This window comes from Prionailurus bengalensis, chromosome B1 (genome assembly GCF_016509475.1).
Source record: "Prionailurus bengalensis isolate Pbe53 chromosome B1, Fcat_Pben_1.1_paternal_pri, whole genome shotgun sequence".
NCBI lineage: Eukaryota > Metazoa > Chordata > Mammalia > Carnivora > Felidae > Prionailurus > Prionailurus bengalensis.
Window position 1 is genome coordinate 81,778,438 of NC_057344.1, and position 144,179 is coordinate 81,922,616.

At 39.3% G+C, this 144,179-nt stretch overlaps 1 protein-coding gene across 1 annotated transcript; it reads right to left on the reverse strand.

Moving 5' to 3' along the window:
* Window positions 1-21,057: 21,057 nt before the first annotated feature.
* On the reverse strand, window positions 21,058-99,428 carry SMAD1 (SMAD family member 1). The gene is made up of 7 exons (XM_043568052.1): window positions 99,192-99,428; window positions 67,296-67,878; window positions 37,988-38,245; window positions 35,346-35,462; window positions 31,967-32,188; window positions 26,261-26,517; window positions 21,058-22,448 (listed from the first exon to the last, which is right to left on the reverse strand). The coding sequence occupies exons 2-7, from the start codon at window positions 67,693-67,695 to the stop codon at window positions 22,305-22,307; spliced, it is 1,398 nt and encodes a 465-aa protein (XP_043423987.1). The 5' UTR covers window positions 67,696-67,878; window positions 99,192-99,428; the 3' UTR covers window positions 21,058-22,304.
* Window positions 99,429-144,179: the final 44,751 nt, after the last annotated feature.

Consider the following 144,179-nt stretch of genomic DNA (forward strand, 5'->3'; position numbering starts at 1 on the left):
AAGTACCTAAGGCTGGGTGCTGGTTGCCAAGGGGATCAACCAGTTGATTAGAGTGTTGAAACTTTCTGTTCCATCACACTGACCTCCGGAGATGGGAGAGGAGCTGGAGATTGAATTCATCACCAATGGCCCAAGATTTAAATCACTCATGTCTGTATAATGAAACCCCCATAAAACCCCCAAAAAGATGGGGTTTGGAGTTTCTGGGTTGCTGAACACGTGCAGGTGGTAAGAGAGAGGTGTGTTCACAGAGCATGGAATTTCCACCCTTTCCCCCACACCTTCCCCTATGCATCTTTCCATCTGGCTGTTCCTGAGTTATATCCTTTTATAATAAACCAGTGATAGAGTAAGTAAAGTGTTTCTCTGAGTGCTGTGAGCTGCTCTAACAAATTAACTGAACCCAAGGAGGGGATCGTGGGAAGCTTTGATCTATAACTGGTAGATGGGAAGGAAGCACAGGTGGCAACCTGGAACTGTATTTGGCATCTGAGGTGTATGGGTGGGGGAGGGAGGAAGGAACTTTATAGGACTGAACCCTGAGCGGGTGGGATCTGATGTGACCTCCACACAGATAGTGTCAGAATGGAATGGAATGGAATGGAATGGAATGGAATTGTAGAACCCAACTGGTGTTGGAGAATTGCTTGGTGCTAGGGAGAAAACCCATACATTGGAATTGTTGTCAGAATTAAAGGAATCATTCTTACTGCCATTTCTTTGCTTCTTGCCCATGTTTTACATGATCGCTACAGGTTATCAGCGGCTCAGTTGCTGTCAAATGCCCTTAACACTTTTTGTAATACAGTAGGTTTAAATAACATTTATTGTTTATTTTTCTTATTAGGAAAGCAATATGATCTTGTTGAAGAAAAATTGGAAAACACAGACCAGCAAAAAGAGTAAAATAAAACACCCATGATCCCACCATTATCTGGGAGTAATCGCTGTTGACAATTTCTAGGTATCAATTCAGCCCTCTTATTATAAATATACACATTTATTTACTACAAGAAGACTATTCAGTATACGCTTTTTAAAACCTGATTTATAAATTTAACAGTCTACCACAAACTTCTTCCCATGCCAATAAGTATTTGTCCACAGTATAATTTTTAAAGGCTAAACAAATTCCATCTTTGTAATTGCATAAATGTAATATTAAAATGCAGATCTGAACTATTGGCACAGACTTTGTAAGTTCAGGGAATACATAAACGCCTTCATTTTATCTCTCCTGTTTTGCATTTTAGTGCAATTTTTAAGGAAGGATTTGGTCAGCTTTTCCTAATCCCTTCACAGCTGCATTTTGACTATTTAGATATAGTCACAGCTGATCAAGGTTATGTGTGTCACTAACATATTTGCCTATAATGTAGTTCTTAGATGAATCCTGAAAAATGACTATAATTTCTAGAGACACCTGTTAGCAATTTACGGATATTTATTTATGCATTGACTGTCATCTCATTGCATACTCTGGACTACCAATGGTAGTTAGCAACAGAAAAGCAAAGTTTAAGTTAGGGAATGGGAAAAATGCAAACTTTCTTCTAGGAAAGGAATTTGTCTTTTGAATTGAAATCTATAGAGAAATCACCATCTTTTCCAAAGATGATGCTACCTAAGTATTTCCATGTGCCACCCAAAACCTTACGTGTAATTATGTTCATATTTCAAAGGCCCTCGGAGATCAAAAGGGATTGAGGACTGCATTCTGCTGGCGGAGCCACTGTTTTCAGGAAGGAAAGGATATGTCGGTGAAAGGGATAGCCAACAACTCCAGTAAGGCCCCTCCCTACCATGTCCTCACGTCTCCCTTCTGACTGCCTCAACACCACCCAAAGAAGTCATAGTACAGCAAAGTTTTCTGTGAGCTTAACTATCCCACACCTGAGTTCCCCGTCTATGATGAGAAGGACTGCTTCTCTGGTGAAATAAGAAACTCTCTTAAATCTGAGGACCAAGTGGGTCACTGACTTGAAGATCCTGAATGCTAGAGGTTCACTCCAAAGTAAGAATCAAAATTATGAACACAATCAGGGACACTTTGAAATTAAATTCAAAGATGGAAGTGTAGATCTTTATTTTAAAAATACATGGCAATAGGGAAATTATTGTTTCTAAACCATAAGAAATTTTTTTAATGTTCATTTTTCATTTTTGAGAAAAAGAGAGAGAGAGAGACAGCACGAGTAGGGGAGGGGAAGAGAGAAGGGGGACAGAGGGTCCAAAGTGGGTTCTGTGCTGACAGCAGAGTGTGGAACGTAGGGCTCCAACTCACGTATTGTGAGATCATGACCTGAGCCTTAGTGGGACACTCAACCGACTGAGCCACCCAAGCGCCCCTGAACCATAAACATTTCTAATCAAGTATAAGAATAAGCACAAACTAATAAGAGAATTAAAGATCACACCCTTGGTTTATTGATCACATACAAGTATTCCCTTTCCATTTGCCAAATCACTCAGACCATTTCTAAGGATATTTCTATGGACCTAGAAAAAAGATCTTGTGTTTCTGCCAAGGAGGGCTTTTATTACCAATAAATAAACTACATACACATGCACACATGCACATGGACACAAGCTTCCATCTAGTTTCATAAATAATATTTCAAGAGCAGTAAACACTATTGTATATTAGTGTTTATATATTATATAACATATACAAGATACTATTGTATATTAGTTCTAGAAACTTTTTCAATTTAAAATGAAGCCAGGAGCAAAGTCCCAAAGAATCCTTAATTAATGCTCAAAACATAATTGTTGATTGAAACTCTGTTCAGTCAACATGCCTCTAAGAAATAAAATATATACTTGCTGACATAGAAATATATTTCTATTTTCACTTAAAATGACTCATCTTACTTGCCTGTGCTTAGTTTTTCTCTTGTCTTTTCTCTACACACACGCACACACACACACACACACACACACACACACAATTAGATAATAAGTACTCAAAAGATATTTCTTGAACCAATGATCCTTAGAATTGGAAAGTATATGTAGATGACCTGAGCAGAATTATTTGTTAAGTCAAGACACTCAGGGGAGACAAAACTCTTAATCTTAATGAAATGTATATATTTTGAGAGACTTTTAGATCTGAAAATGACCTAACAGATCTTTCCATCCAACCCCTTTATTTTACTGATAAAGGGACTCCCACCCTGGGAAGTGAGGTCCAGCCATCCAAGGCCAGAGAGCCATCTGTTGGCAAAGCTGATCGTCAAAGACTCCAGGACTCCCAGGTCTCCCGATACTTAGGCCAAATACTTTTCACTCCTACTGTATCATTTCTCACCTGGTGTGTACTTGATGAAATCTACACATGTAATAATATACATACATGTTTATAAACTATACACTGGCATTTATTGAAAGTTATGCTACTCATAAATCAATTCCTCACAGAAACCTTCACCTATCCCTCAGACTTGTCAAAGCCCCCATTCACTCTCATAGACTAATGTCCCGCTCATTCAAAGCACTAACTCCAGGCATAATCTTACGTTTACTTGTGTGATCACAAGACTGTTAACTCTGTGAGGGTAGGAAATACATCTATTTTTGCTCACTGTCATATCCCAAGCATCTAGCACAGCGTCTGGCACTAAACAGATGCTTAGTTAAGGGGCACCTGGATGGCTCAGTCGGTTAAGTGTCCGACTTTGGCTCAGGCCATGATCTCACCCTTTGTGGGCTTGAGCCCTGCGTCGGGCTCTGTGCTGACAGCTCAGAGCCTGGAGTCTGCTTCAGATTCTGTGTCTCCGTCTCTCCCTGCCCCTCCCCTGCTTGCACTCTGTCTCTCAAAAATAAATAAATAAATGTTAAAAAAAAAAAAAACCAGATGTTTAATTAACTATTTATTGAGTGAATGGTGATCATTGGTGCTAATGACTGAAAAAAATGGGGAGTTAGTGTACATATGCATGTGTGTGTGTGTGTGTGTGTGTGTATACACACACACACACACAATTATATATCTACCTATATGTATATAATTTATTATAGGAATTGGGTGACATTGTGGAGGTCGAGAAGAGAGATGTGAGATGGAGAACCAGGAAAGCCAGGGATATGATTGGGTCCAAATCCAAAGGTCTGAGAACCAGGAGCACCAGTGGCAGGCAGGAGAAAATGGAGGTCCTACCTCAGGCAAAACAAACAAATTCATCCTTTTGTTGTTGTTGTTGTTGTTGTTGTTGTTGTTGTATTTAGGTCCTCAACACATTGGATGGTGCCCACCCACATTGGTGAGGATGATCTTCTTTACTTAGTCTATGGATTCAAACGATAACCTCTTCTGGAAACATCCTCACAGACACACCCTGAAATAATGTTTTACCAGCTCTCTGGGCATCCTTTAGTCCAGTCAAGATAACACAAAACAAACCATGATCATGATGCATGTCAACACTGGGGGCGCTTCTAACTCCCTTGTCATTCATGGGCCACTTAAAACTGTTCTTTTATTTTAAGTTAATTCATTTATTTTGAGAGAGAGGCAGAGAAAAAGGGAGAGAGAATTCCAAGCAGGCTCTATGCTGTCAGCGCAGAGCCCAGTGCAGGGCTCAGTCTCATGAACCGTGAGATCATGACCTGAAGTAAAATCAAGACCCAGACGCTCAACTGACTGAGCCACCCAGGTGCCCTAAAACTGTTCTTAATATTTCATATGTATAGGAACCTCATGTTATTTTGTCTGTGGTTATATTTCCTGTCCTTCAAGGCACAATCAAGCCCATTTGCCTCAAGTTATGCTTTTGTGGATTTTTCTTTGACCACATTCTGGCCCACTTTTTGATGTGTGAGAATTCTACAGGAGACCTTATTCAATATGGCAGACCAAAGCACACACAAGGAGCTCCACTCTCCCTTCAGATACCATTAATATTGTCATAAAGTAACCTAGAATTAAAAATAAAATCTCAGCAATAAAAAAACAAATGCAAGGGATCCATCAGCAGATAAGAGAGCTCAACCCATTTCTGGAATTTGTGGGAGAGGATGAAGACTGTGACCATGAGGCTGAGAGGAAGCAGCAGCTGCCTAGAACATAAAAGGTGAGAGAGCTGTAGCTATGGGAAGGGACTGGCAATGACAGGCATCACAGCACAAGGAAGAGAAGTGAGGTAGAGAACAGAAGGACTAAAATTTAGAAGAGTTCTGTCATCTCCCTCTCCAACTTTTGCCTGCAGAACTGCTTCAGCCTGGCCATTACTCTAAGACAAAGAAATTGGAAGATTGTTCCCCCAGCAAACTCTCTGGGAAGAACTGGGGTAGCCACTATGGTCTTGGACTCCAGAATAAAATCCTGCTAATTTTGGCATTTAGGATGCTGCTAACATACAGCTATGAAGGATACCTGCTGAGCAACAAGCCCATTGCTAACACTCAGAGGGTGTTAGGCTTCTAATTGGCCTTTTTATTGCCTCTTTCGTCAGGATGAATGGAGAATAAGAAGTCAACATTCATTGGAGAAAAGCAAGCACCATGATGTAGAGAGTCCAAGATTAAAAATCCACAGCAACAACAATGAAAACCCAGAAAAATCTATAGCAGGAAAACATTAAACAAGATATTTAAAATTTTTTCAGAAAAAAAAAGATATTTTGGAAAATAAAAGGTATTTCAGATTCACTTTGAGATAGTCTACATGAAAAAAGATACATGTTCTTAAAATAAAAGTATATCCATAAAATAAGAATAGGATCCTAGTGAAGAGAAACAATCAAGAAACAATAGGTCTTGAGGGGCGCCTGGGTGGCTCAGTCTGTTAAGCGTCCGACTTCAGCTCAGGTCATGATCTCACGGTCTGTGAGTTCGAGCCCCGCGCGTCGGGCTCTGTGCTGACATCTCAGAGCCTGGAGCCTGCTTCCGATTGTGTGCCTCTATCTCTCTCTCCCTTCCCCACTCATGTTCTGTCTCTTTCTCTCTCTCAAAAATAAATAAACATTAAAAAAAAAAAGAAATTTATGGTCCAAATAAAAAGTACGCTAAAATCAAATGTTATTTTGATTACACAAAAGGAGAATCCATTTGAAGTTGACTCTAGAAACATTTCCCTCCAAGGGATGAGGTTGTTGTGATGTTAGAACCACAGAGTCACTTGGCTCTGGATGGATACTTTCTATGCAGTTATGATAACGTTAATGCTGTTTATTGGTTTGGACCATTTAGAATCAACCTGTGTGCAAATCACAGCAGACTTGACTCTGTTTAAGGAACACAGTGTAAACGCCATCAACCTTGACATTGTACAAATAGAGGTTCTGGTTACAAGGCCAGGAGGAGAAGCTGAGGGCAAAATGAAGGAAACAAGAATCATGAAATTGCTACCCTGGGCGGAGGCAGGAAGGGGATGTGGGAGCCGTAGAAGTTAGCTACGTCATCTATCACAGGGCGGAATCAATAAAAGAGGTCTAGAATCGATAAATCAAGAAATAGAAGTAGAAGCTTATTATTTAGAGCTGCAGAGATGGCAACCAAAAGAAAAACAATAGCAGATGACAATGGGTGCCTCAGGGCAGCCCAACCGAGAAAGGGGAGAGCAGAGGGGATTGTTGTTTTGCAAGAAGTCTTCTGTACTATTTGTTAATTAATCACAGGAACGTCACCTTTATGAAAAATTTAAACAATCATATTTGTAAACAAAATCTCAAACAAAAACGAAAGGCTGCATGAGCTACGTAAAAGATGCAAGTTGGACAGAGGGCACTGTAGTAATCGTATTTACAACAGAAATTCAAGATTACTATCCAGCCTCCTTCTCCTGCCTACGGGCTCAGTAAGGCCTCCCGAGATTTGTGTTTGGGGGTCAACATTCAGCACCGCGCACACAGCTGGCCTGGCGACTGGGGAAGAATGCTGGAGGACAAGTCAAGTATCATGTGGTAATAACATCTGACCCCTAATCAATAGCACAGGGCATTTCTCCAACTTGCCTGGCTTCTCAGGCCATCTGCCTTTTGGCCACTCACATGTAGTCAGCTCCCATCAAACAGCGGCTTGGCCACTATGTGAAGGAACCCGGAGGGAGGAGACTGTTCTGCCAGTGACCCCAATTCTATTAGAGTGTCACCACACACTGCAGGTGATTAAAGCTTGTGTTGGAACTGTCCCAGGTTTTTTTACTTCCTCGTCGCAACTTCCTGGCAGCTGTGCTCCAAGGCTAGATGAAATCTTGACTCTTACCAGAAGCCACTCTCAATAAACATTTGCTGAATAAATGCTTGCATACATGAATGAATGATTAGAAGCCAGAGAAAAAAGCCTCCAAGAGAGGCTTGAGGCGAGCAGGACAGCAAGCGGGTACTCGGGATCTTTGCAGGTGGGGGAGAGGGGTGGGCATGCCAGGTGGCATGTGGGGGATTGTGGGGGTGAGAGCAGACCACGGACAGCTGGCTTTTCCTATTAGCTTTCTCTCTGTGCCGTTTGCTCTGAACTCTTCTTTCTCTCCTGCCTTGTGCCACTTGGCCCCGGGACCTGGGCTTTCATGTGTCCTCCTGGCCACCCTTCGGTTCTGTTCAGCATCTGCAATGCACATCCTATGTACATAATTCTAATACTTGGCTTCTCCACATTCACAGAATGTTCCTATCATTTCCCTTCTTGCGTTTCTTCCTGCATAGTGTCTAGCCTTTTTTAGGAACTACAACAGAGGGAGGACAGGTTACCCCCTACACATCACTCGCCCCCCAGCTGACTCTTTCATGCTAGATGCACCTCATTGAGCTGTTCTGCATTTGGGAGCCTTCTCTCCCTCCCTCCCCCGGTAAGCAACTCTGAATGAGACTTTTTCAGCAGTAGTTCCAAGCCTCAAGGATAATCACCACAGGCAGTCGTGCAACCTGGGAAGAACCTCCTGTTCTTCAGTATTTAAAAGCCGGGAAAATGGATACACCATAATAGACTGTTCTTGTCACTCTCCACAGCCATTGCACCAAGGCAATAATACTTTTTTTTTTTTAATTTTAATGCTTATTTATTTATTTATTTAAAAAAATTTTTTTTAACGTTTATTTATTTTTGAGACAGAGAGAGACAGAGCATGAACGGGGGAGGGTCAGAGAGAGAGGGAGACACAGAGTCTGAAACAGGCTCCAGGTTCTGAGCTGTCAGCACAGAGCCCGACGCAGGGCTCGAACTCACAGACCACGAGATCATGACCTGAGCCGAAGTCGGCCGCTTAACCGACTGAGCCACCCAGGCGCCCCAATGCTTATTTATTTTTTAGAGAGAGAAGGAGAGAGACAGAGTGCAAGCAAGGTTAAGGACAGGGAGACACAGAATCCAAAGCAGTTTCCAGGCTTCGAGCTATCAGCGTAGAGCCCGACACGGGGCTCGAGCCCACGAACCGTGAGGACTCTTAACTGAGCCACAGGCGTCCCAAGGCAGTAATTCTAAAGAATTTTCCATGAGAAAAAAATAAATAACCTTTTTAAAATTTTTTTTTACCATTCCAAACCAAAGTCCTGTAATGCTTCTCTTCTAAAAGCACAAAAATGGAGTTGAAACCATAATTTTCAAGGGAACTTCTAGTTGTAATTCCCTATAGGGAACGCGAAGTAACAAAACATTGTCCCTGTAAAAAATTTAAATAACTTGGCCCACATATAAATAAAGCAAGGCATCACAATTTTAGAAACTAAGAGCCTATGAAACTGCAATTTCAGGAGCTCCAACACAGTTCAGTAATTTTATTATAGAATTTGCATTCTGACCTGCAGTACCAATTTGAACAAAATTTAAAAGTATCTCCAAAGGGTGTGTGTTGCGGGGGACAAATGAAAGTATCAAATAGCGCTCAGTCGTAGTAGTTACACAATCTGGTGTAAAACAGAGATCAAGTGCAGTAAGTATATGCCTTAGCCCTAGTTTTAAAGTGGTACCCACTAATATTGCATTCAATTTAGGACAACTGGGATACTGCCATCAGTTTAAGAAGCCTTTCTAAGAAAACTGCCGGAAGCATCAGCCCTCTCTGATGGGAAGGCAACATGGGCAAGCAATGGAAACTTGCATGGGCAAGCAGTGGAAACAAGCAGTGGAGACTGGGTTCCAGGCACAGCTAGGACACTAAGGTGCCACGCAGCCTTGGACAACTCATCCAACCTCCCAGGCCAGAGTTTTCTTTATTGAGGGAGGAAAGTTCATATTGGGCTACATTTATTTTATTTTATTTTATTTTATTTTATTTTATTTTATTTTATTTTATATTTTACTGTAGTAAAACATATTTATTATATTTTATATTTTACTGTAGTTTTGTTTTTAAGTGAGCTCTCTATGCCCCCCCCATGACCCCAAGATCAAGAGTCATATGCTCTACCGACTGAGCCAGCCAGACACCCCAATATCGGGCTAGATCTTAACCTTTCATTGGTCACAGATGGTTTTGAGAATGGGGTGGGCCCATCCACCCACAGGGAAAATATACCTCGCTACATACACAAAACATTTTACATGCAGTTTTAGGGGCTCATCGCACCCCCAACCTCTCCATCCCCCCGCCCCATGCACATGGATGTATGAGGGCATGTGGCCTATATGTTCTCCCTGGTTCTTCAAGCTCTCTACTTCTTTTTTTCCCAACGTTTATTTATTTTTGGGACAGAGAGAGACAGAGCATGAACGGGGGAGGGGCAGAGAGAGAGGGAGACACAGAATCGGAAACAGGCTCCAGGCTCTGAGCCATCAGCCCAGAGCCCGAGACGGGGCTCGAACTCACGGACCGCGAGATCGTGACCTGGCTGAAGCCGGACGCCCAGCCGACTGCGCCACCCAGGCGCCCCCAAGCTCTCTCCTTCTTGAGGCTGCTGGGCTGCCTCCCCTTAGTTATTCACCAAGCTGGGCCACATCTTCCACTCTTAGAACCCCCTATTGTAATCTTACAGTCAACAAATGCCCTTGATGAAAGATTATTGAATTTCACATCTGTAAATATTCACCTGCCTTCCTGAATCCCCTGTGTTGCTACTGAATGCTATTCTGAAGAGGTAGAATATAAGAATCCCAGGGAAAGGAAGCTCAGATCTCACATTCAGACTCAGGGTGAGCCTTCCCTATGGAAAGAGCAAATCACGTTCAACTGTGAAAAGATAAAAATCATATTTAGAATAGCAGTCTCTGAAATATCAGATCATTATCAGCTTATTCCACCAAAAGATCATTAAATCTTTAGGTAAATTCATTGTTTTTTTTTTTTTCAGACCAACATACACTGAGTGTCTATCGTGCTCCGAGCCTCGGGTAGTGCGGGAGAGACTAAGATAAGTGAGATACAGTCCTGCATTCAAACAGCAGCTAGTCCAGTGGAAGAATAGGAAGAGAAAATTGCACTAGGAACATGCATCACTTTAAATGGAATAAGCTGAGGGTGCTATGGTAGCATAATGGCGGAGGGGGGTTGGGGTTCCACCACTGCCCAGGACAGTGGTTGTCATGGGTGAGGACAACAAATTTTCCAGAGTGACTAGAGCTTAGGGCCTGCGAGGGGACAGGCTAGCAGGTGGGAGCAGTCAGACTATGCTCTGCAAGTAGGTGGCACTTCTCTGATCTCATTATTATACATGCCATATATGGTGATAAAACTTACCAGAGGATTTTCATCAGAGTACAGTGATAACCCTGGAATTTTAGCAAGCGCATATAGTGGATGGGTTAATGATGGGAGAACCTGAGGCAGGTTAGTTAACGCTCTTTACACACATCTCTCTTTGGATGCTCTCCTGATGAAAGTTTTATTTGCCTAAGCCCCATGCTTATATGCCAGTTTTTGGTAAACATTTCTCCTTGCTCAATTGGTCATCAAGGTTTGCTGGGAGATGTTTGACCCCATGTTCCTCCATCATGATTTTGTTTTTAACCTCAGTTTGAATAAGAAATCACTTGTATGGGCTCTTATACCCTGCATATGTGACCACAGATATATTTTAACTGAGAAATACCACACCTAACTAGAAAGAGCTCACAAATCTATTGTGAATGTACTTGCACTTGGTACTAATTTGCAGTCTTTGAAACTGTGAGCATGGGTGCTGGCAATGCCACCATATTGGTTCAGATGTCTTAACATTTTCTTTTAGAATGCAAGCATTTACAGTTTTATATGTTCAGAATTATGAATGCTATTCATATGTTACCACCAAGATGCTTTACCTTGCCTCCCTCTACTCATGCTTTAATTCAACAAACATGTTCTAGGCCCCTACCATATTCTCAGGTAATGTTCAATGTTCTGTTGTGTAATACAGAGAAGGTCCCCGATCAGGTGGTGATCTCTGGTGATGTGATGGAGAGTGCCTCGGGCCAGCAAGGATCCAAGGAGGTAGTACCCAAGCAGGAGCCATTGTGCAAACAGCAGGGAGAGGAGCACTGGAGGGAGGGAGAATTAGTGGCTGGTGCAGAGGTGCTCAGACGGGTAAGAACTTGGTGTGTCTGAGAATTTGGATTGGGGTGGGAGGAGGTCAGACAGGAGAGGTAAGCCAGAACCAGAGAGCATGGGACACCGACCGAATCTCAAACCTAAGACCCAATGCCTCTTTAAAAAAGAATTGTAGTGCCCCTCCTGCGGCTCAAAAAGGAAATTCCTTTCTATGTTAATTTCACCTTCACTGTTTTAAAATTTAAAAACATATTAAGACTACAAAAGTTATCAAATTTCCCTAGGAACAATAAGAATGGTATTAAACCATGAATTCCTGCCCTAGTTTGTAGGTGGCCAATGAATTGATGGACCTCATCTGCGATTTTTCCCGTGAGAAGAGTGAGACCTCTCCTCCATGGCCCATGTTGATTATTATTTTGTTGTAAGATTGTCATGGTAACCATAGCCTATCATTGGGAAATAATTTTTGCTTTGTATATAAGTTCCCTCATCTCATCTCTCAACAGATGAGTATCATTAGTTCAAAATTTTTGCTCGTAAGTCCAAACTGGTATCATCAATCAACCATTAATTCCTGTTAAAGGAGTAATTTTAAAAAACAATGTATAATAAAGTGCTTTGTATTTCAACACGTAAATGTTTAGGCACAACTCCGCTGGAAGATAGAAGTAAGCAGATAACGGCCCACTTAGGCAGAATCAACATGCATGTGAAGGGATGTTGCAGTAATGATTCAAACATGGTCAGTGGCTCCTTCAGCGGTGAGGGGATTTTCCGAAATGGTGAACATTTCTAGATAAAATTTGGAACAAAACACAGCTCATCCTTTTCTATTTTGTACTTAATATGTAATATCAAGTCTGGATCCAGGCTCAGGTAATGATCAACAGGCAGAATGAAGGCTCATCCTGGGGCGCCTGGGGGGCTGAATCAGTTAAGGGTGGGACTCTTGGTTTCAGTTCAGGTCATTGATCTCCTGGTTCCTGAGTTTAAGCCTTGTGTCGGGCTCCATACTGGCAGTGCAGAGCCTGCTTGGGATTCTCTCTCCCTCCCCTGCTCATTTTCTCTCTCTTAAAATACATAAATAAGTTAAAAAAGAAAGAAAGAAGAAAGAAAGAAAGAAAGAAAGAAAGAAAGAAAGCTCATCCTGTAGCTGCAGGACATCTAGCATTCCTCACCCCGCCCACTAAATGCCAGTCGCAGCACCCCCTCCCAATCACTATGATAATCATAATCCCATAAAACTCTAATCACCCCCTAGGAATAAGAACCACTGAGGCAGTGCCTCGTGAGCCACAGGAGGGTTTGGAATTGATGCTAAGCACCTGTGGGAACTCAGTGAAAGCTTTTGTGCTAGGAAGTGACATAAACTGATTTGCATTTTATTTTATTTTTTTAATTTTTTTTTAACGTTTATTTATCTTTGTGACAGAGAGAGACAGAGCATGAACAGGGGAGGGGCAGAGAGAGAGGGAGACACAGAATCTGAAACGGGCTCCAGGCTCTGAGCTGTCAGCACAGAGCCCGACACGGGGCTCGGGCTCGAGATCATGACCGTGAGATCATGACCTGAGCCGAAGTCTGACGCTTAAGCGACTGAGCCACCCAGGCGCCCCCGATTTGCATTTTTAAAGGTTTTCCCTGGTGCCATGTGGAGAGTCAATTGTAGCAAGAGCAAGGTTAGTGACCCGGAAGACCAATCAGAAAGTGATGGTTGTGGTCCAGGCAAGAGATGATGGTGCCTTAGGCTAGGAAAGAAGGAGCAGAGATGGAAAGAAGTGGAGACAGATGTGTTTTGAGGGTAGAGGCAATGGGATCTATGGATGGGATGGATGTGGATGAGAAAAGACTTGTGGCTTTAGCAACTGCGTGAATGATGCTGGTCTTTACCAAGAAGGGGACGAGCATGTGGGGGTGTGGCATGGGATCAAGCTCAGTTTTGGCCATGTTAAGTTTGAGATGACACCCATGTGGAGATGTCAAGCAGGCACTTGGATGTCTGAGTTCCCGAGGGATGCCCCGGCTGGAGACACATCTGTGAGTCAATGGTATATAGAAGGTAATCAAAGCCATGGGATTGGAGAGTGGAAGAAGTCACCTTGGGAGCGAGGTGTAGAAAGAGGAGAAGGACAGCTAGGACAGAGCCTTGGGGCCCTCCAACACCATTAAATGAGGCCTCTACTCTATTAATTATTCCATTAAGAGCAACACTGAAGTTTTTACATTAATTTTAATGGGAATATTTAATGATTAATGACACCGGTTTTGGCTTATGAACAAAAATTTTGGAACTAATTATACTCATTTATCAAAGCATGGAGATGTACTTCTTCATGAATTTCAAATTATTTCCCAATGCATAGAGTATGATTATCATAACAGTCTTGTGATACAAAAGTAGTAATTAATGTTTGGATTAAGGGCAGTCTACATAAGGGAGAACTTGGGCTTGCCTTCTCATGAAAAACTACAGATGAAGTCTATTAATCAATATTTATTGGCCCCCTACAGAATAGGCACTGAGGTTTTTCAGCTTAAAAATCACTTATATATTCTCTAAGGGAATTTGATGGATTCCTTTTTTTTTTAATTTTAAAAATCTTCCTTTTTTATAGCTTTATTAGGATATAACTTTCACATCATGCAACTTTATCGTTTTTTAATTTGAAGGCAGTGAAGGTGAACTTTCAAATAGACACATATAGATTAAAAAATAAATCAGCCTGGCAGCCTAACCAAACGTAAGTATGGCAACTCCTATTTATTGGGCACCAACTCAGATACCGATATGACAAGCAGACTTGTCCCTCTTCTTCACACATTCACTGAAGGGTGTGACTCCCATTTTACAGAGAGAAACCCAGGGTCAAAGGACTGGAGAACTTCACAAGGATCACCAGAGATCACCAAGGGCCAGAGTCTGGATATAGGTCTCTGACTTGGACCCTTTCTCTCTCCCTTACTTCCTCTTGCTCCAGTCTCCCGAAAGACAGAAGCTCCAGTCTGGAATATATATAGGAACCCTCCATCCATTTTAAAGATAGATCAGGACGCCTGGGTGGCTCAGTCAGTTAAGCATCTGACTCTTGACTTCTGCTCGGGGCATGATCTCAAAGTTCATGAGTTCAAGCCCCATTTGGGCTCTGTGCTTGAGATTCTCTCTCTTCCTGGCCCCCCTCCCACTCCGCTGCTGCACCCCTGCTTGAACTTTCTCTCTCAAAATAAATAAATGAACTTAAAAAAAAAATAAAGGTTGATCAGTGTCACAACCCATTTGGATTGGTGTCTCAATCATTGGAATTTTAAAGCGTTTTACTGTCACATAGGGGCACCTGGGTGTTTCAGTTGGTTAAGCGTCTGACTTTGGCTCAGGTCATGATCTCATGGCTCATGAGTTTGAGCCCCGTGTCAGGCTCTGTGCTGACAGCTCAGAGCCTGAAACCTGCTTTGGATTCTGTCTCCCTCTCTCCCTGCTCCTCTCCCATTCATTCTCTCTCTCTCTCTCTCTCTCTCTCAAAAATAAACATAAAAAAAAATAAAGGCTCTTTACTGTCACATGAGGATTAGCTTTGGAGACATTTCTTAGTGGTGTTACAGTTAACGCCTTATGCTTAAGTAGAATTACATATCCTATAAAGGTTAAATGGGTTTATCTTGTCTCCTTCCTCTCAAAAGGACCTATGCAAATTTAAATTTCTAAATATACTTAGTCAAGTGAGGGGATGGAGCTGGAAAATTGGTAGGAACATGAGTTAATGGATTTTACTAGATACGAGTGGGTTATTAATATACGATGACTGGTAACTGGTAGAATCTGCTGTGTATTTAGGCAGACACCCAGGGCACAGTGACTGCCAGTTCACCCAGTTAGGAATCATACGCTTCCAGAAGTAGAATAAGAGGCTTCCATGTCCTGACCAGAGGAGACAGAATTACACTACCAAAATAAATCCTTGCCTACACAGGGATAAACAAGAATTTGGAATGTTGGAACGACACAGAAAAAGAATGGCTAAGGTTGTGGGGAAGGCATACGCTGCATGTAAATTTCCAGTGGGGTGGCCTCTCAGCAGATGGAGGAGACTCTGGGTCAGAACTCTAGAGAAGCCCAAATCCTTTGGGATTAGTGACACGCTAAGGCGGGTGGCGGGAGTTACGATTCTGAGACCGGGTTTGGCAAATATTCAAGGTAGAATAACCTAGGATGGAACCAGGAATAAAGACATTATTTTAATATTGGAAAACACAAGGGTAAGAGGTATCCTAATAAGTGGCTAGTCTATAAATTAAGGGTGGATTAAGGAGTAATGTAAATCAATATTTGTAAGTACTCTGAAAGCAGTTATTTAGTAAATAGAATAAAACTGGCAATAGTGTTACATCAAGAATCTTCTGTCAAGAATCTATAGGTGGGATTCTTGTTGGAAGCAGCAGGAGAAAATGGACAAGATTTATGTTTTATTAACATTAGCTGTGCTATACACACTGGCCACTGCTTTTTTTTTCTTTAATGTTTATTATTGTTGTGGGGATTTAAAAAAATCTTACTGGGTTTCAAATCATCTACGATATCCCAGAGATAAGAGTTCATTCATTAGGCCTGGGGCACATGGGTGGCTCAGTTGGTTAAGCATCTGACTTTGGCTCAGGTCATGATCTCACGGTTTGTGAGTTTGAGCCCTGTGTCGGGCTCTGTGCTGACAGCTCGGAGCCTGGAGCCTGCTTCGGATTCTGTGTCTCCCTCTCTCTCTGACCCTCCCCACTCATGCTATGTCTCTCTATATTTATTTTTAATTTTTTTTAACATTTATTTTTGAGAGAGAGAGAGAGAGAGAGAGACAGAGTATGAGCAAGGGAGGGGCAGAAAGAGAGGGAGAATCAGAATTTGAAGCAGGCTCCAGGCTCCAAGCTGTCAGCACAGAGCCCAATGCTGGGCTCGAACCCACTAACTGCGAGATCATGACCTGAGCCGAAGTCAGACCCTCAACTGACTGAGCTACCCAGGTGCCCCAAACATTAAAAATTAAAAAAAAAAAAAAAAAAAAAGAGTTTATTAGGCCTGTATTGATGAAGCCCTCTAGGTCATCGTCACCATTGTACCCAAGCCACTATTAAGCACTTACTGTGTGCCTGCTTCTGTGACAAGTATTTAGTGCACATCACAGCATCACACAACCTGTGAGAGTATGACTATTATTCTTCCATTTACAGATGATGAGACTGAAGCTCATACATTAATTCGCTTGCCTGAGATGACACAGCTGGAAGGTGACAGAGTCAGCATTAAAAAAAATGTCTATATATAATTCATGTGCCCAGACTCTTTATCACATCTGCAACATAACTATACATCCATGCAATGGAAATCCATGCAATGGAAATATGGTGGAGGTGAATTTATTCTTTTGTCTCCATCTGACCCAAGACTAGAGGAAAAAACAAAATTTTCTCTCATGTTCTCACAAAATATCTAGTCTTAAGGAATAACGGCAGCTTGATTTCAATTTATTTTTTTTTAACCTTTTAAAAACTTACTCCAAGGCTATCTTACTTTGATTTACTTGTCTTTGAGATCAAGGCAGGGGAGGGGGTAATTTACACATTGTCAGCTTTTCACAAAGTCTTCCTTAAAGCCATTCCTGAGCTTTTAAATATAACAGGACCCTGCCTTTTAAACTGCGAATTGCATCTCGGTGAGAATGTATTATGGCTTTTCAGTTGCTAGCATTGAGCTTCCAGATCTTCCGTGAAGAGATTTTCAGTTCCAGTGCCTAGAAACTGTAGGCCTGAGAATTCCCTCCAGCACCATCCTTGGGGACCACTGCCTTAAAAACCACTTAAGAATTGTGCAGATTTTAAAATTACAGTCAACAGACTCAATTAAAAAAAAGAGTTTCCAGTAAACTGCCTACAATCCCAATTCTCCCAGAAAAATAAGAAATGTGTATGTAACAAAGAAATCAATGCACATTGAGACCAAACAGCTCGTCTTCTGCATTGGGTGAAGCCTGAGTTATGAGATCTAAATCTGGTACGGTAATGTGCCGGGCATTTAGCACCGTCCCCTCTGAGAAGTCTTCCCTGAGTCTTCTGGTCCAGTTTATATTCCCTTCTGTGCCCTCTGCTGTCACAGCACAATGTTATTGTGTCACTTATCTTCCTTTCTCATTAGAGTGCAAGCTGCACAGGTAGGGCGGGGGATTTATTTGCTTTTATCACTCAGCACAATGGTTGGCACAGGGTTGGTGCCGATAACTGCTTAGCAAATGGAGCCAATCACCTTGATGCTAGTGACTAACCTTTAGACCTGAATTTCCTATAGCATGCGGAATATCTCTATGCCAGGTTGTCATAACCACCTGGTTCAAGGATAAAGTAATTTAATCACCAACGGTTAGTACAGGTGATTTTCAGTTTCTTCCTTTTGTTTTCCTTAGACTTTAAAAATCTTTAGCGAACCAGTATTGTTTGGTTAAAAGAAAATTACCTATACAAATGGTGTATCTTTAAAAAAGTCAGGTATGGGGCTCCTGGGTAGCTCAGTTGTTTAAGTGTCTGACTCTTGATTTCAGCTCAGATCATGATCTCATGGTCCTGCAGAGCCTGCTTGGGATTCTCTCTCTCTCTCTCTCTCTCTCTCTGCTCCTCCCCCACTCCTGCTTACTTGCACTCTCTTTCTCAAAATAAATAAGCAAGCATTTTTTAAAAAGTCAAGTATGTTCAGGGTGCCTGGGTGGCCCAGTCGGTTGAGCGTCCGACTTCAGCCCAGGTCATGATCTCGTGGTCTGTGGGCTCGAGCCCCGCATCCGGCTCTGTGCTGAGAGCTCAGAGCCTGGAGCCTGCTTTGGATTCTGTGTCTCCCTCCCTCTGTCCCTCCCCCGCTCACGCTTGGTCTCTCTCTCTCTCTCTCTGTCAAAAATAAACATTAAAAAATATAAAAATAAAATTTTAAAAATAAAAAAAATAAAAATTCAAGTATGTTCATACCATATTGCTTAAACCACGTATTCTTGCAGGCTGACAAAAACTCAAATCAAACTACATGAAGCACAAGAGCGGATTAGCCATAAAGATTCTGGTGTCGCAGGATAACCATTAACAGGAATGTGGCAGCGCTTGGTAAGTCCTACACCCTACAGTCTGGATGCCCTTAAAATTCTCTCTTATGTTCTCATCCCCAGCCCATAGAGCCAAAGAGATGGCAGGGACAATCCCAAGGTTTACCTTAGCTTCAGCCAGACACAGAAAAACTCTTCTAGTCTCAGCATTCCTACAGAACAGGTCCCTACGGAGACCACCTAATAGTGGCCAGAGGGACTGTTTGATAAATCCCACGGTAATCCTGTAGGTTGGAGGAATGTCTTCAGAAACTGGTGGGCAGATGCCGGAGTGGACCAAGCAACAGGTTATCTGTCACGTATACTTCTACTCAGACTGTTCTCTTGCCCAGAAGTTTCTCCAATTATGAAAATGCTTCCAACCTTCAAAGCTCAACCTTAAATACCACTTCCTCTGTAAAACCTTTATGGATCTCTTTACTCACTGAAGTCTGAACTGTATCTTCTTTCCTTTGTGCTTTTCCTTCTGCCTTATTTTATACTGTTTATGTCTGCAAACTAACAACAGAAACATATATAATGGAATTAACTCTAAATTTTTAAGTCCTACCCGAATTGAAATTCTGATTCCCAAACTAGCTACGTGACTTTGGGCAAGTTATTTAGCTTCTGGGCTAGTTTCCTCATTTATAAGAAAAATGACAGGAGTTGAGGATAGAGTATTCTCTCTTATGTTCTTGTGTGGAAACTGCTTCACAGTGCTTGGCGTGGGAAGCCTTCACAAACTGCTAGCTTTCCTCCGTTGGGTTTCTCTTATCACTAGACTACATACTCCCTGAGGTCAGCCAGGATTCCCCACCGTGCTTCTTACATATTTTAAAGGTAAGTAGTCTTCATCAAATGTTTGTTGATTTGAACTATTTTCTGATTGCTTTCCCAGACAGTGTGAATTGGTTGTATTAATATCTATTGAGAAGTTCTAAGTGCTTCGCGTGTATTGACTTAATTTCCATGGTAACTCCATGAGATAGGCTTTGTTGCTTCTATTTTATGGGTGATTAAACAGGTGCAGGAAACTTAAGGAACTCACTGGATGTCGGAAACGAGGGAGTGAGGAGCTCTAGGCCCTCCACTTCTAATCATCCCCGTTCGTGGTTTCTTGGTGGCAGGAAATAGGTCTACTATGAAACAGCTCGCATTGCTTTTTGTTTGAATTTGTTGAATTTAAAGTAATCCTAACAGTTGCTCTTTTTCCCCTTAATCCGAAACTTCCAGGAGACTCAATAGTCTCCTATGATGACAATGACCTCTATCAAGATTTTACCAAAAACACAAATAATTGCACTTGAGCAGGAAGGACTCATTTACCATGCTGCAAATTCCTAGGGTCCCCCCTTCCAGTAGGTTTCAATCTTCCGGATTATTTTGGAGTTTGACCCAGTCTATCTCCAAGCTGCCTACTAGAGTGCTACACCCAGTTAACAATTTGCATAACTGTACCAGCAAGCAGCCATGGGAACTGGGGGAAAGCAAAAAAATAGCTAACTGCTAGGAAGAGGGTGAGAAATCCTGACCCTGGCTCTTTATTGTTGGACAATTTTCAGCAACACTTCGTTGTTGAAGCTCAATAGTTTTAATTTATTCATCTTCTCTAACTTTATTGTATCACACTAATCCCCATCATCACTCCTGATCACCCGTGAGAGGAATGACTTAGGGAAATGGGAAAATAGCACACAGGGGAGGGTTTAACAGTGACTCCCGTACTCACATGCAGTAATGTTTCCAGGGCATTTTCACACCTTTTTCTTCCAAAAGAGCTTCACCTCAACTTTGTGACAAGGAAACAGTGTCTCCTTTTTACAAGTGAGGGACCAGAGGTTCACTGAAGTTAAGTGACCCAGCAGATGCCCATAAACGTGTGCACTAATATAGGTATTCTATCCAGGGCTTTCTCCACTGGCACAATGTTTTTGGAGACAGCAAGATGCAGCAGAAGTTTCTATTTGGTTACAGTTCGGGGCAGAAACAGAGCTATGGTAAACAACTGTGGGAAGGACATATCAAAAGAAGAAGGGGTGGCATCGATGTGGCCAAGGGAAGAATCTAAGTCTTCTCAAGTCTGTGTCCTTCATGGGCAAACTGTCTGGGGTTGGGGTGGGGGATGGGAGAGAGGACAGAGGATTCCCATAGGAGGTGGATGGGCAAGCGAACACCGTCTGGCTGCAGTTTTGAGCTCTCCTTCCGGGCCAACGTTACACTTGCTTTTTTGTGTGAAGCTGAGATGCTGTAGAGTGTTGTCCATCTAGAACTGTTGGTGCTGCAATTCCTCACATAAACAAGTTTATACGGTTAGGTCTAAAATTCCAAATTTTGCTCCTTTTTTCTTAATTTCCGAAGTTCCACACGTCCTTTTCTGATTTATAGGGATGCTGCCCTCTTCATGATTCAGTTTCCCTGTCTCTGTATTAGTAACTTAGTTTGTTATGTTTGGCAAAGAATTATTTGAGAGAAATCGCTCTGAAGATTCAGAAGCAAATCTGATTGATCCTAAAATCTAGCAAGTGAAATAAGGAAATGACAAATTTTTAATCAAAGTAAGCAATAATGACAGGTTTATTTAAAATTTCCAGTAGAGAAAACCCACTAGTTTTGGAATAAAAGTACTCAATGTACGAGAGCATAAGTGAATATAAAAGATTAGCAGAAGAAAAATAAAACCAAACAGTACAAAAAAAATCCTTAAAAGTCTGAAATGGATTTAAACAGGGATGTTCTTTAAATCCTCCAAATATTTAACAGTTGGTGAACAATTCACTTGAAAATTAAAGCCAGTTTCTGTAAACTCCATAAAAAACTGCTTATTAAATTGAAGCACTCCATACGGTTGGTATTGAGACATATAGGCAGTCGATTTCAGAGTAGCAGGAATTACTCATTTGCTCTCACAGTTACATGAATTAACCAGCTGCACAACTGCTTTTTGGAGAGGATGGGATAGAAGGCGCCCCCCCCAAAAAAAAAAAACAAAAAACAAAAAAAAGAAAAGAAAAGGATAAAATGTCTAAAAAATTGAAACACAGCAAAATTCAGGCATCAGTTTGTTTCCTGAAAGTCACAAACTGACTTTTTACAGTATATTCTACATTTGCAGTTGTCATTTCCCTCTCCCCCACCCCCTCAAATACTAAGTCCACTAGTCTAATCCATTCTTAACTTCCAAATATTCTGTACATATATATTTAGCAAAGAGCATATACCTAACATTATTCTGACAGCAGTATGGTCAGCGTACAATTTTAGAAAGATTACTATGTATATCATCAGATTAAACTTTACTTAAAAAACAAACAAAACCCATTACTAAACAAATAGTTTTAAAACATTATGAAAACCCATGAAAATAAGACTCAACATGGGTTCTAAACCTGATAAAAACACACTTCAGAAAGACTATTAATGCTAAACTTCTGCCAAACGATGACCTTAAAGTGCCAAACACAAAAGAATCTCTTAGGACCATTTCTCTTAGGACCAAATAGATAATTTGTCCCTGGCTTGGCCATCTCTCCTTTAACTATACACGAAGTCCTGCTAAAAGTATGCATTTTAGTTGATTTTACAATAGAATGTTACAATGTAAACTAAACAGGTTCTTGATATCGACAGTATGTTACCAAGGTTTTTTGTTTTTTTTATTTTTTTAATTTCTGAATCCAACAGTTGGTCACAGAGGTCAAGTATTATCAAGGCTCCTTTGTCAGTTCTTGATCGTGTCTGACTCATCCATCCTTCAAGTACATGCAAGGCTCAATAGTTTTCAAGAGGCAGAAGCCTGAGGCTGTTTAAGACACAGATGAAATAGGATTGTGAGGTGAACCCATCTGAGTAAGAACTTTATCCAGCCACTGGAGGGGGCCATGCAGGTGGATCTCAATCCAGCAGGGGGTGCTAGTAACATCCTGGCGGTGATATTCTGCTCCCCAACCCTAGAAGACACAGTGGAGGTCATTTAACTTGCTTCACTCCGTGATTAAACTTTTTAAGTAAGAAGAATTCAAGTAATCAGACACTCTTGATTAAAGACACAGATGCCTTCCATAAGACAGATGCTTGTGTGCACAAACACATACAGTATGGCAGGCAGTTTCAGGTGATGGGTGTGTTCTAGGCTCCCTAAGTTTCCTCCACAGAATCAAAGTTAAGAGGCACTGGTTTTGGGGAATGAAAGTTTCAAATATATCATAAGGCTGTTTCATTTAACGAAGGCACCTTTTAACTTTTTATCATCAAGAAAATAAAGAAAAAGTCAGGTTAGCCAAACTGACTTTCTGCTTCTTCCCTCCTCAGCCACTGAAGGTCCTCCTACCAACACAGAGCTCTTGATCTTTCAGTCTCTAAGCAAACGGGCAGAGGCACATACATATCCAGAAAGCTATTATGGACACCGAAGCATTGCTTTGAATCAATAGATTCCATTAAACATTTGTACAAGAAGGTAGTCTGCCAGACATCTTCAGTATGACTGAATCGGGACACTAAAGTTGCAAAAGACAAAGGTAATTTTGCAACTGCAATGATCAAAAACTCACTAGTGTGGTGGGCAATGGAATATAAAGCTCTCATAAACCCTTGTTTCATGAGGAATGTCAGAGAAGGCTGGGTTCTATTTATCTGATACCTATCTACTCCAGGAATTTCAAGAAGTACATATAAAAATATCAGAACTCTCAGGAAGAAGGTGTGATATATGAAGTGCATATGTATATACATTCATACATTTGTACAAATATCAATACACTGCTATGTTTAATTTAAAGGTATGTGTGCCTGTTTCCCCCATTAGACAGTAAGTTCTTTGAAGGCAGGGATCAGATCTTATTTATCTCCATCTCAAACATCTAGCACAGTGATTGGCACAAAGCAGAAGCTCTAGAAATACGTGTTCAGCTGAATGGACTTGGATTTTTCAGATATATGGGGAATTTACTGTGCAAATAATTTAGAAAATGTATGTTTTAAAGTCCAAGATGATCATCTTCAAAATGGCAAAAAGACTGGCTATTAAAATTAGCAAAATGACCTATATAATTTCTCTAAGATGCTAAGTGTGCAAGGGCAAGGTATAAAACCCTTATGGTTTTAATAAAGAACAATACCATATAAACACTATGCAAACTTGTTGTTGCAAATGTATGATAAGCAGCTGCCCTTCATCATGTCAGCAGGAGTTTTAAAACAAAATTTGTTCACCCTTAGCTTTCCAAATCCAGCTTCCCAGCTATGTCTATTATATCTTATATTGCCCTCCATTCCAGTATATATCACGTTATTTTATAATTAAGCATATACTAGGCTGTAAGCATTTGTGAAGCTAGAAACTTTAAGGTGATTTTTTTCATCTTTGTATTAATTCTCTGGAATAGTGCTAAAAATATTTGCTGAATGAATGAAATCCAATACATTTTTAATGCATATCCTCGTATCATAAACACTTTTTATTAGTGTAAAGTTTGTTTTTACTTGTGTGTAAATAATTAAAAATCTATAAAAGTAAAACCATTAAAAGTGACAGGGTAAACAATATGAGTTTGAAGAGAAATCCAACTGGAGCAGTAGAGTCATAGATTCTTCTTGAGTGGCCCTTCAAGAATAATAGACTCATCAAGGGAACTCTGTAATGATTACCACAGTTCCCAACTCTATCCACCCATTTTAAAGATGAACATGAGGAAGGGCAAAAGATCCCTGTGCCTTAATCACACAGTTAAAATGGCAGCTAAGGGGCGCCTGGGTGGCTCAGTTGGTTAAACGTCCGACTTTAGCTCCTGTCATGATGTCACGGTTCGGGAGTTTGAGCCCCGAGTGGGGCTCTATGCTGACAGCTGAGAGCCTGGACGCTGCTTTGGATTCTAGGTCTCCCTCTCTCTCTGCCCCTCCCCCCACTCATGCTCTTTCTCGCTCTCTCAAAAATAAATGTTAAAAAATAAATAAAATAAAATAAAATAAAATAAAATAAAATAAAATGGCAGATAAAACTAGAACCTGGGTTTCCTGACTCTTAATAGTTATTCTTGGGCGCCTGGGTGGCTAAGTTGGCTAAATGCCAGACTTCAGCTGAGGCCATGATCTCATGGTTCGTGCCCTGTGTCGGGCCCTGTGCTGACAGCTCAGAGCCTGGAGCCTGCTTCAGATTCTGTGTCTCCCTCTCTCTGCCCTTCCCTCGCTCACACTTTGTCTCTCTCTCTCTCTTTCAAAAATAAATAAACATTAAAAAAAAATAGGTATTCTTTCCTCAATACCAATAAAACAACAAATAAGGGGCACCTCGGTGGCTCAGTCAGTTAAGGGTCCAACTCTTGATCTCAGCTCAGGGCACGATCTCATGGTTTGTGAGACAGAGCCCTGAGCTGGGCTCTGTGGTGACAGCGCAAAGCCTGTTTGGGATTCTCTCTCTGCCTCTTCCCTGCTTGTGCGAGCACGAACCCTCTCTCCCTCAAAATATATCAACTGTAAAAAAAAAAAATTAAAAAAAAAAAACCCCAACAAACAAAAACCATCGCTGGCAAGTCAGAGTCTTCATTTTAAAATTCATTTTAGCCAAATGCAAAGTCAAAAATTAAACCGTGAATGTTAATAGTGCATGAGAAAGATCTTTCCAGTCTCATAGGTACACAGCATATTGGTAAACTTCTTTAAAAGGTAAAAACCCTCCTTTAATACTAACAAGGTACCATACTCAGCCACACACACACATCACAAAACTGGTGAATTATGTTTCAAGAAAACCAACACCAGGAGAAAAAACTCAGAATCTGCTAATATGATTCAAGAAGTAAGAAAAAAATGATATTCAGGGAAAGGCATCTTTGATCTAAAGGATGATTAACAAAGTAAGGTTCCAAAATTACCCTCTGTAATACATACATTACAAAACAGGTTTCACAACAAGTTGGGTGAGCTTCTGAAGAGAGGACATAAAAGGTGATTGCCTCACCCAAATATATAATTAGTTTTGTTTCTCAAGGTAACAGAGGATGAAAATTTATCTTTGAGTATTTAGAGACAAGTCAGTTACTAGAATAAGTTACAACTCATGAAAATCTAGTCAGATATTTGATATTTAATTTTGACATCTTAAAATTTTTTTTATTTCTTGGAGGTGGAAGAGAAGGGAGAAAGAGATCAATTATTGTGAGCAATGTCTTTAACCTTCTCCATCCTCAACCCTAACAACAGTCTTAGAACGAAGGTATCTACTGATCTTTGGGCAAGGGTCTTATTAACTTCTGAATTATAGGAAAATCATGAGGTTTTACTGGAACCATTAAAAAAACCTGACCTATCACAAATAAACCCCAGCATGGTGAACTTTTATTTAAAAAAGATCACTCATTTATTGCTGAAACAAAAGCAACAAATGTTATCATCATAAAGGTACTAAAAACGCAGAATGAAAAGGAAGGGGGGTTTGTTTACTGAATTAATCTTTTAAGAAAATCGTGCATTTAAATTATATATGTTAAATATACAACAAAACATATTCTTATGGTATTACAGTAGCTAAAATAGTGCTTATTTGAAGAGGAAAAAGTTATTAAAGCCTGCTACACTGTTGACATTTAAATACAAACACTCCTATATTCTAATTGTATCCTAATAACCGACATCCTCACTAAAGTTTAAAAAATGCCTAGGTAATAATGTTGGCTTCTATGGACATATATCAAGAGGGTATAGATTCATATACTGCGAGAAAGCACAGCAAACATGTTAAAGCCTAAGCAGAGGACTTACTTACTTTTACAAAGCTCATGCGGATAGTACACATTTTAGTGAGCTCATAGACTGTCTCGAAGCCATGGTTCACAGACTGTGCCAATAACTGAGCAAATTCTTGGTTATTAAAAATTTTTAAACTACACCCACTAGGGATCTTGCAAACAGTAGTGGGGTGAAATCCATGATGGTAGTTGCAGTTCCGACTTTGCACAAAGATGCTGCTGTCGCTGAGGCATTCGGCATACACTTCCCCTCCCACATAGTAAAGATGCACTCCTGTAGGAAGACAAGGGACGGATCATATTCATTACCATTTCTCACAGCTGCAAGGCATCTGTGTCTCTTCAATATATGAATTCGCATGGATTTAAACTTCGGTTTTTCTCTAAATCTCGTACAGCTGATAAAATCTTAGTTAACCATATTAGCTAATACAATGTCCTTTTGTTAACGTGTATGTCTAAGAGGTTTCTAAGAAATAATATAACAACACAGTCTCGTAAAAATTAGTAGCGAGATACAGCAAGTTCATTTTGATAAGAGTCTAATGCCCTATTTGGCCATGGATTGAAAGCATATTCTCACTCTAAAAATACAGCATAATAAAGCCGGACTTTATTATTGGATTCTACATATACTCATCATATGAGTTCTCTTTCTTGCATTTATTTTGTAGCTCAGCTCTTTGAAAATGTTAGGGTAGGAGAAGGGAGAATCAAAAGTAAAAGGGCTAGAAAACCACATGGAGGAAGTAGTGCTGAGAGCTAGAAGATGAAGGTCTGGGGGGTGGGGGGGGGAACTATAAAAATAATTCATACTGTGTGGAATCTGATCTCCCTGAACTACCATCTGCTCCAAACTTCTTCCTGTGACATCTTAGAGTGCCAGGAGTGTAGGAAATTGATCCTACCCAGCCTTTAAAAAAAGGAAACGGGGGGGGGGGGGGGGAACACGTTCTGACAAAGCCCTACACCATTAAGGGAGATTATTATAGGCCACGCAGCAAACAGAGTCCCATGCCATGTGGCTTTAAACAATCCACCTTGCAGGCAACTCCAGCATGGCTCAGCCAATGCTAAAACTACGGTCTCCAATCCAATCCAAAATATTATGTGTTGTGTTTACATGTACACACAACGTCTACGACTTCTGTGGCAATTAAATAGCTGCTGGAGAAGAAGTCCATTTTCCTGCTTGATGTAGAGAAAACAATTTGAGAGAGAGAGAGAGAGAGAGAGCGCACGCACGAGAAACTGTGTGTGTGTGCGTACACACACGTGTTTACTTTTTCTCCTGATTATAAAAATGAGGAATTTTCATTTTCAAAAATTTAGAAGGTAAAACAAAATATAAAGAATAAGAAAATATCATCACTTGTTTAGTGATGTAGAGGCAAAAGTTAACAGTTTGATGTGCTGTATTTGGTTCTGACTATTACTAAACTTTCTCTGTAAACATTTAAAGTTATCTACACGATTATATGGATACAACAATTTACTTTAGCGATTCGCCCGTTACTGGACCATAGTGTTGACACTAATTTTCTTCTCTTGTAACAATGCCAGGATAAATGTCTCTGGATAATTTTTGATAATATCCTTAGGAGAGATTCCTGGAAGTTAAATCACTGGATCGAAAGCTCTTGATTCACTTTGCCAAACGACTTTCCAGAATGCTTATATCAATTTACACCCTACCGGCAGTATATGAGTGCCTTTATCATTTTGCCCATGCCAGTACTGAGTGAGTTTAAGACATAAACAAATAAATTAAAATAAATTTTCGCTGAAAAACAATATTGTTTTCATTTACATGTGAGACTGGATATGCTCTCATATGTTTATTAGCCATCTGTGTTTCTCTTACGAACTTACTGTTCATATTTCTTACCTATGTATCCTACTGGGGTTCTAATATTTTTATTATTTTTTATGAGCTGCAAGTAAGATATAAATAATTTATTTCCTATTTGTTTCCCTATCAGTCCTTTGTCTTTTAATTTTGTTCTTGGTGTTTGGTTTTTTTTTTTAACCTACAGAAGTTTGAAAGCTTTGAGTAGTCAAATTCTCTTGTGATCTTTTCTATTGCTTTTTATGCTTAGAAAATTTCTGTCTCCGATAAAATGTATTTTTCTTCTTGCTTTTTACCAGCTTGCCATTAAAAAAAACCCCCTCAATTCACTAATCTATTTGCATATGTGAAATGAGGTCAGGGTTCCTCCCTACAGCCTCAACTAAAAACTAACTTTGTTACTGCAGGACCATTAGAAGACTACTGATTTGTTATGCTTCACTTAACATACATTAATTTTGAAATACAACATAGTCTGAGTTTAATTTATTCTACCATTTTGTCTATACCCTGACTTAATTGTAGTTTCATAATTAACCTAACATCAAGAATTTTTTCTTTACTCTTCCATTAAAAAAATTAGCTATTTTCACTTGTTTAACCGGCAGGTAATATTCAGATCATATTTTCCGACTTTCAAAAAATAACACATTGTGATTCTGGCATGGATTATTTTAAACCATAAATTGAATTAGGAAGAAAGGATATCCTTAAAATATTCTCACAATATTAAGCCTTCTCTTTAAGGAACACAGACTGCTTATTTACATATCTAAATTTTCTCTCTCAGTAAAATTTGGTTTTCTTTACCTAATTCTCATGTATTGCTCATTCATATTATTTCCAAAATTTTACGTTTTCTGTTGATATTAGAAGCATGATTTTCCTCTACATTATATTTTCTAACTGGTTATTGCCAGATTAAAGAAAACTGACATAAAATCTCTAAAACTAAATTTTTAAAGGTTTCTAGATACACAACCATAACTTCTGAATAAACACAACGACCACGAGTATTACTATGTCAGTAATACCTACATCAGTGAAAAAAGAAAGGCACTCATCCATAGACTTATGGTATAAGTGGAAATTAATAAAAGCTTTCTGGAAAGTAATTGGCATAATATATCAAGACCCTTGACCTACTAACTTCAGTTCAAGAATCTCTCCCAAAAATATTATCAATTAATCATATCATCTGCAATAATTACAATTTTGGCTTATTTCCATTATCAATAATTCTACATTTGAATACGCTAGTCAAGATATCTGGAACAATGTTAAGTATCAGCATTCCCAGAATCCGTATTTTCTTCCTAATTTTTAATAGAAATATTCTAGAGTGCAATGGCTTTTTACTACTTTGGGGTAACGGTCAACTTTAGAACTTAATGAAAAATTTCTCCCTTGATCCCAAATATATGCAATATTGTGTTTATGTACAATTTTCAGGGTTTGCAGATCATGGAAAGAGATCTATATGTTATGAACCTAGGTTCAAGCATTTCATCATTAAATGCGGAGTTTAGGATTTGGTTTTTTTCCCCCTTAATCATATTAAGGAACTATTAAGTCCTGTTTTAGGAGGTTTTTTTTTGTTTCTTTGTTTGTTTGTTTGTTTTTTCCAGGATCGAGTATTGAACTTTACCTCAAATGCCTTTTAAGCATTTACTAAATGACCTCTCGATTTGGTCCACTGTTCTAAATTTTATAGTAGGTCATTTTAAAAAAAATGTTTACTCTGGAAATAATTTCAAATGTACAGAAACAGAACAAACAGCCAAGAAAAACAAAAGAAGACCCACGTAACCACTATCCTGATTCATTTATTGTGACAATTTATTCTATATTTTTTATCATTCGCACGTCCTTCCCCTCTATTTTTTTCACACACACTCTCATATGCATATATGTGTATATGTATATACACACATATGTGTATATGTATACATAAACATATACACACATATACATCCTTATATATATTCTGACACAGATTTGTTTTAGATGGATAGACATGTGTATATATGCATATATGTGTGTATTTCCTAAGAACAGGCATTCTCTCTTACATAGTGACAATATAGTTAGCAATGCCAGTATATGTAACATTGATATAATACTCTCATCCAATCTACCACTCATATTTTAACTTTGCCTGCTGATCCCAATAAGGTCCTCTGTGGTATTTTTCCTGTCTGGTACAGATCATGCCCAGGGTCAGCTTATTACCTAGCTGTCATATCACTTTAATCTCTTTTAATTTGGAACATTTCACACCTTTGTCTCTTGACATTGATATTTTAGAAGAATACAGTTCCTCTTCACCCTTTTTAATAGAATGTTCCTCATTTTGGATTTGTCTGAAGTTTCCCCATGATTAGATTCAGATTTGCATTCTCAACTGGAATTCTGCACAGGTGATGTTACTTCTTTCTCAGGGCATCACATCTGCTGGTATATAGGATCCATCTGTCTCTCACTGGTGACGATAATTTTGATCTCCCAGTCAAGATGCTGTCCAATGTCTCCACTGTATAACTACTCATTTCTATTCTCCCTTGTTACTCATAGGCAGTCTGTGAGGAGACACTGTAAGACCATGCAAATATCCTGATTCTTGCAAAAAATTCTCTCTTTAGTATTCACTGAGGATTCTTGCCTGATGGCTGCAAAATGATGACTTTCAAACTCTAGCACTCACTGCACATTTGTGAACCAGCTTTCCCCATTCATTCCTTATCCTTATCTATGTATTATTGGCACGAGCTTATAAATTACTATGGTTTTTCAGTGGCTTAAAATCCATGCCATACTTCATTATTTTGTTACTCAAACTGTCCCAGAAGTGGCCAGGGGAAGCACCTCCAAGATGGCTCCTGTGACACGCCCCTATCACTTTCATTGGCATCTCTTCACTTTCTGATATAACAAAATGTTCCAGGCTCAACTCTGTCTACCTGGTCCGGACTTGGGAGTCAGCCCTTTCCCTGAGGAGTCCTGACTCCTCTCAGTGGGAAATGGTGTTAGAGATGATGAGCTGAGAACCAGACGTGTTTATGGCTCCTGGGCATCTTTGCCTGCTGGCCCTTTCAGCAGACAGATCAGAAACTACATGCACGTATGAGCACATCTAAATATGCATACGCATACACACACACATCCACGTGTACACACATACGTACATGTATTATTAAGTCATGATTTCACCCTGATACCTCCACAGGGTGAATTTTTTGCCCTCCTCCATACTTGTATGTTTCTTACTCCACAGTGAAAATCCAGGCTCCCGGAAACATCCACATTCAGTCATTTGCTTAATCTTATAACTAAAAGTTCCATAACTTTTATTCATACTGCTACTAAGCAATCAAAGCCTACTAAAATGAGCTCGGGATTTGTTTACAAGCACTCTACCCTACCTGGCCCAGACTGAAGAAACATAGCCAAATACTATATTCCTAAGTTATTCTGGACTGGTTCTTTCTTTATTTTTCCCAGTGAGTTATGGTACTCATTTGAAACATATTAGGTTTACTTGTTTTAACTTGCATTTAGTTTTAGGTTGTAAGTCACTCTTTAACAGCTATTTTATTCTGCAGCAAAACACAAGATGAAAGAGTGTCCCCCCCTCCCAGATCAATATTTCAGCTGGTTAATATCAATTCCTATGAGGTGGCAGGACACAAACACTGCTGACTGAAAAGTGAGTAGTGTCCTGATAATACAAACTGAAAAGCTATTTACAAACCGGAGCCAGTGTTTATTACCTGGTGTTTGCCCTGGTAGGCTGCTCCAGGAACAACTGCGTCAGTTCTAGGGGAACAGGGGCACAACAGACACACATGTGAAAGAGGTTCAAGTGAAAACTCACCTTTTCCAATATGCCGCCTGGTGTTTTCAATAGTGGAATTCCGGTTAACGTTGGAGAGCAGCCCAAGGCAGAAACGGTTCTTATTGTTGGAAGGATCGGTGAAACCATCCACCAACACACTTGTGGAGGAGGCATGGAACGCTTCGCCCACACGATTATTGAGCTCATAGTAGACAATAGAGCACCAGTGTTTTGGTTCCTCATAAGCGACCGCCTGAACATCTGTAAGAAAGAAAACCTTACAGTCAATCTCAGCGAGTGCCTCGGGCTCTCAAACACTGAAGCTGTGTTGTCAAACTGGCTCAGGACCCTGGAATGCAGGTACGGGACGGCAACTGCTATTAGAATGTATACGGTTTCTCTAGGATATCTGAAACAGGTACTCCTCACCTCATAAAGTGTGACGTCCTCCTTCAACTGGAAAATAATTTTCTCCAATTACTATCAGATAACCAAAACGCCAGCTAAGCAAGCATACCAACAGCATTTGCTGCACACTCACAATATGCTACTTGCTCCGTAATATGCCAAAATGGAAATTACCCCCACCACAGATGCTGGCTCACCATCTAAAGAAACACAAGTGGCAAGTGAAAAACAAATGGAAAGAGAACAATCGAGGACAGGAAATGTGCCAAAGGTGCTGGCAGAAAAAGGGTGACTTTCAACAAAGCCTTAGTAGGCCTATGCTGTTTCAAAGCAATGAAAATCGGTTTCTAATTATTGATAAGAAGTTCCCTTACTTCACATTAAGCTGCCAATAACTATCACAGCCACAGCTTTGCTCCAGTCCTTAAACTCAGGAAGAAATCTTGCCAGCTGGCCATTTTTACAGAATGAATCATATCTCTCTCATCCAGATTTCATGCTAACTTCCTTATATTTGCTTTAAGTCATGCAGAGCAGGTGTGTTTTGTCTCTCCATTCCCAGAATGGGCCAACAATGGAAATTACCCAACTTTACTGACAGGATGCAGCTTGTTAAGTCAAATCTCTTAAGACTAACAAATCTCCAAACAGAACATGCTTCTAAACATTTGCAACTAAAAGGTTCTAAAGATAAGTTCCTTCTGTAGTAAAACCTCTTTTACCACTGCTTTAGAGATTCCAGGAATATAAACCACGTATGCCCACTGTGCCAATATGTAATGATCTGAGGTTTATGAGGTCCTGAGCATACAAATGTACAAAGAGAAAGAATATCCACATTAGAAGCATAAACTGGACTGTTTAGGAAAAAGTACTTCTGTGTTCATTTAACAACAACCTCCACAAATATCATAATGCACTTTATTTTAGAATTAGGTAAGGAAAACAGAACAATCCTTAAAAAAATCCACACACACATTAGCTGCTCTATATACTGGATCAGGTGAGCCAAAAACAAGCATACACTATCTTCCCTGCTAAGCAACTATCCCATGTCAATTTACTGTATTTCAAAGAATGAAATTTTAGTAATTTACATAGTGCTAAATCTTAAAAGAAGACTGTAACATCATTATAGAAGGCTTTTATCAGCTATCAGGATTGTTCAAAATACTACTCATTTAGGTCAGAAGATGACAACATTTTTCTATAAAAGACCAGAAAGATTTTGTGGGGCATATGGTCTCTACTGTAACTATTCAACTGTGCCCTCGTAGTGCTAAAACTGCCACAGATAACGTGTAATGGACATAGCTGTGTTCCCATAAAAATTTATTTACAGAAAACAGGCAGCAGGCTGAATTGGCCTGTGGGCTGTAGTGTGCTGACTCCTGCTTTAGGAAAACCACCAAAGGTAAAACAGTAACAGAAAGGCCAACATTCTTTCCTCATGAAGATATTAACTGTGAACTTATTTCTAATGGGGAAATTTTTAAAAGCTATTTAAAGGAAAAATTTTAAAGCAATTTAAAGGCCTGTTTCCTGAAATCAGACATTTTAGGCTTAACAACAATAGCTACAGGGTCCACACGCTCATAGCTGTAGAGCAGTCCTGTGTCCATTCTCTCCTGCGATCCTTCTTCCCCAAATACCTATTCCAAAGATATGTGAGACACAAGTCACTTTCCCCAACCAGAAGCTTTATCTGTTGGTTCATAATTATGTTTGGGAAGATGTTCTAGAGATTATCAGGAACCACCAGATACAGAGCCAATAAAGATGTAAAAATATTTTACAGATGAAAAAGGTGTACATTCAGGGACACCTGGGTGGCTCAATCAGTTGAGCGTCAGACTTTGGCTCAGGTCGTGATCTCATGGTTTGTGGGTTTGAGCCTCGCATCGGGCTCCACGTCGACAGCACAGAACCTGATTCAGATCCTCTGTCTCCTTCTCTCTCTCTCTACTCCTCCTCCCCTCCCCAAAATAAATAAACTTTAACAATAAACAAATAAAATAGGAAGGTGTACATTCCAATTTATTACACTGCACATCTAAAAAAGGTTCTTTCGTCATCAGATTTTAAGAATTTACAAGATGTAAGCAACTCTGACAAAGTCTGAGATATCTCCAATTTTAATAAAGTCAGAATGAAATGAGACCTACACCTAGTAACTAGATTGCCTTAAAACTTCAATTTGCATAAAATTTACACAGTGAAGTTTCATGCCACGTGTTGAGTGCACCAGTGAAGCATCTTCCTCCACGAGAGGTTGTCTGGGAACAGTTTTCTTCCACCATTTGGTCATGACTTCCTACAGGTGCTCAGGGATTCTTCCGACACTCACTGCTCTCAGTTCTCTGCTCTGTTAGGCCTACCTCGCTAGCCACTGCAGACCTCGAAACACACCCATCCTCCACCAGAAAGGGAAAGGAATGACCCGACCTGCTTATAGGTTCTGCTTCTAAGTTTTTCCAGGTGAGAACAGGAAAAACACATGCCTCAACCCCTTTCTGTAACAAGGTTAGAAACAAGTAAATATAGCAAGAAAAAAATGTTAGTAGTTCTTTCTAGTTGCAGCTGTGTATGGATGAGGGCTAAGACTCTACCAACAAAGGAAACTTTGGGAAGCCTTGTTATATGAACTTCTAATTTTGGACATCACCAGTGACAGCCCCACTTCAGTAAAGTTATGCTCACTGTTTCTCAATACCTACCTTTGTCCTTCACTTAAAAATATTCTTTTATTGCCAATTTAAAATTATTAAGTATTGTGCTCAAAACAGATGACCACACAATTATACACAGGCCTTCATTAGTCAAATCAGTATGTTTGTTCTTCATATAAAAGACTTACTTGAAATCCAAAAAATTCTCTCTCTCCAGCTTCTCTTATTGTGCTTTCTCCAATAGCTTCTTTTTACAGACTAATAAACATTTGTGAGAGAAAGTAACATTTGGACAGATAAACTTTAGACACTAAAAAGGGATAAACAGCAATTCATTTTACCTCCTCTGTTGATTTCTGAGGGCAGTGAAGGTGCCATCATATTTGTGTCCATTGGCTGGGAGCCATCCTGGGTCATGGGGTCCTCAGGAGGCAGGTAAGCAGGCGGGGGCGTATCAGCTACAAAGTTTAAGAAAAAGAAAAGATTTCTTTATCTTTAAATAACCACACACACTTAAAACATAAATTCTGTGAAATTCCTGAGATTAAACTGCCATTTCAACCTCATCAGAAAATGGACGCTAGACACTGAACTCGGTGTCCACTTCCTGAAAATGACCGGCATCTCGTGATTTTGTACAACCGTAGAGAAGATTCAGGGTGAGGAAAAGCACTATATGCCAGTTCCAGAAGTCATCTGCCTTTCCAGAATCATGCTGTCTTGAAACAATCAGGAGAGCATTTAAACATGTTCTCATACAGTCCACTTTAAGAGGACCTCTGCATTTCATAGTTTCACTGGTGGATGGAAAACCTTTGAAAGCTACGTAGGATCTCTTAAGAAAAAGAGCTTCAGGGTTTCTTACTTTAAACCCACAGGCTTTTAGGAATTTACCAACGGAGTTTCATTATCGCCAATTAGTTTACGGATTTAAACTGTTAATTTTCCATGACTTCAAGCAATCTGTTAGGACTACCTTACCCCTACCTGCTTAAATAATCACTAGTTTTAAAACCCCTAGTAGCAGAATAACAGGAAATAAATCAGTTTATCACAGCCATCTTCTATTTCAGAATTTATATATGCTTCTTCTAGAAAGCTCAAAGTCAGCTGGCAATAAGGCAAACAACATGACTTGAATCAAAGAACACTAATATAGGTCTTTTGTGTTTTCTTAAATAAAATAAGGGGTATGGGTTCCCCACAAATAATCCTTTGTGATCAAAAAACAAGTTCCTCACTGGCTATTGTGAGCCCATCTAGCACACCAGACAGGGCAGGGAACAAAGTTTTACCTTAGGGAACCATGAATAACTTGGAGAAGTAGCCCAGATCACTCAGGGCAACTGCTGAACACAAATAGCTAATACTGCTGCTCCTTCACAGCTTTTCAGAGATTTCCAAAGACTGACTCTCCAGCTGAATTGCAACCCAGTAACTTCCACCATCCAGCGGCTAACAAGCAAGGACTCACGACACAACGACAGGACTATGGGGACCTTATCTGGATGCCTTTTTCACCCTTTCCTCCAGCTTATTTTAATTCAGCTTCTTCCCTGCAGCTGTAACACTGACTCCGCTTTGCTTCCAGCCAGGAATGAAGACCTAGAGCATCCTCTGAGACCAAATCCGATAAATTTCCACAAACGAGCTGGTGAAAATGTCCTCAGCAGCCTGTGGCACCAGCAGCACTGAGAAAGTGCTACCTGCTACCTATGGGTGATGCTCTACTATGCCCATAAGTGCCTCCTCCCACCTTTGGCGGCTCTTTTCCACATCACCTTTGCTTGGCCTGCGTCTTAATCCCTGACAGCCGGGGAACAAAGTGTAAATAAACTCAAGCAATAATCTTCCCGTTTTTCACTCCGGGGGTCCACCCTGGGTTTGCTGCTGCTCCCAAGCTTCTGAAACCATCTCTTCACCACTAACCTCTTTATCAAACCCAACAGTTCCGGGTGAGGGTGGGGGCAATAGGAAATAACCAGATGATACTTAGTTTGATTTCTAAACTAATCTATATTTCCCCCTCCCCTGCCCTTCCCACACACCCACACTGCCCTGTTCTAAGGAGTTTTGGATTGCAAAACAAAACGATGCAAAAATAAAAGGCTGAAAACAAAAAAAGTAATAAAAGACAGCACTATCAAATGTGGACGCTTTTCAATTTTTGAGGACATAACCAGCCTGTTGTCAAATTCCCATTCACTTAAACCCATTTCAAGTTGCCTAATAAACTTGCTTGCCCACCCATTTTCCTTTCTTGAAATGTTAATCGATGTTAAGTACATCTTTGTTTACAGTATCCTCCTTGAGGTCTACTGGCAAGGAATTTGGCACTCATCATTTTTTGTGAGATGCTTGCTTCCTAACCTATAATTTGAAAATATAATGTCCTAATTAATCATTTATTTTGATAAACATTACACCATCAGTTAAGTCTAAAAAAGAAGGATAATTGTTTTTGTCTTTGCTAAGTTAAACAAGCAGATGGTCTCCAGTACTTCTGTTGCATTTCCTTTGTTGCTAAAGTATATGTTTCTTGGGATTACATCACCACTTAAATGAATTTAATTAAGTGTGGGGGGGGGGTGTGATCCCTCAGGAAATATCTTTTCTGAGGCTGCACTTATAACAGGAGTTTTTTTTCACGTACAGCAAATGTGCGCAGCACATTATTTTTCTCTTCCTCTCTTTTATCAAGAGCGAAGACTGTAACAATTATGCCACTCCCAGAAGGATGCAGCTGTTTCAAAAACCCTTCAAAATCAGAAATAAAACTTATTCAAGCATCTGCGCCTGACAAACAGGACATTTGCTTCCTTGACTGCGAGGTCTCCCTTCGCCCAGGGCGGTACCCCCGTCTGAGAGCCAAGTGCCAGGTACCAGAGCCGAAGAGCTCTCTGCGCACAGGTCCGCTCAGAGTTCCCCCGACTCCGCAGCAGCAGGGCCACTTGCCGGAACATCACTGAACTTTCCGACCTACCTGGCATCTGGAAAGGGCTTCCTGGGTCTGAGCTGGTGGGGGAGTGCGGGTAGGTGCCACTGCTGCTTCCAGGAGAGTTGGGGTAGCTACTGCTGGGGGAGTGAGGGAACGGATGGCTATTGGGTTGCTGGAAAGAATCCGGAAAAGTTGCGTTGAGTGGCATGTGAGGCTCATTTTGTCCTAAGTTACGGAACTGAGCTAATAGGCTGTGCTGAGGATTATATTCACTGTGTCTTGGAACCAGCACTGGAGGAAGAACTAGAAAAGGGGAAGAAAAGAGAGAGATGAAAATGAAAATGATGAAAATCTGTAATCACATCACAATGAAGTAGAAACATAATCTGTAAGTAACAACAAATTATCTGAACCCTGCCCCGCTGCCAACTCAAAAGCATCATGCAAATGAAGAGCCATTTTTCACTGAGGAATAAATGCAGTAACAAGTGGTCTCTTTAGAATCTGCCGTGACTTATGCCCCAGACCTGTAGCATTGACATACTGTCCAAGGAAAGTCTGCGAAACACCTTTTATGTTAAAAATGTCCACAAGGTTTCCCCATTCTTAATGTTTTCATTCACTAAAAACCAAAGCACAATTATGAACATGTACCACCACTGACAATTCCACTTTTCCAGCCCTGGTTGATAAGATGTTCCATTTAAGAGTTAATACTTATTGAATGGTATGAATTATTCACCATAAATGTTTTAAATGGACACATTAACTCACTGTGAAACAAAAGAAGGCACAGTAAATAACGTTCAGAGGATAAATATGGTGAGCAGCATAAAATCCAAATGCCATTAAAAGTAGTTAATTAGACAAAATATGATGTTTTGTGGGACAGACTTTATGTTGTGTCCAAGTCGTCCTACTTCACAAAACTCTGTTCTCTGATGATCTTCATGCATTTAACCCACTTTTCAGTAATCCATATTTTGCCTGACAGGCAAAGGAGGAAACAGGTCATATAAACCACATTTTGCTAATTGGATACTCAAGGTTTAAAAGCCAAAAACATACACACCACTAGAGAATGAAAGAAAACAGCTCAAGTCATGCCTGAAAGCTCCATTAGGTACCTAAGGAGTTAATAATTAGCATGGTCTGCAACCTCCAGAAACCTCTAGAGGCAAAGCCACTATAAATTATGTTGCTAATCGAAGTGAAGGACTGGGTAGTAAACCCTAACAGGGTTAGATCCTCAACTTCCCACCATAGTCCCCAGACACCTCCTCTCCGGTAACACAGGCCCTTGGAACCCCTACTATGCTCACAGCCTTGGCTAGAAAAACCACCCATTTGGAAATCTGCTTGGAGGAGAGAGGAGGAGATTTAAAATCTTCTATTGTTGTTGGGAGTTAGAACTCAAAATATATTCTCCCAAAGAAACAATATTTAGTGGCATTAGGAATTAAGTAGATTTTTGAGGACTTTCCAGGGACCCTATCTATAATGTATACCATTTTTGCAGGAAAATGTGCCATGAACACTTGCATTATCACTTACTTATTCATAAGCTAAAAACTGTTTAAGTAAAAATAGGTTTCTGAAGGTCTTAAATGGTCTCTTATGCTATTATCTTAAATTCCTAATCTGTAGAAATAAGATCTACTAGTTTCTCTAAGCTGATCCCTTAGAAACAAGTCTTTTTAGTATAATAAACGTATTTCCTTTTCTGCACAGCGATGGAATCTGCCCAAATTAAGTCCCCAAAAGCATAATTCCTCCTTCTACCTTTCAATAGTCATCTGGAATGTAAATTATTTTGCTAAAGAAAAAATTCCCAGTTGTCATAAAGGCTCCTCCAACGTCAACAGAAATCTGTATTGCAAAATAAACAAAGGCTCTGAAATAGCACAATACCTTTGAATTACCTATGCAATCATTCTTTTTCTTTTAGCTGCTGCGGCTTGAGTTACTACTTCCCAACTTGCCTTTCATGGTCATCTAGCGATAGCCTCATTTCTGACTGGTGCCTTAAAAGGGGGGCAAATACTGGCCTCTAAACCCTGCCCCCAAAATGCAGCACCAGACATAGCACCTTGAATCAATCCTCCGTCTCAACCCTTCGGAGGACCCACCTCCTGCCCTGCCCCCCGACCTTCCTTAAGGGAGGACCCACCCCCTGCCCTGCCCCTCCCACACTCTCCTTATCAGAGGACCCACCCCCTGCCCTGCCCCTCCCACACTCTCCTTAACCGAGTCCCTGTTTCAGCACCACTCATTGTCTATAATTTTATAACAGAGAATTTGTGGGGCGCCTGGGTGGCTTAGTCAGTTAAGCCTCCAACTTCGGCTCACATCATTGTCTCATGGTTCGTGGGTCTGAACCCCACATCAGGCTCTGTGCTGACACCTCAGAGCCTGGAACCTGCTTTGGATTCTGTGTCTCCTCTCTGCCCCTTCTCCGCTCCTGCGCGCGCGCGCTCTCTCTCTCTCTCTCTCTCTCTCTCTCAAAAATAATCATTAAAAAGAAAAATAACTTTTTCCTCACCTCTGGTTATCAAGATAAGATGAATTCTGCCACTGCTGACATACGCACAAGTATCTTTTAATAAACTTAAAAAATTGTATTGAGTATCACACATCTATAATAAAATGCACAAGTTTTCATATAAATGACATAGTATGTACTCTTGTGCCTGGTTTCTTTAGTTCAACACTATGTGTGTAGGATTCATCCAATGTTATGTATACCATATATATATATACACATATATATATATATGTATATATATATATATACACACACACATATATATATAGTAAGATGTTTACTCAGTCCCCCCACCTAACCTCCTCAGAGGATAATCAATTTCTTTTGTTCCTCTGGTTCATCCTTGTATTTCTTCTTGAAAAAATTAAGCTGATAAACATGTGCTTTCTTACTTTGTCTTTATTACTAAAAAGGAAAGTAGCCCACTCTATAGACTCTCTTGCACTTTGTACAGCACCATAGTTTATTCAACCAATCTCTTATGTCTGAGTAGTTTACACTATTTTACCATCACATATAATACTGCAATGAATAACTCCATGTATATACACTGCAGTATTGTTAAAGGATTATCTTCGGGGTAAATTCCTAGAAATAGAGATACTGGGTTTTGAAAATGCAGATACAACTTTGTTATTGTCAAGTACCCATCATGTAAGAGAGCGATTTTCCCCCCACAACCTCACAACTATTTTGTCAAAGTTTTGATTTTTTGGACAACTGGATGGGTGAGAAATGATATTTTGGTGCAATTTTTTTTAATGTTTATTTGAGAGAGAGTGAGAACGTGAACATGCAAGCGAGCAGGGGAGGGGAAGAGACAGCGGGAGACACAGAATCTGAAGCAGGCTCCAGGCTCCCAGCTGTGAGCACAGAGCCCTACCAGGGGCCTGAACTCACAGACCGCCAGATCATGACTTGAGCCAAAGTCGGATGCTTAACCGACTGAGCCATCCAGGCACCCTTCTGGTGCAATTTCAACTTATATTTCTCTTATTACGGTGAAAGTCCATCATTTTTTTATGTACTTCAGGGGACATTTTAATGTATTTTTTCTGTAAATGGTCTTCTTGTGCCTTTTGCCCATTTTTTGGTCTTTTCATTATATATAGGGACTCCTGGGTGGCTTAGTCGGTTGAGCATCCGACTCTTGGTTTCTGCTCAGGTCATGATCTCACAGTTCCTGGGATTGAACCCTGCGTCAGGCTCTGGGCTGACAGGGGGCAGCCTGCTTGGGATTCTCTCTATCGCTCTCTCTCTGCCCCTCCACTGCTTGTAATGTCTCTCTCTCAAAATAAATATTTTAAAAAATATTTAAAATAACATTAAAAAGAAAAAAATATATATTAGAGATATTAGCCTGTGTGACATTTTATATGTTACAAATATTTTATTGCAATGTGTCATTTGTCTTTTGACTTTCCTTATGTGAAGAAGCTTATTTTTTTATGTTTGGTAGTCAAATTTACCAATATTTTCCTTTATTGTGTATGCAGTTTGATCATAAAAAGGCTTCTCCTACACCCATAAGGAGGAATTCATCCATGCATTCTTCTAGTACATATAAAGTTTCCTATTTTATTTAGATCTCTGATCTGTTTGTAGCTCAGTTTTATTTATACTACAAGGAATAGATCTAATTTTATCTTTTTCCAAATGGTTGGCCAGTTGCCCCAACACCATTTATTAAAAAGCTCTTCTTTGTTCTAGTGATTGGATATACCACCTTTCTCATAAAGTTCCATATATGTTAGAGTCTATTTTTAGACATTCCATCCGTTCTATTCTAGTCTGTGCCCTGCTACCACTGTTTTAATTATAGAGGCTTTATGTTTTAATATCTGATAGGGCTAGTCCCCTCTCACAGTTGTTCTTTTTCAGTGTTCTGCTTGCATGCTTACTCCTCCATATGAACTTTAGTTATTATCTTGTCTACCTCCAGAATAAAGAGATTTGGTACCTTTACTGCGGGTCACATTATATTTATAAATTAACTTAGTAAGAAAATCTTGATGATGTCAGATGTCCTATTTAAAACCCAGGAAAGTTTCTTCAAGGCTACTTTTGCATCTTTTCAGAGTGTTCCATAGTTCTTGTATTAGCTCAGACCGCCATAAAAAAATATCACAGACTGGGTGGCTTCAACAACAGACATTTATTTACTCAAAGCTCTGGTGGCTGGAAGTCTGAGCTCAAGGTGTTGGCGGGCTCATGTCTCCTGAAGCTTCTCTTCCTACCTTGCAGATGGCTATTTTCTTGTGTTTTCTGACATCGCTTATTTCCCTGGTGTCTCTCTGTATGTCCTTATCCCTTCTTATAAGGACACCAGTCAGACTGGATTAGGGCCCTCCTCAATGGCCTCACTTAAAGGCCTATCTCCAAATTCAGTCATATTCTGAAGGACTTATGATTAGGGCTTTGACATACAAATTTGGGGTGGGGGTGGTGAACAATTCAATCTAAAACACTGCACTTGATTTTATACATTTATTACATTTATAAGTATTTTATTTTTTCTGTTCCTATTTTAAATGAAAGTTTTCTCTTCCATTATATCTTCTAGCTGGTAACTGTTTTTATATTTGAAGGTTATTGATATTGCCATGCTTTTATATACTGCTACCTGGCTGGATTGTTTTGTTGTCTGAGTTAGTTTTATCATTGATTCTTACAGAGTTCTCCAGGTAAATGATCATGTCACTGAACAGTTAAAACACAATTTTCCTTTCCAATTGTTTTCTCTTGTCTAGTTGCATTGGCTAATAGTGCTAATATAATGTTAAAAAGTACTAGAGACTGTGAACTTTCTTGACTTATTCTTGACCTTAGTGGAAATGCCTCTAGTGTTTGTTTCCCCATTAAGATGCTGACTTTAAAACTCTGATACATATATATATTAATTAAGTTAAGGACGTATTCATCCATTCCTGTAGTTCAGTGTTGTTATTAGGAACAGGTGTTAAATTTTCACTAGAGGATTTTATAGCATTTCTTAAGATAGTATTGATTTTTCTTCTTAGACCTAATTAATATGATTAATTATTATTCTTGCATTCGTGGCATAAAGCCTGCTTGGTCATGATATATTATTTTCTTAACGAGGGGTGTTTATAGTAATATTTAGGAATTTGAGGCCAATATTCATAAGTGATCGTGATCTAAGTTTCTTGGTATGTTATTTTTATCAGGTTTCGATGTCAATGTTGTACTTGTTTCATAACTGTTTCTGTGCTCAGAAGAGTTTATGTTGCTAACTAGTCTCTAAATGTTAGGTAGACTTCCCATTAAAATTATCTGGGCTTGGTGCTTTCTTGTGGAGCAGTTCCTTACTTTCTCTATTCATTCCATAGAAATAAATTTAAGCTTTCTATGCCTACTGAGGTTAATTCTGGTAAATTATACTCTCCCTCGAAAATATCCATTTTATGTGGTTTTCAAATTTACTTGCATAAAGTATGCAAAATAATCTTACAGTTAAGTTTCATATCCTCTGTATCAATAAGTATATCCCTCTTATTTCTTTTTTTTTTTTTTTTTTATTTGTGCTTTCTCCCCAGCTGACTTTTTTTTCTTTATTCCATTACCTGATCCTTGGCCTTTTTTCCCCACTCCAAACCAGGAAAGATCTGTTGATCTTTTTTTTTTTTTTTTACTTCATTATTTTTTGCTTCATCTTTATTATCTCCTTCCTCATACTTCCTTTGATTTACTTTGTTGTTCTTTTCCTAGCCTTTTTGACTGGAAGTTTAAAATTAATCTGTTTTTATTCTTTCATTTTTACTGATATAAGTGTTCAAGGCTATGAATTTTCCTCTGGTCACTGGTTTAAATATATCCCATAGATTCTGATATGTAGATTGTGATCGTTATTTTCCAAAAGTCATGTGATTTTTGTTTATATTTGCCCATCCACTTATGGGTAATTTTTTTTTTTAAGTTTATTTATCCACCTTTTGAGAGAAAGAAAGACACAGAAATCCCAGGCAAGCTCTGTGCGCTGTCAGCGCTCATGGGGCTCAAACTCATGAGTGAACTGTGAAATCATGACCTGAGCAAAAACCAAGAGTTGGATGTTCAACCTACTGAGCCACCGGGTGCTCCTCACCTATGAATCACTTAATAGAATAGTTTTAAAGTTCCCAGGTAAAAGAGCTTATTTGCTTTCAATTTCTAGGTTTATGGTATTGTGATAAGACTGTTGATTACACTATTTCTAACTTATGTAACTTGATATTTTCTTTGCAACCTACAACAGAATACATTTTTGTGAATGTTCTTTGCACTAGAAAAGAAGATATGTTTTCTATCAATGTACACTGTTAAAAAGTATCTTTAAGAGCTAGGTTATTAATAATGCTGTTTAGGTCTCCTGTAAAAGGTCAGCAACCTTCCTCTACAAAGGATTAGAAAGTAAATATTTTAGGTTTTGTGGGCTATATGGCCTCTGTCACAGCTATTCGACTCCACTGTTGCAACAAGAAAGCCATAGATAATATGTAAAAAAAAAAAACACCAAAACTGGATGTAGCTGAATTAGAAAGCTTCACATTTTTGGTTTCTTCACAGAAACAGGGAGAAGGGATTTGGCCTGTGGGCAGAGTCTGCATACCTCTTCTGATATCATTACTTATGTTTTTTTCTTCATGACCAGTCTTGTATTTAGACTGGTATGTTAAACTTCTTATTATTAGTGTGCTTCTATTTGTTTTTGCTGCCATATCCTATAGTTTCTGCTTTATACAGGAGGTTGCTATGTTGTTTGGTACATGTATGTTCATTATGAAGTGTTCTTTGTGTCAATACTTTCTGGTCTGAATTCTATTTTTTCTGATATCAGACTCACAACTCCTACTTCTTGTTTCAATCTGCCTGATATACCTTTGCCAATCCTTTATTTTTAGACTTTTTAATCACTTTTCTTATCTTTTGAAGAGATGGGTCTCTTGAATACAGCACTGACTTCTGCTTTATGAACCAACTTGAAAATCTCTTTCATTGTTGAGTTAAGCCCATTTATTGATATGACTGATATGCTTGGTCTCAACTCTTGTCATGTTATTGTATACAATAGTTATCGTTGTATATTTACCATATTTCTCTATGTGATCTAATCCTTTGTCTTCTAGATTTATATTTTTTAAATGTTTGTTTATTTTTGAGAGAGATAGAGGGAGACACAGAATCTGAAGCAGGTTCCAGGCTCTGAGCTGCTGGCAGAGCCTGATGCAGGGCCTGAACCTGAGCCACCCAGGTACCCCTGTCTTCTGTATTTTTAAAGAAACTTCTAAAGATGGCCTTGTATTTCTGTCGTAGGATTATTTTTGTATTTGTATTTCTGGTGTCTTCAACCTTTGTTCTTTCCTTACTTAACCATGTATTTTCCAGTTGGTCAGTTTTAAATGGTTATCTTTTGGTTCTCATCTATTATCTATACAATCAATGATCTTATTCTACTTTCCCCTTTTTCTATTCTTCTATTCCATTTTTAAAAAAATGCTTATTTATGTATTTTGAGAGCAAGTGAGGACGCAGGGAAGGGGCAGAGAGAGAGAATCCCAAGCAGTCTCCATGCTGTCAGCACAGAGCCCCATGTTGGCTCGAACCCACAAACCATGAGATCATGACCAGAGTCAAAACCAAGAGTCACATGCTTAACTGACTGAGCCACCCAGGTGCCCCATCTTCTATTCTGTTTTTAAATTTGCACTCTTTCTACTTCATCAGAACATCTTAGGTTTACATACTATCACCATTCTTACTTTTGCCTTATCTCTACAATTTTATTGACAATTTTTTTCCCAGTCATCTCTTAGTTGAATAAGGTTACTCCATTAGATTTCTCAGGAAAAGCTCACTGTAACAGTATTCCCTCTTGCATATTTAAAACTTTCTGTAGTTTTTTTTTTTTTTAATGTTTATTTATTTTTGGAGAGAGAAAGAATGTGAGCAGGGGAGAAGCTGAAAGAGAAGGAGACACAGAATCTGAAGCAGGCTCTAGGCTCTGAGTTGTCACCACAGAGCTCAATGTGAGGGTGGAACTCACAAACTGCAAGATCATGACCTGAGCTGGTCAGACGCTTAACCTACTGAGCCACCTAGGCACCCCAAAACTTTCTGTAGTCTTGATACCTGAAGGAAAGCTTGGCTTGCCCTGGAATTCCTTAAGTTTTCTGAACTTTTTCCACTGTTGCCAATTTCTGTATGATGTTTTTGAGAAGTCTGAGTTCAGGACATTCTTGCCTTTACAAGCTATGTGCTCTTCTTATCTAGAAGCCCAGGGGACTTTTGTTTTGAAAGTCTAATATAGTTTTACTAAGGTATGTCTCAAAAGTTCATCATTCTAGGTGAATTTTCCCAAGTAGTTGGTGGGTCCTTTCTATATATAAATTTAGGTTTTCTCTAATTTCTGTTCCATGGTCTCTGGGAACTTAGGAGCTCCAATTATACATATATTGGATCCTCTTTTTTTCCATTCCAATCGCTTTCTCTCAGACCTTTTTTACCTCTTTTCAAATCTCCCATTCATTATTTTCCTGCTTTCTTCAGTGAGTCTTATTACATTTTTAAAATTTTTGTTTATTTTTTTGAGAGAGCAAGTATGAGTGGGGGAGAGGTAGAGACAGAGAGGGAGAGAGAGAAAATCCCAAGCAGGTTCTGTGACGTGGGGGCAGAGTCCAACATAGGGCTCGATCTCAAGAACCATGAGATCACGACCTGAGCCCAAACTGATTAACTGCGCCACCCAGGCACCCCTTATTACATTTTAATAAGAATCTATTCTTCCTTTGGCACACTATAATTTATTCTTTACTTATGAAATGTTTTTGTTTTAAAATTTATTTTCTGAGTTCTAGCAACTGTCATTGACTTTCTTCCAATTTTTGTCCATTTCTGTAGTTCCCAAATTTCTGATTTTCCCCCCAAATGCTTGTTGGAGGATATTTATTTTGAAGTGTTGTCTTACACATTCAAGCCACAGACTGAAAGAAAATATCTGCAAATCACATAGGTGATAAAAGATTTTGTCCTGAATATATAAAGAACCTCAAAACTCATTAATAAAAAACCAAATAATCCAATTAAAAATTAGGCAAAAGATGTGAAAAGACTCTACACCAAAGAAGATGACCTTAAAATCATCATGTTTAGTGAAACAGGCTAGACACAAAAGGGCAAATATTTTGATTCTATTTATATGAGGGACTTAGAATAGGCAAATTCATAGATACAAAAAGTAGAACAGAGGATTACCAGGGGCATGGAGAAAGAAGGAAAAAGGAGTTATTGCTTAATGAGTATACAGTTTTTGTTAGGATGAGAAAGTTTTGGGTATGGATAGTGGTAACAGTTATACAACACTGTGACTTTATCTAATGCCATGGAATTGTAAATTTACGAATGGTTAAAGTAGTAAGTACTGTGTTATACACGACTTACCACAATACAGTTTTTTTTTTAAATAGGATCGACATACCAAGTGTTGGCAATAGGGATTCTCACACATTGCTAGCTGGAACGTAAAGTGGTATAACCACTTTCGTTAATATTTTGGCAGTTTCTTATAAAGTGAAACACACCTACCATATGACCCAGCCATTTTCCTTCTTGATTTTTACCCAAGAAAAATGAAATACAGATGTGTGTGTTTTATTTGTGATAGCCAAAAACTGGCAACAAATGTCCACTGACAAACAAATGAAAAAACAAATTATGGTATATCAACACAGAATACTACTCAGCAATAAGAAGGTCTGAAATACTGATTCATACAACATGGATGAATCTCCAAATAAGCTGAGAGAAAGCAGACAGAAAAAGAGTGCATACCATATAATTCCATGCATATAAAATCTAGAATACGCAAGCCAATGTATGGTGACAGAATGGGATCACAGTCACGGCTGACGGGAGAGATTGCAAAGGTGCAGGAGTAAATTTTTGGAGGTGATGTGTATGTTCCTTGACTGTCATGATACTCTCATAGGTATATGTCAAAACTAATTATATCGTACTTTTTAAACATGTACAGTTTATTCTATGTGAATTATTCCTCAATAAAACTGTTCAAAAAGTAAATGTGAAGAGGCAATTTTAAATTTTATTTTACCAATTTTTGAACATGGCTAAAATGTTCCATTATCTATTCCTTTTCCAATCCCATCTTCAAAGTTTGGGAACTATTAATCTGAGCTCTCAATAGTATATTAATACCCAACTAAAATGGCTTTACCCTAATATCTTTATTTCTTGAGACTATATAATGTGTATCTCCCAATGCAGAATCCTCATCCAGGAAAGGGATTCCAGTTGGTTATCACAGACATACCAGCTCTTACAGTGAAAACCAACTGAAGATATCAAAGGTAAGGAGCTGCAAGGAGGTTCCATGTTAAAGCGGTGATAACATTTAAGACATTCAATGTCTTGTATGGTCTGTTAGAAGTTAGTAAGAACTGCAAGGTAAAAAGTAAATGGATATCCTATGTACTCTTGAAAGATAACTTTTCTATCAAATTTATCTAAAGTTCCATTTAACTCTCTAACTAATGGCTGCCACCAGTGTTCCAGACTCTCTCACATTACCCTCAGAATCTCTGAGAGACATTTTCCCAGTGTTTCTTATTACCTTTCACCAAAGTAAACAGCAGTGACAGACAATGAATTCATCAAGGGTCCCGGCAGCTTCACTGGAATTGTGAAATTTCACTGAAAATTTTATCTTACCAAATTCAAACATATTTTATGCTCTACTCCTTAATACTTACCAAACATAAAGGTGATATTTTAAGTAATTTGGAATCAAGTAAAACTGATACTCCATGAAGATGTGCAGTTTTACCTCTGGCTCAGAGTACCTGGAATGGCACACTGTGCTGGGGTGGGTTATAGTACCTTACTTTGAATGTATAGATTTCCTCTTTACTCAGTGTGACAATTCTAACAAGTTATTAACTTCTCAGAAAACTTCAGCCAAAAAGTGACTGGTAACAGCAAGAAGGGAGACAAATAATGTACAAAATAGATTCCAGAACTAAGAGCATTTATGTGGAAACAAAGAGACACTCCTCAAATCAATTTTAGGTGATCACCATATACCACAGAATTTACATTAACACACCACTATCACCACAAATATTTGTTCTAAGCCTGGACCAATGCTGAGCATGTTCTATCCACTTTGGAAATAAGAGTGCTTAGAGGGGTAACTTACCTAAGGTCACACAAGAAGTATCAAGAATTAGGAAGGCACAGAGCACCCTCAACTATGATATTCTACTGCCTCAGTGATCCTAAGTCTCCAAGAATGTTAAATTATGTTCTATATAGTTTAAGAGATGGATAAGTAGAATAAATTCCAGAAGTGTTTCTGGACAAATTAAGGTCAATTTAAAGGGGAAAACTCTAGTCTAATTTAACATGTTCAGTTATGGGAGATTTCTAACTCCCTGATGGTGCATAATAGATGATTATCAAACCCGATTTGTAGAGTTTGAAGACTTAGAAGTAGGATGTCTATATGTCCTGGCTTGCCTGGGACAAGTCCTGATTTGTATGGGCTTTCCAGTGGAATTATAATAGGTGACCCATGTCACTCTCAAAAGTGTCCTGCTTTGGACAACAAATTCTATGGGCATCCAAAGTATAAACAGTAACTACTGAAATGCAGGAGGAGAAAGAGCTGGGTCTGGGATCTGAACAGGTGCTACCCCTAGGAAGAAGTGTTAATGGGGAAGAGACACGTGGAGGCTAGTGAGGCAGGGTCACGTCTACATGCACAAGCTCCTCTAGGATAACCAGGCCCAAGCCTCTGTGGCCTGGGTGGGCCCTAAAAGGATAATGCTGCTGCTCTTCTCTCTGATGTCTCTTCACTCCGCCACCCCCAGTCCTTGTTGCCTTCAGTCAGTAATATTCCAGGTAAGGAATGATTAAGATATCAGTTTTCTTCTTCTTCTTTTTTTTTTTTTTTTGTAGTGTTTATTTTTGTGAGGGGGGAGGGAGAGAGAGAGACAGAGAGAGAGAGAAAGAGGGAATGAGCAGGGAGGGGCAGAGAGAGAGGGGACAGAGAATGCTAAGCAGACTCCTCGCTGACAGAAGGGAGCCCAGTGTAGGGCTGGAACCCATGAACTATGAGATCATGACCTGAGCTGAAGTCGAATGCTCAACCGACTAAGCCGCCCAGGTGCTATGTGATCTCTGTTTTCTATTGGGAGAAAAAGGAAAGAATGAACATGCAGGTGAATTATCCATGTGTAAAGGCCCCTTCTATGTACAATTTCTATTTCTTAGGTGAAGGCTGATCAACTAGCTGAAAGAACTAGGATTTGCAAACTCTAGGCCTGACTCAGGTCAGGAACAGGAAGGGAGACGATGAGGAGGGTCTTCCTTTTAATAATTCTTTCCATGTTTCAGGCTACTTCTATTTTATGGGAAACAAATATGCGAGCTCTGACTCTTCTGGGGAACCAAAGTTCTCTTCGGTGTACCAAAAAGGTTACTCCTACTTGGCATCTTCAAACAATGACTCACGTTTGCGGCTTCCCTTCAAGAGCTGCTCCTTTGGCTAATTTGAATTTCAAGAATCTCCTTGGAAAGAGGAGCCCAATGGTAAAACACCCTTCCTTACACACACTAATTTTTGATTTGAATAATTTAAAAATCAGACTGTGTTGTGTCATTCCTATAACCCTTGTAAAAACCCTGCCTGGCTCCACACCACCTCCTCAGGTGCATTCGGGGTGGGGAGTAGGGGTGGGGGGAGATGCCTAGGCAATTTCACAATGCCTCCTTCCACCCACTTGAAAATCTCTAATTGCTGTAGATCTTTAAAAGAAGGAAGCTCTCTTCCCTTCTTTTCCTGACTAATCAAGGTGGAGAAAAGTCAGATTGCTGCCTTTTCTTAGAGATGTACCTCCACTCTTCAAAGTTTTAGTTCTCTCCTTCAGTTAAAACCATAAAATCCCTTTCTCAGTCAACAGGGAAACCAAACTAAGAAAGTTTCAGGAGATATTTTCGTTTCGGGAGACAATTGTGATTCTGCTACTGGACTCAGCTTTTCTGCGTTGCCAAGACACAAGGAAAAGGAATGAGAAAGAAACACTAAAATTGGAAAAGAGGAGCTGAGCTCTGCTAAGCATTCATGCACACCCTCTAGATTTGTGAGCTTTTTCAAGATTTTGAAGTACTGTTTGAAATTCTATCATCAAATCAGTGGTAGCCTAGTAATGAGACTAAGGCTGACAAATCACTACCAAAGTTGTGACCCATTAAATGCTGGTGGTGAGTTTTTTTAAAAAACACACAAGTTCTGATAACAAAGCTGCCAGGCCCTTGCCTACATCTGTTCACATACACATAACGGCTAATAAGCTAGATGCTACCCAGTGGTATATAAATGTTTTTTTAGTTCTGAGGACTTGGAAAAGGCATTCAGGTAACAGTCAAGACATCCGAGTTCAGCCCTGGCTATGATAACAACTACTTTTGTGACTTTGAGCAAATCACTTAAACTTTTCAGAGTCTCAATTTCCTCATTCAAAGGCGCAAGGGATTTGAATTCCAAGGGATCTTCTGGCCCTAAACTCTGCAAGTCTTCTGACTGAAGATAATGCTGATTTTTATATATCTGGAGCTTCACATGTATAAAATTCAGTGCCAGACCCCATCTCAGTTGGGTCTCAGGACACCTCAGTGAGGTCACCTAAGGGCAGGAAGGTGGCCCAGAGCTAATGGAAGAATGGCCCAAGAGCAAGTTCAGTGGCTGCGGCTCTCCTGTGAAAACGAGGGACAGCCAGGCTGCTGAAGCAGCTGTGCCCGCTATAATATCTATACTAGACAGATGTCCCTAGATACAGTGTGTGTTCAGTGACCTTCTAAACAGAAACATTTCAAGTAGACAGTGGCAGAGAGGGTAAGACCACTTAAAAGTTAATAGTGTATGCATTTATGAAATAGAATTCCTTACTTCAGGATGCGTCAGGGAAATTCTACACTGAAGAAAAGATTCTGAGAATCTTTAATCGAGGTTGAATTTTAATGAAAATACAGCTCCAAATCCCTGAGGGCTGACATTTTATCTTTGCTCAGTGGTAGACAGGCAACAGGAAGGAGGGTCTGAAATAATATTAATGTTCACCTAGCACTACATATATACCCAATACAAGCAAGCATACAAGCAAGGCCCTGCGCACGGTACTGTGGGTGCAGAAGTCAACAGGACAGCCACTGTCCCTGCGCATGTGGACTTCATGAGAGCTCACCGAGTCTTCACAACTGATGAGGGAGCAGGCTCAACCTAGTTCAGTAATACATACAAGGTCACACCAGCTGCTAAATGGAGGGCCAGGCTTTGAATCAAGGCCTACTCATCACTACCAGACTGCATTGCTCAGTCCCATAAAACTGGAAAGAGATCCTGGAAGTTGTTTGCATTCTTCTATTTAGTTTTTTGGGAGAACATTTTTTTCTAAAGTTACTATACTTTTACCTAAAAGTAGTAACTTGACAGTATTTATTTTCCAGGAATATATCAATTACCCTAAAGTACAAATACATTAACAGAAAACAAGTAGGTGAACACAATTTGAATATAAGCAGAGAAATGAATTGCATTCAATAACAGTATCTTCAAGCTTAAAACAAAACAAAACAAAAAAACAGGCTCAGGTGGTTGAGCATCTGACTCTTGATTTCAGCTCAGGTCATGATCCAGGGATTGTGAGATGGAGCCCTGTGTCAGGCTCCACACTGAGCGTGGAGAACCTGCGTAAGATTAAATTTACTTAAAATAGCCTAAATCTAACTCAACTTCTGAGAATGAAATTTCCCAGGTAATTCCAGGCCAGTGATTCCTTTTGTACACTACAGCTGCTTTCCTTGAAAGACATCTTCTCTGTGAGATTATGCACCCAGAATATATCTCCAGTAACCCCATGACCTAGTCCAGATTCCCGTTCCAACCTGTCTTTGGGGGTAGGTGTCCTCCCACACTCTCTTCGCCTAGCTGCCTCATGCTTCTTGCCGTTTCCATCTGCTAGTTTCATACTTCTGTACCTTTTGTTTTTTTAAGTTCATTTATTTTGAGAGGGCGTGCATGTGCACAAGTAGAGGAGGGGCAGAGAGAGGAAGAGAGAGTCCCAAACAGGTGCTGCCAGAGTGGAGGCATGAGATCATGGAGCTGTGAGATGATGACCTGAGCCAAAAACAAGAGTGGATGCTTAACTGACTGAGCCACCCAGGCGCCCCCATACCTCTGCACTTTGGCTCACTTGACCATATTTCCAAGTTTCAGTTCTCAGTGTCCTCTCCTTTATGGGGCCCTTCTTGGTTTTTCTACTCACCCCCAATAAAAATGAATTCCTCTTTTCTTTGTGCCCCACTGCTGCCTACGCAGACTTCCATCATAAGCATCTGTAACACTGTATTGCTAATTTGACTTTACCTCACTCAGACCCTAAAACCCTAGAGGATAGAACTAAGTTTTCTTTTCCTTCTGTATTATTCAGTGCACAGCATGTAATAGATTCTTAATAATTAATGTGTTTATGAATTACTATTCTTGGACTGTTTATTATGAGTTGATTAATACAGACCGACCTTTCTCCAAGTCCTCAGACTACCTGCATCTTGAATTAGCAAGACACTTATTTAAAAAGGCAGATTCTTGTGCCCCATCCCACATACATAAAGTCAGAAAGTCTGGAGTTTGGGTGCAGACTCCCTATGTCTCTAAGTAGCTGTGAAACTTGAACTTCAGTTTTCTCGTTTTATATCAAATTTCTAGAGATTATTCCTCTTACCCCTAAAAACTCTATATAGTATCAGTTATAATTCTCAGCTATACAGATTAAAATGACAATGATATAGAAGAGACCAGCAGGGCATTACACTAAGCTGACAGGAAAATTTATGAAGTGTCCAAAGTTTTGGCCAGGTGGCATGGTATGACAGAACAAGTGTTGGCTTTGGATCAAGACTGCCAAGAGTGCTGGGTGTTGAAGTAGACAGTGTAAGTTCTCACCAGTGTCTGTAGGGATAATGAAACAAGCCCCCCAACAGCTCTGTGGGGCTCTGGTGCTGCAGCACAGGGCAGGCTCTCAAACGCTGGCTCTCTCCCTGTCTCCTCTCTTCCCACTCTTACCCCAGGTACCATTCCGCTGCTGAATGTTTATTTAACTACCACAGAAGGAAGGTGCTATGTTATTAGAGCTTCAGAGCTTGTTAGAGGAACAAAAACTTCAGAATGTAAACTAAAAATAACAGGAGAAAAAAAAATCCTTCATAAGGTGTAATCAGAGGAGAACAACAATTAGAGGTGGGTTTTAGTTTTAGACTTCTGAAACTGGAACCCCTGCTCAGCTATTTACTCTCCAATTATCAGAACTTCACTTCTTACAAGAAAATGGGAATAGTAGTACTTCTCACAGATTTTCTCTTTATTTAACATTTATATGGTGCTTATCTAGGCCAAGTGATGTAAGAAAACTCATTTGATCCTCCTAACTCTGACCTACATAGTCATTACCTCCACTTTATACAGATGGATACACAGGTATGGAGATTAACTTGCCTACGAGAATATAACCAGCCACAAGTGGAGACAGGATACAGACCTAGGCATCTGGCTCCAGAATCTAGGCTCCTAACCACTGTGCCATAGCGTCTCTCTGTGTGGCACAAGCAAGTTCCTGGGCTATGGAAGGCATTCAGTGAAGGGCAGTTACAATTACACAAGCAGCTGGTGGGTCATCGATTAGACACTATTGATATGTAAATGACCATCCCTAGGGGTGACACCAGGCTGTGTGGCTTAATTTGTAATTGCAGCTGAATGTAATTAGTTCTCATTATGAGTTCAAATTTGATTCCATTAAATATACTCCATGAAACAGATACTTGTTATCTAATGATGATTACTGACCAATGGGAGATAAACATAAATAAAGCCTCTATACACACCTGAAACACAGGGGTGGACTCTCACTTTACCATTATGGACCCCAACTTCATGTAGCTGGTAAACAGCTGAGATTACATACTCTACTATTAAAAACATTAGATACCCCTCACCTTCGTTATATTGGTTAAAGGGGAAAAAGCTACTTCTTTTGGAAAGCAGTGCAGTGTAGTGTAGTGGTTCGACCATGGATCTTGGAGTTAGACTTCAGTGTGAATCCCCAGATGGCCTGTTACAAGTTGTGTGACAACTTACTTAAAAGGCATCTCGGTAGCCCAGCTGGCACCTCCACAGCTTGCAGCTGTGGTCAGTATTAAATGAGAATACATGTGATGTGCCAGCACGGAGTCTGGCACAGAGCAAACATAAAAAGTTACTAATTTAATTTTCACTGTTACTATTATTATTACTGTAACTACAAGCATTAATTTTCCAAAGATGTGTTTAATGAAAATGTACTTACATTACAAATTTCATTTTTATTCTCAAAATGTACATGGAAATTATGTTCCTTACTTCAGCCAATGTTATGTTTCAAGAATGCATACAGCCTTTTCACATTCATTATTTAATTCAATCCTTGCCACAACCCTGGAAAGTAGATAGAATCACACCCTATCTCACAGGTGAGCAAACACCAATTCAAAGAGGACAACTAACTGGCCCAAGGTCAAAGATATCAAGTGTCAAAATTTTAGTCCAGGCCTTGTGACCCAAGACTCCTCCTGACCATATTTTAACTTTATAACTAAAGAGAAATAAATATCTGCTTTAAATGGTCTTATTTGTCCTGAATATCCTAGGGAACTCCACTCCACATTTACCAGTCAGCAATTGGCATTCTACCATGAATAAGAGCCCCTCCCTTTCCCCTCGATTTATTTATCATCAGCGTGGATTCCTGTTTTTATCCCTAAATGGTTTATAATTATTTTCAGTCCATAATTATTTTGTTGATCAATTTATCTCTGATTGAGCCAGGGGGCAGCCCCTTCAGACTGACCCCTGTGTCCTTATGACATGCTCCCATCAGGTTGTTGGGGTTTTTTTGTTTTACATAGCTCATTTTAAAATTAGCACTTCCTTTTCCAACTTAAAAGTTGCAGGTGATACTGTTTCAAAAGCATTTACCCAAAACTGTTCCCTAACCTGACCATCATACTTAAATATCTGTCTGGCACACCACCATACCCTGGATAAACTTCTTAGACACTCCAAGAAAGCATCACAGAAAAAATACTGCTGAATCTGTTACAGGGCTAGCTAGACATAACTGTCAGCGAAATGACAGGGAAACATAACAGAAAAAACATACAAGGCAACCCCACTCTGTTGTCTTACATAGGTTTACTTTTACTTTACTAAAAGCTGCCCCAAAGCATTTACAACAATCATAGGCTCTCCTTTTGCCTTACTGTAAGTGAAGATCCCAGACAGACAAGCAGGCAGGAGGTGGTCAGGGAAAAGTGATGTGTGACTCTATAAACCAGACCACTACTTGGATAAGAAATGTCTCCTTCGTGTGGAAGGGTTAAGAACTATGAACACATCTCTTTGAGAGGGTTGTTAGAACTGACCTTCTTCCATTGTAAGGTCTCCTAAGATTCCAGGGCATAAAATTGATGATACAAAGAACTGGGGGAAATGGACACCTGGGTGGCTCAGTCAGTTAAGCTCCAACTCTTGATTTCAGATCAGGTCATGATCTCATGACTAGTGGTTCAAGCCCCACGTCAGGCTCTATGCTGAGCACAGAGCCTGCTTGGGATTCTCTCTCTCCCTCTGTCTCTTTCTCCCTCTCTCTCTCTCATAATCAATAAATAAAAATTAAAAACCAAAACAATACAAAGAACTTGGAGGAAAATCTGACAAACAGTCCTTTGTTGCCCTAAATCTTTTTAGTTAAACATGGCCTGTGTTTCCAGACTCTAGATCTTTTATCATGGAAGTTACAGTTACTTCTAGTTATACAACCCACGTCACTTACAACAGTTTTATGAAGAGCAGACTCACATTAGAGTATTACAGGCAGGCTTCAGTGCTAAGGTCACAGGAATGGAGAAATCCTGTTGAGGGCACTGATAATTAGGAATGTGGAAAGGGTGAGCAGCAAGTGAAATGTTTATCTGCCCACCTCCCACACATGGGGAAGAATCACTATTGACACAGTGGAAGCCCAGACCAGACTAAACTCAGGGGAAACAGAAGTCTGCAGCCTTTCAAACCAGTCCTAACACCGTATCTAAGAACTACACTAATCCCCTGCCAAGCTGGCAAATTAACAACATTGGGTGTTGGTTTTTCATTTTTTGTGTTTTTTTGCTTTCCTATTCTTCAGACCCTCTGAGATTTTTTTTTAAAACGTTTATTTATTTTTGAGTGAGAGAGAGACAAAGCATGAGCAGGGGAGGGGCACAGAGAGAGGGAGACACAGAATCTGAAGCAGGCTCCAGGCTCTGAGCCATCAGCACAGAGCCTGATGCAGGGCTCTAACCCACGAACAGCGAGATCATGACCTGAGCCAAAGTCAGACGCTTAACTGACTGAACCACCCAGGCGCCTCTAGACCCCCTTAGATTTTTCACACTGTGCTTGAGACTATGGTTGCCCAAAGTACCCCAGCTCTTCTCTTTAAAATAAACATCTTCTCTTTCCTTCCCAATCTCTTCCCCAAAGAAACTCGCTTTTCTAACTATGAGGACAGAGGTCTAATCATTTGGCTAATTCAAGATTATTAGGCATGATGTTGAGTTTTTCAGGAGAATATTTCCATTTTGAAGTAGAAAAAGACAAAGTGATGAGACATACATTTTGGGGAAAGAAATCTCCAGTCTTCTTTGAGCCTCTGGATATCTAATACCAAGGAGGCTAGAAGTTAACACTGAGATAATCAGCCTAGGCATTAAATAAGCCAATCTTCCCTTCTGATTCTCTCATGTTTGCAAGTATCCATCAAGAGCAAGAGCACAGGGCACTCCAACATGGGGCAAATCACCTGTCACTCCCGTACCCAACCACATAAAACATTCACAATCCTACAAAAAAAAAAAAAAATCACCGTTTGAAGATGTTCCACATGTGGGGATAAGAAGCCAAAAAGCACAACTCACAGGTCTCATTTTATTTCACCCAAAGCTAGCTAGCCTTCCTTGGAAGCCAAGGTTTTCCTTTTAATTTAAAATATTATTTTCACACAATTGCAATTACTGTATAACTACATCTTTCACTTATTATGACAAACTTTTTATGGCTTTCAAAACTGTTTTTTCTTCATCAGCCATGCTTTTTGTGTTTTGTTTTTAACAACTGCTAGTGGGCGAGTGTTCCTTTGGCCCTATAAACTAGCAATGGCAGATGGGAGAGTGCCAGAATCTGAATGAATCAGAAAGATGTGAAAATACCTTCTCTTGCCCACCTAATGTTGCAGAGACAGAAAAAGGATGAAGTGGAAGATAATGGTCAGGAAAGAAAAAGGATGAGGAAGATACTTTGTATAATCTATATAGTCGTAATTATTTCCAATTGAAGTTAATTTGTCAACAGAAAATCCCATCTAGAAACAAATCACATAATTGTCCAGTTATCTACCTCAATTTATGTAGTTTTACAATTTTTGTAAAAGTAACCTATTGTAACTGCTCTTTATGTTCATCAATTAATAAATAGCACAATACCAATGCCTCCAAATAATGCACTAAAAACAGTTGCTCGGGAAAAAAAAAGAATTAGATTAAACTTCACATTTTGCCTTTAAGAATATGGAATCTGCTAAAAGATTTGGGTATAAAATCCTGTGCATAATTATACTACTTCATCTGTTTCTAGTAAGATGGTAGATGCCAATGACAAAATTATCAAACACAAGTCAAAGGCCAATGATAATATCTTGGAGAAAAATTCATCATCTAAACTCCATGCCCCCTTGGTTGTGTACTGAGCTTGTACAGAAGCAGAATTTTCAAAAGAGAACTTCCACATGGACAAAAGAATGGAACCCTGAGTAGACTCTGAAAGAGCAACTGCAAAGGCCAGGGACATTCTCCTTGCCCCAAGGTATCCTTCCTGCACGCAGCCTCTGCTAAGGGCCTCAAAGTCTCTTCCCCACCACCCCCCTTCACAGGTACAAATGCTTTGATATGTTCCTCTTACAGCTTTCAAAGCATTCTTCTTTCACCTAAGTATTATATACATCTCTCTCCTACACCAAAAGTATTACAGAACCACCCAGACTAAGACACAAACATATAGAAGCTATACAGAGCTGTATATCAATCATAGCAACTCTTACAGAATGCATTTGTGTTTATTTTCCTCTTAGTCTTGACCTTCCATTTTATTTTGTTTTCACTGGTCTAATACTTTCTACTTTAGTGTATGTCTTATTATAAGCTGATTTAAATCCTGGGTACAATGAAATATACATATATATCTGCATATATATCTGCACTACCACATAGTCTGGAACACAACGTCAAGATGTGTTAGAGATGAATGAGCTTTTTTATGACCACTCTCAGCCTTTTAAGAGTTAACTGCACCCCCCTGCCCGTTATGACCACTCTCAGCCTTTTAAGAGTTAACTGCACCCCCCTGCCCGACTTCTACTATTTGATTTAGCAACCTGTGCTATCATCACATACCAGCCTTTCTTGGGCAAACACGGTTCGTGAGGAGTTGTATATGTGCCATAAATGTTTAAATGAAGAGAAATTTAGATGCAGATAATTATAGGGGAAGATGGTTAATTTTAGGTGTCAGCGTGCCTGGGCTACAGGATGCCCAGATAGCTGTAAAACATTTTTCTGGCTGTGTATGTGAGTGTGTCCCCAGAGGAGATTAGCATTTCAATCAGTAGACTGGGTAAAGATGGTTGCTCTCACTAATGCAAGGGGGACATCCTCCAATCTGTTTAGTGCCTGAATAGAACAAAAAGGCAGGGGAAAGGCAAGTGTGTGTGTGTGTGTGTGTGTGTGTGTGTGTGTGTGTGTGTGTGTGTTTTAGCGTAAGCTGGGACACCCATCTTCTGCCCTCAAACAATCAATGCTTCCGGTTCTCAGACCTTTGGACCAGGATTGAGACTTCTACCACCCACTTCCTGGCTCTTCAGCTTATAGAGAGCAGATCACGGGACTTTATGGCCTCTATACTTGTGTAAGTCAATTCCTATAATAAATCACTTCTTATATGCATATATCTATATATATCCTAGTGGTTCCATTACTCTGGAGAACCTTAATACACACGTCATAATGCTTTATTTTAATTTTTAGACTTAATTTTGTTAATTAATACAAAATCTTCAGGATCAATGATTATATCTTGATATCTGGCTTACAACTTCAGTTATCAGACTCCTATGTATCACCATTCAGATAAACTTGAAGGAAAAGTCAATGCTTCTCCTCCACTCCAATCTTCCAAATGAATATATTAACACAACCCTAAGAAGGAAAAATTTTTACTTGTATGTAAGTTTTTGTCATCATTGGCTCAAGTAAAACCACATTTGCAGTATGAAGAGACACAATTAAAAAAAATTTTTCATTTTGGTTTTTTAAAATATTAATTTTATTAAATCTCAATCCTTGAGTATATGTCTTTTTAATAATCTGTGTGTAAAATAACAAGTACACATAAACATCTTTGCTGCATTTACCAAAGTACAATGGTTTTCTTGAGGAAAACCAGTAGTGTGATTGAGTCCTGAGGTGAATTAGGGGCTTTTTCACAGTTCACTATTTTTTATTTTATTTAATTTTTTTAAATGTTTATTTGTTTTTGAGAGAGAGAGAGAGAGAGAGAGAGAGAGAGAGCGAGAGCGCGCGCGCACGCGAGCAGGGAATGGGCAGAGAGGGAGACACAAAATGTGAGGCAAGCTCCAGGCTCTGCGCTGTCAGCACAGGGCCCGAAGAGGGGCTCAAACTCAGGAACCATGAGATAATGACCTGAGCCGAAGTCAGACGCTTAACTGACTCAGCTTAACTGATTGTAACCCAGTTACATTGAAGTAACTGTAGACTCATTCACATGCAGTTGTAAGAAATAATTCAGAGAAATCCTAACCTTTATCCAGTTTCATCCAATGGTAACATCTTGCAAAACTATAGAATAATAAAACAATTTCAATATAGACATCAATACCATTAAGACGCAGAAAATTTCCATCAACCCAAGGATCCCTCATGTTTTCACCCTTTTACAGTGACACCCACTTCCCTCCTGCTCACCCCCTTCTCAGTCCCTGGCAAACACTAAATTCATTCTCCATTCCTAGAATTTTAAGACTTTCTGAGATAAAATTTACCAAGCCACGAATTACATGGTGACTGAGGCAGATAAAGAGTCAAAACTCTCATTCAGCCAACAGGTGAAGAGGCTTTTAGGTATATTTTAACAGCTGGGAGCCATTTTACCAAAAATGGAAGCACCAGAAGGTTAACTCCAGGGTGTTAAAGACTGAAATAGAAATCTCAGAATTTCAAATTCAGGTTTAATACGGCCTTTCAAGTTGATTAAGTTTAAAGTACAGAAAACAGTTTTCAAGAACGATGTGAAAAACATAAAAAACAAATAAGGCTAATGACAGGAAGTCTCCATAAAGGCATGTTAATATCCACAGATAGCAATTGAATGGTCTTCTTAATACCACAGTTAGATGACTTACTTTAAGACTGTCAGCATTTAGTTGGGTAAAGAAAAGGAAAACCTATATTTAACCCAACCACTAATAACTAGCCTTAATTCTAAAGGCTACTAAAAGTCCAAATAAACAGTCACCTGTTACATCATCAAGAGGGTCACGGTCAGAAACTGCATGAACTTTCTTTCCTGTAACTGTTCACACACTGTAGAAAAAGAAATCCTTAATATTTTTTTACTTTCCCAAAGATAAATTTTTCAGTGATGGTCAAGGTAGTACCTTTCACCAACAGAAAGGTTCTTCCCCATTTCACAATCTTTACCATTGTTAACTATGATGAATACAAGTTACTGCACAGTGCTTGTGTAACTTCTGATTTCCCCCCACTGTAATTTTTAGACTTCTTTATTTATAACAAAATAAATGACATAGGTTAAAGAAAAAACACAATTCCTTAAATCCATGAAAGTATTTTTGGGGGCACCTGGGTGGCTCAGCCAGTTAAGTGCCCAACTTCGGCTTGGGTCATGATCTCATGGTTCGCGGGTTTGAGCCCTGTGTCAGGCTCTGTGTCTCCCTCTGTCTCTGCCCCTCCCCTGCTCCTGCTCTGTGTCTCTCTCTTTCAAAAATAAATAAACATTCAAAAAAATTAAAGAAAGTATTTTTGGTCAAAGGAACATTAAAAGGACAATTCTAAAACCTGCACTGGGCCAAAAACAAAGCATTCACAATTCTAAAACCTGCACTGGGCCAAAAACAAAGCATTCCTTTCTCCTCGACTCCTCCACCTCCTTAAATACACCTTATGACATTTTATCAGAGTGCTGATCTTAATGAATATCAGAGAGAAGGGAAGTCCTGGAAGATCGGGTCAATTTTATATCTGTAACAAAACATGCAAAGTTCAAAATGATGAACAAACAACTTCAAAGACAAACCCATTAGCATCTCTTTTCGATAAAAGACAACTTCATCTAGTCAACTGGACTTGACTTGTCTAGGTACCTTAAACCAGTGGTTCTCAAACTGTAGCCTGCATCAGAATCACCCACAGAGCTTGTCAAAACACGGATTCCTGGCCCCATCCCCAGAGTTCAGTTCAGTAGGTCTGTGCAAGGGTCTAAAACTTTGCATTTCTAAAAAGGTCCCGAGTGATGCTGATGCTGATGCTGCTGGTCTGGGGAACACATACTTTGAAAACCACTCCTTTAAACTAGAGACACCCAGTTTTTGTTGAATGTTTCTCCAGAGATCTCAACAGGAATCTCTGCAGAAAATACCGAGTCTGGGAGACCTAACTAATGCTTAAACTGCTAAATTGCTCTTTGAAATAATTTATCTGAGCTAAGTTGTTACATAGTTCAAAGTAATTCCGTGTAGAGCTGTGTATCTGTAGCTTAGAATTCCAGACCCCCTGAGGTGCCTGGGTGGCTCAGTTGAGCGTTCTACTTCAGCTCAGGTCATGATCTTACTTATCTTGAGTTCAAGCCCCACAATGGGCTCACTGCTGTCATCACAAAGCCTGCTTCAGATCCTCTGTCTCCCTCTCTCTCTCTCTCTCTCTGCTCCTCCCCCCACAAGGTGCAGGGGCTGCTTCATAGTGGTCTCTGGAAAAAGGCCATTTGTTCTTATTCCCACATTAGTCACTTTATAATATGAAAAATATAAGCTAAATCCTGATGTGTTCAAATTCAACAGATCTTGGCCTCAGCCTCAAAGTTTTCTAGAACTATTCTATGCATGCCTCACAAGATTTTTGGCTAACAGTTGGGGGGGAGGGGGAACGACAAAATGTCACCTGTAGTCTCAAATGCCTTATTTTAGCTGGTTTTCCACCCATCCCACCCCTGCCCCAACAAACCTTCTATAAGTAAGTTACTAAGAGCAACAAAATCATCTCAGTATTAATTTTTAACCTAAAGAAAAACTTTTCGTCGTGTCAGAGGTGTTAGTGTTATTTCATTGTAAGTAGTGAAATAAACGAACAAGGGAAGATGATGTTCAGAGGGCATAGGCAAGCTGAAAACTCATTTCCAAAAAATGGACAAATGACCATACAAAGATACAAAAAAATTTATTGAACTGTGCTAGCTGTTTAAAGTAGAAACACTACTAATACATATGGGCCCTACCCTCACAGTTTTATTTATTTACTATCTTGCCAGGAAGACTAACAAAAAGACAAGTGTAAGTGTGAGGAACATTATGAAGAAATTCAGATTGCTACAGGAAACAGAGACTACCCTATCAGGAGGGTAGCAAAAGAGGAATCAAGAGAGACTTCTCAGCAAAGCTGAAACCCATTAAGCTTAGAACTGAAGGATAAATAAGAGTGAGCTAGACAAAGAGGGAGGAGAAACAAGTTACAGACAGAGGAAAAGAACAGAGTGTTCCCATATGACTCAAACACACAAAATATGGAAGAATGGGCAAAGCAGCTGGAATAGCAGGCAGGCAGGACCAGAACGTGCAGAGCTCTGTGTACTAGCAGTGGGAAACAGGAAGATAACAGGATCATAACATGCATCTTAAAGAACTCTCTCTGTAGTGCAGATATTGGCCTGAAGCGAGTGATGGGTCAGGAGGCACAAGATGAATTGCTGAAAGGGTGGAGAAGAGTGGCAGGAGTGTGGATGGAGAAGACATAGTGAACCTTAATTGTCTGACACACAGGTTACTTAAATTTACAGGGACCTCAGTTTCATCATTAATGAAGTAGGATTAGAATCTTCCCTGTATACCTCCTTAAAGTTACTATAGTGAATCAAAAAAAATCACACACCTAAATAATCTTGTTTGTACATATTACTTGTATACACTGTTTATTTCTTCTCCAAAACTCTTAACTCCATCTCAATTTATGGCTAAAAGCCCATGTATCTTTGTGTTGACTTTCTGCTTTTTAATTTACCTCACGGCACATATAATAGTTAGTAAAGAATGTCTGCATTAGAATAAGAATTCAGCAGGGGCGCCTGGGTGGCTCAGTTGGTTAAGCATCTGACTTCGTCTCAGGTCACGATCTTTCGGTTTGTGGGTTTGAGCCCCGCGTTGGGCTCTGTGCCGACAGCTTAGAGCCTGGAGCCTGCTTCAGATTCTGTGTCTCCCTCTCTCTCTGCCCTTCCCATGCTAACCATCTGTCTCTGTCTCTCAATAATAAATAAATGTTAAAAAAAAAAAATTTAGAATAAGAATTCAGCAAAGTTGGTGGAAAAAAGCAAATGCAGTCTTAGCAAAGATCAAGTCTAACAAAATGTAACTTTTAAATGGATACAATAAAAACCAACTAGTTATCTAGACATAAATCTAAAGAAAGATCTACAAGAATTATATGGAGGAAACTTAAAGAAAAAGACGTAAATAAATGTAGAAAATGCAAAATTAAGTCAATCCTTTGCAAATGAAACCAATGAAATTCCAAAAAAATTTCCAGAGGATTTTTCACAGCACTTGACAAGGTAATCCAAAAGAATATAATACAGAAACCACAAAAATATAATGTTGAATGAACATAACAAGTTGTGGAAGGATGTTCCAATATCGGTAACTCTTCTAAACATATAAAATAATATTATGTGTTGTCATGGATTCAGACATACATAATAACAGTATAAAAATACACATGGGAATGATGACATCAAATTTTAAGCAAAAAATTCAGAATAGTTACTGAAAACTGAATCAGAGAGGCCAAACCTAGAGTTTGGGTTTTATTTGTAATCTTTTATTTCTCAGGCTAAGTGGATACAGAGGTGTTTATTATTATACTATTCCCTAGTCTTTAAACTCTTTTTGCAGGTCTTAAATATTCCATGAAAAACCAAAAACTTTTTTTTAAAAACCCACAAAAACAGAATGCCTTTTATTTGAGAATGTTACTACATGATCTAGCATAGTAGTTTCCAACACCAGTCCAATAGCTACTCAACACCATCTGAAATATTTGTTAAAAACATGGATTACAAGGCTGTGCCAGAATCAGAATGTCTGGGAGGGGAGCCATGTGATTCTAACGCACAGCTTCATTCAGGAACCCTTGGTAACCACAAATCATTAATAACTAATCCATCAACAAAATGGGTTCCAATCTGACAATGAGATATTTAAGTGCTTAAGGCTGTCTAATTACTTTCCAATTGATGCAAACTGTCTAGAATGGGGATTCTAATTTGAGGGCAAAACCATACAAATTTTAATGCATATTATACCCTCAAAAAAGGTCATACACGTAAAAACTAGGAATATCCTCTAAATTAATAGCATCTAATGATTCCACAGCAGATAGAATTCCCTCATATCCTCCACAGGGAGCAAAATTCCACCAGAGATGATAAAAGATGCTATCTTTTTTAAAATTTTTTTTTTAACGTTTATTTATTTTTGAGACAGAGACAGAGCATGAACAGGGGAGGGTCAGAGAGAGAGGGAGACACAGAATCCGAAGCAGGCTCCAGGCTCTGAGCTGTCAGTACAGAGCCCGATGAGGGGCTCAAACCCACGAACTGCGAGATCATGACCTGAGCTGAAGTCGGATGCCCAACCGACTGAGCCACCCAGGTCCCCCAAAAGATGCTATCTTTAAAAATAAAGTGGTACTAGTCATTAGCAATTGCACTAAAGATGTATTTCCCTCAAGTACACAGATGGCAACCCCATGTTCTCTTCTCTTTCTGAATTTTATTCCTCTGTAATAAAATCACAGCTAAGTTTATCTAGAGAAATTCAGAGGACCAATAAGAAACATAAAAAATAAATTTAGAAAGAAAACCATTCATTCATTCATAATTAGAGTTGTCAGTACTGCTATGACAATTTTGCCTCGCTCCTAAGACACAAAATTAACTAGAGAGGACTAAGTCATTAGAAAGTACAAAATCTTCAAGGGCTGGCACATTTTCCCCTAATCTTTAAAAATCACAACTAGGGGCGCCTGGGGGGCTCAGTCAGTTAAGCATCCCACTCTTGGTTTCAGCTCGGGTCATGATCTCATGGTTCATTCAAGCCGTGTATCGGGCTCTGTGCTGGCAGCGCGGAGCCTGCTTGGGATTCTCTCTCTCTGCCCCTCCCACATGCGCTCTCTCCCTCTCAAAATAAATACATAAACTTTTGTAAAAAAAGTAATAAAAATCACAACTAAAAACATGGGAAGGGATTATTTTCGTATTTTAAACAACACGAATCTGGTAAATACGTCAATATAAAAGGACTCACTTACCAGGACTTTCTACTCGCTTATAGTGGTAGGGATTGATGCACACTTCCTTCTGCTTGGAACCAAAAGGAAACTCACAGCATTCCAGTGGTTTTAGTTCATGGTGGCTCTGAAGATCGGGCCAACGCCACACTCGGCAGTAAATGACATGAGGCAGTCCCTTCCGGTGGGAAACTTGCAGCCTGCCGTCCAGAGAGCGGGGGATGGTGACACAGTTACTTGGCTGCCCTGGGCAGCTCAAGGCCTTTTCCAGTTCCTCCATGGCACCTTTCTTTTTCTTCAGTTTTTTCACCAAAGCATCAACAGCTTTCTCTGCCCATTTTTCTTCTTCATCACCCTGTTTCCACCCAAGAAGTCTCTTCACAGCTGGACTTGTGAAGGAAAATAAACTTGTCACGTTCATAATGACCACACTAGTTCTACACCCCTTGTGTACAGGGAAATACAGGAGTCTCCAAATGCAAAAGCACAACGGAAGAGATTTCACTTTATTGACATAGGATTCTCTGTAGCTTCTTGGTTTTGAGGTCCCAAAAAGTAGAAATTACCATGCCTAGTGCTTTAAAAAGTAATCCAAAGTCAGCACCTAGAAAAGAAAAAAGGGGGAAAAAATGTTTAAAATACTCGCTACTACAAAACCACAATTCACTGCACAATTACTATGGGCCAGGTACTATTTTAAGTACTTTTATGTATTACAATATGTTATGGACTGAATCATGTCCTCCCTAAAATTCATGTTGAAGCCATAACCCCCACTGCAACTGCATTTGGAGATGGAGCCTCTAAGGAAGTAACTAAGGTTAAATGAGGTCATAAGAGAGGGGCCATGATCTGGTAAGACTGGTGGCTCTACAAGAGGAAGGGCTCCCCCACTTTGCACACACACTGAGGAGAGGCTATGTGAAGACTCAGAGAGAAGACAGCCATCTACAAGCCTGTGATAGAGCTCTCACCAGAAATCAAACTGACCGGACCCTTGATCTTGGTATTCCCAGCCTCCAGAACTGTGAGAATAAATTTCTACTGTTTAAGCCACCCAGTCTGAGGTATTCTGTTGCGGCGGCCCAAGCAGACTAACACTTAGTTTTTTTAAACAGTCTTCACAGTGAAGTAATACGGTCGTTGCCATTTTACAGAGACACAGTTTAAAGTGTAGTAACTGTTCTGAGATAGAAGCAGTAGACACCTTTGTGCAAAAAAGTTCAAGTTATCAACAATATTGTAATGCTTTACACTCAGATTCATTGAGAAGCTCTAAAAATGTATTTCAAAACAGACCTCAAGCAACAAAAACTGAAAGTGACAGAAAAACATACAGTGGTCTTAACATCTGTTTTTGGTTTATTCTTCAAGTATCTTTATGCTAAAAGAAAAAGTAGTTCTATTTCTACTATGTAAACATTATAAGATTTTAGGGTATTTATTCAGTAAACAAGCCTGTGCCTATGGGCCACAGAGCAAGTAAAGTAGGAAATTTGGTTTTTATTGATAGGAAAGGAATGGAGCACATGAACACATACTGTACCAAATTCTTTAGTCCAGCTGTCTCAATCAAGCCTTCCAGTTACTCCTCACCAGACAAAAACAGAAAAGGTGAGAAAGCTTAAAGAGGGAAACTTTGCACAAATTCCAGCTAAGATATAGTAGAGCATGTATCATACCAACCTCCTCCCAAGAATCACTCTAAAAGCTAATAAAATATAAACAAACAAAAACGCCCCACTTTAATTTTAAATACATCAAAGAGCAACCAAGGTCCTCAGGACTAGAGGGCCAAGATGCTTAGAACAGAAAAGCAATGAAGTGAGCAGAACATTCTCTTCTGCTCCTCTTCTCAGGGCCCTTACCAATGCCTGCACTGTAAGTAGCAAGAGGCCTGGTAGCTGAGCTGAAGGGGGCTCAAGAATGAAGCAGAGATTTCAGTGGCCTCATAGGGGGAGACCCCAAAGGGGCATGCTCTAGTGTAAGGGCAAAAAATGAAATGGACCAGTTTTTATACTGAAACATGGCCTGAATTCATCTTTTTTTTTTTTTTTAAATCATCTTAATTGGTGGGAATAGAGGAGAGAAAACTGTTGCAGAGGCAATATTTGTAGATACTGGCCAAGGATTTTCCAAAACTGACAACAGACATCTAGACACAGATCCATGAAGCCCTACAAATCCCAACAAGGATAAATATAAAGAAACCCACAAGTTTTGATGGATCATATCACAGTAAAATTGCTGAAAACCTGTAACAAAAAACTTTAAAAAGACACCTTATTATTCTACAGTAAGTACAATAAGGCTGACAGCTGACATTCCAACAGAAACAATGGAAACAAGAAGGCAATCATCAGCGTGCAAATGTAAACAAACAACTAGTAACTTAGAATTCTATACTTAGTGGAAAAATCATGCAATAGTGATTGTAAAATAAATGTCTTTTACAGCATACAAAATCTGAGAGAACTGACTTCTGACAGGAATTTGTGAAACAGAAGGAAAAAGATCCCAGAAAGAAGCAAGGAATGGAGGAAAGAATGAAGAGCTCCAGAAGGATAAACAAAGGTAAGTCTAAATGAGTACTAACTTTACAAAACAGTAATAGGAATCTCTTGTGGTATTTAAAAAATAGAATTAAAATGCATGGAAAAAACAAAACAGAAAGGAGTAAATGAAGTTAGTGTTCTATGGTCCTTGTACTACCCAGGCTGTGATAAAGCACTGAATTATTATTGATAAGTCTTGTCATAATAATAATTTAAAAAACTAATGATAGGATAATTTAAAAAACTATAAAAAGGAAATAGAGAACTTATACAATATAGAATTCTTTTTAAAAATATGATTCATCCAGAGAAGCTAAAAAATACGGATTTTTAAAAAAAATATTACTGCAAAGAATTTAAGAGAAAAAAACAGAGCAAATACGTGGGACAAACAGAAAACAATAGGTTTAGATCTAATTCCAAAAGTATCATTAATTATTTAAATATCAACACACTAAATATGCAAGTAAAAGATGGGTAGGGATGGATGGGGATCATACCTAACTCTACTATGTACTTACAAGAGGCACACATTAAATATGAAGGACAGAGAAAGGTTGAAAGAAAAAGGATGGAAAAAGATACACTATGCATATTTTAACCAAAAAAGCTGCTGTAACTATCCAATAAGAAAGAACAGACTTCAAAAATAAGAAGCATCACCAGATATTTAAAAAAGGGATATTTCATAACATTAAAAGAGTTGATCTAGGGGTGCCTGGGTGGCTCAGGTGGTTAAGCCTCCGACTTCAGCTCAGGTCATGATATCACGGTTTGTGAGTTCAAGCCCCACGTCAGGCTCTGTGCTGACAGCTCAGAGCCTGGAGCCTGCTTCTGATTCTGTGTCTCCCTCTCTCTCTGTCCCACCCCCACCTGCACTGTCTGTCTCCCAAAAATGAATAAACATTAAAAAAGAAATAAAAAAGAGTTGATCTACCATGAATATAGCATAACCTCAAATTTTCATGTAAAAAGTGTCAAAATACATTAAGCATAACCTGACAGAATTAAAATGACAAACAGACAAACCCATAATCTTAGTGGAAGATTAAAACGATAACTGATATAACAAGTCAACAAGAATCAACAGACATTGAAGATTAACAACATTTGTAAAAAAACTTGATCCAATTCATGTACACAGATCACTGTACCCAATGACTGTAGAATATACTTTCAAATATACATAGAATACTTACCCAAATTGACCATATAAAGAGCTATAAAGCAAATCTCTATACATATCAAAACCAAACAATATGCCTTTGAGCACATTATAAGAAATCAGTAACAAAAATATCGTTCTCTAAAATAATTACACTTAAATAACTCATGGGTCAAAGAAGAAACTACAGTGAAAACTGAAAAACATATTTAACTTAATGACTATAAAAATATGACACATCAAAACTTGCAGGATGTGGCTCAAGCCATGCTTAAAGGAAAATTTATAGTCTGAAATGCATATATTAGAAAAAAAAAAGATGAAAACTAATGGTCTATGTATCTACCACAAGAAAAAGGAAAGGAACAGTAAATTAAACTCAAAGAAAGTAGAAATGATAAGAAATTGGGAAAAAAAAGCATAACAGAAAACTTACAAAATCAAAGTTGCTTCTCAAGAAATACTAATAAAATTGGAAAAACCTCTAGCAAAACTGGTCAGTAAAAGTGAAGGCACAAATTAGTAACAATAGGAATAAAAGGGGAAATCATTACTGATCCTCGGAAGTTAAAAGGAGGATTACTAACTGCTGTCACAGCAATCTGCACATCTAGAGCTACTTTGTGGTAGTCTACATGCGTTCCTCACTACAGCAAAGTGACTGAGGAATTCAATCTTAGTATCTTCCTATCCTCAGAGCCCAGCACTGTACCTGGCACCCAGCAGATTCTCAATAAATGTTTAATAAATAATTTAGCCCCCTGAACAAATCAGAAGGCCAAGCGTGGAACTCCAACTTTACTCAATAAACTATGAGTAAATATCACTAAATAAAAATATTACTCAATGGGCTGTAGAGAATCAGTTATTTCCTTTTTCAAAGTAAAAAGTTTTACCCAAATTTGCCAGTTCTATTGAAGTTGGTATTAATTTCATTTAACAGAAAAGGAAAGAGAAAACAAAGCCATGCTGCTATCAAAAGTCACACTTGGTCAGAGTGTACCTACTGAAATAATCATTTACTTTTAGATTAGCTTTGCAAAAGAACAAGGACAACTTCTTTCTAGTCTTCTCATAACCAATTACGAAGGGAATGTATTTCTTCTTATTTTATATTGCCTTTTCTTCTACTCCAATAACTGCTTTTTTGTATTTTAGCCAATGATTTTCAAATAGAACGGGGTGAGTTTATATCAAAATCACCAGGGGCTATTTCAAACACTGTCAGTGATGGGTTATACAAGGCAAGTATGTTGCAGGGTGAGATTAAGAACCACCATTTAAGACCTTTGTTTTAACTATTCAAACTGACACTCATTCAACAAAGCTATACTGAGTGCCTGCTAAGTGTTTGGCACTGTGCTATAGATATACAGGGACAGGGGCAAAAATGTCTGCATCCTAAAGGGGCTCACAAGCTGAGAAAAGAGCCAGGAAGTCAACAACGCTCTCTGCTGTCTGCGGCAAGTTGGTGTCCATGCTAACGCTAAAGGACTGGGTTGAGAAGTGTTAGGCCACCTCCAGGAAGTCATCCAGAAGGATCACACTGTGACTATATACCAAGGTAGAACATGAGCACAGGAGTAGAAGTGGAGGCCCATGTACTGTGCATTTGCCCACCAGGAACTAACTAGAACACTGTCCGAGGAAAGCTCTAAAATGCGTGTAAACAATAATATATAAGAGAAGAAAATTAATTCCAAGGATTTCAGGAAGTTTTCCCAGAGAGGTCTTAAAGGATGAGTAGAATTTTATGAAACAACAGAGCTAACATTTTGAGCTATCGCTACCTGACAGACACTGTTCCGACACTTTGGATCTACTAACTAGTGTAACCTTTACAACAAACCCTCTGAGTAAACACTATTGTTTCTCTCTTTTTACAGGTAAAGGAAATGAAATACAGAAAAGTGAAATAAGTTGCCCAAAGTTTACAGACACAGCTGTATGCCAGAGCCAGGGTCTGAATCTGTGCTCTCTAGAGCCTCAATATTTTAGCCACTTGTCTAAACTGCTGGTTTGAGGGGAGAAAAAAAAAAGTTACAAACAGAGAGGGAGGGAGGCAAACCATAAGAGACTCTTAAATACAGAGAACAAACTGAGGGTTGATGGGGGGTGCGGGAGAGGGGAAAGTGGGTGATGGGCACTGAGGTGGGCACTTGTTGGGATGAGCACTAGGTGTTGCATGGAAGCCAATTCGACAATAAATTATATTAAAAAAATAAAACAAACTGCTAGTTCTAACAGACACAAAATAGAAATGCAGGGCTCAAGGTGGCTGGCGATGACACAGGGCTGATAAGAAGGGCAGGGGCAAGACTATGAAGGGCCTGTGATACATCTTATCCCGTAGACAAGTGGAAGGTTTTCTATCACAGCAATGCTGTGATTAGACCTACAGATCTAATCTGTGTTTCACAGAGACAGCCAAGGTGATAGCCTTAATACAGGAAGACTTCTCCATACAGAGAACAAAAAACAAACCGCTACCTCTAAACACTGCAGGAGCCAACTGGAGGGACTGTCCCAATGCCACTTCACAAAAATTAAAAGTGGCAAGATCACAAACCTTTACATATAAATGTGCGTAGATGAAACAAAATGCCAGCCGATGACTAATATCTGTCTACTTGAGTTAAGTATTTTTTTGATATACAAGTCAAACAAGTCACCTACCAATGAGTCCATGATACTGTGGCCTTGGCAAGACAGCTCATTTTTTTTCTGCCTGTTTTTGTACTTCCTGCTTTAGTTTATGTCAAAAGCTAAGTGGCCTTATCAGTTTAAAGTGCAAAATAAAAACATGAGTCAGCAAACAGAGATTTCCTTCCCTCTTCTCCAAATACAAACATTTCACACTGACAAAAAAAAAAAAAAAAATCATTCACTCACTTAGTAAAGAACCTCTAAAAGCCTTAAAAATACTATGTTTTGTTCCAGCAACTTCACTTTTCGAAACTTACTCTAAGGAAATATTCTGAACTAGAAAGGTAAAATGTTTTTGCACAAAGATTTTCATCAAAGCATTATCTTTTTTAGAGGAAAAAGAGAAAAGCTAATAACTAGAAAACAGGTAAGTAAGCTATGGTACAATCCACTCAATAGAATATTACGTAGCCCTTAAAAATTATGTTCATAAAAGCTATGTAATAACTTGGAAAAAACCTTAAGCACAAAATAAAATGGGTTATGTAGCATGAACAACTATGTAAATACATCAAAATATTAACAGTGGCTGGATTTGGAAGGTTAGTAATATGTCTCTCCTACTTTTCTAAACTTTTCAAACATTTAATGAAAAACTTTAACTTCTGAATTAAAAAAAAAGCCTCCATATGCAAATATTTGCAAATTACAAAAAAAAAAAATCAATTTTATGAGGTCAAGCCACATACAAACTGCTTTTAAAGCCAGGTTGGACTTAGACTGTGATCTGATTTTGGAAATAATAAAAATACATTTTTTTAAACCCTGTTTAAAACAGGGTTCTAAATTCAGATTTTTTCCCTATGGAGTGTTGCCCATGAGAAGGATTTCTATTAGCCCTGCCAGAAGTCAAATGAGAAAAATACTCTTCTCATACTCCTTTTGACTTGGCTATTTATTTTGCAACCCATGTACTATTCCTTAATGTTAAAAGGAAAAAAGCAAAAAAAATTAAAACACCTTTAACTGCTGTGTAACTTGCTTTCTATTTAAAGGAAACCTAAAATGCCAATTGCACAATGGACATTTTCTTTATCTTGGCCTCATCTAGTAAAGAAGCATGTAATTATCCAACTGTGTGAATATAAACAAAATACATTATCTACTATTCAATGCCTTTCAGATCCCAGATTCCCACACAAAGTCTTAAAATAATTATTCTAATTTGTATCTGAAAATACAATTAAAAAAGGGAAGAGGGAGAGTAGCTGCCAAGTGGTACAAAACAAGTACCTTTATAAAAGGATGGAGGAGGGAGGAGACAGATCATGACCAAATTAAATCCCTCTGTAGCTTCAGACTAGTGTGGTTTATAATTCTTGCTCTTGCATGGAATTCAATGAAGTAGACAAAATAAATGGCTCCATTAAATATTGAGGGAATAATTAAATTACACAATAAAATAAATATAAAATATAGGCTGCAAAAAGTGACTGGGGAAAAAAAACAAAGACTCCTATCCTAGTACCTTAAAAAAAAAAAAAGGAACTAAAGAAAGATAAATGGTCTATTGTCAATGAAGCAAGCAACTTTTTTTTTTCACTTCTCATTCTCTGGTTCATTACTTTGTCTTAACTCTAATGGTAAAACAGCATGGCATAAAGATCAAAGGAATTAAGGAACTAAAAGCACAGGGTATTGATTAACTTCACTTTGAAACTGTTTAACAGTTGGATAAGTTATTTAGGAAAAAAAGACAACTTTACAAAAATTACCTTTCTATAAAAATGCTTGAACCATTTTTTTAGGAAACCAATATTTCCAAGTAACAAACTGTGTGCATTATTTCCTGACTTACACCACTAAGCTTTCTTCTTAAGCAGATGATCTTGTGAATAAGCAGAAAAAGTTGAGACTTGAGCTCCCAAAGAAGAGCCACAATGGGGCTTCAGAGAAATCATAAGCCAACTGTATGATTTTTGTAGTGCACTAGTTTTTATACCTAAGATGTTTCACTATATACCTCATTAGAATGCCATGGAGATGTAAAATACCTCAGAGATGTGTTGTACAAGTACTATGGAAAGGTACGTGTCATCTATCCTTGCACCCAACTTTAAATAGGATTTAAGGCCTAGTAAGAATTCTTGCCTCCTCTGAGGTGCTTGACTAAATTAAGACATCATAAAGGGCTAAAAAGTGAACATGCCAGAGGATCTGTAATGTAACTTTCACTACTCCATTTTTTTTAGCCTACCTGATTTCATTTGGGTACCCAAGTCAACTGCATACTCCTACCAAAGGCAGTATTGGCAAAACGGATCATGACTCTCAAGAAGGATAAAACAGATACCCTAAAAATTCCCGACACTCAAAGAAACCACAGAATCACAGAAGAGTAGACACAACAGATTACGGTTAAAAATACTTAAAAAACATGAAGGCTGCAAAGAAAAATACTCCAGAGATTCAATGCCAGTAAATATTTTAAACCATAAAGAGCAATTCATCATTAAGCCAAGAATTGCAATGAGCTTTGTTGATGGAAGAGTAAGACAGAAAATTCACAAAATGGCACAAGGGCGGGGGGGGTGGCGGTGAATAGAAGGGGATCACAACCATATTCATCAGACCTAAGTAAAATTAGGCTACAGAGTCAAAATTCCTGAGGAATAGAGAACTTCTAACTTTTGGTAAAACTAAATTACCTGTTACCCAAGAAAGTAGAACAGCAGACAATCCGCATACTGGCTTAGCACTGAAGGAGAAGGACATACACTCACATTTCCAGGTGGAAAAACAATCCTATGAACAGTACCTGTGAAAAAGTTATGAATGCAGGTAGAGACAGTGCTCTGGAACAAGTAAAATACAACCATAAGCAGCATCAACTCTAAACAGTGCCTAACAAAAGCACAAAGACTATTATACTGCTCATTAAAGAAAATGATACATCCTTATCCACTGTTAAGGCAGACCAGGAAAAAAACAAGTTAAAATTTGCTATACAAGTATAATGTCATTACAATGAATATAAAAACAGAAATGGGTTTTCTCCATCTATTTTGGTCTCAGACAAATACCTCAAAGTTATAAAGCTCTGTGATCTGGTTCCAAACAAAGATTTCTTTTCCCAGCTACTTCATTAGGAACTAACTTTGTTTTGAGATATTAGACCTGTAGAAAAAAACAGGTGAGGTGCCCCTGGATTTATTTTTCCTGTTTTAAAATAGCAGTTAGCCCTCGATGTTCAGTTTCAAATGGGTCAAATGTAGCTAAATAAAACTCACACTAACCAAAATAATCCTAGAACAAAAAGAAAGTGAGGATGAACAAGATCTCTCTCCAACTTTTGCAGGTTTGAAAACACTTTTTAAACTACCTACTCTGCTGCCAGGAACTCTACTTCAACTGAATCCTCAGAAAACGTATTTAAACAAATTCCTACACAAGAAAGTGACATGAAGATCCACTGGAGACCACAGAAGAATTCTGCTTGTCTTAGATCAAAGCATCAAAGTCCTGCCATTACAAACATCCAGAAGTCAAATTTCACCTTAGGGAGCCTCTTATTATTAAGCCTTGTTTTGGTTACTTCCAAACACTTCGCAACTTTCTAAGCATGTTAATTAATGACTCTGAATAGTTACGGCTGCCATTTTTTCATTAAAAATCTTTTTTCAGAGATTAATTTTCCAAATCCGGGCAACCGGTGTGTGACAGTGGGAGGGAGGATGAGCTCTCAAAAACCTATTTTTAGTAGTAATGCAATTACGACTACCTTAAAACACAGATGCTAACAGCCCAGTCTCTCAGGTGCGACTTAGGAGACATGCAAGCAAGAGCTGCCATGTGGTCTGTCACCAGTGTTAACCGAGTGGGAAACTCCGGAATCTAAAAGGACAGGAGTAACACACAGACTGAAGAGCAGCTTACCACTTACCACTTGTAAGTTCATTGCAAGCTGTGACACTGCAGCCAGATAATTTCAAAAGTAGCATCCCTTGGATGAAAGTGAAGCAAGGAATTTATAGATGTCACAATTACATGAGACTCTAAAGAGGACAGCACTCTGGTTTACATATTTAGGTGTGCCAAATATACTGTCCGATACATCTCCACTGTGTTGGAAAATTCTTTAAGACAAGAACGCTTTCTGGTTCTGCTCTGCATGCACAAGTCCTTCCATCCTGACAAACCTAGGCTGCTTATAAGACAAGCGGTCAATTATTCTTAGTCACAGACACTCCCTAGAGAATAGCAAGTGTCAGCTCTGTTTTGTTTCATTAGATGATTACTTGTTAACTAGACTGAAGGCACTTAGGAGTTTTCTTACCAGCCTCAACTTCCACAAACAAATCTGTCTTACTTGTACATCTCCTTGCCACTTCCTCCAGAAGTTGTACCGCTTTCTTTAATCCCACTGAATCCCTGTTCTCCAATTTGTGCTTGTAATGGAAAACTGTCCTTCGGTTCATAGTAACTTTTCAAGACATCCAGGTCTTAATGACCTCACACTGATAAATTTCATCTGTATTCACCTCAACTCAAAAACCAGAGTCATCTGGCCTGCAAGTGCTCACTCCTTGAACACAGGAGACTGAAGACTGGAGGCATTTTAAACTTTCATTTCATTGACAAGAAGAAAAACTCTACCACAGTTGTCTCTTAGAAAAAAAAATATTCTGAGTCACCGTTAACGGAGAAGGGCAGTTTCACGGATTGCAAAAAATGCCAATCGTGGTAAATTCCCACAAGTGGTCAGTTATGAATGATTCACCACCAACAAATGAACTAAAATAATTCTAACTGCATTATTACCTTATGCAATTGTATTGGTTGTGTTTACAAACATTATCTTATTGATTCCTGCAGCAATTCTTCAAGGTATGTATCAGTATCTCAATTTTACTAAGAAACCCAAGAATCAGAGGTCAAGTAACTTTCTCATATTCTAATAAGTGGTAGATCTACATTTTAAGCAGATAACTAAAACAGAATAGGTGTGTTAAAGTCCATTAATCAGGTTTAAAAAAAAAAAGTAATTCACAAGTCAAATTCAGATGAAAATGGAATAGGCCAGAGGAGGAAAAACACTGCCCTTTTATTAAAAAAAAAAAAATCCTGCTGTATTTCATTTTTTTGGAACATATTTCTCCTTCCCCACTGATCTCACAGGTGCGGTTTATGACAACAAACACACATCTGTAGGGGTGAGCTGACACACACAAGGCAGGACAGCCTGAACCCTCTTCCCTATATTTAGAACCTTCTGCTCAGCTCTTAATTGAATAATTTAATCAGGACCCTCTAAAAGGGAAACACATCCATATTCATCACAGGCATCAAAGGAAACATCTTTACAAGTTATATCCTTTTACAAACCAACATATGGTCTCACGCCATTCTCTCAATTGTTGAACTCCTCCTCTGGGAAGAGCATGGAATTTTATTTCTTTTTATCACTTGAAAAAATCACTTCCCCCCTAATTCAGTAAAACTGGGTGGAGGCCACTTCCTCCACAGGTGAGAGAAATAAAACTTGTTGATCTGTCATTGTCAGGAATTTTAAAGTTAACTATTTATTCTGTGTACTTTTAAAATAGAAACAAAAGGCAGACCAAATCCAAAATAAGAAATCAGGGCACATATCCCACACTTTCAAATAAAGCCTCTACAATTTTTCTGTTGTCTTAAGCTGCTTCTAAATGAGAAAACAAGAGCCCTTCACTTGGAAAGAAAAGAGCTAGGCTTGAATGGTAGCACCCACTCAGGAGGTGCCCTCTGAACAAAACACCTCTCTGAGCTTCCATTTGCTTTTCCACAAAACTTTGATTCTACCACCTATCCCGCTGGGTTAAGTATGAATACATAAAACTGCTCTGAAAATCACAACATGCTGAAAAATGTAATATATTTTATTAACACAAGTTTCACAAACAAGGAACCTAATTTAACACCTTGTATATACAAAAAAAGAGTTTCTGTCCTAGCTGTGTCAGTTCTATGAAGTTCTAACTGTGTAAAGGGAGAGAGAGAAAGGGGGATAAAGAAAGAGAGAGAAGGCTATAAAACTGCACTCAGAACACAGCACTGAATGAGACAAAAAATAGATTTTTAAAAGCTCATGCCTTTATGAGACCTGCATTCCAGTGGTCAGGTAAGGCCTCCCTGAGAAGGTAATACTTATTTTTTTAAGTTTGTTTGTTTGTTTATTTATTTATTTATTTAGAGCATGTGGGAGGGGCAGGGAGAGACAGATAGAGAATCCCAAGCAGGCTCTGTGCCATCAGTGCAGAGACCGACACAGGGCTCGAACTGAGGAACCAGGAGATCACAACCTGAGCTGAATCTAAGAGTTGGATGTTCAACTGACTGAGCTGCCCAGGCACCCCATGATATTTGAACAGAAGCCTAAAAAGGTGGGAGGCTGAGCCCTGTGGGTAAGTGGGGAAGCACACTGCAAGCACAGGAAAGAGCAAGTGCAAAGGCCACCAGGTAAGGGACAGTAGTGAGAGAGAAGATGGGACAGGTAAGGGAGCCAATCCATAGGGACTTCATAGCCTTCACTCTGAACTGAGCCAGGAAGCCTGGGGTGGGGGGGAGGGGAGGGGGGAGGGACTGATGTGACCAGAGTTTGAAAGGATTACCATGGGCTGGCCCACTGAAAGAATGGAAGTAGGAAGCAGGAGCAGCGACATAGTGGTAGTGGCAGCAGTAAGAGCTTAGGAGACAGATTGGGACGCCATAGCAATTGTTGTGGTTTTGAGAGGGACAAAGGTTTGGATCAGTGTAGCGGAAGAGTCAGATCCTGGATATATTCTAAAGGTATGGCCATGAACAAACACGTTTTATTGCTAAAGTAAAGGAAATAACCATAAGGTTGGAGAAATCAGTTTAATTTTTAGACATGCAAAATCCCACATTATAGAACTATGAGACTGAGTCTCTGAGGTGGAGTCCAAGGTTACTGGAGGAGTAGTCCAGGAATGATCACAGAAGCAGTAGGGAGGGAATAACGACTAGAAGCTGAACTCTTTTCAGAATTAGGGGGAATGATGGGGACTGGGAGTAAATCACTAACAAGGAAGGGAAGGGAGTGGTATAATCTGACACGATAGTCAAAGCTTGGGTGTCTCTATGGAGGATGGTGGAAGAATGGTCTGATGGCAATGAACAGGGCACCCACTTCCAGGCACTGTGATATAAGGGTTATGAGAAAAAACAGCCACGCCTTGAGACCGTTACAAAGGAAGCAACATCCTCAGATGAACATACACAAAGACATTCATGTTCTAAATAACCCAGATGTCTAACAATAATGGAATGATTAAATAAATTATGGTACATCCGACAATGATGTAACTGTTAAAAAAGAAAAAAAAAAAAGACAGACTTTCATGTCTAACAGGGGAATAAAGCCATACTGTAACCGTTCAATTTGAAAAAAGTTGCAGAACAATATACACAGTATGGTTCCATTTTAAAAACACAAATAAAAACAAAAACTGTACAGGTACAACATATGTGCATTTTTAAAGGCCTGGAAGGAAGAAACAAAACAGAACAAGTGGTTCCCTCTAGGAGTGAGCTGGAAGGAGAGGAGTTCAGAACATTTTTACTTATAACCAACTACTGTTTTCAATTTTAAAACCCCAATAATAAAGATAAGTAAAAACTGAAGAGGGTAACATTTATTCCACATGGCTCTATAAGACAGTATTATGAACAAGAGGTGGCAAGATTTATCTTTTTATAAAGAAAAAAATAACTGAAAGTGTTTCTGCACAGGGGTGCCTGGGTGGCTCAGTCGGTTGAGCATCCGACTTCGGCTCAGGTCAGAATCTCGCAGTTTGTAAGTTCAAGCCCCACGTCGGGCTCTGTGCTGACAGCTCAGAGCCTGGAGCCTGTTTCAGATTCTGTGTCTCCCTCTCTCTGACCCTCCCCCATTCATGCTCTGTCTCTCTCTGTCTCAAAAATAAATAAACGTTAAAAAAAAAAAAAGTGTTTCTGCAAGGAGTGGAAATATCACTGAAGTGGGATTTCAAGAGAAATCTATTCCTGTGTACAGTGCTGGAATAGATGACTTACCTCTGGTGGGAATATGATTTTTTTATTAAGCAATTCAGCCACATGATCAAAAAGTTCAATTTTACAAAACATGTATTATAAAAAAAATTATTTACCTTCTCATTCTAGTCCTTGAATCCTCTTTCCATTAGCAATTCAAATATCCTTCAAACCTTTCAACGCATAAATTTCTTACCAAAAAAAGTTTTGTATTACTCAAGTATCTTCAAAAGCAATTTGGTCCTGTCACTTTTCCAGCATATAAATCTGTTACTTGGGTGAATGAAATGATTTCTAAAAATCAAAGTTTACACAATCCCTGAAACACTGACTCTCTTCCACATGACAATCAATGACAGCAGCCTGTTATCCATCTGCCAAAAACAGGACTGGACTTACATGTTTGCTTGGCTACCTCAGAGAAGAAACTGAATAAAACAAGAGCAGCCCCCTTCCAGAACAGTAACAGCTCCCTCCAGTTAACAGCTAAAAGAAACAAATGCAATATCTCTCACTAGGTCACAGAAAAAATGCTTTGGATAAAGGCAAGCATAACCTACAAAATTAGGTGATGTACTTTAAGTCCGGACTTGTTCAGTCCAGTCCTATCTATTAACTTTTCCACAGTGACTTACTTACCAGTCAGAATGCAAACACCTAATAGAGTTCTCAGAAGGTTTCAGAACCCCAAATCTGCTCCTTTATACATCCAACTACTAAGAGAATGTTAGTCTTCATTAATTCACAACTTAACTGAACAAATTCCTTAATCCCTTACCACCAACATAAAAGTACAGTAGAAAGAACATGGGCATGATACAGCTCCCACCACGACCAAGCTTAGAGTTATGAAGTGTGTCAGTGAGATGGGAGAACGATGACGGTGGTCAGAGCCACACAATATGTTCAGGCTGTTTATCTAAGGAGAACACAGGGTGAACAACCAACAGTCTATGCTGTTTTCTTGCCACAACAACATGTTACATGCATCCTGGGCTTTGTTACTTACCATGCAATAAAAATACAAATTGAGTTCAACTGACTGTCAACCAGTCACATCAGTATGAACAATAAATGGATAATCCAAAGCAGCCTTAATAAAAAGTAACCATTGTAGAGGCATCTGGGTGGCTCAGTCGGTTACACATCCGACTCCTGATTTCGGATCACATCACGATCTCACCTTTCATGGGATTGAAACTCGCATTGGGCTCTATGCTGACAAAACGGAGCCTGCTTGGGATTCTCTCTCTCCCTCTCTCTCTCTGCCCTCTCCCCAGCACACGTGTGCTCTCTAAATAAATAAATAAATACATAAATAAATAAATATTAACCATTGTAGGCATTTTTCCAAAGAAGACGTACAGATAGTCAACAGACACATAAAAAGATGCTCAACATCACTAAGCATCAGGGAAATGCAAGTCAAACCACAATGAGATGTCACCTAACACTAATTAGAATGGTTTTTATCAAAAAACTGTCAAAAAGACAAGAAATAACAAGTGTTGGTGAGGATATGGAGAAAGAGAAACCCTTGTGCATTGTTGGTGAGAATGTTAATTGGTGCAGCCACCGTGGAAAACAGTATGGAGGCACCTAAAAAAAAATTCCATATGATCCAGCAATTCTACTACTGACTATCTACCTGAAGAAAATGAAAAAGCTAATTCAAAAAGATATATGCATCCCTATGTTCATTATTTACACTGTAATTTACAATACCCAAGATATGGAAGCAACCTGTGTCCAACTATGGATGAATGGATAAGAAGGATGTGATACACACACACACACACACACACACACACACACACACACACACACAGATACTATTCAGCCATAAGAAAAGAATGAAATCTTGCCATGTGTGACAACATGGATGGACCTTGACAGTATTATCCTAAGTGAAATAAGCCAGATGGAGAAAGACAAATACTACAAGATGTCACTTATATGTGTAATCTAAAAAACAAACAAACAAAACAAAACCACAAAAAACACAGACTCACGACACAGAGAACAGACTGGTAGTTGCCAAAGGTGAGAAAAGTTGGGAGAGAGGGGCAAAATATGTGGAAGAGAGTAAGAAGTACAAACTTCCACTTAAAAAATAAATAAACCATGAGGATGTAATATACAGCATGAGAGATACAGTCAATAATATTGTACTAACATTGTAAGGTGACAGATGATATCTAGACTTATTGTGGTGACCATTTCACAATGTAAATAAATGTCCAATCACTATGTTATACACCTGAAAATAATATACTGTATATCAATTACACCTCAATGAATTAAAAAAAAAATTAACCAGTTTTTGGAATGTATTATGCTTTATAAAGAAAGGTTTTAACTCCTTTCCACATGTTGTTTACACTAATAATAAAGCTATTATATATACCCTGAGAATACAGTAAATTCTAAAAATAATTTTTTTTACATTTATTTATTTTTGAGAGAGAAATAGAGCATGAGTGGAGGAGGGGTAGAGAGAGGGAGACACAGAATCTGAAGCAGGTTCCAGGCTCTCAACCGTCAGCACAGAGCCCGACATGGGGCCTGAACCCACAAGCCGTGAGATCATGACCTGAGCCAGTCGGACGCTTAGCCAACTGAGCCACCCAAGTACCCTTTAGAACACAGTAAATTCTAAAGAAAGGCTTGTGCAAGACTCAAATATTGCTGTGGAAAATCTCTAAGTGGTTGACACAGTTAACCAGAATGGTTTTATTCTATATTCTATATTATAAATTATATATGAAATATATATATCTATATTATAAAATTTACCAAGGCAAAACATATTTTATCATATAAATCTCCCCACCCTCCTCTTGAAGTTCTGACTGTAGGCAAGAAACAGCCTTAACAGAACATCTGAAACACACCAATTTGAGGATTCAACAAACTCTCATTACCATCACTACCAACTGCAAAGGGAGGGAGTGGTCATGCACATGGTTCGAGGGGTGACAATACACAAGAGTGCATCCATGGTCTCCATCAATTTTCAGCATGGCTCAAGTATTCAAAAAGAATCAAAAATTATCCTCTTATCACCACCACCACTACCACCCCACAATGAAGCACCAAGCACTGTTTGGACACTTTATACCTATTAACTCCCGTAATCCTTACAGGAATCCTATAAGGACTATTTTAGAGATGATGAAACAGGTACAGAAATGTTCAGGAGCTTGCCAAGGCAACCTGCTCCTCTTAAATAACCTCCTCCTGTGTCTCATGCATAAAGCAGAAGCCTGGTAATCAAGGATTTGCTTATGGTTTTATTTTAGTCCCTCTAATTCCTTCCCTTCCCAACTTATTTGTTTTCATTGTTCGTTCCTTCTTGATACTTGATACACTTTCCTAGAACACAGGAAAAACCAAGAGTTTTATCAGGGCAGCAATGACAAAATAAAGTTCATTTTAATCTAAAGAGTCCAAAATAGGCATAAGAAATCATAAGCTGTAACTCAACAAGACATAAGGAACCTGCACGAGGGCTTCACACCAACAGACCATATATGTGTTCAACTCTTAATATTCTTTTTTTTTATTATTTTTTTAAATGTCTGTTTATTTTTGAGAGAGACAGAGACAGAATGCGAGTGGGTTAGGGGCAGAGAGAGAGGGAGACACAAAATCCGAAGCAGGCTCCAGGCTCTGAGCTATCAGCACACAGCCCGATGTAGGGCTTGAATTCACGAGCTGTGAGATCATGACCTGAGCCAAAGTTGGACACTCAACCGACTGAGCCACCCAGGTGCCCCTTTAATATTCTTTTCTTATGATAAGTCTGTGGAACATTAAAATTAAACTCCTTTTACGAAATGCATTTTCTTTACATTTCCATTGGTTATTCTTAAGAGTCCTTCATGGAAAACAAAACAAATCAAAACTACTGGCTCATTTTTTTAAAGGTAATACTTTTCCATTCAAGCAAATGTAGAGATGGAGAAAATTTAAGTATAGGTAAAATATTAAAATATTCATCTTAATGGCTAGCACACAGCTGACAATCACAATGCTATCTATAGATATTGGCAAAAAATACTACTCTACACTCTGGAGGGTGTGGGGGAAGGAAGGAGCAGCAGACGGGAAGATAAAGCAAACCGTGTCTCTGTATGGCAGAAACATCGGCTGGTGGCACTAACACTTCAATTCTTATGTGCCTCCTAATCCCTGCCTTTTCATGCTCTACTGCAGGGTTTCTTAGCATTATGGGACATTAAGCAGAATCCCTGCCCTCTACCCACTTGATGCTGTTGAATCACTCATGCCCTGCCTCCCCCAGTTGTGACAACCCAAAATTTCTCCAGCTCCTGGCAGAGGAACCACTGCTGTACTCAGCTATGCTTTTCTCTCCTGTCCTCCTTGTTATCTAAGTGCCTCGGGCTTCAACAGTTTTTTATATGACTCTACTTCTAGACACTAAGACACAAGGAATTGCTGATCTCTTCAAGAAGGGAAAAGAGAAAGAAGTTAAACATACACATTCTTTCTTCCTCTTTTTCTCCTCAAACAAGAAAAGCAGGAACAAAACAACCATTCCTCAGAATTAACTGGTATGTCTTGAGCGATTACAACAGGTATCACCCAGGGTCAAGTGCTGCTGGGTATAAAAGACTTAGTTCATACCCACAATGAACTTACATCAAAATGAAAAAATTCATCAAGTACCTACTGTGTGTCAGGCCAATAGTTCTTAATGCTGGTGTACATTAAACTTACCTGTAACACTTTTATAAAAACTCCCCGCCATAACCCTTGAATAGAATCCCCTAGAGGCAGGTCCATGCATTTCTGTGGTGGTTGCTGAAGTGATTCTGATGTGCAGACAAGGTGAGAACAATTGTGCTAACACAAAGATCATAAAGACACTGCCTGTGTACCTCCAAGTAACTCAGTCTAAAGAGTTAATAGATAACTGTAATAAAAGCTATTAAAACAAAAGCTAGACTAGACAAGCTGGCTTGTACTTTTCCTCAAAGTTACAAGATTTTTAGTGCAAGCCTAACATTTATGACCACCGACTCCAATTTTATCAACTGTGTAGGGCATACCCTATGAAGTATAAATACAGACACAAAAACTACTGAAGAGCAGGATCCAAGAGCTCTATCAACTGCGTCTTCAGCTTTCTTTTTCAATCTCTTGATTTTGAAAGGTCATCCCAATTGTAAGAGAAATACTTTCAAATTAAAAATACGCAACACTAACAACGATGACTTGTTATTTAACTTTCTTATTTTTGTAGTCTCTTACTAATAAGACTGCTCCTTCAAGTCAGAAACTGACTTATACAGTCCTCATTCCCTCCCCAAACACAGTGGACAGGCAGCAGGAGGGTATGAACTGCTTGCTGAATTGATTAATATGGATGCCACAACAGGCAGAAGTCCACAGTGAGGATGCACCTTCTTAAAGGAGCCTTTCCCCAAATAGAGATCAACATCTCAGCCTGCACAATTTGACAAAACTCCTCAGTGTCTGAATGCAAATAAATGCTATAAATAGTTTGTGTGCCAATCATCTGAATGTTAATCAGGTTAATTTTGTTCACAGTTCAGAGGAAAACATTTAAAACCAATCAAACATTCCCTGAAGCTTGAACAAATTTCATAAAAACCCTAAGCACACAAACAAAAACACAGGAAAATAAAGAGGTGGTTATTAATCATGCCAGACTGCAAAGCCAGCAATGGGCAAAAAGCAAAACAGGAAGCTGTAATAGAGGGGACGGCAAGCCATATACAACCTGCCATCCTGGGTTTCAACAGGGGCTAAGTGCTAATGCAACATGCACTGCATTATTATTCCCTTTCACGGAAAAGCTACAGTCAGTCTCTGCTAAAATTAAGACCCATTTTGCAGTTCATCCTCCCTTCTCCCTAGCTCAGCTTTTAAAGAGTCTAAGTCTGACCAAGGCATATCAGCTCAGGGTTCTCATACATGCTCACTCAGAACAAGGAGGGGATAGGATAGGGCCAAGTGGTAAGCCATTAGGTGAGATTTCAGTCTGTTTTGGGGCACCTGGGTGGCTCAGTTGGTTAAGCATCTGACTTTGGCTCAGGTCATGATCTCATTGTCTGTGAGATTGAGCCCCACATCGGGTTCTGTGCTGACAGCTCAGGGCCTGGAGCCTGCTTCAGATTCTGTGTCTCTCTCTCTCTCTCTGCCCCTCCCCTGTTCACACTCTGTCTCTCTCTCTCTCAAAAAGAAATAAAGGTCAAAAAAAAAAAATTAAAAAAAAAAAAGTCCTTCTTCCCCCCTAACTTTGAAATCTTTTCAGGTCATTTTAAAAAAAGAAGATGGTGAGGCAGAAGATGCTAACAAATTAATTCTATTCTGTCTAGCCCCTAAGGAAGAACTCAATGCTGAGTAAGACCGTATTTCAGTTAGGTAAGGATCTAACCAACAAGCAACAGATGTTTCCTTTGCAGGCAGTGTATGAAAGCCTTTTTTTTTTTCTTAACACCTCTGATCACTATTATCCTTAGGAGAAAATCTGAGAAATTAAATGCTGATGCCTAACTCTAAATGTTTTTCATCTTATAAGAACTCCTACTACATGGGAGAACTTTTCTCACTTTAATACCTTATAAACTAATCCATCTCAACAATCAAAACCATATTCCAAGACCACCGGTGTGTCTCCCAGGAATAAGAAAATGGCAGTACAAATAAAACTAATCCTGCAACCCAGGTAGGAGAGAAAGAGGCCCATTTTCACGTACTCTGTGAAGCAATGGTGTCTTTAAGGTTCATCAATCCCATCAGTTGAGAAACTGCATATAATGGATAACCCCTATAGGGATGGAACACCTCACATTCCTAGGAGACTCTGACCCCAAATCATGTCATGGAGAGGAGCAGGGTATTATCAAGGAAACAGGACAGAGAAGGCCTGTCTCTTGTAACTCCAGCTTACATATATTGGGTACCTCCAAATAACTGCAGCTTTGCATTGGCAGCTGGGAAATATTGGCTTCAATAAGAAAAACCCAGTTTTCCCAGACGGATACCTCCTGGCACACAAAGAATAACACAATGATATAAAAGACATCATTCCTATTTCAGTGAGGAATCTGACCAGGACACAGGAGAACATTTTTTGTTTCTTAATAGTTAGCATTTTATTATTTGTTTTTGTCCTTTGCCAATTTTGTTTCTTACTGGGGGTGTCTTCCTATTGATTTTAGAAGTTTCTTACATAGAATGGTAACTTGCTGCAAATATATTACCTAAAAGGTTGTTTGTGTGAGTCCATGTTTAGTCATTTGTAAGTGTGTATTTGGCCATATAAATGCTGTCACATCTATCAAATCTTCCTTTATAGCTTTTGCCTTTTACATTTAAAAGGTCTCAAGCGTACTTTAGCTCAGGTCATGATCTCATGGTTTGTGAGTTCAAGCCCTGCATTGGGCTCTGTTCTGACAGCTCAGAGCCTGGAGTCTGCTTCACATTCTGTTTCCCTCATTCTCTGCCCCTCCCCTGCTCACACTGTCTCTCTCTCTCTCTCAAAAATAAAATAAACATTAAAAAATTAAAAGGGGGGAGGCTCTAGAGCTAGCTATTAATTACTCCCGCCTATCTCTTGATGAAATGGCACAACCACCTCCCTCTCTCCTTCTGTCATTATGACAAGAATCCATGCCAGAATCTTTCTACACTGAGCATGTATTACTCCACTGGAAAAAAAAAAAAATTTAACACTAATGAATGCTATAAAAAAAAGCCACAGATAAATTCGAAATACTTATCTTTAAAAGCTCTGGGCAATTTAAGTAACTTCTTTAAATCATTAAAGGGCATTCTTCTCTTAACTCAATTACTATAGTTTTCTCAAAAGCCTTTATCTACAATTGTCAGGGAAATGCTCCATCTACAAATTCCCAAACTTGATATTTCACAACGTCATCACCAGGATTCCCACTGCTTAACTCTTCTCAATTCATTTAAGTCCATTAGACTCCTTGTAACCCATGACCTCTTATCTAGATTGGACTCAATACTGCTCTCATTAACATTCTAGACTCTAAAAATCACATTGATTTTTACAAACAGCTAATGTTTTCTGAAAGCTTACTGTGCACTGGATCCTATGCTCAGTGTAAAATGCACCCCTCCCCCCACTGCCCCCATTTTAACACCTCTGAAACCAGGAACTCTACAATCAATGGTATGTCTAACTGACATTGTCCTCAAGTAGTACATGAAATAATGCAATGAAGTAATTAGCAGCATCTTAGATTAGATGAAATATGGAAGTGTAACTCATTTCATCTTACTATCAATTTTGAGGCTGATACTATCATCTCAATTTTTCACCAAAGTGAATGGTAGCCTCCCCCAAAGTTACAAAAAGCAAGTAAGTGTCGGGGCTTAGACTTTAAACCCAGGCAATCTGCCTCTAGAGCCTCATCTCTTAACTGATTTGTCAACCACTGGCCAGAATCATCTTTACCGACATTTCTCTCTAATCTTGCTATCAGGCCATCAAGTTATCCCAGAAAGTAACAATTACCTAGTCTACAGCCACATCACCCTTCCCATCAGGCTTTGTCCCTGCTGGTTAGATTTTGAATTCTCCATAGATTTCCTGGCACACTACCTACGATAGTTCTTTCAAAACTTTTCCATTATTTTTAAACTTCCAATACCATCTGCTGGTCTGCCCACCTCACCAACCCAGTGAAGGGACCTGCCTCCCATACTACTGGGAAAATCAGCACACGCTCTGCCATCTCCTTTCTTCCAACTTGGGCTCCATTGTGCTTCTGTCTCAGACAACTCTCCCTCCTTACCATGGTTATATTTTGTCACCTGCACTTCAGATCACTAACTCCACTATCTTTAATTGCTCTCTGTCCATTAACTTCTTTCCTTCAACCTTTGGAATCAAAACAATCTCATCGATTTTGAAATATAAGTCACTTGAGGGCATCTGAGAATCTATTTCTCATTTCTCAATCTGCTGTGTCTCTTCACAACTACATTCACTTGATTACCCAGGCTTATCCTTCACCATAAACCATACAACATTTTCCCACTCTGAACCTACTTCTGGAATCTCTCTTCCCTAGGCTTTGTTTCACTGCTCCTCTGAGCTCACATGTTTCTTCCAGTTTCTTCCTCTATCCACTTTATTTTTATCTTTTATTTTTTTAAGTAGGCTCTATGACCAGCATGGAGCCCAACACGGGGCTTGAACTCACGACCCTGAGATTAAGGCATGAGCTGAGATCGAGTCAGATGCTTACCTGACTGAACCACCCAGGCACCCCTCATTCACTTTAAATATGCCTCTCCCTTCTATTAATTTCCAATTGTGCACTTCAGTGGAAGACTCAACTTACTGGCTCTTTTTCATGGTTCTCTCAGAATACCTATACACCCTTAGAAGTCCAACCATCATTTCCAGGAGATGACTCTGGATTCATCACTCTTCCTTAGCTACCCCACCTTACCTCAACATGTCAATTCTAATTTATCATTCATACAATCTTTATTCCTTCCACAACCAGTTCTTCCCTAATTTTTAAGTTTATTTATTTATTTTGAGAGAAAAAGAAATCTTGTGTACACGTAAGCACAAGAGGGGGAGAGGCAGAGAGAGAGAGAATGAATGAATCCCAAGCAAGCTCCACACTACCAGCACAGAGCCCCACGAGGGGCTCAAACCCATGAACCATGAGATCACGACCAGAGCACAGATCAAGAGTCGGACACTTGCCCGACTGAGCCACCCAGGTGCCCCAGTTCGTACCTATTCTTAAGAAAAGGTTTTATTAATTTTCCAGCCACTCGAGTTGGAAACTTAAGAACACTCTCTGACCCCTCTCTCCCATTACGCTATAGCCAAATAACCACCAGTTGGTTTTTTTGCTCACAAAAACCATCTCATATATCACACAGATAACTCAAATACTTTCCTATTAATCTGCTGGCATCACTGCATGTTCACCTTCAGTGATTCCCGATGCTTCCTTATTCTGGCACCATAAGGTCTCAAATTCTCACTCCAACTTAACCTTTCTGAACGTGTCTCCCACCTGACCACACTGAGCCCTATCAGGAATACCCACAGTGGTGAGGGAGAGCTGCTCACCAGCCTGTGGGTCTGTGCTGTCCAACACGACAGCCGCAGGATAAACACAGCTATGTCTAAACATAACTTAATTAAAATTAAAAAATGCAACTCCCCTCAGTTGCACTGGCCACATTTTAAGTGCTCAGTAGCCACTTATGGCTGGTGATTTTATACTGGACAGTGTAGATACAAAACATCTCCATCACTCCAGAAAGTTCTGTTGGACAGTGCTATACAGATCCTCAGCATACATGCTTACCTCTCTGGTCTTCCATACCACCTCTCTGCCTAGAACACTTCTCTCCTCTCCCTATGCAAATTCGCATGTCCTTCCATACCACAGTGGTCCTCATGCAAGTTGTCTGCTCAACCTCCTCCTGTATTACCCTGCAACAATTCTTGCAGTGTTGCTGCATTTAATTTTTCATTTTTGTGTGTCTTTTAATTATTGAGCCACTCAGAACTAATAAATATTCAATGGAATAAATGAAGTACATACGGACTATAAGACTGCATCAAAATTATCAAATAATGGTATATGTAATACCCCCTCTCTATTAAAAAGACATGTTTTCTTTCAATTTAAACAAAAGATCTTGCATTTAGCTAACTAAATGACTTAATTTAATGCCTAATTATAATACTTGAAAGATAATTAGTTCCCCTTTTTTTTCCTTGTGGTGTTTGACTCTGAAAGAAAAAAAACCTTAAAGGTCTGAAATACTTCCACTTTGCATAAGCACACCGCAAAGAAACCACTAAAGATAGACAAGGAAAAGAAAATGAATGAACAGTTTGAGTAACTATACCCTAACTATCTGAGATTATAGGAAAAAAATATCTATAGTACAGCCACCCTAAAATTAAGGAGAAACTACAAATAGAGCATTTAAAAATTATAAAAATTATGTATATAAATGTTTTTGAATCAATAGCTAAGACCCCTCTATCTTTCAAACGTGAAATCATGAATATTTGAATTCTGAGCTCAAAAACGATACAGATGCATAATTAACTGTTATATATGTATGTGTTCCTTCTTTATATTCAGGATTATTGTCTTAAGAAAATTAGTTCAGAAATGGATCCACACTATAGTTCTGGGTTCTTAACAAGGGAACAAGTTTCCTTATCTGAATACTGGAAACTGAGCAGAGATTTGGAGGAAATTGCCAGGTTAAGGATTCACTCAGACCATAAAGAGTTACTTTAAGAGGGAGTCTCCCCTAAAGTTCTGATTTGAGCTTATAACAAAAACTACAAAGTGTAAAACTCCTCAGATACTGTAGTTCCCATTACCTTCCTAAAAACTGTGATATAATCGGTGTAGTTGAACTATTTGTGAAAGTTTTGACTTTTTTTCTCTTACATAAATGAATGTTCAACAGAGCCTGGTCATTTCGCAAATCAGCCAGCAATAGCTGTGTTACTGTTTTTACCTAATAGCACTTGTACATCTCTGAAATTGACATCTCTAAAAATTTTTAAAGTTATTATTTATTTTGAGAGAGAGACAGTGAGCAAGCAGGGAAGAGGCAGAGAGAGAGGGAGAGACACAGAATCCCAAGCAGGGTCCGCACTATCAGTGTGTAGAGTTTGATGCAGGGCTCAGACCCGCGAACCCGTGAGATCATTACCTGAGCCAAAATTAAGAGTCAGACGCTTAACTGACTTAGCCACCCAGGAGCCCCTAAAACTGACACCATCTTAATAATGCACAGCAAAATCATTTTAATTTAGATTTTAAGTAATTACATTCATGCTACTTAGTTTTGCTTTTTTTTTTTTAATAAGAAAGTTACTCCAGAGTATGTGTTAAAAATACTTCAGTATTTTTGCTGCAAATCAGATGACAGATCACCAAACTGGACTGAATATGTGCACTACTAGGTAACAGCAGAAAAGGAATATAAAGAGCCAAGATATTTCACTTCAGAGAGAAAAGGTGATGCCCCTATTTGTTATCAAAGCATACCCTGCTAATCTTGGCACAAAAAGTAAAACCAGAGCTTCCAGTTGCTGAATACAAAGTGCTAGGAGAGCGGCATGCCCGGAGAGGACATGGGAGCTCTGCGCCCCTTCCTCTGTACCCTGCCCTGTGTACTTCCTCCATCTGGCTGGTCCTGAGTTGAATCCTTTATAATAAACCAGTAATCTGTTGGTAAAAGGGAGAAAGTAAGGGTGAAAGAGAGAGACGGAGAAAGAGAGAGAGGAAGACAGAGAGAAAGAAAGGGAGAAAAAACAGTAAAACCACACACAGAAAACACTGAAATGACATACCATTATAGAGAACACTTCATCAGCCTCACTTTATGACTTAATATCAAGTTTCTCTACTTCTTTGTATGTAAACTATCCTTTTTCTTTTCAGATCTTTCCAATTCTCTCCCTAATACCCCTTAGCACCTTCCTTAAATACCCCAAACTTTGGCTTTTGGTTAAAAATGTGATTTGTTTTTGAGAGTCAAGACAGAAAATTCATACAGAACTGTCTGAGTTAACTTGAACTTTGTACAATCTTGGATCTCTCATTTTCTAGTAAGGTCCCATTGATTGAGACACAGGGCTTTTCTTTTCCATTTCTAAAATGAAAAAAAAGAAAAATCGATTTTAATCTGTAAAAAAACCATCTCTCTGAGGTTGTCAGACTTGATTCCTACTCAGCTCAAATGATGTTAGGTACAAAAAGTCAATACCATGCCAAAAATTATCCTTTCCTTCCCTCCCCAAATTACAGTGGATTTATTCAGACCACAGCCTTAGGAAACAGTGAGCATGGCAGCAAAGGATAAACAAATGAAAACTCAACAGCAAAAAGAATGACCTGGGTTCTGGCTTTGCCTCTTCTAGTCACTTAGAAGAGTGGCTCTAGGCAAGTCAGCTAGCTGTCTTCTCTGGGCCTCAGATTGCTCAGCCTGATACGAACCAACTGGATGAGAAAATCTTCAAAGCAGCTTTTAACACTAAATATCTCTATTCTCTGCAGAGGAAATTACAAATCTTAATGTTTATGAATGCACTTGGCAAGGCTGTCCCATCATGTCCTTCACCTGAAATATCATGCAATTTGGGTACTTGTGTGTATACAAGCTCACCAGGGCATATAAACATCTTTGGATTAGAGGATGGGAATGAGCAGGCATTGGATCCATGGTATCATCAGATTCTTAAACAGCCTCACCATTTAAAAAAAAAAAAAAAAAAAAATCACTGCAAGACTACACAAAAGTAGACAAATGTGGAAAAAAATTCCAGAATTTGCAATGAACTATTTTCATTTCAAAGTGTAGTGTTTAACAGCTAAGAGAAGGCTAATTTTGATGTCATTAAACTACTAGAACTTTTCACTACCATCAGCTTGTGATATTACAAGAAAAACACAAGGGGAAAGTGACAGGAATTATCTGAAAAACAGAGAGGACAACAATTCAGCTTTGAAATGCATTGCTTTTTTGGTCATATTTATTCTTCCAATTATGTTCTGCTTAGATATGTATAATATAAACATTATATTTCTTCTTAAGTACTTAAAAGAAGACAGCCCAGAAAAGCAAAATAGAGGGCAAATTTGTCTAAAAGTAAAGCCATGTCTATACTGGAATAGCAAATCAGAGCAGAACAAGGATTATTCAAATATTCTAAGCGAAAAAAAGTATACATATAAATACAAACTAAAATATATAAAATATATAGTCAAACTAAATATATACAATATATTATTATACAATAAATATATTACAGAATATTTGTATTTTATATATTTAATGCATATATAGTTAAAAGTGAGGCTCCAGAGTCAAACTGCCTGTTCATATCCCAGCTAAGATTATAAATCATAATCACTCACTAGTTATGTAGCCTGAGGCAAGACACTGAATCACTGAACTCAAGTTTCTTTGCCTGTAAAATGTGGTAACAACAGTACTTAGGTAAGTTTTGGGGTTTAAATGAGGTATGAGTATTAAAACTAAGCATACAGTAAAAACTCAGAAAATATTAGCTACCACTATTTATCTTATCCAAAGCTCTAAATCAAATTAGGGTCTATGATAAACATGATCCATAGAAAAGTCAACCTCATTTTATCCAGTACTTGTTACTTCCAAATTGCGTTTATCTTATCAAGAGCCAACTAGAAAGTAGAAAAATTAATGATACATCTCTTTCTTTTTTGACCCCACAAACTGACTAGTAGAAGTAAAAAGCAGAAAAGTAGCTGAAAGAAGGAAAAGGAGAAGCAAAGGTGCTACAGCAGCACTATCCAGCAGAACCTTCTGCGATAACGGAAATGTTCTACATACACTATCCAATATGGTAGCCACTGCCATATGGTCATCCTCAGACGACCCATAAACTGAATACGACTGCCCGAAATTTAAGTAAAAAAACAAAGGTCTTCTCTTCCTGAATTGTTCATATGTTCAATTCAAGTATCTTTGTTTTCAGTGGAGACCTGATAACCCTGACTAGTTAAAGAAATAACATGCCAGCTGATACATCAATACGGTGCAACTTAGTGCTAATGAAAGGATCAGAGATAAGAAGTATGTGGTCCTCTGATATTTTAGAAGGTCCCTAAGGCCAAGTTAAATTCAAGCTCACATGAAGCATGATTCAGTACACAGATCAGAGCTGCAAAGGTCCTTATCAGCAACCCCAATGCATTTGTTCCTCCACTACCAAATGGAAAGCTACTTAGGCAAGGCAGACTGAACATCCCTGCATTTATCTTCAATTTCTTCGGAAATTCAGAGTTCGGTAAGCCTTTCCCTCTTTCAGAAACACTAGCGTTCCTGGGCTGCTCAGCTTTTCCACTATAAACAAAATCCATGAACCACCCATATCTGAAGTATAACGCCAGACTCCTGCTTAGCTGCCCCTGTAATATGGTTTAATTATGATGACTGAACTAATAGGCTGACATCATAGACTTTTACAGGCTGACCCCATGTCATCCTGATGTATCATTTTGCACCAGTTCAGTGCTGTAAATCAATTTAAGATCTCAAGCAGGTTGAAAAGGCTGGTAATGATGCTTTCTTTGCTGTCTCTGGAGACTCTACATTATACACAACTTACATTATTTATAAAGCCTCAATGATGCCTCCATTAGCCTTGTAAGACTACACAAATGAGATCTTTTATACACACACAACTTGGCCTTGATTATGTAGGCGACTACAGCTTAAATATACTCATCTAATTACACTCTAGTTTCTTCTTTTTCCGATCTAACCGAGTCATTAAATTTTATCTTTAGCCCAGAATTACTATAAATCAAAATCACAAACTGAAATTTAGTTTTTTTAACTAATAAATGTATATGGGGAAAATGGGACTTACTTAATGCTTTAATGAACTTAGTAGGGAAAAAAATTACTTAAATTCCAAGAGATGTAAGAGGTTAACATATTTAATTGCTTAAAAACGGTCATTTCTCTAAAACACAAAGGTCATCAGCTCTTCAAGGGTATAAAACCAATGGATACTGCAAAAAGGAAAAATGTATTTGGTTACATACCTATGGTTGTAAGGGTCAAAACTAAATCAAGGACAAATCCCTACCCTCAGAAGAAACCCGATCCTGCCTGGATCCTCCAGAGAGGCTCTGGCATCACCCACCTCTAGAAAATCATCTCTCACGACCCTGGTTACAGTTTCCTAAGAATTGCAATATCACACAAATGTACGCCACCTGCAGAGAAATATCAAATAACTGCAAATGGGAAAGAGGGAGGGAGAGAGGAGGACAAACACTTTAATCAGTTCAGCATACTCAGGCCTGGCACCTACATCAGAACAGCAATGATGCAAAATATTTATACTCCTTGAAAATGCTGAGGCCGTGAACATTGGTCCTGCCTCGACTTTTTTGAAACAGTGGTTCCAATACAACTCGCCTACCTCCAATAAAACGTAAAGTGGTAATTATAAACAAGATCAAAAATCAACATGGGCAGAGAACAGTTTTCTCATTGTGTTACTGAATGCAGGCATGTTATCCACACACGCAATTAGAGCAAACGTTCTGAAATAAAGGCATTCTGTGATCTAGGTGCTAAGAGTTCCAGCAACAGGATGGCACACTGCAATCGTGCAACTTCTCTACCATTCCACATACTCTGAAACTTCAGATACCATGCCAAGAAGAGAACAGGAGGAGAAAGGCAAAGACCGGTTGCCACAGCACTCACGGAAACGATGGTTTCTCAAGGAGATGGTTCTGAGACGCGCCTCAATTTTCAGAAGGGAAGCGTCTTACTGGCTATCTTGCACAGTCTATTTAAAAGTCGTATGCACCTCAAAATAAACAAAAGCCGCAGCTACTGGAGTTGTAAGATCCGGCAGGCATTTGTTCCTCCTCCCTTCCTAAAGTACATCAAGGAAACGTTCTCTCTTTAAGCCTACATGTATATTAAGCAACTAGAAAAACAAGCCCACGTCTGGCTCTCTCACACCCACTACCCCCCACCTTACTACAGCAGCAACCCCGAGAAACACTAACAAAGACAGCGGAGTAAATGAACAGTTGTTCAACAGCGAACTCACAAATACACATGCAGTGAGGCAATCGAATCCGGTAAAGGGAAAGGAATGAGACGACACTTGGGAGACGCACGGGGTGTAGGCGGAAGAGGGGAAAAAAAAAAAAATTACGCGCCGCCGCCAAGCCTTTGAATAAATTAGAGGGAATTTCGGTGCGAACTTTCCTTGACCTCGACCCCCAAGAGGCTCGTCGGGGCAGAGAAAGGAGCCCGTCCGGGATGCGGAGGGGAGCAGGGCACCGGGTGTCCTCCTCGCGCCAGACCCGCTCCGCGAGGCGCCGACCGCGTAGAAGGCAGCGCCTGCGGCTGCCCAACTCCCGCAAGGGTCGCTCGGGCCGGCGCGGGACACAATGGGCCCGCGGGCCGCGCGGACGGGCCTCGGCCCGGCTGCGGAAAGGGAAAGAGAAACGGGGAGCGGGCGGAGGGAGAGGGTGGAATGGGAGGTCCCGCCGCGGCCGGGGCCGGGGGCGAGGCTCGGGGCCGAGGAGCGCGGCTTCCCCACTGCAGACCCAACAAAGACGCGAGGAGAACCCCGGCCGAGCCCTGCCTGCCTGGCCGCCTGGGCGCCAGGACAGGAGGAGGTGGCAGGTTCGCTCCTCGGAACGGCCGGGAGGCGCCATCATGGGGGGGGGGGGTCACCGGTCCGCCCCACGCGGGGAAGAGCCCCCTCCCCGCCGCGGCCCGCGTCACCGGCCCCGCACGACCGCGGCAGCCCGGCGGGCCCGCGCCTGCCCCACAAGAGGCGGCGGCAGCGCTAGAAATCCCAGGGAGCCGAAGGAGGGCGGGGACGCGGCAAAGGAGAAAGTTGGGCTCAGGTCTGTTTCGTTTTACCGGGTTGGCGGCGCGCCCGTCCGCGCGGGCGCACGAGTGGCCGGGCGAGCGGGGTCCCGCGGCCCCGGTCCGGCCGGCGGGGCGCTGCCCTCGCAGGGTCCCTCCCCGCGCCTCGGCCCGGGCTGAGCCGCTCGGCCTCTCCTTCCTCCTCCCGCCCGCCCGCTCGCTCCCGGAGCCTGGATTGATCTGGTCGCGCTGGCGTCAGGGAGTCGGAGCCGCCCAGCCTCCACTCCTCGGCTGCCAATACCCAGCGCACTCGCCCGCCCGCCCGCACGCTCGCTCGCCTGCTCACACGCGCACCCGCGCGCCGCCGCCGCCGCGCGACCAGGGATCCTCTCCAAATTCCCCGCCGGTTAGCGCGAGCGCGGGGCCAGCCACCTCCCCCCGCCTCCGGCCCCACGCCCCATTTATTCCGAGGAGAAAAAACAACTTTCCTCCTCCTGCTTCCTTTAGCCCGGGTGGAGCGGACTTGGTGCATTATCCTCAAATGAAGTTTGGTGTTCAGCATTTATTTCCTGAAATGTTCATCACCCGTCCACCGCGCCCTCCGAACGGTACCGTAAACGTGGAGTGCATTTTTGACAATTATCTTTCAAGGCTCTCCTTTTCCTGTCTAGTTTCCATTGCCCTTCACTAACTTTCCTGTTTTGCAAGCCCCAGAAGTTGCTTGTACCCAGAATTGGATAGCCTAGTTCTGTTGCGTGTGCTTACACCAAACCCGGAATCAGTAGTGTTTTGTGCCAGTTCGGGATCTAATGATTCCAGTAGCTAACCTAATTGACAGCTGCCACAATGGAACTCAACTTTTGATCCAATTTCTACAATCTTTTAGATGACTCCAACCCCCTAAAATAAAAACAAACTGGCTCTCATCTACCTGATCTGCAAAGACGTTGAACATATCTTTTTGTAACGATTAATTTTTCCCTTGGCTAGCTCTCTGGAAGCTGGCATGAAATCTTGGATAATCACCATAATGTTGAGTTATGTTTAGAGAGGAGTAATTACTCTGAGGAATAAACTGCACATGAACCAAAAGAATCGCTACCACCAATATAAGGAAAATATCGGAGACCGAAATAATGGTACTCTCCAATTGCTCATGTGCGGTTACATGTCCACATTTTATTTAAAATTCTTACTTATTAATTTGTTTCTGCATCCCATGTGTAATTATTCAAAGGATATGCAATAAATCCCATGAAACACATAAAATACCATTTATAAATTATAGATCAGAATGTTCCAGCTAATTTCTTTGTTAAACTATTTGAGCACTTTCTGGTCAGTTCTTGGGCCACATCTCATTTTCCCTAAAAGCAGCATTTGACACAGTTCATCATTCTCCACTCCTTGGAACAACAGCTGGAATGAGCCTTGTCAAATGCCACTCAGATCAGGTCACTCCTCTGCTCAAAACCCTTCCTTGATAAATAGGATGTGCTATACATACAATGGAACATTATTCAGTCATTAAAAAGAATGAAACACTGACACATTCTACATGGATGAAACTTGAAAATACGCTATGTGAAAGAAATCAGACACAAAAGAGCATGCATTGTAAGCTTCCATTTATATGAAATATCCAGAATAGGAATATCTATAGAGACAGAAAGTAGAATGGTAGTTGCCTGTGTTTGGGGAAATAGGTTGTGGAGGAGTGATAGCTAAAAGTTCTGGAGTTTCTTTTGGGAGCATGTGTGTGTGAAAAATGCTCTAAAATTAGTTTGTAATGATAATTATACAACTCTGTGGATATACTAAAAGTTATTGAATTGTACACTTCAAGTAGGTAAATTATAGGAATTTTATTCAATACAGCTATTTAAAAAGCCATGACAACTAAGGGCAGTGTATGCTCCTTGACTGGATCCAGGATTAGGGAAGAAGCTACAAAATGACATGATAAAACTTAGTTTTTATATTATAAAAATTATAGAATTATTAAATTTTAAGCTATAGATGACCTTTCCTCATGCAGTCCTACCTGGTAGCTGAAAATCATAATTATTAATTCTATACATGCCATGCAATTTGATTTTGCCCTTTATGCAAGTTCTTTCTTTAAATGGTAATAAAAAATTAGATACTTTTTTTTTAAAGGACATTATTGGGACAATTGTCAAAGCTTGAATATGGCTTGTGTATTAATATCATTGTATCAAAAAAAAACCTTCCCGGGGCGCCTGGGTGGCGCAGTCGGTTAAGCGTCCGACTTCAGCCAGGTCACGATCTCGCGGTCTGTGAGTTCGAGCCCCGCGTCGGGCTCTGGGCTGATGGCTCAGAGCTTGGAGCCTGTTTCCGATTCTGTGTCTCCCTCTCTCTCTGCCCTTCCCCCGTTCATGCTCTGTCTCTCTCTGTCCCAAAAATAAATAAATGTTGAAAAAAAAAATTTAAAAAAAAAACACAAAAAAACCTTCCCATGGCTCCCCATTTCACTCAAAATAAGGGTTCTCACAATGTGCACAAACCCCTACCTAATCTGCCCTCTTGGCTCCCCTTTACCTCTCCCATCTGGTCTCCTATTCTCTCAGTTGCTTACTTCCTCAAGTCAACTTAACCTCCTCACACGTTCTGGAACAACAACCCGGGTGCAATCCACCCCAAGGCCTCTGCACTAGATGTTTCCTCCTTGGAAAGCCCTTTCCACCATGGGCTGCTCCCTCACCCCCCTCAGGTCTTCACCCAAGTGTTTCCCTCTCAATGAGACCCACCCTGGTCACTCTAAAATTTTGCCCACCTCTCCCAAACACACACAACCTATAATGCTCTTTCCCTGCTTGGCCGTGGATGTTTCACTTATCACTACCTAACTACTTGCTTAGCCAAAAAAGCAGGATTTTTTTTCCTGTTGTATTCATTGCTATTGTCTCAGAGCCTAGAGCAGTACCTGTGCCCTAATAGAAGCTTATTAAACACCTGTTGAATGAATGAATGAACAAATGAGTGGAGCACTGTTCTAATTACAGGGCATATAATGGCAAACTATGCAGATTAAAATCCGTGCTCTCATCAAAGAAGACAAATAATGAATAAACACACAAATACGCTAGCGGGGTTGGGGGTGGAGGGTGGAGGATGGTACACGGGATGGAAGAAACAGGGTAGGAAGGGATTAGGAACAGGGAAGGTTGCTATTTCTAGGGCTAGGGCAAACTCCCTAACAAGAGGTCTTGTAGGAAAAGACAAGGCATGCCACTGACCTAGGAGGAGGGTCTCCAGACTCCCAAGCAAAGTGAAGAGCAAGTGAAGGGCACCTGAACCTGAGTCTACTTCACCCATTCACAGAAGAGCCAGGAGGCCAGTGTGCTGACCAAAGGAGAAGCTAGACATAGGAGGAAAGACAGTGTGTGGGCCCAGATGTACCTGGGCTGGTGGCTGTGGAGGTGGGAACATAGGGAAGTTCTCTTCTACTGCTTCTCTTATCCTAGTGAAATAGTCACAGACCCTACTTCCTGACAATGGAGAGGGTGGGAGAGACTATGGAGTTTGGAGAGAGCAGCAGATATGAGTTATCTTCTGGGAGAGTTTGAGAGCAAATGAACTACGGAAATGTGGTAGGATTGCCAGGCAGTGCTATTAAGTGCCCATTTGAGGTTAGTGGTCATGAATTTAAAGCAGGACCAGTCAGCGTGGCTGTGGATTTTTTCCCAGCCTCGTCAGCCTACGGGGCAAAGCTGGGATTTTGCAGGTGGGTGTGATGGAGGGAAAAAGGGTTAGAGAGAAGAGGGTGTGGGAAGGAGGGAGGTGAGGACATACAGGAGTAAAGGACAATGGAAAAGTAACACGATCAATGGATTGGAGGTCCCAGTGGAATCTAAGAATTCCTGAAGTTGGGAACCACTCCCAAATGCTGGAGAACAGTCTGAGAATGGGTTGCTTGAAATGATGGAGCTGGAGCAGTTTGGGTAATGCCGAGGTCTAGTGGTGTGACCAGAGACAGTGGGTGGCTGAGGAGGATAAGCTCCTCAGAGAAAAGGAGGTATCAAGGAACTGAAGGCAAATTAATTATGCTATTGAACTAGCTTGTTTAAAATAAAAAACAACTAATAATTTACAATAAGGGAGAGCCCTGAAAATTGGCTGCAAATACTAAATATACAAAATATGAACCCCAACATTTATTTTAAAAGATATGACTCTACTCAATATAAAAAATGTAATGTGGGTTTTGTGTCACAGACCTTAAGTGAATTTGAATGAATCAATTTCCCTGGAATGAGCCCACCAAAGATCCCTGGTGTGGTATACTACACATTAAAAAGGAATGTTCCAGTGATAGGTATAGTTGGGGGAAAAAGTGCAAATTATGAATTAAAAAACATTTTTTTTAACGTTTATTGATTTTTGAAAGACAGAGAGAGAGAGAGAGAGCACAAAGCAGTGGAGAGGCAGGGAAAGAAAGAGACACAGAATCCAAAGCAGACTCCAGGCTCTGAGCTGTCAGCACAGAGCCCAATGCAGGGCTCGAAGCCACGAACTGTGAGATCGTGACATCAACAGAAGTCAGATGCTTAACTGACTGAGCCACCCAGATGCCCGCAAATTATGAATTTTTGATGTTGAAATCCCTCTATTCTCTCATCGCACCTTTTCCTCCAGAGAGTTTTTGGCTGCTTATAATTAGGAATGTGTTTAGGCATGCTGTTGAATATCCGTGGGAAGACCCTACTTGCCTTCTAAGTACTATGAGGGTGAGAACTATGTCTAGTTGTTTCCCCACTGCATGCCCAAAGTTTGCACAGACCTATCACAGTAGACACTCAAATATTTGCTGAAGGAATAAATATCTAATTGAACTGCTGTGAAAATTCCAATTGGTGTTTTTCTTAAAGGACAGCATATTTTTGCAGTAATGGTTCTTTCTCATGATTGCCTTCACTCTCAAGTTTGAATTTCTAATTTATTTATTTAAATAAATATTTATTTTACTTATTTAAATTTCTAATTTCTAATTATAAATTCCAGGAATTTGCAAAACGCGGTTAGCCCCTTTCTAAGAGTTTCATAATAGTCTATACACTATGAGTTCTATGTCAACATTTTATAATAATTATTATCGTGACAGTAGAATTTTATATGAATTCCCACAGTTTCTGAAGTTTGTGGGATGTTCTGTAAGCTTTGCTTAGCAGAATTGTTCTCTGGGGCCCCATTTCCAGGCGGGGTAGTGCAGTATTTATAGCATCTAGACACAAGCCTTGAAACGCTATTTCTTCCTCCATTTGCCTGCCACAAAGAACTTCAATGTTGTTATTCCCCCAAACCTCACAGTGAGTATCAGTGCTACTGAATTCCTAAAATGTAATATATCCACAGCATTTTCTGCTTATCTGACGTCTATTAACTCAACCATTATTAACCAAGACTGATCCTAATGTTATGAGTTTACGACCTATTGTTCAAGCTATTGTTTCTAAATTCACCTAACAAATGTTCAGCCCCAAGCTTGTGCCTCGTGCTAAACTGCTGAATTGTCACATCTACTCCTTGCCAGTTAAATCATATGGGGAGAAGTTTCCATGGGTTCATTCCTTTCCTAAGATGTTCACATGTTTCTTCAAACTCGCTCACGTCCTTCCTTTTCCATGCCCCCAGGTACTTGGATCTCATGCCTAGACCTCTGTGGTGGTCTCCAACTCTCCTCCATGCATTGAGTGAAACTCATATCATTCTAATTGGTGAATAATCTCCCAAAAGGAGTTGTTTGTCCATGTCATTCCCCCCCGACCAAAAAGTTCAATGGGTCAGCAGTGACTCCCAATAGACTTCTAACTCTGAGGCCTGGTACCCAAGTTTCTTGAAGTATGACCCTGACCCATGTTTCCTGCCTGGTCTCCTTCATTCTCCCACACGAGATGCCTGAGAGGCATCATTTTCCAGCTTGAGAACCTCCCCGTGAGATAGATACCATTCTTCTCATCTGCTGCTAATATCGGTGCCTACTGAATAGGGTTAGTGGGGGGATAAGAATAAGATTAAAGGTGATAGCTAATACTTATTTAGTGTTTACAATTTTCAAGGCATTGTTTTCAGCACCTTACATATATGTTTTTAACTCCTTTATCCTTCAAAAATTCCAGCGATATAGCTATTATATTATCTCCATTTTATAGGTGAAGAAAATGAAGTGCAAGATGTTAAGTGACTTGCCTAAGGTCACACAGCAAGTATGCTGATGCCTTGAATGTGCTTAACCTGGTATCTGGTATATTGTCTATGTTCAGTAAAAGTAGTCAATTTTTTTTTCACGGTGTTCACAGTGCCTGGTGTGTGTTGGGCACAACTTCTGGCTCCAAAGTCAAGTGTTTTAGGTAGACTCATACCAACAAAATATTTAGTGGACTGGTCAGCTTTTAAGTTGTAACGACTATCTGATTTCCAAAAAGAAAAAAATTCTTTTTTTTTTTAATGTTTATTTATTCTTGAGAGAGAGAACAGGGAAGGAGCAGAGAGAGAGAGAGAGACAGAAGGACAGAGCATCTGAAGAAGGCTCCGCGCTGACAGCAGATAGTCCAACGTGGGGCTTGAACCCATGAACTGTGAGGTCATGACCTGAGCTGAAGTCAGATGCTTAACCAACTGAGCCACCCTAGCACCCCCAAAAGAAAAAAACTCTTTTTTTTTTTAATTAAAAAAAAATTTTTTTTTCAACGTTTATTTATTTTTGGGACAGAGAGAGACAGAGCATGAATGGGGGAGGGGCAGAGAGAGAGGGAGACACAGAATTGGAAACAGGCTCCAAGCTCTGAGCCATCAGCCCAGAGCCTGACGCGGGGCTCGAACTCAGGGACCGCGAGATCGTGACCTGGCTGAAGTCGGACGCTTAACCGACTGCGCCACCCAGGCACCCAGAAAAAAACTCTTAAATAGTTTTTCTTCTGGTGGCAATTTCTCTTCACTAAGCCGGCATCCATTGACAAATTTAATTGAAAGACTAAAATGGTTGCCTTTAACACAAAAGCTAAATGACAGTGGCTTAAGCAATAAAGGAGCTTACTTTATCTCTTGTTAAGAGAAGATCAAAAATAGGAATTCCAGGGGTGGTGAGGCAAGTCAAAGATGTCAGAGCCAAGATCTCTGTGATTTCCTTGTCTTCTCCCTCATTGGTGATTATAAAATGACTGTTGGAGCTCGAGTCATCATGTTTGCATTCCAGGCTGGAAAAAGAGAAGGACAAGGACAAAAGGGGTAAACTGAGTCTGAAGTCCTTTAAGGAACACACACTACCACCACCATCTGTGATAGGCCATTACTACAACCATGACATGTGTTTACTTCTCCTTAGTAAATATTGTCATCTGGCCTCCTCTCTTTGCAAAGATGGCTGGCAAGTGTCAATTTTTTTGTTCTTAATCCTAGAAAATTGCCACAACAGATGGTATTTCTGCTGGTGATGGAGAAGGAGAGGGTGAATGCAGTGATGTGCTCCGAATGGCTCTGCCTGGCTTGTGAGAGCCGATAGGTAAATTTTCAAGATTTTTACAAGTTGGTTGTTAAACACCTTGGTAGCCTGAAATTGGTCACAGTGGGAATCTTTACACCACAAAAATTGGCAAACACCACAAATTAAGGCCCTTTAAAAAAAAAAAAAGAGCCAGTTGTCAAACATTTACCAGCATACCACTGAATATTGGATAGGTGACTAGGAGTTCCAGAAAGTTTTTTATTTTGCCTTATTATATTTGTCACTTATTTCCAACTAGAATGGTTGAGACCCGTGAACACTTAGGCAGGCAATCTTTTGAAGATCTTGGTATATTAATACTCCCCTTCTCTTTATTCCATAAAAATGTTAGGCGTATGCATTTATATTGTGTTTTGATATTTCCTCAGAGAATGTACAAGTTGTTCTTTGGTAGTAAGTGAGGCATGTCATGAAAATCTTATAAATGTCTATTCAGGAACTTAATAAGCTTTGTGTAAAAAATCATCTGTTCTAGTAAGAAGTGCAGAAATACGTGTAGAAACAGCCTCTGTGTTTGTAGTTGAGGCAATTGTTAAATCAGGTCATGCCTAAGACAGAGCAGCTTTTCCAAACTAAGGTATATGACCTTACTGAGGCACAAATAATCCTTTAAAATAATTTCTTCTTCCAAACTTTCTTTCTGGGAAAAGAGTAAAGTGGGAACATTTTCTCCGGATGGTTATGAGAAAGAATCCATAGTTTTTCACTCTTAAGGAGTCAACTCCCTAGGTAGGTCTTTTTTGCTTTTTAATTTTTTTAATTTTTTTTTAACATTTATTTATTATTGAGAGACAGAGAGACACAGAGCATGAGCAGGGGAGGGGCCGAGAGATGGAGAGACACAGACTCCGAAGCAGACTCCAGGCTCTGAGCTGTCAGCACAGGGCCTGATACGGGGCTCGAACTCACAAACTGAGATTGTGACCTGAGCCTAAGTTGGACGCTTAACCAACTGAGCCACCCAGGCGCCCCATTTTTTTTTTTAAACATAAACAGGCACTTAAAAACATAGCACTGATAGGGACAAAGAATGCATTCCCTTTGGTTTGGAGGGAGGCAATAAGAAAAATGATTTCAGGAGCTGAGCCAAAAAATGAGAAGAAAACCTCAGGGGCTTGTGAACATGACCCCACCCAAGGGCTCTTACCTGCAAAATAGAATTTAGGTTATTTAGAAATGAATACCAGAAACAAAGTCACATATGATTTGTAGTTGCAAAATGTATCTTAGCTTTTTCTTTTTCTCTTATGATGATAAATGGACAAGAAAAAGCCTTTGAAATTTTGCATTAAACTTTAAGTTTTTATCTCTTTGGATACTTCCTTCTAGGACAGGAATTTTTAGTGTTGTTTTGTTACCTCTAAAGTCCATTACATAACTGAATATAGTAAATTTTTTTGTTGTTGTTTAAAATATTTTCTCTTTTAAAAAACTTGCTGTGTGGGATTTACCTTAGTGAATGTTATCCAACCGTAGCGGTTGTGATGAGGAATCTAATTTGAAAATAAAAACAATGATCAGTAGTGATTAATCTAGAAGGCTTGGATATCCAACTGAGCTAACCACATTTGAGCTCTGTCTGTTCAGGAATTTTTGGAAGATAGTCAGTAAATAACACCTGCTTCCTGTCCTGAGTATGGAGGCAAACCAGAACGAAACCCAGAAGTCAGACAGATGGAACTCAAAATATGATCTTTGCTAAGTAGAAAGTATATGGTAACATGTAGCCATAGAGCTGTGGCCAAACTGACTTGCTAATATTTTACCTCCAAATTAGAAAGTCTCATGCATTAGCATAGTAGGACAGCCACAGACTGCAATTTATTTGTACAACTGTGGATCAAAAGGGTCATTCCCTCACAGAGAATCCTCTTCTGGTTTCCTAGAGGATTCTTCCACTCTGCATATGCCCAGTTAGCTCATTTTTCAAAAGAAAGCATAACGTTGCCTTTTTCCACCTGAGACCAGGTGATCAGGGTTTTGTTGTTGTTGTTGCTTATTGTTTTCTTTTGTTTTCCTGATTAACCCAAGAATACTCCACTTTGCCTAAATAAAGTTGCCTGAAGTTTGCAGTTTGTTTTTATGGAGTCCAAACCCAAATGTTATCCATTTCAAAGTTTCTGGAGTTGTATTGGCCCCCAGAACTGTAACTGTTAACCTGAAATGCCTTGTGTAAAACCAAAGGCAAGAAAATAATAGGTAAAAGATGGGAAGATTACAAAGAACAATATTAGTTCAGTCATGAAATGTTTATTGAGTGCCTACTATGCGCTGGGTATAGTTTTAGGCACAAGGTCATAATAGTGAACAAGTACCTTTTACTTTTGGTTGGCACATATTTTAATTGGAGAGACAAACAATGAACAAGGGAAGACTAGGTAAGTTATGATATGATCATTTAAGCTGTGAGGACATGAAACAAGGTAATGTGATAGTGACCTTCAGGGAGTGGGCAGGGTTCTATTTTAGATAGGGTGGACAGAGAAGGCCTACCTGAGAGGAAAATTTTAAGCTGAGATGTGGACAATGCGAAGGAAGCTGGGAAGAAGTTACAGAGCCTTTGTAGCCCCTCATAAGGATTTAAGATTTTATCCAAAGTGCAACAGGAAGTCATTGAATAGTTTTAAGCGGGGAAGAGACAGGATTTGGGTTACATTTTCCTGGCTTCTCTATAGAAAAGTAGGAACAACAGAAGAATCAAAAGGGAAATCAGGTAGGCCATGTAGGATGCTGCGACAGTGGTCATAAGAGAAAACAAACAGTAGTTTGGACTAGGAGTTAGTGACAGTGATGGACCAGAAGAGAGAACACTGTGAAAAGGATAAACACTTCTTGTACTATGAGCTTCAAGAAGACAAGGATCGGGCCAGGGAGATATATATATTTATTTATATTTATATATTCATTTATAAATATATAAATATATAAATATATATATATATATATATATATATAAAATGCTGGTCACACATTCATATTTTCTAACCACATTCTCAACAACCTCAAGAGTCTTCTCTTCACAAATAAAGAATTCTAGAATTTCTCCACCAGCAATATCTTTTTTCCCTCTTGTTTTAACTTGTCTTCTTCGTGGCCCCTTCCCCCAAGTAATAAACATGCTCTAATATCTGCTGTCCTAAAAATACAACTACACAAACATTCATAAACATACAAAAGAGAGCCACTAAAATAAAACCAATCCTGTTCCCAAATATTTCTCTAGTTATATCTATTCTATGTCCCTTCTCATTCAAACTTCCTGAGAAAGCAGTTTATATTTCCTGCTGTCTCTTATTTCTTATATCACATTCACTCTGTGACCTGCTAAGATCCAATTTCAGTTTGCACCATGGCATTGAAACTATTCTTGCTCAGCTAGGGCCACTGCACATTGCTGGGTTAGTTGTGCATATACTACACAGTCCTCGTTAAGATTTCATTGATCTTCATATTGCCAAATCCATTGAATGCTTGTCTGTCTTCTGTTGGATGGTTCAGATTCATTGGACACTACTTATCATTTGTTCATTCTCAAAAACTTCGGCTTTGTGAAAGCCTGGAAATGATGCTAACATCCATTCCTGGAGAACTAGTTGAATTAATATGATGGAGTACTTTGGAACAGTAATAAGGAGTTAGGATTGTTTTCTATATTCTGTATGAATGTATCACCAAGATATATTAAGTGAAAAAAAGTAAGGTGGAGGAAAGTGTGTATAGTTTTCATCTATGTAGGTATGTTATCATCTATTTTAAGAAAACAGAGGGATAGGGGCACCTGGGTGGCTAGTCTGTTAAGTGTCCTACTCTAGATTTTGGCTCAGGTCATGATCTCATGGTTCATGAGATTGAGCCCCGTGTTGGGCTCTGCACTAACAGCACAGAGCCTGCTTGGGATTCTCTCTCCTCTCTCTACCCCTTCCCTGCTTTCTCTCTCTCTCTCTCTCTCTCTCTCTCTCTCTCTCTCACACACACACACACTAAATAAACTTAAAAAAAAAAAGAAAATGGAGGGATATGAATATATCTCTCTATATATTTGCTCATATCAAACAAAAATGGAAGGATAAACCAAACCTTTTTTTAACAAGTTATGTACAGGGGAGAAAGAGAATAAAGTAAACAGAGATGGAAACTAGATTTCTCTGAATATATCATGTTTGTGGATTTGACTTTAGAACCCTTAAAATGTTTTACCTAATTATAAAGCAAAGGTAATTTTTAAAAAGAAACAAAAAACAAAAATCAAAATGAACAAATGAACTGAACTGTAAATCAAGCCTGTAATATAAAAAAGGGAAATATTTCAAATGACAAAAAATACAGCAATCTGACTGTAAATACCTAGTGGGATATAATCTAAGGACAAAAAGAAATTTAAAAAAATCAAACTGTTTTCACAAGTCACACTGTTAGTAATAACATTTGGCATTTTTTTTTCTGAAGTTGTAATAAAAATATATAATAAAAATAATTATTTAAACATTGTTGCAAACCAAGACTTTCAGCATAGGAGAAAAGCAATACAAATATAGATAAAAATGCTTTAACCTTATTTTTGAATTGGAAATATCAGTATGAACTCATGATGTATTTTGTCTAAAAAAGGCTCTTTTGAGGAAAAAGTTCTACAAATAATTACCAATGTAATAGCAACGAGCACCTTCAGCTCCCAAACTGTGGTCTCTGAATACCATGCCCCATTAAGGAAACCAGAACTTTTTTGAGAAATAACTGATTGTGGATATGGACTAAGAAAAACATAAGATGACTGTGAATCATCCTATCATACTAGAAAGCAAAGGAAGCTAACAATGGTTACTGGAGTTATTTCAGAAAACTCAGAAATGGACTCAAAGAAGCCGCTGTAGGGGTACCTAGATGGCTCAAGAGTTAAGCATTTGACTTCATTCAGCTCAGGTCATGATCTCATGGTTCCTGAGTTCGAGCCTCACAATTGACTCTGTACTGACAGTGTGGAGCCTGCTTGGGATCCTCTCTTCCTCTATCTCTGCTCCTCCCCCATTCACTCTCTTAAAATAAATAAATAAACTTAAAAACAAAAAGAAGAAGCTCCTGTAGCCAAAGATGGGACAATTTGTGTATCAATAAAATAGTTGCATAGATTGAAATACACAAAAATATTTAAATAAATAACTTTATGATAATGATTTGAAAACATCCATTTGATCACATTGGTTGCTAGGGAACCAACTTATATTGAACACTGGTAAATAAAAAGAAAGGATGATGCATTATTTCTTTTTTTATTTTTTATTTTTTCATTTTTGGGACAGAGAGAGACAGAGCATGAACGGGGGAGGGGCAGAGAGAGAGGGAGACACAGAATCGGAAACAGGCTCCAGGCTCTGAGCCATCAGCCCAGAGCCTGACACGGGGCTCGAACTCCCGGACAGCGAGATCGTGACCTGGCTGAAGTCAGATGCTTAACCGACTGCGCCACCCAGGCGCCCCACATTATTTCTTATATGACTATACTTCCAGGTAACCAAATAAGTGATATGGGGATTTCTCTTTATAATGTATTTGCATTAACAAATGAAAAAGTGATACATGAAAAAGAATGATAGAATCATACTACTACTATAATTTCTAGTCAAATAATAGATCTAGGTAATAATCATCAATGACTGCCCTATTGCCAAAAGAAAGATAACCAGAAGTGCACAATACCTCCTGTGAGGGTATTCTTGCCAAAAAATGGAACATAAATTGGTCAAGCCTTGCCTCTAGATCTAAATTACCAAAATATGGGAAATACAGTAGATAAAGAATATATTAAATGACACAATGGAGGCATTCACCAAAGTCCAGAATGTGGGAAATTCTACAGAACCCAGTTTCTTTAATAAATAAATAGCCAAGAAAAAAAGAAAGAAAGATAGGAAGGGGGGGGGGTGGGGAGGAGCTGTCAGAAGAGATCTAAGAGACATATTAACTAATTGCATTGTGCAGATCTTATCTGGTGCCTGCTTCAACCAAACCAAATCAAACCAAACTGTAAAACCAAGAGACAATTAGAAAAATTTGGATATTAACTAAATATTTAATGATATTATGGAATTGTTAATTTTTTTGTTGATATAATGATATTGTTGTGACATTTTCAGAAGAGCTCTTATCTTTCAGAGATGTCTACTGAAATATTTGCTAATGAACCAATATGACACCTACTTTGTTTCAAAAATAATGCAATTTAGTTGGTAGAAAGGCGTGGTAGAGATACAAATAAAATAAGATTGAAAAAAAATAAGTAAAATAAGATTGGCCATGAGTTGACCATTATTGATGGCTCTATGGGAAAATATCATACTATTCTTTCTACTCTTTGTGTTTCAAATTTTATATAATAAAACATAAAACAATTAAATAAAAACCCTTGGTTCCCATGGCACTGCACTCCCCAGTTCTCTTCTACCTCTCTGACCATTTTCTTTTTCCTCCTTTCATGTGTTCCTTCTTCTTTGCCTGTCCCATAAAATATCGTGTTTCATTTTTAGCTCATTGCTCTTCGGACCCCACCTACCCCCCCTTGAGTGATTTCATTCAGAAATCTCCTAGCTCTGAGTACCACCTATCTGTTTACGAGAGGGTTCCAAACTGGTATCTCTGGCCCAGATCTCTCGCTCTCTAATCTTCCGATTCTCATATCCAACCATTTAATGATTATGTTCTCCTGAAAATCTTGCACATCCTTTAAATGCAACATATCTCAAGCTGATCATCATCCTCACCCCAAACCTGCCCTTTACTCTCTAGTTTCTGCCACTGTCAGTGACATCACTCATGGTCATGTAAACCAGAAATGCGGACGCCAGTCTTGACGTGTTTTCTATCTTACCTCCCATATCATCAGGTAGTATTGATTTTCTCTCCTGAGTATTTATTAAACCTATTATTCATTTTTTAAGAGTTTTCTTTTCTTTTTATTTTTTTAAGATTTTATTTTTAAGTAATCTCCACACCCAAGTTGGGGCTCAAACTCACAAGCCCAAGATTAAGAGTTGCATGCTCTTCTGACTAACCAAGCTATGCACCCCTATTATTCCTTTGTTTATTCAGTAAGTGTTTATTGAGCACTACCAGATGCAAGGCGCTTTCTAGGTGTTGGAAATACAAAATTAAATAAAACAGACAAAAGCCCTGCTCTCACAGAGTTTATATTTTAGTTTTGGATTTGACGTTAGTCGTTCCTTTTCTCTTTCCTAGACTAGCAATATAGCCTACTGGGTAGTCTCCAGTCTAGCCCCCTTCAGAAGCATCCTTCACAGCAGGGGTTCTCAAAACGTGGTCCCTGAAGCCACAGACCATCACCTGGAACTTGTTAGGAATGCAAATCCTCAGGCCTCACACCAAGCCCACTGAGTGAGAAAATCAGGGAGTAGTGCCCAGACATCTGTTTTAAAAGCCCTTAGGGTGATGCTGACATGCGTGCTAGTGTTTGAAATTCACTGCCCTAAAACACCATCAGAGAGATTTGTCTAAAATGCAAGTCTGGCCATGCTGTTTCCCACTTAAAACCCCTTGGTAGAATTTTCCTGAATAAGGAAAATTTCCCAGCCCCGTGGAAATGTACACATGACTCTCCATGATCTGGCTCCAGCCTGCCTCATCGCAACCATCAACTCAACACACCCTCATCTTTTCAGGCTAAATTCTGGCCTGACTTCCTCTAACAAGACTTCCCTCACTATTATCTCTGCCTCAGCCAAAAGCCCTACTTCTGTGTTTTTCTGTTGTTGTTTTTTGTTTGTTTTTGAGAGAGAGAAAGAGAGTGCATAAGTAGGGGGGGTGACAGAGAGAGAGGGAGAAAGAATCCCAAGCAGGCTCTGTGCTCAGAGCAGAGCCTGATGCAGGGCTTGATCTCACGAACTATGAGATCATGACCTAAGCTGAGATCAAGGGTTGGTCGCTTAACTGACTGAGCCACCCAGGCGGCCCCCTACTTCTCGGTTTTTATATTAGTGCAAGTATGGCCATCATTGTACATACCACATATAAGCAGAAGAATATTTCCAGGGCTCTGGAGCCAGATAAGCAGTGTGAATTTGGGCAAGAAACTCATGGTCTTCACTTCTTCATCTGTAAAATGGATTAATAGGTCCTATATTGTAAGATTATGAGAACTGCGTATAGTGCTGGCTGACACTTGGTAAGAGCTCTGTTACTTATTTAAAAAAAAAACTTTTTTAAAAAGTTTATTTTGAGAGAGAGAGAGAGAGCACGGCAGAAAGAGAGAGGGACACAGAGAGAATCCCAAGCAGGCTCTGCACTGTCGGCAAGGAACCTGATCCAGAGCTTGAACGCATGAAATGTGAGATCATGACCTGAGCCAAGTAGGACACTCAACCAACTGAGCCACCCAGGTGCCCCTGTGTTACCTATTTTTATGAATTCTCTTTGTGTGGGCATCTCCTAGGTAGATTATGAGCTGCTTAGGGCAAATGTGTGGGAGTTATTCAGCAATGTGTTCAAAACACCTAGCATAGGATCTGCCACATAATAGGTGCTCAATACATATTTGTAAATGAATTCATTTCCTTGGTGTTAATTTCAATTCAGACAGAAGACTCAATGAATGGGCTCTGTCTAAGTCTCTGCTGCTGAGTGATCAGTATAGTGTTTTCGGTGAAACGTTTATTAATAGAGCAGTACACCAAATCAAAACTGGAAAGTATGACAAATACATGTTATAATTCAGTTGACTTTATTATAAATACTTTTTTTTAAATGTCAGTAATGCTAATTGTGCAAAACAATCTCACCACCAGTGTATTCTTTTGGAAAAATTGCTTTCAAACATTTAAATCGTCCTTTCCCTAACAAGGAAATGCATCATGAATTATAAAATGCTATTGCCTACTAAATTTTACCTCTACTTTCCCAGTAGTGAGAATCCAAGCCTGCATGAGCCCTGAATGTGTGTTTTCCTGCTAAGATTTCTGAAGCCTGTTGTCCTTCGAGGCTTTCAGACTCCTACACTTTGACATTCCCAACTTTGTAGGAAGCCTTTCCATTTTGTCTGGATGAGGTGTAAACTTTTCAGGCCAGAGAGATCCTGTGCCTTTGCAAGATTCTACCTTTCAAAAACTCTTCCTACACTAAAAACAGCAAGATACAGTTGATTTACTAGATCATTCTCAATAGTAGCATAGAGAAAAAAATATTGTACAAAGTCCCAGAAGAACTGCAGCAATAGAGTTTTCCAACAGTGTAACAAAATTTTTTTATCAAAGATAAAATCTTCTTTCCCGGGAAGTAGAGGCTATCCTGACCCTTTCAGTTACTCTTGAAGAAATCAGCTATTATTAGTACGTGCTTAGCCATAAGAATCCTTGGATAAGGTATGTCTTCTCATCTTCTCATTTCTTCTCACTTAGTTTGGGCGTTGCAGTCTGCCTTAAGACCTCAGGCCTCCCTGACGGTGTGGCTCCTAAAATTACAGAGAAAGAAACTTCTTTCCCCACATCCTCTATTACTTCCCGGACACACATTACTCAACGCTGCCTAACCCACAGAGGGAGGGAAATACACAACTTGGAATAGGTGTTGTTTCCTTTGTCTGTCATGTTTAGTGTGCTAGAATATCTGGCATCAGGCCCAGAAAATCAAGATTTACTTCCCCTTCCCTGAAGCAATTTCCTCTAGGTAGGGATACTGTTCAGTAAGGAAATGGTCTCTGGCTCAATTTGGCTTAAAGGAACCTGGGCTGAAGCCCTCCATCATACAGGGTTTCTCACCAATGTATTTGTATTAATGTGTTTCTTCCTCTCTCTCCAATCATCTCCAAGGAAATGTCTCCCTTCCTAGGAATGTTTTCAATGGACAAAAATTAACCCTCATTAATCTTCAGCCCTACGTTGTAATGTTTGGATGTTTTCATGTCTGTTAGCTTACTAGATACATTTGCTTGTCCACTGAATATTTCCTGAGCATCTACCAGGCCCCCCTGCAGGTCAGTCAGCAATACAGAACTTTTGGTTTCATGGAACAGTTGTCGTAGTGGATCCTGCAAATGTCCTGTGAGGTGCCTTCCAACAGGCGACATGCTAGTATATAAGAAGAGGCACAAAGAACCAGACTAGTACATGCCGATTTCCTGTTCTCAAAGCTCTCACTGTTACCCTGCAGGTCCATTTTTCTCATAGATAGACTGCCTGCCTTGCTTCTTATATTCCCAGAAACATTGAGTTTAACCGCAGGTGTTGTGGGAATACACTGAAGAAATTTAAGAAAGACGGTAAGGGAAATGACTCATTTTGCAGAAATTCATGTCAAGTAGTGTATCTGGAATGATCGTTTTTATTGGCTTAGAGTACAAACACAACTGCCTCACTTTTATTTATTCAATTTATTGCTTGAGCACCCACCTGCCCTTCATGACGGGAAGTCCACTTATTTCCCAAGGCCTCCTCCAACTACCTTACTTGGGCAGGAACACTAGGAACTAACTCAGTTCAAAAGAGATGGGTCCTGCGGCAAAACGCCAGGAAGAAGGAGAAAACCAGGAAGTGTGAGTGGCTTGGGTCACAGGTGGGTCCTGCACATTCTGATGTCAGGAAATTTGTTTGTGGTTGCTACAATATGCCTATTGATTCAGCTCTTTTCTTCCCATCACCCAGTAGTGTCCCCCCCCCCCGCCCCCCCGAGCTCCAAGGCCACATCTCTTGTAGATCATACTCACACGCTCAGCCATTTCCCCCTAATGCTTAGCACAGTGCCTGGTGGGCCATGGCGGGGGGACCCTGCCTCAGCCTCCTGTCATACTGGAAAGGTCTTCCCCAGGAAGCCTTGTTCAGTCTGCTGTGGCATCATTCCCTGCCTTGGGACCACATCAGCATCTCCCAACAAGGGATCTCCCTGTTGCGCATAAAAAGGAAAGACAGATGTTGTTAAACAACAAAAACATAGGTGTTTAGCACACACACTTCACACACAAACTTTCACAAACAAGGATTGCCTATTTGCCTTGTATTTTCATAACTTGGAGGGTCTTTTAAATCATTCGCTATGATGAAGCAATATCCTGCAAGGGACTGTTCTTGGCCATATGGCAGAAAGGGACCTCATTATAATACTAACTTTGCATTAAAAATGTCTGTTTCTAGGACTATGGCTATTGAAAGGATCCCCTGGCCCCCTGATTGTGTATTGAGAACCACCACTAAGCCCCTCTCTCTCAGTGCTCCTCAACCAAGGCTCATATTGCCATTAAACTAGACTATTCTTTATCTCCCAAACATAGGCTGGGACTTAGGTCCTAGAAATTACTTTACATTATGTCCTATGTCTTTCCTTTCCAAGGGCATGTATCCTCATTCCCAGTGCTAAACTTTGAACACCATAGAATACAACACCAAACATTTGTTTTTCTTCTTTGTGAAAATATTTAGAAACTCTTAAATTTTTTTAATTATAAAAAAGTTTATGCACAATAAGAAATTCTAAAGTATAAATATGTAGAGTAATGAGTGAGAGACACCTGTTTGTTTTTTTTCTCCTATTCCACAGGGACAGATTGTTTACAATTTTGACCTTGAGACAAATTGTTAAAAATCATGACTATTTTTAATTATAAAAGAAATACAGGCTCATGATTCTAAAAATCGAAAACTTTTCAATTCTACAGCAGAATAAATACAAAAATAAAATCTCCTTAAGTCCTACTTTTTGGAAGAAACTGCTCTTGAAAGTTTAATATTTTAACACCTCCAGAAAGTTTCTAAACCTGTAACTTTTTGTGTTTTGCTTTTGTTTTTGAGGGAATAGAGTCCTGGCTCACCACGCTGTGACCCTGACCTTCCCCCGGTCCAGGTGTTACTAGACTTCTGTCTTTGAAACTGTTACCCATTCTTCTTTTTCTGCCCTAGCCACTCTCATTTTCTAGACACTGGCTAATCCTGTTGCTCTTTCTGACTCTAACGGTGCATTTATCTGGGATGTCTGTTCTTTCTCCAAATACCTTCACCCTCTGAGAGTTTATCCATTCCTACTTGTTCCTAACCTTCAAACTCCAGAACCACTTTGGTCTGGATCACATATTTAGAACATGGTGTATGACTGACCTGTATTGCTATGTATTTTTTTCTGCGTTGCTTGCCAGTTAGCATTTAAGGAAAAGATAACAACTCATTCATCTCCTTATCCCTGGCACATGTGCAGGCATTGTGTTTTCAATAAACATTTATTAGTAATGAATTTGTATATTCATGTTATATTTCCATTAACATACATAATTGGGAGTACACTGTAAATATTAATTGAATTCTCAGAGGCCCAAGGTTACTATTCATATTCATATTTCATAATATAATAGATAGAAATGTAACTTGATGAGCAATAATAACACCTAATATTTATTGAGTGCCAGCCATATACCTGGCTCCCTGCTAAACACTTTACATGCAGCATCATAATTAATCCTCATGAAACTTTACGTGGCAAATACTATAGTCAGCCCCATTCAAGGTTAAGTAATTTGCGTAAGACAATAATACAACGTGAAAGAGATGGAGCCAGGACTCACACCCAAGCATTCGGGCTCCAGAGCACATGTCCCCAACCACCTCACTATAAAGTGCTTTCTGTCCCAGTGATGATTTTGCATGAGTAGTCTACACTTGGTGCCTCCTCTTTGTCACCACTTAGTCTTTCCTTCTAAAATTGGGGGTCCCCAGTAGCCCACTGACACTGTTCCTGAAGGTTTCAAATTACTTTTTCTTATCAGTTCCAGTGACCTTCTACAATTTTACCTCAGGGTTAACCTGTCAGAGCATAAAGTCAAACCACCCTAAAATACTCCCCCTGCCTCACTTCCCTATTCCCCTTTAATGGCATGACCACTCTCGAGTCAACTATGGAACTTATTGATCATTTTCTTCTCCCCTGCACCTTGGGTCCCCTCAGTTGCTTCTCCCACAAATTCTACTGCTTTATCTATTTTTTTTTTAGTTTTATTTATTTATTTTGAGAGAGAGTGCATGAGTGGGGGAAGGGCAGAGAGAAAGAGAGAAAGAAAGAGAATCCCAAGTAGGCTCTGTGTGGCGAGCACAGAGCTATGCTGGGCTTGAACTCACAAACCATGAGATCATGACCTGAGCCGAAACCAGGAGTCGGTTGCTTAGTTGACTGAGCCACTCAGGTGCCCCTCTACTGCTGTATCTTTTAACTTGCTTCTCCTTTTTAGTCCTGCCATCTCACTGCTTCTCAACTACACTAGCACAGCCTTTGATTGTTTTATCTTCACTTCCCCCCATGGTTGTCTATCTTGCCACCAGTTGCCAGGTTGAGTCTTTCCAAAAGCCTGACTCCAATCTTGCACTTCCTTGCTCAAAACTCCTCAGTGACAAGTCACTACATGTGAGTGGAAGACAAATTCTTCAACATAGTTTCAGAAATCCTCCTTAACAGGGGTGCCTGGGTGGCTCAGTCAGTTGAACATCAGGCTCTTGATTTCGGCTCAGGTCATGATCTTGTGGTTTGTGAGATTGAGCCCTGCATCGGATTCTGTGCTGAAAATGCAAAGACTGTTTGGGATTTTCTCTCTCCCTCTCTCTCTTTCTAAGTAAATTAACATGAAAGGAAGAAAGAAAGAAAGAAAGAAAGAAAGAAAGAAAGAAAGAAAGAAAGAAAGAAACTCCTCCGTAACAGTGATTCTCAAACATTTTTGTTTTAGAATTCCTTTTCATTCATAAAAATGCTCAAGGACACCAAAGAACTTTCATTTATATGGGCTATATCACTATTCACTGTATTAGAAATTAAGAGTGAAGAAATTTTTTAAATATATATTTTAAATGACAATAATAAGCTTATCACAGATTAACATAGAGACCACATTTTATGAAAAATAACTATTTTGTAAAACAAAAAAGGAGCAGCATTGTTTCACATTTTAGTAAATCTCTCGAATTTTGGACTTAATAGCAGACAGCTATATTCTTTTCGCTTTTGCAGTCAATCTATTGTGATATTACAGGTCATGGAGCCTCTGGACAATTCCATTATATACCTAGGAGAGTGAAAAGACAAATAACATCTCAGTATGGATGGGGAAATAGTTTTGACTTCTCAGACCCTTTGAAAGTGTTGCAGGTCTCCAGATTGTGCATTGAGAACCACTGCTGTTGTGTCTCTATCACTGTTCTTCAACCAAACCTCATATTCCCATTAAACCAGACTATTCTTTATCCCCTAAGCACAGCCACATGTCCAGGGATATTCTCTGAAGTAAGTATTGTGATTAAACAATTTGTTTCTTATTAAATAAGAAACATTATTAAGTAGTTTGGGAGCGTACAGGGATTTAGAGAAGAAAAAACCATGGTATTTTTCATCTGATTTACTGGAAAGCACTCTACACTGTGAACGAAGGAACTTAAATGCTAGTGACAATTCTGTAACAGTTTATGTCACCTTGGGCAAGTCATTTAACTTAGTTACCTTCTTCGTTCTCAGTTCAAGCATTTATAAACACAGGAAGTGGATAAAGGTGGACTGTGGTTCCAGTTCTAAAATCATCAGTCATTTGGAATTAAGTCACCAATGTCTACTATGAGAAAGTAGGAAACTTCCAATATTTTGTATACTTCTCTCTCTTTCTCTCTCAACTACAAACTGATGTCTTTTTATGACAGCATAAAAAATCAATCTCTGTGTGTGAGGTTTCTTTTTTTTAAATTTTTTTTTTCAACGTTTTTATTTTTATTTTTGGGACAGAGAGAGACAGAGCATGAACGGGGGAGGGGCAGAAAGAGAGGGAGACACAGAATTGGAAACAGGCTCCAGGCTCCGAGCCATCAGCCCAGAGCCTGATGCGGGGCTCGAACTCACGGACCGCGAGATTGTGACCTGGCTGAAGTCAGACTCTTAACCGACTGCGCCACCCAGGCGCCCCTGTGTGTGAGGTTTCTAATGACTGGAAGGGTTTCAAGAAAGACCCCTTGGAAACTTTGTTGAATTTCTTTTGTTTTTAATTGAGATATAATTGACATGTAACATTATATTAGTTTCAGATGTATAACATAATGATTCAATATTTATATATATTGCGAAATGGTCACCACAGTAAGTCTGGGTGACATCCACCATCACATATAGTTACAGTTTTTCTTTCTTGTGCTGAGAACTTTAAAAAAATTTTTTTTTGAGAGAGAAAGAGTGGGGAGAGACAGAAAGAGACAGACAGAGAGAGAGAGAGAGAGAGAGAGAGAGAGAGAGAGAATCTAAAGCAGTCTCCATGTTCAGCACGGAGACTGATGTGGGCTCAATCTCACAACCATGAGATCATGATCTGAGTGAAATCAAGAGTCAGATGCTCAATAGACTGAGTCACCCAGACACCCCCTTGTGATAAGAACTTTTAAGATTTACTCTCTTAGCAACTTTCAGATACACAATACAGTATTACTAACTATAGTCACCATGCTGTATGTTCCATCCCCAGGACTTATTTATTTTGTAACTGGAAGTTTGTACTTCTTGACCATCTTCACCCATTTTGTGTGCCACCCTCCCCTCAAGCCCTGGCGACCACCGATCTGTTCTATGTAACAAACTCATAGGAGTTTGGGTTTTGTTTGTTTGTTTTAGATTCCACATGTGAGTGTATCATATGGTGTTCATCTTTCTCTGTCTGACTTATCTCGCTTAGCATAGTGCTTTTAAGGTCCATCCGTGTTGTCACAAATGGCATGACCTGCTTTTTTTTTATGGCCGAACAGTATTCCAGTGTGTGTGCGTGTACACTATATTTTCGTTATCCATTCATCCATCGATGGATACCTAGTGAGTGTCTTGAATTGCTGATAGTTTTTTACCATGTTTTCTTATTTTTCTATTTGTTATGTACGTATGTATGTTTGTATGTATTCATTTATTTTAAATTCAAATTAGTTAACATACAGTGTTGTCATGGCGTCAGGAGTGGAACCCAGTGACTCATCTCTTGCATATGACATCCAGTGCTCATCACAGCAAGTGCCCTCCTTAATTCCCATCACCCATTTAGCCCATCCCCCCACCCACTTTCCCTCCAGCAACCTTAAGTTTGTTCTCTGTATTTAAGAGTCTTATAAAAGACTTATAAAAGTCTTCTAAAAGCCTTGCCTCCCTCTGCGCTTTTATCATATTTTTCCTTTCCTTCCCCTATGTTCAACTGTTGTGTTTCTCAAATTCCACATATGAGTGAAATCATATGATATCTTTCTTTGGCTGAGTTATTTCACATAGCATAATACACTCTAGTCCCATCCACATTGTTGCAAATGGCAAGATTTCATTCTTTTTCATTGCCAAGTAGTATTACATTATATATATATATATATATATATATATATATATATATATATATGAAAAGGTGCTCAACGTCACTCATCATCAGGGAAATACAAATCAAATACCACCTCACACCTGTCAGAATGGCTAAAATTAACAACACAAGAAACAACAGATGTTGGCGAGGATGTGGAGAAAGGGAAATGCTTTTCCACTGTTGGTGGAATGCCACTCTGGAAAACAATATGGAGGTCCCTCAAAAAATTAAATACAGAACTATCCTATGACCCAGCAACTGCACTACAAAGTATTTACCTAAAGGATACAAAAATGCTGATTTGAAGGGGCATGTGCACCCCAATGTTTATAGCAGCACTATCAACAATAGCCAAATTATGGAAAGAACCCAAATGTCCATCAACTGATGAATGGAGAAAGAAGATGTGGTATCTATCTATCTATCTATCTATCTATCTATCTATCTATCTATCTATCCACAATGGAATTTAATTAGTTTTAATTAAAATCGGGATAAATTTCTAATATACTTCATAAAATCTGGAACAATTTCAGCCATTATTTCTTCAATTCCTTTTTGTGTTCCCTTTTCTCTCCTCTCCTATCCTGTAGGGACTCCAATTACACGTTGTTATACCCCCATGATGGTCTGGCCTTTTCTCTCCCTCTTTTTTTCCTTCCTTTTCTCTCTTTGTTTCATTTTGGATAGTTTCTATTGCTATGTCTTTAAATGTCTTCAATTTTACCAGTTTTTTCTTAAAATAGTGTCTACTCTCTTGAACCCATCTAGTGTATCTTTTATCTCAGATACTATATTTTTAATCTCTAGCAGTTTTATCTGGTCTTTTAAAAATCTCTTTCATGTCTCTTCTTAACATGCTCATGTTTTCCTCTACCTTCTAGAACATATGAAGTATATTTATGATAGCTATTTTAACATCCTTATTCACTAGTTCTATAATTCATTTCATTAAGTCTGTTTTTGTTTATTGATTTTCCACCTCATCATAGATCATATTTTCCTCCTTCTTTGACATATTGTGTTTCTTCTTTGAATGCCTGGAAATTTCGATTGGATGCCAGGCATTGTGAATTTCATATTGTGCATTCTGGATGTCTTTATTCCTTTAAGTATTCTTGAACTTTGTTCTGGGATGCAGTTAAGCTACTTGGAATCAGTTTGGTCTTTTCAAAGCTTGCTTTTAAGCTTGTTTATGTAGGACAAGAGCAGCCTTTAGTCTAGGGCTAATTTGGCCCCATTCCTGAAGAAATACCTTTCAGAGAACTCTGTTGCTCTGTGTAGTATGAGGTTTTTCCACTCCAGCTACATTAGACTTGTGTGATCTCTGGGGATTTTTCCAACTGCTCTTTTTTGGTGATTCTTTCCCAGGCTCTCAGCACATACATGAACAAATCAATAATCATCTGAAGATTCAAGGGGGAAACCTCTGCAAATTTCTAGAACTCTTTTTATGTAGGTCTTTCTTCTCTTTGCAGCAATCTTTCTGGTATTTATTTCCATTCCCTCAGGGACTGCTGTCCTGTGCTGCCTGATGGCCAGTGTCTGAAAACTGTTGCTCAATATCTTATGTTCACTTTCAGTAAGTTTTAAACTCTTGTCCTTTGTGTTTAAGTCCTTGATCATCTGGAATTGTGTCCTCTTCAGATTAGTATGTTAAAGCCCTAACCCCCCAATATGACCGTATTTGGAGATAGATCTTAAAGTGGATAATTAAGGTTAAATGAAGTTATAAGGTGAGGCCCTAATCCAATAGGATTAATGTCCTCATAAGTGGAGGAAGGAACACCAGGAAAGCATGCACACACGGAGAAAAGGCTATGTGAAAATCCAGGGAGATGGCATCGTCTGCAAGCCAAAGAGGGTGGTCTCATCAGAAACCCACTCTACCAACACCTTGATTTTGAACTTCCAAAACTGTCAGGAAGATAAATCTCTGTTGCTTAAGTCACCTGGTTTGGAGTATTTTTTATGGCAGGCTGAGACAACAAATCCCGTAGAAGATAAGAAGTTATGCTAACATGTTTACCAAGGGTCTTATCTTTTCCCCACAGAACTGCTGTATGGTCTCTGCCATACAACACATGTCTACTTTCTGGGCTCTCTATCCTATTCTACTCATCAGCTTGTCTCTTCTTGCACCAAGACAATACTATCTTAATTATTAGAGTTTTAAATTATTTTAATAGCTGATGAGCAAATACACCCACCTTGTTTCTCTTCATTAGGAGTATTGGTGATTCCTAGCACATAGGCATTTTGGAAACGTTTCATCAAGTTCCACCAAAAGTGTTATAGGGATTCTAATTGTGCTGCGTTTAAACAGGTTATCAGCTTGAAGACTCTTCACATATTTAGAGAATCAAGTTTTCCTATTCATGAATATGGGATCTTTCTTATTTATTTAGTACTTTAGTGTTTTTCAATAGCATTTTGTAATTTATCCATAAGGGTCTTGCATATTTTTTTGGTGAGATTTGTTCTTAAGTACATATTTGTTGTTATTGCCATTGCAAGTGAAAGTTTTAGAGTCTATTTGCTCTTTGCGGCTGTCACATATAAAAGCAACTAATTTTGTATATTTATTTCTGGCCAAACACCTTGACAAATTGCAATAATTTGTCTATAGTGTCATTTGAGTTTTTTATGCTTGTATATCATCTGTGGAAAATGGCGGTTTTCCCCCTTCCTTTCCATTCCTTGTATCTCTCATCTCTTTCTCTAGACCTATTGAGCTGGCTTAGAATATCTCACACAATGTTCAACGACAGTGGGCCTTTTTGTATTGTTCCTGATTTGAAAGGGAATGTTTTCTTTAAAAAAACATTTTTTTTAATGTTTATTTATTTTTGAGAGAGAGAAAGAGCACGAGCAGGGTAAGGGCAGAGAGAGAGGGAGACACAGAAACTGAAGCAGGTTCCAGGCTCTGAGGTATCAACACAGAGCCTGACATGGGACTCGAACTCATGAACTGCACGATCATGGCCTGAGTCAAAGCCAAATGCTTAACGACTGAGCCACCAAGGCGCCCCTGAAAGGGAATATTTTCAATGTTTCCCATCTAAAATGATGGTTTATATAAGTTTTTGGTAGTTAGCCTTTATCAGGATGAGAAAATTCTCTTCTGTTTCTATTGTTGATAGGGATTTTAAAAATTTGATAGACACTTTTTTTTGTCAAAAATGATTGATACATTTATATGATTTTAATTCTAGGTCTGTTGCAATTATCCCATGGTTCTTTTCCTTTAATATATTTATGTGGTAACTGACATACATAGATTTTTTAAATACCAAACCACTCTTGCATTCTTAGAATAAATGCAACTTAATTGTGTGTTTTGTTTTTCTGCATGCTAGATTCAGTTTAGTAACACTTTATTTAAAATTTTTTCATTATGTTCCTAATTCAGATTGACCAGTGCCACTCTTTTCTAGTTTTAGAATCAAAGTTAAAATTCCTCAGAATATGCATTCCTGATTTTTTCCTCTTTTTACATCTCTGTGTAAGTTTGTATGAGACTAGAATTATTAATTTCATGAAGTTTGGCAAGGTTTGCCTATTACATACACACAATAAATAAATATTTTTTGAGTCAGTTTGGGGATATATTTTTCTAAGAATTTATGCATTCTACCTTTATTTTCAAGTTTATATTGACATAAGCTTGTCCATAGTACCCTTGGTATTATAACCATGGATACAATAGAGTTTACACTTCCCATTTCTATTCTAGGAATTGATTACTTGCGCTCCCTCTCTCTTCCTTGATCAATCTTACAAGAAAGAGATTTTTTCATTAAGTATTTTCAAGGAACCAACTTTGATTTTAGTGCTTTTTTCTTTTGCAATCATTTTTCTAATTTAAGTTCTGCTCTTATCTTTTTTTAAATTTTTTAAATGTTTATTTATTTTTATTTTTTAAAATAGCTGGCTGCTATTCTTTTTTTTTTTTAATTTTTAATGTTTATTTCTGAGAGAGAGAGTGTGTGAGTAGAGGAAGGGAGGAGAGGGAGACACAGAATCCAAAGCAGGGTCCAGACTCTGAGCTGTCAGCCCAGAGCCCTATGAGGGGCTTGAACCCATGAACTGTGAGATCATGACCTGAGCTGAAGTCAGACACTTAGCCAACTGAGCCACCCAGGTGCCCCAAATGTTTATTTATTTTTGAGAGAGAAAGAGAGAGAGAGAGAGAGAGAGAGAGAGAGAGAGAGAGGCAAGTGGGGGAGGTGCAGAGAGAGAGAGGGAGACACAGAACTGGAAGCAGGCTCCAGGCTCTGAGCTGTCAGCACAGAGCCCGATGCGGGTCTCGAACCCATGAACTGCCAGATCATGACCTGAGTTGAAGTTGGAGGCTCAACCAACTGAGCCACCCAGGTACCCCAAGTTCTGCTCTTATCTTTATTATTTCTTTCCTGCAGGATTACACTATTTCTTACCCTTTAACTTTTGGGACATTTATCACATTAATTGTCAATCTCTGTTCTTTTATATAACACTCCCTCAGAGTGTCATTTACACGTCATTCCACAAGTTTTGAAATGTTCACGTTTCACTCATTTCTAAGTGTTTTTAAAAGTGATTTTTTTGAACCATGACTTAGTAGTCTATTTTTAATTTCTATGTATGTATGTGGATTTTATTTATTTTTCATTTTTGATGCTTTCTCAAATTTCTAGGGTTGTTGTCTAATTTGGGAAAACCTCAATCCAGTTTCTTTTATATATGGGCTATAAGGTTTCAGGACATTTCAAGTTTTCTAGTGTAGGACTAATTTTATTTTATTTATTTTTTATTTTTAAATTTTTTATTTAATTTCTAGTTAGTTAACATACAGTGCAATATTGGTTTCAGGACTAGCATCCAGTGATTAATCACTTACATACAAAACACCCAGTGCTCATCATAACAGGTATCCTCCTTATGACCCATCACCCATCTAACCCATCCCCCACCCAACTCCCTCCCTCAACCTTCATTTTGTTCTCTATCGTTAAGAGTCTTTTATAGTGGCACCTGGGTGGCTCAGTCAGTTAAGTGTCTGACTCTTGATCTCAGCTCAGGTCTTGATCTTAGGGACATGTGTTCAAGCTCTGTGCTGGGCTCTGCACTGGGCATGAGGCCTACATTAAAAAAAATAAGAAAAAAATCTATTATGGTGTGTTCCCCTGTCTTTTTTCCCTCCTTCCCATATATTCATCTGTTTTGTTTCTTAAATTCCACATATGAGTGAAAACATGGTATTTGTCTTTCTCTTACTGATTTATTTTGCTTGGCATAATATACTCTAGATCCATTCATGATATTGCAAATGGCGAGATTTCATTTCTTTTCATGGCAGAGTAATATTCCATTGTGTCTATATACCATATCTTCTTTATCCATTCATCAGTCAATAGACATTAGGGCTCTTTCCATAGTTTGGCTATTGTTGATAATGCCTATAAATATCAGGGTGCATGTTATCCTTCAAATCTGTATTTTTGTATCCTTTGGGTACAATGCAATTGCTGGATTATGGGGCAGTTCTATTTTTAACTTTTTGAAGAATCTCCATACTGTTTTCCAGAGTGGCTGCACTAGTTTGCATTCCTCCCAACAGTGCAAGAGTGTTCTCCTTTCTCACATCCTCACCAACACCTGTTGTTGCTTGTGTTGTTAATTTTAACTATTCTGACAGGTGTGAGGTGGTATCTCATCATTGTTTTGGTTTGTATTTCTCTGATGATGAGTGATGTTGAGCATCCTTTCCTGTGTATGTCAGCCATCTGGATGTTTTCTTTGGAAAAATGCCTATTCATGTCTTCTGCCCATTTTTAACTAGATTGTTTGTTTTTTTAGGTTTGAATTTGATAAGTTTTTTATAGATTTTGAACACTAACCTTTTGTCATATGTGTCATCTGCAAATTATCTTCTCTCACTCTGTTGGCTGCCTTTTAGTTTTGTTGATTGTTTCCTTTGCTGTGCGGAAGATTTTTATGTTGATGAAGTTCCAATAGTTCATTTTTGCTTTTGTTTCCCTTGCTTCCTGTAATGTGTCTAGTAAGAAGTTGCTATGTCCAAGATCAAAGAGGTTGTTGCTTGTGTTCTCTTCTACCTCACGTTGAGGACTTTCATCCATCTTGAATTTATTTTTGTGTTCGGTGTGAGAAACTGGTCCAGTTTCATTGTTTTGGAATGAAACATCATTTGTTTGCCCAACATCATTTGTTGAAGAGACTTTTTTCCATTGGATATTCTTTTTTGCTTTTTCAAAGATTAGTTGACCATATGGTTGTGGTCTTCTGGGTCTTTCTGGGTCTTCTGTTCTGTTACATTGATCTATATGTCTGTTTTTGTGCCAGTGTTATACAGGCTTGAGCACTACAGCTTTGTAATATAGCTTGAAGTCTGGAATTGTGATGTCTCCAGCTTTGCTTTTCTTTTTCAGGATTGCTTTGGCTATTTGGGGTCTTTGGTGGTTCCATACAAATTTTAGGATTGTTTTTTCTAGCTCTGTGAAAAATGCTGGTGGTATTTTGATAGGGATTACATTAAATGTGTATATGCCTTTGAGTAGTCTAAACATTTTAACAAGTTGTTTCAATCCATGAGCATGGAATGTTTTTCCATGTCTTTGTGTCTTCAATTTCTTTCATAAGTGTTTTATAGTTTTCAGAGTACAGGTCTTTTACCTCTTAGGTTTATTCCTAGGTTTCTTATGTTTTTTGGTGCAATGTAAATGGGATCAATTTCTTGATTTCTTTTTCTGCTGCTTTGTTATTAGTATATAGAAATGCAATAGCTTTCTGTATATTGATTTTATATCCTGAAACTTTGCTGAATTGGTGTATGTATTGGTTCTAACAGGTTTTTTGGTGGAGACTTTCAACTTTTCTACATAGAGTATCATGTTGTCTGCAAATAGTGAAAGTTTGACTTCTTCCTTGCCAATTTGGATGCCTTTTATCTATTTTTGTTGTCTGATTGCTGAGACTAAGATCTCCAGTAGTATTTTAAATAGTAATGGTGAGAGTGGATATCCCTATCTTATTCCTGAGAATAGAGGAAAAGCTCTCTGTTTTTCCCCATTGAGAATGATATTAGCTGTGGGTCTCTCATATATGGCCTTTATGATGTTGAGGTATGTTCCATCTATCCCTATTTTGTTGAGAGTTTTTATCAAGAATAGAGTCTGTATTTTGTCAAATGCATTTTTTCTGCATCTATTGAGAGGATCACATGGTACCTATCCTTTCTTTTATTAATGTGGTGTATTAAATTGATTGATTTGTGAATAATGAACCACCCCTGCTGCCCAGAAATAAATCCCACTTGATTGTGGTAAATAATTCTTTCAATGTACTGTTGGGTTCAATTTGCTAGTATCTTGCTGAGAATTTTTGCATCCCTCTTCATCAGGAATATTGGCCTGTATTTCTCCTTTTTAGTGGGGTCTTTGTCTGGTTTTAGAATCAAGGTTATTCTGGTCTTGCAGAGTGAGTGTGGAAGTTTTCCTTTCATTTCTATTTTTTGGATAAATTTGAGAATAATAGGTAATTCTTCTTTAGATGTCTGGTAGAATTCCCCTGGGAAGGCATCTGGCCCTTGACTTTTGTTTGTTGGGAGCTTTTTGATTACTGATTCAATTTCTTTGCTGGTTAGAGGTCTGTTCAAATTTTCATTTCTTCCTGTTTCAGTTTTGGTAGTTTGTAGATTTCTAGGAATTTGTCCATTTCTTCCAGATTGGCATATCATTTCTCATAATATTCTTTTATAATTGTTTGTATTTCTGTGGTGTTGTGATTTCTCCTCTTTCATTTGTGATTTCATTTATTTGGGTCCTTTCTATTTTCTTTTTGGTAAGTCTGACTAAGGGGTTGTCAATTTTATTAATTCTGTCAAAGAACCAGCTCTTAATTTCATTGTTCTACTGTTTTTTGTTTGTTTCTGTATCATTTATTTCTGCTCTAATCTTTATTAATTCCCTTCTTCTGCTTGCTTTAGGCTTTATTTGCTGTTCCTTTTCTAGCTCCTTTAGGTGTAAGGTCAGGTTGTGTGTTTGAGATTTTTCTTGCTTCTTGAACTAGGCTTGTATTGCAATATACTTTTCTCTTAGGACTGCCTTTGCTGCATCCCAAAGGTTTTGGATGGTCATGTTTTCATTTTCATTTGCTTCCATGTACTTTTTTGTTTCTTCTCTAATCCTGGTTAACCCATTCATTCTTTAGTAGGATATTCTTTAACCTCCATGTATTTCTGGTCTTTCCAAATGTTTTCTTGTGGTTGACTTCAAGTTTCTTAGTGTTTGGTCTGAAAATATGCATGGTATGATAACAATCTTTTTGTACCTATTGAAGGCTGATTTGTGACTCAGTATGAGATCTATTCTGGAAAATGTTCTGTGTGCACTTGAAAAGAATGTGTATTGTGCTGCTTAAGGATGAAATGTTCTGAATATATCTGTTATGTCCATCTGGTCCAGTGTGTCATTCAAAGCTAATGTTTTCTTGTTGATTTTCTGCTTGTTGATGATCTGCCCATTATTGTAAATGGGGTGTTAAAGTCCCCACTACTATTACTGTATTATTATCAATAAGTTTCTTTATGTTTGTTATTAATTGATTTGTATATTTAGGTGTTCCAAGTTGGGGGCATCAATATTTACAATTGTTAGATCTTTTTGATGGATAGACCCCTTAATTATAATGTAATACACTTCTTCATCTCTTGTTACAGTCTTTGGTTTAAAATCTAGTTTGTCTGATATAAGTATGGCTACACCAGCTTTCTTTTGACATCCATGAGTATGATATATGGTTCTCCATTCCTTGACTTTCAATTTGCAGGTGACTTTAGGTCTAAAATGAGTCTCTTATAGGCAGCATATAGATGGGTCTTGGTTTTTGTTTTTGTTTTTTAAATCCATTCTGATACCCTACATCTTTTGATTGGAACATTTAGTCCATTTACATTACAGTGATTATGATAGGTATGAACTTAGTGCCATTGTGTTACCTGTTGAGCTGGTGTATCTGGTGATGTTCTCTGTTCCTTTCTAGTCTTTGTTGCTTTTGGTCTTTTTATCCCCACTCAAAGAGTCCCCTTTAATATTTCTTGCAGGCCTAGTTTAGCAGTCACAAACTCCTTTAGTTTTTGCTTGTCTGGGTAATTCTTTATCTCTCCTTCTATTCTGAATGACAGTCTTGCTGAATAAAATATTCTTAACTACAGATTTTCCCCTTCAGCACATTGAATATAACATGCTACTCCCTTCTGACCTGCCAAGTTTCTGTGAACAGATCTGCTGTGAACCTGATCTGTGTTCCCTCGTAGGTTAAGGACTTGTTTCCCTTGCTGCTTTCTGGAGTCTTTCCTTGTCTGTGCATTTTGTGAATTTGTCTGTGATATGTCTTGATGATGGCTGGCTTTCACTGAATTTAATGGGAGTTCCTGTGCTTCTTGGATTTCCATGTCTGTTTCCTCTCCCAGATTAGGGAAGTTTTCAGCTATACTTTGCTCAAATAAACCTTCTTTCCCTTTTTCTCTCTCTTCGTCTTCTGAGACTCCTATAATATGAATGTTACTATGTTTTAAGGAGTTGCTGAGTTCCCTAAGTGTACATTTGTGATCTAATACCTTTTTCCCTCTACTTTTCAGCTTCATTATTTTCCATAATTTTATCGTTTATGTCACTGATTCGTTGCTCTGATTCATCCATCCTCATTGTTATTGCATAATTCAGGTTTACATCTCAGTTGTAGCATTTTAAATTTCAGCCCAACTAGTTTTTAGTTCTTTTATCTCCGCAGTAGGAAATTCTCCAGTGTCTTCTATGCTTTTTTAAATCCTAGCTAGTATCCTTATAATCATTGTTTTAAATTCTAGTTCAGAAATCTTACTTATAACTGTATTAATTAAATCTCTGGCCATGACTTCTTCCTGTTCTTTTTTGGGGGGATGACTTTCTTCATCGTGTCCTTTTGGAGATAAAAAGAAAAAAAGAAAAGGAAGCTAGATACTAGGTGTGTTTTGGCCTGCTTGTTAAGAGAAGTTTGATCCAAAAAAATAAAATAATTAAAAATTTAAAAATATTAAAATTAAAATTGAAAAGTTAAATTAAAAAAATTGCTTTTTCTGTATCTGAAACAAACCCAAAGGAAGCTAAATCTTGTTTCTGCTAGAGCTGAAGGTTTGCAAGACTCTATGATCAGTAGACTAATATACTTGGTATGTGCACGGGGTTTGTACTGGTCTTCTGGGTATTGGGCCTGCTGCTCTGATTCTCAGGCTGACTTGCCCTAGTGGAAATGCACCCGAAGGGCACAGAGGCACAGGGCTTGGTGTAAGAAGCCATGGCTTCTACTTGGTGGCACTGTTTTTCTCATCAAAGTGGGTCAATGTTGATGAAGCAGGGGTGGAAATGGCACTGCCTCCCTCTCTAGTCTCCAGTTCAGGGAGTTTGGGCCCACTGCTCTTCAGGAAGCCCTTACAGAAGAGAAAACAATCACCCCTCCTTTGTCCCTGGCTTCTGTCAGAACCCTGAATGTTCCTTGTCTGTCCGCAGGCTGTCCTCTTGCCCTGCGGCACAGTACTCCCATGTTTTATCTTAGGCGTGGCTGGGTTTCAAAACTTCAAACTTCAGAGAACCCTATAGTGTAGACCCACACTGATCCTCTGGGAAGGGTCTTGCTGTGCTGTGGCAGGGTGCCAGTTTGTTCCAGAAAATGGTTGTGTGACTGCTCAGTGGCTTGGAGTTTATTGTAAAATGCAGCAGAAAGCTGGGACCAAGGCTATGCTGTATTCTGCTGCCATCTTTATTCCTATGCAGGTGAATGGGCCAGCTCAATGGTTACTGAATGGTCTTTTGTTTACAGAGAGGCCATGCCACCTCTCCCAAATGCATTCCAAGCAGAGGAACTGCTTCTCCCTGTGTGACCCAGGGGATCTTCACACCATGCTGCTCACTTCTGGGTCTCTGCTCTCCTTCCCCACAGGAGCACTGCTAATCCTGCCAGGTGCAATCTTGGCAATGGCATGGCCCTCTAAAACTTCAGACTTTGCTCTCTGCTACTTATAAAAAACTTGTGGTATTTAACCCCTCTCTTTTTCCCAGTCAATGGTTTGGGGTAGAAGTTTTCTTGTGCAATTCCTTGTGTGTGTTTTCACTCGTTGTTTTTTTGTTTGTTTGTTTGTTTGTTTGTTTTTTTACTGTTTCTCTCTTACTCCTCTCTGTGATCAAGGCCCCCTTCCTTCTGCAGTGACCATGGCTCTTTTCTCTCCCAAATCAACTCTCTGCAGCTCTTACCTTCCACAAGGTGGTCGTTTTTCTACTTCTAGAACTGCAGCTTTGTTCTCTCAGTCTTCAGATCTATTTCTTGGATGTTCAGAATGATTTGATATTTATCTAGCTGTGAGTGAGAGAGGAGGCAAGTTTAGGATTGCCCTACTCCTCCACCATCTTAACTGCTCTCCTCCTGTAGGAGTTATTTTAAATAGTCTTTGAACTGACAACACTCAATGAATAGTTTGTCATGGAAGACTGATGTACTTGTTTATCAGAACATTATGAATTTATGTCATCTTGGATGATATCAAAATTTTTCCAATTCAACTAGGAATTTCTATTTTTCCTATGTATTTGAATGTATCCTTCTTTCCATTAATTGCATTACTGAACAACTGAAGAAACTATTCATTATTTCTGTTTGAAATGGATCTATTTTTCTTAATGATTTATGGGTTTTGGTAAGATGTGAAAAGGTTTTTTGCTGTTGTTGTTACAATTTGCTTTACACCAAAATAATTCCTATTGATTTCATCAATCAGCATTATCACGTTCACATTGTAGTAATTTTAATAGAGTTTTCCTTCTGTTGTTGAATATGTAAAGTTAAAGATGACAAAAGAAAATAACCTTTATATATGTTCAGAGTGGCTATTGTTAATATTCCAAACATCTATGCAAGTTGCAGTTAAAATGGCATAATTTGCTGTATTAATTTTTTGAATAAACATTTTTCAGCAATTAAAATGGATTTATATTTAGGTTCCTCTTTTGAATCTTTGAAAACATAACTTATCCTTAAAATGGAAGACTTGAATAGATTTATTCAGGGTGGACCATCTGAATACATTTAGTTTTTTTAAAGAAAAACCCAAGTTAGCCAGTGTGTTAGTTTTCTAGGGCTACCATCACAAAATAACACAGACCAGGTAGCTTAAACAATAGAAATTTATTTTCTCACATTCTGGAGTCCAACATTAAGATGCTGGCAGGTTGTTTCTTCTCAGACCTCTCTCCTTGGCTTGCAAATGGCTGCCTTCTCTCTGTGTCCTCACATGATCTGTGCATATCTTTATATCTCTTTTTATGTGCTAATCTTTTCTTATAACTAACTAACTAACTAACTAACTATAACCATCCTAACTAACAGCCTCATTTTAACTTTGTCACCTCCTTAAAGGCCCAACCTCCAGTAGAGTCCCATTCTGAGGTACTGGGGGTTAGGGTTTTAACACATAAATTTTGGGGGCCCACAATTCAGCCCACGACAGCCTATATATTTAAAACAGTCCATCAATGGGCAAACTGGAAAGACACATAACTTTGCAAAACTTAGATGAGATGAAAGGAGTGACCCTTACATAGCACATATGCAAACTCATTAATGTTTTAAGATATGCTTGCACTCCTTTGTCCTCAAGATCACACAGGAGTGTTATTCTAAGATTTATCATGACTGTTATTCAATGGCAGATTATAACCATCCTGAACTTCACTTTGCTGAATAAAATCACAGAAGGATGAAAGGTGATTTTTGGTTGGCAAAAAGAAACAAAAAAATTTTTAATGTTGATTTATTTTTGAGAGAGACAGAGAGAGAGACAGAACCTGAGTGGGGGGCGGGGGGGAGGGACAGAGAGAGAGGAAGACATAGAATCCTTAGCAGGCTCCAGGCTCTGAGCTATCAGCACAGACCTGACACAGGGCTCAACACAGGGTTTGAACCCACAAACTGTGAGATCATGACCTGAGCTGAAGTCGGACGTTTAACCAAGTGAGCCACCCAGGCGCCCCAGCAAAAAGAAATTAAAAATAGCTCTTAGAATTCCCTGTGTCACACAATAATTATCATCTGGTTAGTATTTGTTATATCTGGTGTGTAGCATCAACAAGAACAGAATAGTATCTATTGTCTGGTTTATTATATACATATTTTCCACATTGTTTTTATAAATTTTTCATAAACTATCCTGGATAAATAAGTCACACTGAGTCTTTTATTTTGACATATTTCCATGTACTTATGGAATAAAAAAAAAAAGATCAGATTTAGCAATTGGTTTGATACAGTCCATGAAATTTCCACTGCCTGAAGTGCACATTACATTGTAAGTCCACATTACATTGTGATCTCTGAAAGACAGACTCCTTTCACTTAAATAACCATGGGATGCTTGGTGGCTCAGTCAGTTAAGTGTCTGACTTCGGCTCAGGTCATGATCTCACAGGATCATGGGTCTGAGCCTGCATCGGGATCTGTGCTGTCAGTGTGGAGCCTGCCTCAGATCCTGTGTCTCCCTCTCTCTCTCTGTCCCTCCCCCCTCTCAAAAATAAATACACATTAAAAAAAGAAAAATCCTAGGGCACCTGGGTGTCTCAGTCAGTTAGGCCTTGGTTTCAGCTCAGGTTATGATGTCATGATCTTGTGGTTTTTGAGTTCAGGCCCCACATCAAGCTCTGCGCTGACAGTGCAGAGCCTGCTTGGGATTCTCTCTCTCTTCTCTCTGCCCCTGCCCTGATCGTGTGCTCTGTCCCTCTCTCTCTCAAAATAAATAAATAACCTTAAAATATCTTTGTAAATAAATAGATAGGTAGATAGATAATAAAAAAAGAAAAATCTTTAAAAAAAATTAAATAAGCAGACTACTCTTTTTACTTTCAAATAAAACTGGATATTCTTCCTGGTTTACTATCTGTCCAGCGCACCTTTATTTGATTTATGTGTAATTCAGGTAAACCTGCTTTCTTTTGCTCTGGGGGACCCAGATGACCTTTGAAGAGGATCTCAATATAACATTCAGTCAGAAAATCAATTTGCTATAAGTACATCCATTTCACTGAAAAAAATTTGCAAACAAAACAAAATATGTAATTTTCAGCCTTAGAGTAAGCCAGGATCTCAAAACAGTTTTACCACTTCTTGGGCAGTGTGATTGTCCTTAAAGCTAATAGACAAGTGGAGCAAAGTTAAAGTCTTTCCTGTTATGCTGAACTGTTTCTGTTCAGCACCCCTCCACTTAACGCAAACTGATCCCCGCACCCCTCCACTTAACGCCACACAGGAGGGATCTTTCCCATGAGTGAATGGGGAGCTTTAAGAAGTATTATTTCTGGAAGCTTAAATGGATTATATTCTTTTTTTTTATTATATTAAATTTATTGTCAAATTAGTTCCCATACAATACCCAGTGCTCATCCCAAAAGGATTATATTCTTGTTATATAGTTGGGTATGAATGTATTTATTTTCATTGTGATAAGGGTTCTCCCCTCTCTCTCTCCCAGGCCCCTTTTCAGATTTTTTTCTGTGTTGTAAAATCAAACCTAAAATCATTAGAATACAAGTGTATGTATTCTAATGCATGTTAGAAAATTGGATATGTAGGAAACACAAGGCTGTATGAAGAAAAGTACGTTGTTACTGTGCGGTTAAAATTTCAGCTTCTGGCTTTCTTTAGTTTGAACACACTTCTTGTCTACACTGATAGTCACAGATGTCATCTCTCCAACAGAAACAGCAGTGGTGGCAAAATTTCTAGAATGCAAAAGAAGAGCAAACAAAGCACACCCATGCGCCTTTTCAAAACCAACTAAACTTCTATAAAGCGTCTCTGGTTCTTTCGAAGTTTTGTTGTAAGGAGCAATGTAGGCGATGCTTTAGTACTTTATGTTTTTGCTTATAATGGCAACTAGCAACTCTTTTTTTTGGTAACTTAAGTTAGGTTGAGAAATTTAATTTAATGGCAACTGAAGGGAAAAAAGAGAAACATCATTTAAAAATTAATGTACTTAAAATAAAGTACAGAGAAAAACATGTATATAATATATCAGGCTTTGTTTTGAATGATTTTTTTCCCCTGATCCTTAATGTAAAGATCTTGTGCTATAACTTTTAAAGCCATACAAATAAGAGTGCTAAACATGGACTTAAAAGTAGGTGTGTAAATATTTCTAATCAGTATTCCTTGGAAAAGAAAATACAACAACCACATTAACTAAACCAGTATGGTATTTTCTTTATCTGTTAACTATTGGGAGATATTTACATTTTTAAAGTAAATTTAAAAAAAAAACAGTTTTGCCACTTCTAAAATTTTTCGAATACCCGCTTGAGAAGCACCTCTTTGATTCACTGTATGTCCTATTTGATTATCTATAAATACTATGAGAATCTTGATTTTGGAAAAAAAAAAAGCAACTCTCATTAATCAATAGTGAATGAGGGACACCTCGGTGGCTCAGTCGGTTAAGCATCCAACTTTGGTTCAGATCACAGTCTAGCAGTTTGAATTGGAGCCCCACGTTGGGCTCTGTGCTGGCAGCTTGGAGCCTGGAGCCTGCTTTGGGTTCTGTGTCTCCCTCTCTTTCTGCCCCTCCCCCATTTGTGCTCTGTCTCTCTGTCTCAAAAGTAAATAGACATTAAAAATAAATAGTGAATGAAATTATTGCTCACTGTATCACCATAATGAAAGACTCTCATCACCATTTTCATCAAAATAAAATTCTCAGTTTGGTATGATCAGTAATTCTGAAAAGTGTAAAAATCAGAAATGAAGGCAAACATAAGAGCATTTAAAAATACACTTAAAATTTCATAATCAAATTACCTTTACCATACATACATTGACCTATTATGAATATGGGAGGGTGTTTTCTCATTGGAATACTTGCATCATCAGGCCATATGACTATGGTAGTGGCAGTTTTCATCTGTAACAGGACCTGATGTGTCAGGAAAATTACAACGGTGTGCATAAAATACACAGCTTCACAGTCTGTTTGTAGTATTGCTTACAAATATAGGAATTCTGATCAGTTTTATTTCATTGTGTATAGTTTAGGCCCACTGAGGAACAGATGCCAGGTAGATGTGATAGGGAATTATTTAGGGAGGGCAGGAGAAGGTGGGGAGAGCCTTAGCCTGTGATGTAGGTCTGGAAGAAGAGAGGGAAGGAAGGAAAATAGAAAGATTCTCAGACTCCAGCACAGTTCTGAGGATTGTCAGCTAGGCTGATGGGGAGTCCTTATGCCAAGTCACCAGCTGGAAGAGTCCCTCACCTCACCAGAACTGGCTGCTTTGGGGCCCACTGTGCTTAGTCACTGGCTGTGAATGACCTCCTGCGAGTATAGCCTTAGCACAAACCCAGTGCTGAGTCCAGAGGGGCAGGAGCTGGGCCAGCAGGCAGTTATGCTCCCTGCAACAAAATTCTCAGGGCTGTACAGCCAGCCTTGTGCCACACAGATCTACTTCTCCATGCAGGTTCAGAAAGGAACGCCTTCATGGTTTCCATGGAACTCTTTCTGGGCACACTCAGAAGTGATGGTCAGTGGGATGAACTACAGCCTCCACTGAGGCAGTGGGACCCAGATCTACGACTGGACTCATCCTTGCCCTCCTCCTCTATCCATTCCTAATTGCCATCACTCCCCACTGTCACCTCAGCAGACGTTTGTGACTTACGTGATGGTGTCATCTAAACCTTCATTCCTGAGGAGTCTGAGCTCTTGGCAATCATACCCTTCCCCAACTAGGGTTGCTGCATGTATCTGATCACAGTCACCCTTAGGGAAGGGGAAGGTAACACCAGGAGGCACAGTACCTGGATTCCACATGGGTTCTTTCCCGTTCCTGTTGTGAATGAGTAGCCTTCTTCATCCTCCTGACCAGAGTCAATTACCCCTGCCACGGTGTTGACTTATCACCTGCCAGTCCCTAGGCATAAGTAATCCAAAGTGCACTGGGGGTAGCCAAACTAGTTTGTTGTTCAATAGGACACTTGTTGTGTCACTGGTTAGAGTGGGACACCAAGAGTGGGCCCTTTGGGGACCTCTAACCTTACAGAACCCAGAGTTATAGGGATGAGAAAAACAAAATCCGAAGTGGGTCATTAATGGCAAGTGGGACCATAATACTTCCACCCCATGGTTTCTAGGACCATGTTTTCTTTCTAGTGGGGACATAACATAGCTTTCTGATTAAATGCATGTGTTATATCCTAAAGCATGGTACCTAATCCTTGCAGTGTATTATTTCAAAACTGGCATTGAAATTGTACCTTTAAAACATTATTCCAGTATTCCACGAGGCTGGCTGCTTCTGGATGATGATATGCAGACACTGGCGGATCGCTTGGCCACAGGCCCACTCTCACACCTCCTTCACTGTGAAGAGGGCCTCTTGGTTGTATGCTACATTCTATTGGATCCCATGTCTGTCTGAACCATTGCAAGTTTGTTTCCCTCCCCTGGGACGTTTTCTTATGTTGTCACCACTAAAACCTTTAACAATTGAACTGCCACCTTTGGCCAGGGTGCCCCACCTATCATCCAAGATGATGTCCTCTTTGCCTTCTGGGCAGTAGGTAAACCAGTCGCAAATATCCATCTTACTGCCTGTTCTTTGAAACATTCTCAGCATCAGTTCCCTTAGTTCAGGTTCACTGAGAAGGAGAAGCTAAGATGAGATGGGATATACATAAGACTTATTGGTAGATGGAGCAACAGAAGGCAGGGAGAGCCTTCAGAACATGTTGCAGGTCTGAGATCTATGGAAGAAAAGAGCGTAGGAAGGAGAGGAGGGGAAGGGAAGGAAAGAAGGGAGTCGAGGGAAGGGGAAAGGAAAGAAAAGTAATTGAAGGGACAGAAGAGAAGGGAAGGGGTCCTAGACTGCAGTGTATTTCCAGTGAAGTTTCCAGTGAAGTTTTTCCAGGCTGTTGGGGAGTCCTCAGGCCTTACTGACCTACTGAAGGAGTCCTGCCTTTCCCAAAATGGGCCTGCCTCAGTAGACCTGAGTACCTCTGCCATGTTCGCTCATTGGCTGGCGAATGCAGTGACCGATTCAGTGGAACAGCAATTGGGGCTGTTAGCAGATGATCTGAATAGTGTAGTTTAAAGATATGTAGATCCCAAATGAAAAAGAAAACAATTGTAAGGTACTTTTTAAGTTGCATAGATTATATTGGTAAGTATATCCCTAACAGAAAGAAGATTCAGTTTTTAAAAAAAAATTTTAATGTTTATTTTATCTTTGAAAAGAGAGACAGAGCACAAGTGGGGGAGGGGGAGAGAGAGGGAGACACAGAATCCAAAGCAGGCTCCAGGCTCTGAGCTGTCAGCACAGCGGGGCTCTAATTCACAAACCTTGAGATCATGACTTGAGCCAAAGTCGGATGCTTAACTGACGGAGCCACCCAGGCACACCGGAACTTTAGTTTTTGACTAGGCGTTGATAAGAATCAAATTTCCTGCTTAAAAATTTTAAACTTGTTTTTTAAAAAAAATTTTAATGTTTTTATTTATTTTTCAAGAGAGAGACTGACAGAGTGTGAGCAGGGGAGGGACAGAGAGAGAGAGGAAGACAGAATTGGAAGCAGGCTACAGGCTCCGAGCTGTCAGCACAGAGCCCAACGCGGGGCTCAAACCCACGAACCATGAGATCATGACCTGAACCAAAGTCAGACACTCAACTGACTGAGCCACCCAGGCGCCCCCAAAATTTTAAACTTTTAAATTACATAAAATATATATGCAGAACAATGCACATATTTTAAAAGTACTAAGTTTTCCATGCCAAGCATAGCTATATTATATTTATAATTTTATATGTTAGATGATTGAAAGAATTTCCCACAGACTAGCTTCTGGTTTTATACATTTTATAGATTGTTTCTTCACCATTATCTAATACAAATGATGCTGAGTGTCTTAGGAGTAATTCATTCATAAAGTAATGCCGAGTCTTCCTGTCATGATTCTCAATGAAATGACCCACCAAACAGTAATAAAATTTCTGGAAGCCATTATTACACTGGGATGGCTAATAGCAACCTGCCAATACATGAAAGTAATAGCAAACCATATAAATATGTCTCACTCCACCCAAAATGAAGGCATCATCAATTCAACTTCCCCTTACCAGATCCTAAAATGCAGCTACTCCATTATCACTTAAAGACAGGGGACATGTGATGTAGGGAAAGTTAGAGTATAAAGAGAGAATGGTCTTAACTGATTATGGATGAAATATATTAATTCTGAAACATGTACAAAACATGTGCCTATACGAACACATTGTTCCCAAGTCTCCTTGTGGGTCTGTGCCAGTGAGGGGGGCCCTGAAACATAAGTTTCAATAACTTCATGATATATCTACCTCTGATAAGCAGGTAATAGAAATTTCTATTCTGGATGTTTACCACCCCTTCATCGAGAGCTTTACAGCTCTGTGGGCACACTGTCTTCTAAATTATTGCAGGCAAAATTCTACTAAATGTTTTGCCATGATATGAATGGGGTCACCAGCTTTCCAGACTGAAATATCTATGTTCTGACCACTTGCAAACTCCCTGCCAAGCCAATGAGCATGATTTTAGTTTTTTGTTTTGGTGGTATAATACTTACCATGTTCTGGGTAGCAATCTTCTATTAGGATAATAGGCTAAGCAGCTGTAACAAGAGATTCAACAATGTGTCTTAAAGAACAAAGAAGTTTATTTCTCTTTTATGTACCAATCTCAAGGTGAGCCATTAGAACTAGTGGGCATCTTTGTTCCACCCAATGGTTCAGAGGCCCAGGCTTACACTGGCTCTGTTGTCTTTAATATCTTTGGCTTCCAAAGTCAATCTAGTCATTGCCATTTTGGGTAGTATAAAGGGCATTAAAGTGGATATTGTGGGCCTGGGGTTTCTCTTAAGTCAATGGGGCAAAAGTTGCCCACCGAGCTCCCGTTCATATTGACAAGAGCTTTGCCACATAACCACAACTAGCTGAAAGAGGCTGATGGATGTAGTTTAGTTGTATGTCCATGAGGAAAGGGTAGGATGGATTTTAACAGCATAGCCAGTAGTCTCTGCCACAGGACCTAAATTGAAGATATTTTCTTCCCCCACCTATCTCCTTGGTGGCCACTAGGCTCAGGATCTCTACAGCCACGCTGCTGTCATCATGTGCCCTCTGCGCAAGCCAGCCTCTCTCCAGCCCCAGTTCCTTGAAGTTCTGCCTAGTTCACTTCTTCTTTGAGGATGAACTTTGAGACCAGTTATGCTTCAGAGAAAGTGTCCCATGTAGGACAGTTGTTCTGCACTGAGAGATGTCCCCAGAATTCTGTCAAGCAGAAACTCCATCCACTCCACCCTGGATTGTCTTTACCACAGATGCTCTTAGTAAGGTCCCTAGAAACCTCTTGGCCCTGATGCAGACCTTTTAGTCCTCCTCCTCCTTAACAGTTCTGCTATTCCAAAAAAGTTGACCTGCCTCCCTTCTTAGAATCTCTTCTTCTCGGCTTTCTTCCTATCTTGGCCATGATTTCTCAAACTCCTTCCTTGAATTTATTTCTTCTACATGACTTCTATGTATTGTTTATCTGAGCTCAGTCTAAACGCCCCCCTGGGTTGCAAAATCCTTCAAAATCTTCCTCTGCCTTTCTGTTCAACTGAATTTCTCATGTCAATCCAAAATGCACCCTTCACATTGAATGCCTCATTCTGTACTACCCACACTGTGCCAGTTCCCACTTCTGAAACTTGGCTCAGCATTCTCTTTCCTAGAATGTCAACATTTTCCGGTTCTAGCTTTTTATACAATCCATCCTATAAAGAACATTAGACCTCCCAGACCCTGAGTGAGGCTTTCCCCAAATGTTCCAGGACACACTAGTATCTACCTTGCTTCTCCAAACTGCTCTTGACATTTAGTATAAGCTTCTTTCTACTTACTCATTCTGTATATATTTTTTTCCTGGGTGTGTTGGTCTTAGCTCACTGAGGGCAGCAACCAGATCTTGCTTTTTTTATGTCCCCATCCCCCATAGCATTTTCACCTTTCATAAGAGGCTTTCATCATGTACTCCAATAATTGCTCTAGACTTTGAAGCAATATTTCTTAGACTTTCTGATCAGAAGACTTAATAAGAAAGCTTT

What these genes read in the sequence shown, in the direction of transcription:
- SMAD1 (XM_043568052.1), bottom strand. Translation starts at nt 67,695, where the DNA reads ATGAACGTGACAAGTTTATTTTCCTTCACAAGTCCAGCTGTGAAGAGA. An exon ending in CTCAGAAATCAACAGAGGAG is followed by an intron (nt 32,189 to 35,345) that starts GTAAAATGAATT and finishes TCTTTCTTACAG; the next exon opens with ATGTTCAGGCGGTCGCTTAT. An exon ending in TCCGCATGAGCTTTGTAAAA is followed by an intron (nt 22,449 to 26,260) that starts GTAAGTAAGTCC and finishes TGTGTCTTCTAG; the next exon opens with GGTTGGGGAGCAGAATATCA.